The following is a 144,179-nucleotide window of genomic DNA, read 5'->3' as shown; positions in this document are numbered from 1 at the left end:
TACTTACAGAGAACTCTCGAGTCACTTCATAGCGATTACACGAGTTACGCAAATATAGGGGAAAATGAGAAATTTATCAACATTTGAGAAAAATGGAGCAGCTCTCATGAGTGTAATGAAAATCCTAGATCAAAGTAGCAGCTCATGAGTCAGATTTGGCTGCCAGGACTGTGTCATCTGGCCTATTACCTCCTCAAGCACCTCCACATGCCCAAACACTTACTCTGTAAACTGTCACCCCACCTGTGTCAGAGGAGAACACTGCTCTGATGGAGCTCCAGAGATCAGTTTACAGAGGTGCCCGAAAGCTGACATTTGGCTTCCAGCACGGAAAAGGATGGGCCAATCTAGACTGGTGTTTTATAACTGACTGGCTTACTTCTTTGCACCTCTTTGTCACCTCCGATCCAAGATTTCCTATAATCATTTAAGATTATTTATTATTAGAGCAATCAGAACTCCTGTTTAGAGACCAAGGCCACCTGGCACTAATACAGAACAAAAAGAGAGTGCCTGCCCCAAAAGTTTACAAGCCAAGCATATTCCCTGGAAAAGGTCTTCTAACTGAATGACTATCAACAAGCTGACTTGTTTTTCTTGGTGTAAATCACACACTCCCAAAAGAAGAAAAAGGAACCCATAAGTGGTTCATATTCTGCTCTCAGTTACCCTATGGCAAGTCAGTGCTGGAATTCTGCATCAGGTGAGGTCTGCCATAAGAGTGTTGTACACTCTTGGAAGAATTAGGAAGTACTAAACATGCAGAACCTGGCCAACTTTTTTTTTTTTTTTGCATGTTTACGCTCTTCAGATCTTTATTTCTCTGAGATGGCAAAGGACATATGGCGAATCAGCATAAAATTTCGCTCTTTATGTGCAAACCATTCATTTTGTATTTCCTTTTGCCAATTTAGTAGAAGCAGCATGTTTTATACAGTCACAGCTGATAGCAAGTGAGTCAGTCTGGTCTGATGCTTGTAATTCTGTCAGAATTTCAGTAGCAGTTATATATTTTACCCTGACATTATTCCTTGGATAAATAATGGTTAAGCATTTTATTTCCCCATCTCTTTGCCTCTCTCCTCTGGCCCCATCCCCACTCTACTAGCTACTGCAGTCTACGGTAAGCTGCTCTTTCCCCCTCTTTTCTCCTCTACTAAATCCTGACATCCTCTTCAGCTGAGTCTTCTTTCTCAGTATCTCAGTGACTGTTTGAGGTGCCTCTTTCACTCTCCTTAGAACTAGGAGAATTCTTCGACTGCAACCAAGTTGATACAAAGGCCTTCATAATTTGATGCCCATATGAAATATACCCTTTGTTTTTTTGGATTGTAGTAAGATAAGGGTAAATGAGGTATTTACATTATTTTATCTCAGGGCTCAGGCTTTTCTGAAGTTTGCATTTTCTAACAATTGTCCTTCAAGTATGCTATAAACAGAAAGCTATTACTTTGGGACTCTGACCTAATCTGCATATCAGTAGCCTATGTGACTCCAACACGAAACAATGGAGACTATGGTGACAGTGTTAAGTTAAAATAAGTTACAAATAAGACTGATAGCTTTGAAATATATGTCTATTTTTATCTTTTTATCCTTTTGTTCAGTGGCTGATTGCACTGAAAAAAAAAGAAATATTCCATACAATTGTATGAATTTCATTGCATCCTTAGCTTGATATACTAACACCTCCTACCGTAAACTCTTCACATTCTACTTTCTCCAGAAATAATGCATACAGACATGTAAAGGTCTTAACTTTGAGAGCAGTTAAAGTTATAAAGCAAGAAAGCTGCATCCCCAGGTCTAAAGGTGCAAAACCGTGCCTGTGGCCTATTCAGTTATTTATATTCTTCATACAGTAACTCAATGACCGTGACTACTAAAGTGGTACTGAAAAGCTCCTCAGCTGCACCTCTGGCCATACAATTGAGTACCAAACAGATGTGCTCCAGGGGAGGCCCTCAGAAAGAACGGCTGGTGACTGAGCCTACCTTCTCCATGCTCTGACTCAGGGGAGTGAGACCTTCTACCATCCTAACCAGGAATACAAATAATATAATCAGTACAGGAGAACTCCGTATTTTCTCAATATTCAATTAAATTTATTTTCTTTACCTACATTTTCTTTTTCCAACATGCCAACGCACACTGGCAAGTGAAAACTCTGTCATAGGCTAACAGGGTGGAAGCTGGATGTTCATCTTTTGAACTGGGGATCATTATCATGACACAGAGAGAACCGGCAGGCAACTACACCTAGCAAAAGCTCATTGTTTACTGTTTTGCTAAGATGCTCAGGTACTGAAATAGTTAATGCAAATGCAGCCGTCATAATTAAGTTTCGGATTTTAGCATTCTGTGAAGATGAAAGGTCACTATTTTCACACCATCTGCAAACTCAGGAAGACAATGCAGCAACTGTCTACTGTCTGCCTGTGTTTTGATGGTTTTCCTCCCAAGAGCATGGAGATAACATCCAGCCCTCTGTAGCTGCACCACAAGTGACAATAGCACTGTCACTAAGCTAGCAACACTTGGTTGAAATTTGCTCAGTCCTCATAGGTGAAAAGCAGCCAATGCATGACTGTGACAGGCATCACAGAGACAGACAGAGAAAAATACCTAAGAAGCTTGCAACTGCACCTCAGGCTCCTCTAACACACATCCAGTAGCCATCAGACCACAGCTAGCAGTGCTCCTCCGCTCCGTGGCGCTGAACCAGGAATGGATTTAGAGCAGAGAGAAAGAGAGGGGTAATTAAGGGGTCCTTACTTCTCTCATGAGCTTGGATCCCCTGTTTCTCCGCTGTGGTGCTAGAGCCCCTTGAGATGCTGTGCTGGGAAAGAGTGCTACCTGCTACCCCAGGGAGAGCGTAAAAGAGAGACTGGCTCTCCCCCATAGCCCTATATGCCAAGATGCTGCTCATGCTAGGGCTGATGTTCTGCCCCCAGGGATGCCCCATGGGGCAGGGGAGAGGTAGGACAGGGAGAGAAATCCTGCTTGTGCTGGGTACCTCACCGAGTGCGCTGACAGAAACAGTGGTCACGGTATAACAACCCAAACTGAACAGATGGCTACAAACCACAGGCTTTTTTCTTAAATGTGAGTTCAAAAGATGAAGCAAAGTTCTGTAGTAGTGGTTGGATTCTGCAGCCAGAGCCCCTGAATGCTTAGGAAATGCTTAACATAATCCCTTCCTAGCAAAACTCCCAAGTGCCGAGGAACTTGTCCACCTGTAAGGATAAATTTTCCACGATGTATATTGCTCCTCACAAACAGACGTAGAAACTGCATTCCACGGGACACGCAGGGAGGTTCCCAGCACACTGCTTTCATTTACTCAATGCAAAGTCACTCTCTTCTGTCAGGCTGTCCAGTAGTAAATATAGCTCAGCCCTTTGCCGTGCAGCTGGGACTTCATCAAACCTTTTTTATGAGATGTGAAAGCTAAGAAGAAATACAATTATCTCTCTCTCTTAGCTATGCTAGATCGCCAGCTAAGCCAAGAGCAGCAAAACCTTGCTATTGTAACAACCTTGAGTGTCTGTGACTTCAGCATAGATACACAGAGAAAAATCTATAAAATAAAAATTATGCCAATTTTATACAGTAGTTTTTCAGAGTACCTTGCCCTGTAATATCAGTGAGTGCATCCTGTGGCCACAATATTGTTGTTAAAATCTCTGATTTAAAGCTTCCTTGGCCAGGAGACTCCCACCACCCCTAACCTTTCTTTCTCCACTCCAAGTGCTTTTTTGTCTGCCAGTCCTCTTCAGGGACCCATCTCTCACTGTTTGTCATCAGGCTCCATCCTGTATTCCTCTGTGCTTTTAGGGTGTCGTCTTTTCTCTCTTGTTCCGATGGCTCCAAGGTCATTCACTGCTCTTAAGGGAACCTGGCTTTTTCTTCAGTCCCCAGGCATCAGACATCTCTGGACCCCTCTGTCTTTTCCTGTCTATCTTCCTTCATGGTTCTCTGTTCCAATTTGCAAAACCTTCACTCTATCAAGTTTTAAGCAACAATATTTCAAGGGAACGGACAGGAAATTCCCATGCCCATAATTAAATTTCACATGTAGAGCTGTGCATGCCTTAGTATCCACACTGACAAAACTTCTCATAATGAGCCACAGCTAGTACAGATCAAGTGTCACAAAAACTAAAATGATTGGAAAGAAAAGAATGTGACTCAAATACCTAAGTCCTTTCTTTTAACACAGAGAGCTTTTCATTGTTAAAAATATGCCTGAATACAGCATTCAAAACCTGAACAAACTGATTAACCGGGGACCAAGTCAGTAAAGGAGTAGCAGTGCTCTGTGTTATCATGTGAGAGGCCCCAGTTTGGGAATGACATCAGCTGATGATAAATGGCTGCATCACGGCCACGATGCCTCAAGTCTCGGTGGAACAATACTAGCTACATTGCCCTTACTTGACAGCTGCACTAAAATCTCTGCAAACAAGAATTGCTCCAGAAGGCCATTTGCTCCTCTTCTGCTGAAAAAGCTGTCTAGGGAATACACACAGTCACTAGCGATGCCTGTGTACCGAAGGGCTCTCTCATGCATGGCTTCACGGTATGCTCTCCTCCCCTTCTAGTGCACTTACGGACATCTGTAGCAGGGAATGGGTACATTACTGGGAATGGAGACATTACTCTGCCACAGGAAAACATGTCTAGCAGGTGATTTAGTAAGCAGGCAATTCAGTCATGCCAGCAAAGGCAACACATCTCCTAACACTTTCCCCGTAAGAAAAGTCATGATGATCAGCTAAAGGGTTGGAAGTGAAAGGGCAAAATACTATTCAAAACAATAAAAGCTGCACATTTTATTCTCTTCTGAGTAATATTTTGTATTGTAATTCTTTGTGAGTGGACATCAGAGGAGACAGGGTAAGTCCTTGAAGTCTACAGCCGTCTGCGTGCCATACCGTCTGCGTGTTTCATGAATTCAAACCTATGGAGCTGGCTAGACCTTATTAAAAAAAAAAATTGTCTCAAAAGTTTTTGTTTTCAAGTTTTAAGAACTTGCGTCTCTTCTTTTTTCCCCCCTTGTTTTAAACAAATTAAAAAAAGGGAATCTGAGATGAGTCCTAGACCCTCCAATGTCTCAGAAGAGGGGTATTGTGGAACCAGCCACTTGCTTTGATCCCTTTACAGATTGACACACTTGAGACCAGTTCTCTATCCAAAGGTCCCAGTCTCTGTATTATCAAATCACAGCCTCAACTATCCCTTAATAGGAACATATTTCCCACTCTTTCAAGTTCTTCAAGTTGCATCTTGAGAAGTACAGTTTGCCTTACATAGGGATTGAATTTTTTTTTAAACATAACCAGTGATTTAAGACGGGTGTTTATGACCTTCTTATTGGCAGGAGCCAATGTGTAGAAAAGCAATCTGCAACGCTAGCCATACAGACAAGGCAAGGTAAGATGTTGTAAACCAAGTCCCATTTCATTGTTACGTTATTCAAGGAGCCCCATCAAATTTTTACCACTATTTCTATTCCAGTAAAATTTAGAGGGCTCATTCAGGCTCCAGGTTCCATGGTGTTATATTCTGTCCACACACAGAATGAAACATTGCTCTAAGCATTGCTGATGTTCAACATGAAAAGAGTTGGGAGAATTCATTTTGAAATATTTTCAGGCATATGCTTGTTTTAAATGTTCTCTTGTAGCTGCTAGTATGGGAGAAAAAAAGACATGAAACCAACCAGGAATTTCATTGTCTGTAAGCAAAGAATATGTCATAAATCCAATTTTGATAATGCCACATTACAGTGACAGCAATAGCACTGGTCCTTGCTTGGACTGCTTCTCCCAATCCCACAGGTAGCCCAAGATACTTTCTTCCTCCAACTAAACAGAGCAGGATGGATGTCCAAACTATTGCAGTGGCCCTTTCTTGCCCTTAGGTTTTGCACACAAATGGCAAAAGCCAACACTTTGTTACAGGCATATGGGGAGAGGTAGACACCTAAGAAATGGCAGTGCTGACTTCAGAGCATAGCAAAGACACTGTGACTGAAATTGTTCAGCGCTGTTGCCTCTGAATGGTCTGAAAATTTCATGACAGCCTTTCAAAATCATTTATATTTGCTCCAGTCTAACATGCTATTAATATGACCAAAAAAAAAAAAAACTGTGAAAAATGGGACTTGTACTTATGGGATTGTATTTCCCTTTTAAGCATAATGGATTGTTTTTAGTACTAAATATTTTTTCTTAAAAATATTATAATACTTCCTTGCTGTTAAAACAGGTGAAAAAAATCCCCATTGTCTTCCACTGGGTGCTTGTAAACGTGATGCAATTTATTACTGCGTCAACAGTAATAAAAACAGAATCAGAACTCTCATTTTCAGAAACAATTCCTTCTTCCTTAACAGACGCAACACTTAAACATTTACATTTAAGCCTTTTTCTTCTGTTTCCAGAATTGAAATAATTCCCAAAAGTAAAGACACGAACTCTTCTTTTCATACAGAGTTGTATACGTAAACATCTAGTCTGCTCTCTGGTTTTGCTAAAGAGCGTACTTGCAATCTCCTAAGTTGATTTGCAGCTTTCTCTTGGAAGAGATGTATCTTCAGCAAAGACTTCCTTTCTCCCAAAAATCTTTAAGGCATTGGAGATACATAAGCATTGATAAGTAAACCAAAAATGGTTTCTAATCAATACGTTCCTTATGAAAAATAAACAGAAAGATAAATCTTTAACAATAAACATCACAAATGCTATTAATGACTTCTCCAGGCATCAAGAAGAAACAAAAAATGACAATCCTCACTTTGTTTTTCTTTTCCATGTTTTTTTTAAATTAATTCTTTTCATTTAAAGATAAATCTTTAAATTTATTTAAATTAATAACTGAGTTATTAATTATATACAATTAATGCTGAGTTTATTGGCAGGTTACAAAAGTATGTTCAGGGTTTTAGCCCAATTTCAGAATACTATGAAAATGTATGGAAAGCATGAGAAAAATATTTCAAAATGGGAGGGAGTGGATCAGACAAAATTCACACCAGGGTTCACACTGCACCGTCTCGTTGATCCAGTTCTCCGGCAGTATCCCAAGAGATCTTGCGTCTTTGCACAGTCTGACACATCCTCCAATCACTTCTGAGTCTACCTGACACACCATCAGTGGAGAATGAGATATAAGAAAATTTACTGAGAGTATTATTAAGAAAGAAACCCAGCAAACTAAAACACTGCACCCTTATCCACCTTTCTGTCAGGCTGGACCATGGCACAGGGCAGAGAGAGGCAACTTAGAGAGCAAAGGACCTCAGAGCCCTGGTGTCCAAGCGCTCTGCCCCTGCTTCTCTCAGGGCAGCGCTGCCACATGCCCCAGCAGCAGCAGAAGGCACTCCCACAGCAGTGGGGCTTTTTCCGGCTACTGCAGAAATGAGAAGAGCTGCATTAAATTTAAGAAACCCAAGCATATAAAGGTTGCAGCTGCAAATTTTCAAGCAGCTCAGCATACACGCTCCTCCTATGCTGACCTGCACTCTGCCTTCAGCCACGGCCCCACCAAGCGCTTGTTCACAGATCTACCAAGCGCTTGTTCACAGATCTGAGCCCAGGGCTCCACCTTGGGCCCAGAGACCAGGCTCCCTCTCAGCCTCATCAGCAAGCAGGGGAGACGAGGGTTCAGGAGAAGGGCCACACCACCACCCAGACTTATCAGAAACCAAGCACTACCTGAAGAGCACTCCGACACAGTGCCAAAGCCTAGTTTTCATTAATGTCTAGATTTAGGCTCCCTCATTGGAAGGGTAAGAGAGAAGATCATAAGACACTTTATGTTACAGCTAGCAGCTTTTGGCAGACAAGCACCCCAGAGGCACAACAGTGTCCAGGAGCCAGCGCTGGTTTCCGGAGCTGTGCAACCCTGCTTCCCTCTGCTGCATGCCATTTACACACATGAGGAATACTGCACAGGTTATCTGACAGCACCCCACCGTCTGCCTTTGGTAACCCTGAACTGCATGGAGAACATTTCAACTTTGCAATCAACTACACCACAGGTTAGCTGGCCAGAGGTTCATCTATGTTGAAGGCAAAAAAATAGTATGCAAGGAGCTGCTGAACAAAACTGGCCCTGATAAGGACCCAAATAGAGCCAGGCACTGGGTGACCCTACTGCCAGATTCACCACATGCAATGGGTGGCACAACTCCATTTTCAAAATGACTCCCCATATACCAGCAACATGATGCTCCGGGTGAGGTGGGGTGTGATTAGTGTGGACGATGTGGGAACCTGCTAGGATGGCATCACAGCCTTTAGCCACCAGCATACCAATGGTGGAGTTACTTTAAACTGGTTGTCCAGTACTGATCTTGAATAACTTTCTATTTGGAACAGTCTGATTGAAATAGTGCATGATAAAACTTGTATCTTATTAAAACATAAAAAATACAGCAAGCAAATTTAATTGCTTCTACAGCCCAGTGTACTAGGCCTGTTTATGTCAATACAGGCCTGAATGGACCTCGCATCGGCTGGGGTAAGACGGGCGTGTAGAACTGACGTTGCAGATTGCTGTACTAGCAGCACTGGCCCCTATTTTCAAATGATTATTATTTTCTCAGCACTTGGAACTGACGTTGTTCGTGTCTGATCTCAGCTCAGATGGGAAACCCTTAAAGAGTGATGACCACCTGGTATGATTGTCCTTAAAACGCTGAAATATGGAAAGAAATTACAACTTTTATAATCTAAGAATTAAGAAAGGTCTTGGATACCTCAGGTAAACCTTGGAGTTTACATTTAGGGTAAATATTACTGCCCTGTTCCACAGTCCCTCTGCAACAAAAATAGCAAAGTGGCTTATTGATATATGTCCAGGTGGGCACAGTCTACTTCTACCCAGCTGCAGACACACACACAACTATACAGGAGTTTATTGCATGGCTTCCCAAGCCTATGTCATGTCAGAAAAAGATCTGATGAGACCAAGAAAAGGATTGTTCTCATGGAGAACAGAGATAAATGTTCCCATCAAGTTCAAGGGAGAGGAAGTGTAGTGCTCTACTTCACCAGACTGTAGCCATACACAAATAACGCGGCCAGATTTTTGTAAACAAACAGGTCAGGTGGAGGCAGTAGTATTTTTAATTTCACAACACTTTTGCCTAAAAAAAATCTTACATTTATATATGTGTATTTTCTGCTATTTTGCAGATTTTACTGCCTTTTCAAGAATAAAATATAAGCAATAGGTCATAAAAACGCTTGAAAAACACTTGAGATTCTATACTCAACAGACACAATTTGCAGGTGACGGACCTGCAGAAGAGTGCAACAGCGGAACTTAAACTTTCTGGGTTTGATTCAGAATGCCATCGCAACATTTGCAGCCTTTTCTGCAGTCCCTCTGCCCAAGGAAATAACCCAAACGCTTAGACAGCTTTTCAGACTGAGTTTCCAATGCAGGAACCTTGCTGTCCTAAGTTGGTGGAGAGAATCTAGCTTCTCATGAATATGCTTGGAAACCAACTAAGTAAATAAACAAAAACACAATACATTGCTGGCTGAAAAGATTTTTGAAGCTAGCACATGAAAATTTTACATGTACCAAATATTTTAGTACTTTCTGATTCCTCCCCTTGCTGCAGCAGTTGTATCCTCCTGTTATTGCATCACCCTGCTGTTGGAATATTATTGGCAGCCGTGCTGTGTGCTGGAGTTTTATTCCCTTTCTCTCGGTCAGTCCTTTAATCTTTTTTTTTTTCACTCTGAATGTTATTTATGCAAGTGTGACATGCAGTTACAGTGAAGTTGTTTGCAATGAACGGATTGCAGGGCAGTGGTAAGTCCTATTCCAAAATCATTTCGAATTCCAAAGGCTCCCTTTAAGCGATAATGATGGGAGCAAAGGGCATTTCTTCAGGATTAATCACTGGCTGGGTGAGATGATAGCCCAAGGCAAAGCCATGGGCCATTAACCCCTGCAGGTCACCTTATCCCTACAGGAAATGCACTGGGTCAAGTTCACTGTTGCTATTACAAACTCTTATTGGAGAAAGAGGTTACACTCCTATGTTTATATATGTCTTCCATCCCCATGTTTGTAATGATGGCGGATAGGTTTTGGCAGTGCCGCTATATGGTACCATGGAGAGATGTAAAAACAAGTTCTAGCGTTACATTTGATGCCAAAGACACAAGTGGATTTTTTAATGTTTACAGGAAGCATTTAAGGCTCTCGGTAAGGAATGAAAAATGAAATGACAGAAAAATAACACATAGAAAAGACCCAATAAAATGACATTAGACAGAGGCGTCTGCTCTTTAACCGGTATAAATCAGCACATCTCCTCTAAAGCCAAAAGAACTACATGAATCCACACCAGTAGAATATCTCAACCAAGAGTTTTCGTTGAAATAAGCTGAATTACATATTTTAGGCTTGCATCAAATACCATCACATATGGGGCATTACATGAAAAAGCAGTTTGACACTATTGCTAAATGGGATTTATGTGCTTATGAGAACAGTATTTAAAAGTGGTGCACAAATTCACTATTATTTGAATATCTCCCAATCTCGAAACTTTAGTTAGCTCCAATAGTTTCTAGCCAGGACACCAGGCAAGTGCTTTCCAAGAAACCTGTTGCAAGGTTACCTGTGTAGTTATATGGAAAAGGGCAATTTTGCCCACTGGGAAGTTTTCCTAATGCTAACATGAATCTGAGCCACAGAGTTCAAACTTGGATCCAGAATAAGACCCTGCAGGAGCTTCAGGATATTCAAATCTGAAGACCTGCCTCAACACAAAGAAAAGGAGAATAGTAAAGGTCAAGCTAGAGCTGGGTTTGCATGCCTCACGGCTGCCAGAGTCTCTTTTGAAATGTAAAAGAATCTCAGCTTTCACAGGAGAAAAAACAGCCCTCAGCCCTCTGCTAGAGCAGTGCACCGAGAACCTGAGCATTTCTTAAATCCCATCCCTTGCAGTGGCTTGCTCGCTTCCCTCGGGACTTCAGTGAGGACCATTTGGGATACACAACGTGAAACTCCCCCAGCCTGAAACGCTCTAACTACAGCCTATCTTCCAAGAGGTAGGGCAGGAATCACTCTTTTTATGACGCCACTGGAGTTAGCAGCAATAAGCCTTTGTATAAAGGAGTTCCATGATTAAGGACTTCCACAGGAAGAGCAGATTTAGGCTATTTCTCTGTAGACTGAAAGAAGTTCAAACACTCTTCTCTTATCTCCCAGCTGCAGGGCAATTCTGTTTGGGGGCATTTTGCCTCTTCGTTTTGAAGGTGTGCCAAAGTTCAGCAAAAACCTGAAAATGCACTGAGCAAGAGAAAATGGACAAGGGCACATCTCCACACCTAGTGGTTGATGCCTGAGATGGGGAATCCTAGTTTCCAGTCATTGTTCCTAGAATGATTGCTACTTTTTATCCAGCTATATGTAAAATGCAGAAGCAGCCCCTGTAGCAGCCAGGATGCCATATTCTCCACAAAGTAAAGAGAAATTTCCCTGCAGCGAAGAACTGTGGCGTTTTCCCCACTGACACGCCCTTGTCTCAGAGACTGTCCTGATACCCCCCTCTTGGGGACAGGAGCTCAAAAGAGCACCGCTACTTATTACAGCTTACACATCCCACGGAAACTCCTTCCTGCCCACAGTCAGCTGCTTCACCTCTGGACAAAGCTGAAATTTCAGATGCCTTCCTCTAGTGCTTGCAATTTGCTAGCAGAGGCGGCTCCCTGACCATCTTACGCGTTTGTTTATATCCCATTTTGAGGCGCCTACCTCTCCTCACACACTGTATACCGAGTCTAGACATCTAATACACAGTTCTTATGTCCCTGAAGAGTTTTAAAGTTGCACAGGAAAACATGCTTCCATCATTTCCTAATTTCAGAATACTACACTTTGCAGCCTTAATGTTCTTTTAATGAAGTTTTTGGGTGTCATACAAACATGCAAACATTTTAAACATATGGTAATAAACTGCAAAGTAAATATAATTACAGTAGCTCTCACCAAATGGAAAAGCTTTTTGTTTTGCTGTTAATTGACTAAAAGGATTTGCAAATGCCGAACAGAAAACTTGGGTATCAATATTTAATAGAGTACAGTCATAAGATACTAATCATCTTATGGTATTAAGTAGCTAGGTTTTAGATCATATGATATGATGATCAAGCATACAACTGCTGAGGCTGACTGCTCTCTAGTTAAATCCTAGACCAACATTAAAATTACATCAAGGGCCTGCGTTAAACCAAAAAGAGAACCTGCATCTTCATTCACTATCTTTACACTTTATTGTAAGGAAAGGCCCGTTATGTGAGGGAAAGACAACTGTTCCTCACAGCTGGGACCCCCATGTATATGCCAGACTTCAGAAGGAAACGGTCAGTAATTTCATCAGGAGCGAGCTCCGGCAGGACAGCCAGGAGCAGGGTAAGGCTATGTGCCACCTGGGTGTACCGGGGGCAGCGGAGGGCACAGAGAGTTTTCCACCCCTTGTCCTCCCGCAGGGCATGTCGTAGTCTCTGCTTTGTGGCACTGAGCCCCCCCCCCCCCCCAAGCACGTAGAAATTAAGTGATTTAGGTGCTAGGCGTGATCTCTCTCTCCTCCTTCCCTCACCTGTCCAGTTGCTTTGGGAGACCAAGGGAAAATTCTTTCACCACGGGAACAGAAAACGACCACCGCAGCCGAACCTGCGCCTCCTTCGCCGACATCCCAGCGCAGCAGCACGGCGCTGGGTGGCCCGACCGGACAGCCCAAGGCTCACTCCCGGCCCTTCAGGCAGCTGTTCAACTCGCCGCTCAAAGCCTACCCAGTCCAAGCATCAAATTTCACTCTTCATGCTTGCATGCTTAACAATCAGTACCACTACACTGTCCCCCCTGCTCTGTGTTCACCACCTATCTCCTCTCCTGTATTTGTCAGCTCCCTACAAGACACTTCTTTCTTATTTAAAACAATAGTCCCTGATTTCTGATTACTAGTGCTTCAGTGCTCCTGCAGTACACACAAATCATTATTGTAACTCATCATGCTTGCAAGCTGAAGAAGATGCTGGAAAAACGATCTTTAATTTTTGCATTAAATAATACAAAAATTTATAAGAAAAATTTTGAGAGGCGTAACATATATTTTGTTGCCTATCTGGATGGCTGATACTTGGGTTATTCACTCCAGGTACTCATCTTCCACACAGTTTTCAACAAAAAAAATGTATACATATTGCTAGCAGTTTCTCATCTGACTGTTGAAAATCTGTAAGGATCACATTTTTTAATTTTAAATGCAAATTTGCACCCCCTAAAATATCTGGAGCATTATTTTCTTTCTGTGATGAGAGATGTACTGTGTATTTGAACCTTGAACGAGGGTTTTCTCTTACTGTTGTTTGTTCAGAAAAGCCAGCAGATAAGAAAAGTTCATTTCTCCATGCTGAAGTTTAAAAAAAATGAAATGGGTTGGACTATCATGAAAAGCTGAATAGTCTGAGCTTATTCTTTGGCAAGGTATTGCTACAGCAAGAGGAATTTAGATCTCCCCACAAACAGTGCTGTAATGACAGGGTGCTGAGCCCAGCCCCGGCGGCAGGAAGGCTCTGCTTTGGCCCTTCCTCACTCCAACATATTTTATCTACGGTATAATTCTTTCAGGAATAAGATCATAAAATATGCAATTCTGAACCTCTGCCCTGTTGCATTAGTTTTATGCGGATTTAACTCAGTTGGACTATACATGTTACACCAGACTACAAGGATAGTGGATCAAGATCAACTTCTTTTTTGGCTGCTTCTATTTTATATTTATTTAGCATGTAAGTCCACACTGAGAAAGCCAGTTCATAATATTCATCATCTTTTCAGTTCTATCGACCAGCTATTCTAACTTGTAAAGAACACAGTAATGTCTTATATCTTCAAATATAAAAGCAAAAACTTTGTGACGAGTACTCATCATCAGCTATAGCATATTTAGTTACAGCTTTGCATATTTGAACCAGGCAGAGGTTCCTCCCTGCTCTTCTAAGACTTTTAAAAGCTTCAGCAAAGCTTTTGGGCCACATCCTCCACTCATGTATGTTGGTACAACCTTACAAAGGTCAATGAAACTCAGGCCAATTTAAACCAGCCAAGAATCTGGAAATGAGAAATGGTTTCCTTTTATACAATGAACAATAGTTTAGACTCAGAAGCTGTAGATAAGTATGTACACCAAGTATTAGACTAAAAAAAAAAAATCCTGTTAAGTGACGTGTTTTATATTGCTTGTTGTGTTGCTTATTATGTTGTCTGACGACCTCAAACTAAAATAGCCCCAACTATATTTGTTTGATAAATATTTTCTACCTTCCTTTTAAGGTATCTTATTCTCAAACAACTATTGTGCTTTTTTTACTCAGATAAGTAGTCTGATAGATTTGACTCAAGAGAATATTATAGTGCATGGGAAAGCAATTCCGTTGCTCTTAAACTCCGCTTCCAGATAATCAGTCGTTCTGTCTGTAAAATTTTTAGGAAAAAAAGACTAAGTGATACAGAATCACATTTGCAACACTGCACCTAGGTTTATATTTTTATTCCTAAAACCTGACTTTGCAAACTTCTACCTTAAGACAGTAATGTACTCTATAATGTGAGCCAAATATATACTTCACCTAGAGTTACTACACAAAAATATTATAGATCATCCAACAATATGAGAAAATGTCTCTGCATTCATTTTAAATGAGCTATTTGTAATAACATGTTCTATCATATTTTACTTGGGGCAATATATTTCTATGCTTTATGAAAATATTAATTTTCATTAAATTATAATGTTCCTGTCTGAAAAATGCAGAACTAATTAACTGTTCCTTTTGCCTACATTAAAGTTATTGCTAACTGCTGATGAGTCCTGTAAACGTTTCTACTTTGTTAGGCCAATGGACTGAAACTTTTAGCAGAAGTACTCCACACACACACACACACACACACACACACACACACACACACACACAAGTAGATTGGTTTGACAAATGACAGGAATAAGGGCAGAAAGAAGAGATCCAGTTTTGCACTTTTTTACTTGCGCAAACCTCCCATAAGATGAGTTATTAAAGAACATAAGCCTTCATACTCAAGATGTAAGTCAAACCTCAAGCTGCTTGGGGTTACAAAGAAATTTCCCCTATACTAAGGTTACTCCACAAGAATAAAATTACCAGATTCCAACAACTTCCATTAAGCATCTGATATTTGCTCTTGTCAGACACGCTGCTGAATTAGATGGGCTACTTCTCTCATTTTTCTGCACGGCAACCAATACTTACCTTTGAGACGTAAGTCGTAAGCCTTGAAACAAGTATTTTCCTCCTTTTACACAAAATACAAAGCTCGCACTGGTGGATAGGATCACCAAAATGTGTGTCAGACATTTTATATCTAACTTGGCCCTTCACCGGTTGAGCAGCGGCCCTGCTACCCTTCCATGCCAAGGGGAGCTCACGTGCAGGCTCCCTCCAAGTCAGTAAAGAAGATCTGTGCTGTGTCCTGCTGAAACTTTGTGCGTGTGACTGTGTGATCTTTTACAGGTGGTGAGGTACCAAGGGCCCATACTCGGGTTTTGGCAGCCTATGTGGGATTTGGAAGACTAGGATTCAAGTTCCTATTTTGATACGTTGTTCTTACATGGCCTCAGGTCAAATCACTAGCTCCCAAGCAGTAAGCATATTTAAATACCTAGCTCCCAGTTGAATCACTGTGATTTAAATACCTATACAGAAGTTAGTTACTGAAGTATCTTCCAGGATTTGGACTGCAGTGGCTCTCTACCTCTGCTCTCATCTATAAGAATGAAATACCAGCACTCTTCTACCTCACAAGAAGGCTAAGGAGATAAAACCAATGATGACTGTGAGGTACTCACATGCTATGTTTATTGGGGTCTTCCATACGTACCTGTAGACGGACTGGCAGAGGTATGAGCAAGAGCAGCAGCTGCCAGAGGCCGGCCCCTGCTCTCAGCACAGAACCGGTGGGAACGGCATGGGTCACCGCTGGCCCCGCACAGCCCTGCTCCCATGTTCCCATACGGAGTGGGAATTTCACCTCCGAGACCGCACAGAAATGGGGTTAAGGGTTCAGTATCAATTCGTAGTCTTAAAAGGTCACACGATCATCTCCGTAATCAAAAAGGGAACCTGCTTGAAGATCATCAAGGCTACAAGCACCGAATTCTCCGGCAGGCGCTAGCAGTAGGTAAAATTGCTGCAGCAGCTCTCAGTACCGGGGGGCTTCCAGGGAAGCAAGACCGACTGTGACAGCAGTTTATCACCACTGAAAATGAACAAGAAAACTGTTAATGCAATCTGCTAACAAAAGGTCCCTGACTTAAATAGCAAGCAAAATACAACAGTTAGGTTCACAATGTGCAAACATTTATATATAGGAGAAAGATTTTAAACCTACGCATGCATAAATCTCCCATGATATGCCTGTACACTCATCTGATCAAGTAACTGGAACTGATTATTATCGCTACTACAGTTACTAATTATTATTGCTACTCTGACCATGAGCTACTCAAGACAAGTATCAAATGTTTTAATCAATCCACATTATAATTAGAAGAGAGATATTAATTAAATAAATTGTAAAAATGTGTAAATCTAGTGAGCTCAGATCATAGTTATTACATTACTTACATTGAGTAAATCATTTCTCAAATTATTTTTTCAGCTTCATTATTAAAACATTTTTCAAAGCCTGTTCTTTGCAGGGCTTTGCTTTTTTCTACGTAAAGGCATTTTGAGAAAAAACTAAATACCTAGCAACACAGCTCCCCAGAAACTATTTTAAACATTCAACTCTTTTTAATCCCAGAAAAACAGCTCAGTTTGCATAGGGTTCTGTCACAAACACATTTTTTATATTGTCCATGGACATGTTGGAAACAATTCATCAGAAATTAGAATTCGCAGCCTAAACTGGCAAATATACACAGTATTTCTACTAATTACAAGCAAATCTCAGTTACTTAGGTATTTAGGACTGGTTGACTGGATGTTCATCTACAATAAACTAGTATAATCCGAAATACTGACAGCTCTGGAAATACCAACAGCCTTTCTTGTGCTATGTCACCACTGTCAGTCACAGTTAATAACTGGAGATCAGTTAGGGGTTGGACTAGATGATCTCCAGAGGTGCCTTCCAACCTCAGCCCTTCTGCAATTCTGTGATTTTGTGAATTCATAAACCAGCCAAGCATTCCAACTCCCCGGAAAAAATTCTGTTCTTTTCTGCATTAAAAGATGTGCAACATTTTGCAGAACGTGTTGCAGTGGCAACATCTGATAATGTGTCCTTTCCTCAACTACTTCACCCTTCTCCACTCTCTTTCTTTCAGTCTCCATATATATTGCACATACACAGTAATACCATGTTATTGGCAGCTCTAGAAAGGTAACTAATTCATTTCTATACGATAAACCCATACGCTAATGATCAAATGCACTTTATTAAATAATGTGCAGGAGGGACAGTGCACAATGAGGTGAGTAATTCTGTTTTGGGCCCTCAGGTGACTGCGAGAAGTGTCTCTAAGTGAGGAAACACCGTATGATTTGAATTTTCTCAGCAGCAGAAGCACTGAATAGGAGTTAAGACACACTCACTTAAAGCAAGCTAGACTCTCCTGGGCAGGCAACCACCAGACAGAGTCCTGGGCTCGACAACTTCTGGGGAGAGCCATCTTTCCTGAGAGGGCACTGGCACTCATCGCGCACACAAGTGTCGCGTTTCCACCGCTCAGATCCTCCCTGGAGAGCCGTGCCACCGGGCCAGAGCTTCCAAAATAGCAGCTTCCCAAAGCATAATGTTAGAAGTTTTTGAAAGCATTTGCAACCAATTTTATAGTTAATTAAAACCAGATTGCCTCTATTCAGTCATTTGTTCTATAACTTTTTAACCTTTTTTGTTTTCAAGTTTAGATTTTTTCTGAGTAAGTCATGCATAAGCCTTAATTGTAAATAGGTTAATAGAGCTCTGATCTTCCTCCAGCATCTGCTAGTAAAGACAAACAATTTTCAGAAAGCCAGGCCTAACATGGATCACAACATTTCAAGGTGAAACCAGTCACTTGGCATTGCCTGAAGAGAACCCCACACCAAATCATTCAGCTAGTAAATAGCACGGCATCAATTCCTCAAAAATTTCCACAGCAATAGTTTTAGGAAGAGATCCAAATACCCCATCAGTAAATCTTGCAGAGTAGGTGATAGATTTACAATCGCCGTATCTTTCAGTTGCCCTTCTTTCACATGTGGTTACACTCTACAAATCTAAAAGTTACATAAACTAGACATGCCACAAAGCTTGAAGCCACCCTCTTTCCTCTCTTCAGAACAAACGTGGCAAGAAATTTTATGACACAGAATCATCACTCATTTTTTTCTTAACAAGAAAACAAATCATTATTCATGCTTTTCTTTAAAATTAATATTTACAGCAAGAAAGAAAAATAAATTGACATAAGAAAACAAAAACTCTCTAGCTTGAGTTTCAACCCAGACTTCTCCTAACTTTGGAGCACAGTCTTCTCAAAGACATCCATTTCTCTGTCTCCCAAACATCCCTTTCTCTCTCTCATGGCCCTTCCTCTGAACACGCAGACAAGGAGACATCAGTTAAAATTAACCTCTTGTTCACCAGGAACCAATTATTCTTTTTTTTTTTCCTTCCCTTACTCTATGAACAGAATGGACTGGAATTCAAAAACAGCTCAGTGGGCTGATTTGAAAAAAAAGAAAAAGAAAGAAAACAGCTTGTTAAAAAAACAACGACAATTAATTTCTACAGTGAATTTTAAGTATCAATACCAAGAAGACAGCCAGGTCTTGTCTTCACTTCTGGTGGCTACTGAAGTTTTGTTGAGAAATAGGTGGTCTACATTCATTAAATAAGTTTACAGAAACTTCACTGCGCTTTGGAAACCGACTGGGAACACAAAATAAGCCCTCGACATCTGCAGGCACCTATACACAACGCTAGCACTGGAAGAATCAATCCATCCTATGAAAGCAAAGGTATCCAACTGCATAACATGCTGGTATGTCCCAGAGACACATAACAGATGCTACAGCAGCCCTGACAAATCTCATGTTTTAGACTGTCCTTTGCAGAAAATAAAGTCTATTTTACCTAAAACAAGAGTTTAAAATCAAACTGTATCAACCTGTGAGACCTGAACCTATGACTAGCAAAATGAAAAAACATCACACAAACACAGAGTTAATTTTCTGCCTAGTCCTGAAAGCAAGCAACGATTCATTTATTACTACAACAGATACTACCAAACCCTGCTCATGCATTAGGATATATTTTAGATAGCTGACCTTAAACTGACCTTTAGAAAAGCATTCCTAGGTAACATACATTACAGTGAACTGTTGGAAATTTCAAGTCTGAAATGCAAAAAAATATGCTGGTCTCCAGTACCTTCAAACCATTATTAAAAAAATTATCATTACTAAAAAAACACACTGTAATTTTGTAAAACAGGGATAGCACTATCATTTAGCGTCATCTTTTTTCGGCTTACAGAAAGTAATGTTTAGAGAACGCAGATCCAGTCGAGTGGCTGGCTCAGAGGCAAAAGCACAATCTGTACCGTCCTGCTTATAGCAATAATCAGTACGGGATTGCCCATACCACATTCAAGCACTAAGGATCAGCGATCACTTGTCAGTCATTACACACAGAGGAGAAAACGCGTATTCGCTGAGAGTACTCTTGCATTCGAACAGTATCCTTTCTTTTGTAACACATGCTAACTGCCTTTTGGTTTTTCAAAAGTTATTGCCTGTCTTCTGCAAAAAATACCCTGTCTCTTTTAGGCAAGCCTGCATCGTGCCCTAATACACCAAATGATTAGTTGATACAATTACATCAAGCTGCGTAAGTCTAATTGATTTTTACAGCATATAGAAAATCCATAGCATTCAAAAACATCACCATAACCCTGACATAAATTAAGATCCACAACTCTGTGCCATATTTGTGCAACTCTCCAGTTTAAGTAAGATGAGTCCCATACAAGCATGAGACTTTTCCAAATTCTTTTCCTTCCTCTTACTTAAAGAAAAGTGCAGAGCTAGGCCTAACAGAGCCCTAAGGAGGAAGATTTAAAAAAAACATGACAGAAACCTGCAGATCCTATATCAAAAATAAATACACTCTACCATTCTCATAAATATCCACTTTCTCAGCCTGTTCCAAAATTCACCAGAATTCATATGAGCTTTTTCTTGAGTTTAGACGATGTGTTTAAAGGCTTGCAGAATAGCTACCCAAGGAAACTAGTAAAATTCTGCTGTTTTAAAATGTAAAGCTGGATTTGACTAAGGAGTGGAATCTGATTGCAAACAACTCTTTTAGCCTAGCCATTAAAAGTTAAAGGCAAAGCCAGTGGGCATTTAAAATACTGTATTTCTCTCCTTCCTACAAGCAGCACAGCCCACAACATGCCTACCAGCTCAGTGACTGTGCTCTCGGGAAGAAGTGCTGCTGCTCAAGGTGTCCTTCCTGTGTGGGATTCTCCCAGGGCAAGCCCTCGTTCATCCCCAGTCCACAGCTGCCTTTCAGGCTGGCTGCTTTACGCACCAGTGAGGCTCCTGACCTCACATATGGCTGCTCTCTTCTTTGACATTTTAACATCATCATTTAAAGACTGGTGTTACCATGGCAGGTTCTTGAAAGCTGTCCCAAAGACACTGTATTTCTTTACATTTTAAGATGAACATTTACGAAACACGGTGCAACCAGGCTGCTCCTAATCTGTGGAAACCAGTTGCTTATGATCTGGGAAAGGCAAAGGATTTGTGGTCAGTTACTGTACCAATCAAGAAGGAAAAAGCATCTATAGCTTGTTGCTGAAGCTAGCAGCGAGTGCAATTAGAGATGAATGAAAGCAGTGACACAAAACAAGAATGATCAAAGAATGGTATCAAGTAAAATGAAAAGCAAAATATGCCTTTACTTTTTTACAGGAAAAAAAATGTATTCATATTACATTCAGCCCTCAGGCTCCTGGCAAGATGCCCCTACAAAAAGATTATATATTACTGAAAGCAATAGACTGGGAAACACAAATCTTAAAACTAAATACCACACAGGCAACGACCGGTGAGCTCCCTTACAAGCCTACCACCTCTGTAACAGACTGAGCAATCATGATCAATCACCTCCTCACTCCAGCTGCCGCATGCAGGAGGAGAAATAGCTTGTGGTCCTGCTACAACTCACACGGGCTCCAAAGATACAGCTGTGAAGCAGTCACCAGGTCTTGAAAAGCAACCAGCATCCAGAAGCTCCAGTGGGGCGGATACCATCGCCTAAGCCCAAGACTGACTCTCCAAACCCTCTCCTAGGGGCATACGAATCTGCAAGTCTAGGGCTACAAAGAGGATGAGGGGACTGGAGCACCTCTCCTGTGAAGAAAGGCTGAGAGAGCTGGGCCTGTTCAGCCTGTAGAAGAGAAGACTGAGAGGCCATCTCATCAACGTGTATAAGTATCTGAAGGGGGAGTGTCAAGAGGATGAGGCCAGACTCTTCTCCGTGGTGACCAGCAACAGGACAAGAGGCAACGGGCACAAACTGAACCACAGGAAGTTCCATCTGAACCTGAGGAAAAACTTCTTCACTGTGAGGGTGACAGAGCACTGGACCAGGTTGCCCAGAGAGGTAGTGGAGTCTCCTTCGCTGGAGATATTCAAAACCCGTCTGGATGTGATCCTGAGAAATATGCTCTAGAGGACCCGGCTTGAGCAGGGAGGTTGGACTAGATGATCTCCAGAGGTCCCTTCCAACCTCAACGATTCTGTGATTCTGAGAAGTCGGGAGCTGACTATCTTATTGCCAGAAAATCCCTTAACTCTAGATTTTTTGTTCTGTGAATGCCTTTAACTACTGCCACTCGGTGACAGCAGCTGAGCAACCCCAGGCCCGCGGCGTGCCGAACCCCCGAGTTTCCTCTAGCAGGCACGTTGCTCCCATGCACTCGCGGCACTGAATGCAGCATAAACACAGCAGCAACGACCGTTTCCGTTCAAGGATGGAGATGAGGTACCCACCATAAAACAAACACAATTTTTGCCAGACACCAGGCACGCGCGGGGTGGCAGCTCGCCGCCCAGCCACCGCTGCCAGGGCTGCGCTCCAGCCGTCGCCTCCTCAGCGACCACTAACCTCTTCCCTAGCTCTCCCCGTCTGTTGGAGCACAGTTTTTCAGTCTAAAAATGACAGTGGGTCAAGCAGGTAAAGAAGGATACCAGAACTTAAATGCTGGATTTCAAGTTTAATGAGGAAGAGCTCCACCACTGTTCAAACATGGCCTTCATCTCCAAGTATGTCTCCCCTAATATTTTGGATTACATTTTCAGTCAATTAAATCAATGATTTCATTTAACAAATTGACTAGCAGTTTTACTGAGGGCCTACGGTATGAAATCCTCCTTCCTATTTAGTCATGCTACTGTTCCCAGTTGTAATATTTTCTAAACATTAACAATTTGTATTAAGCAGAGAAAAGGACTCAAGCTGCTAAAATAATTTTAAATACTTATTTAAAAAGGTAACTTATTAAATTGATGACATTTACCTTTCTTTTCTTTAAATCCAATTTGTAAGGGAAACAGGATAAAAGGAGATTTCCTACAACGAGTCTTCAGGAATCGTTCTGGCTTTTTCAGATGCATTTTTAATATTAAAATGTGTAAGGTATTATGGCCTGATTTAAATTTAATCTACACAAATTCTTGCTAAAATTAACATTAAGAGTTCTTATTGAGAACGTGAACACTAATTTAGAAAAACAGCACTGACATATTTAGAGTTTCAAAGTTGTGTTTAAAAGCACAAGAAATCCAAACTACAAGGTATGCAAAACCATATTCACTCACACCCATGTTGTTTCTAACAAGAATAGACAACATAATTGTAAATTTGCATTTTGAGATGAACTTTTAGCAAACATTCCTGCATTTAAGACCAAAACATGTTTGCCAAAATATTTTCATTAATTTATATACACATTAATAATTAAAACATTTTCAGATGAAAGTTGTATTAGTCAAATTATTTTCAGGCCCTCCGGTACCAAAATAAAGAATGAAATATAGGTCCAATGACTGATCGTTCTATTGCTCCTCACTGTTTTTTACTGCCTCATTTCGGAGTGCTGTCATACACCTAGACATATAGGAGCTATGAAATGCACTTACAATTTATTGCCTATAATTAATTACACTCACAATCATTTACAAGGAAATAATTGTACCTATAAATGGAGACCTTCTAAATAAAAGAACTGCATATAACTTCAAAATTATAGGCTTCACTAAACAGTTTCACTGTTTTACCTTCACTGAAAAGTTTCTTGTTCAAATAGTGAATTCTTTGACTGGGCCTGCCCCAGGTCTCGGAGAGGTCTGACTTCAAACTTGCTGAGAAAGGTGCATTCTTCAATAACGTCAAGTTAGCAACTCCCATGATTTTGTTGCGAGTCTGGAAACGTCTGCTGATTTTCTTAAAGCCTCAGAGCTTGGAACCAAGAGATTACATGAAAAACTGAGCTTCCTTTTAATAAAATAAATATCCAACCTCACAGCTCTAGAGAGAAGGCTGAAAATCATTCTTGTGAAATCTTAGGGACTCAACATGCAAAAGACAAATAAAATATTTCATGATAATTTTAGGTTGACGGCTTGAGTTTGTGGCCTATTTCATATTTTCAGTGATGAACATGAATAATATTATGTTATGAATTATATTAATAGTGGGCTTTATACAAAATGTTAAGCACTTAACAAATTTAGCATTATATATTCAGACAAAATATAAAGCAAAGTAAAAAAGCAGTCATCCATCAGAATGAGCAGAATCCTTACAGGTTAGTAGAGATGAGTTTCTTCTGCATCCGCGTTAATAACTCAACACAAATTCCATTGCTGACGCAAGTCACTGTGAAACAGAGAGGTGATTAAGTATAGTGAGGTCTTTGTTTAGACGGATTTGTTCAGAGGACAACAAAATGGCAGTTAGTATCAAACCCTCTTGTTCAAATCTGCTATCTTTTTATGATTTTGCTATTTTTTTCACATCTCCATCGGCCTGGGACAACAGAAATCCTCTAAAGCAGGAAATGTATTTCCCATGGGGGGGGGGGAGGGGGCTGCTTGTTCTTTTTTTTTTTTTTAATCTAAGGCTTCAATTTATTTTAAAATGTGATTTCTAACTTCCCTGGTGCAAAAACCTAGACAATGTCAACCCACACACTGTTGTCTTGTTGAGTCTGTAAACAGACAGAATTAAACAATAGTATTGCTAAGCGAGAACTTTCTCCATTCATCTTAATGAACTGTTAATTATGACCACTTAAATGCCCACAGTGTTAACCAGTTCACTGCTGACTGGATTTCAGCAAAACGCACAGTTTATGTACTGTGATGTATTCAAAGCTAGGTAGATATAAAACTCACAATCAATATATATTTAAATCAACCAAACAATTTAAAAAGCTGTGAATATAGATTATGCAGCCAGTTGAAAAAATCTAATAATCATCTTTTGAAGCTTCTTCTTATTCTTTCTAAGGATTTGGGCAAAGCAGTGTTTTCAGCATCAACAATAAAGTGTTGTTGTTTGTAAGGTTCTAGAGATTAAAATAGGATGGTGTTGATTTTGTAGTATTTTTTCAATCGGCAGAAAGGCTAGTAAAGTGGAGTTAACTGATTAACATTGCACATCTCAAGTGGTTTGGCAATATATAATGGATTATAGGATAGGATAATATAACATATAATGGATTATATATAGCATATATAGTGTTATGTATAGTATATACAGTATGGCTGGCTGATTTAATTTCAGAAATTTCTACAGAGCTATATGAGAAATCAAACAGAATTTAGCTTAAAAAGTCAAGTAAAACTTGCAAAAATTTCTGATAGCTTTTAATTATTCCTGCCTATACGCAGATGCTATTAATGGGATTAACAGACAGAGTTACAAATAGAATCACTTTTCTAGACATAAGGAGTATAGATGCATTTGTTTTGGGGAAAAAAATCATCGTGGCTGATAGACCAATGTTTGGAGTACAGTCTTGACAGGAAATACATTTTTAATATTTTATGTACTGCATAAATAATAATTTCCAAAACTATTTGAATCAAATTAATTTTGTAGCGCTAATTTACGCTTTTCAAAATCTCTAGGGCTAGTTTCTTCTCTCTTGAGCAAACGGATTGGGTGTAACGCACACGGCCTTAGATTTCATGCCTTCTCCATTTCCGCACACTCCCACTGGCCTCAGTGGCATTTTTAAGGGGTGCATTACAGCCCAAAGGGACGGACGGAGTCGTTTCTTCTGTCCCCACCGCAGGTTTTCAGTGCTGCCTGCAGTCAGACCCTACGGTTGCTTCCTGCTTGCGCAGACCCCAGTCCGTGGACGTAGTAGCACAACGCTTGCCCACGTTTTCGTTTTTAATACCTCTAATACAGCAGCCACCTGGAAAGGTACGCTATACTCTGACTGGCAAAGGGAAAAGCACGTGTTCATAACATTTAAAACACGCAGACCTGTGTTACGCACTCCGTCGGGATCCGAGGCTGTGCTAGTGGTTATCACCACGGCTACTACGCTGCTAACGGCTACCATTACCACGCGGACACTCATTTTTCCGATGCAACTCTTGTTTGCAGGGGATATGCAGCAGCCAGCACACCAGCATACTGTCTAACGGTTAAAAACCAGCAACACATCTGCCACAGAAAGCAGCTCTGAACAATTTTTCGAAAACCTGAGAACCCCCCAAACTGTTTGCGCTCCAGCGTGTGGTCAGTTTGCTCGGTTTAAGCTCTTTAAGGTAGTGATATGTATTTTTTTTTAATAATAAGTAGTTTTAAATGAGCAGTCAAGCCCATGTGGCCAGTGTGCGGCGTTAGCAAGAGCACAGTATGTGGGCCAGCCCGTTGGGTCGGCCACCACTCGGGAGACCCCCCTGATAGTTACCATAGAGATAGTAGGAGCCACAAAGAGCTTCGATCACATTACTGGCTGGGAGGGGGTCAATTTGTATGCGCGAGCCCTGCTGGGATTGAAAGAATGCAGAGGAGGACAGGAAAGATAATAGAGAGAAAAATAAGTGAAGAGCGAATGCGAGAAAAGGAGGGGGGGAAGAAGAAAGAAAAGGGAGAGGAGAGAGGGAGGGAAAAAACAAAGCGAGTCAGGGATCTCGGACGCAGAAGCCAGCAGAGAGACCAAGGGAAAACGAAGAGAGAAGAAGGGGAGAGAAAGCGAGTGAGAAAATGCATCTTGCGAGAGACAGCGCTCTTGTCACTCACTGACAGGAAACGCTGCCTCCACAAGAGCTAATTCACAGGCACTGAGAGCGGGCAGGAACAGCAGGGATGCCGGCATCACCTGACCTGCGCTGCAAAAACTCATCACCGAATGCACCGAACAGCGGCCAGGAAAGGCGACGGCATCGAAGGTGCTTTTGTTTCGCTGTGCTGGTGGCTGAACAGGCGGCTGTACGCCGGGCACCGACGACGCGCTCGCCACAAAAGCAAACGCGTTCCCCTCTTCTTGGGGCTCAACAAGCAACAAGATTAAAGGCTTGGGCTTTGTCAGGTTTTGCCTCTGGTATCTGAGAAGCGATTCGGGTCTGCGGGAAAGCAAAGCCAGCCTCCCATTCCTCAGCTTGCGTGTGCTCGCCTACGCCTCTTGATAACGTTATTTTATTTACCATCAAAGACATGGGCAGAGCTTTCTGAACTAATATGACATCTAGATCCCTGCTTCAAAAAGGCCAAAGAGAACAATTCAGATTGCTGTCTGTAAGAGCAGACGATCCAAAATCCCACACCCCAGAAATAATCACTCTTAGGGACGCGTAAGGACTGCTGGATCATTTGAAAAAGCTGTTGTTCTTCCATGGATTCATAACGGCATGGCCAAAACCTGCGCCTCTTTTGAAAGGAATGCAAATAAAGTCAGAGGGAGAGAGAGAACAGGATTCAACTCATAACCATTAAAGGTTAAAGAAAAAAATCTGATTTTGTGGCATGTTCAGCGGGTCCTATACCTCCCAAAAGGTAAGGATAACAAGGGCCGTCCCATGTCGGGGGGGGCTCAGCTATGCTGCAGCTTCTACTTAGGCTTCGGCAGCAAACGTCCCACACCTGCCCAGGACAGGCAGAGCTCTGTGACCTCGCTCTGGCGCTCGGATTCGGTATTCTCATTTCAACATGTTTGTGCATCTCCTTCCAGTGCTAGAAGAAATACCCACCAAGCTGGCAGAGCCGAAAGCTGATGTTGCATACGGCAGCTTAATGGCTGAGTTGCAAGTGATTTTCTCCTCAAGAGCACGATGATCTGCTTTCTCCTAAAATGCACCTCCTCTTCCTGTAGGAAGTATGAACGTATTCCTCACCTTCAGGATTAGTCCTTTCAGCCCCCTGAGACTAAGATGAAGTCCCCGACATTTTCTTACAGAGAAACAAGATTCAAGTACGTTCAATGAAAAGCAGCATGGATTTTGGAGAGCAACATTACTCACAACTGCCCTGCCGCGCTAGCATGTGTTCAGGGTAGTACACAGACAAGACCAGAACTGACTACGCAGGGCTTCTTTAAAATGAATTCTTCTTCTGTCAGTCCACTTTTCAAGCCAACTGTCAAAACAACCATAAATTAGATTTGTCCCTCATATATTACCACCAAAGTCAGCGGAGCTACCCCGAGACCAACAGAATCAACCTCGAGTTAAAAGCACACAGATGTCTGAGTAACAGTAAAATTACTGAAGTATGTTTTAAAAGCCTCTAGAAATGCTGTAAAGCAGCCTTGCCATATAAAACAGTTGTCACAATTTTAAGGAAAATGCATTGTGATTTTAGCTAAAGAAGCCCTCCACCAAGCAACACAAACAAAATTGAAAACAATTTCATTCAGGAATATAGTCTTTACATAAATCTGTAAACTACAGCAGGAAATTTGCATTTATAAAATTATAAAGTGCCTTTGCAGGAAAACCCTAAGTCTCTTATGCATAATCCAAGCTCCCCACAATGTCCTGTGCATTAGAACTACTCTTTTTTCCTTGCAATTTACAATACAGAAACATTTGTAAAAGAGACAGTATCGACCCAGCCACAGATAGATGGAAGAATTTCATTTTCTGTTTCCAAACCCCTATGTCTTCACTTTTCACCACCACACATGTTGTGGATCCTCCATTAAACAAGCCTAGTAGTTTCCCTCCAATCCCAGCCCATCCCCAATAGCCTCGTCTAAGGCTGCTGAAGTCATTAAGAATTTTATGAACAACTACTAGCCAGATGAGTCTTCATTTCCACATCCCTTACAATTTTTTCCACTACAAAAAAACTTTCCAAATGCTGGGTAATAGGCCCCAAATGGTTCTTTCTGTGCTAATGTGAACTGGAAACTAAAAAAAAAAAAAAAAAAAAACTGCCCAACAGGTAATTTGTACAAGTCTCTTAAATCTTGAAAACCAGGCTATTCATTTTCTGATAATAAATCTTTACTGCAGCCAATCTTATCTTCTTTCCACAATAAACTCCTAATTATTACCTTTCCAGACAGCATATCTGTGATTTTAAAGTGTGTGACAGTAGTAAAAGAAAGTGCTAGGTCTTATGCCTAAAAAAGGGAAATATTTTGGTTAGGCATACAGAAGAACCTTGTTTTTTAAGCTGTGAAAAAAAAACATAACGGAACAAGTTACAAACTGGGAGCGAACTATTCATAACAGAGAAGTCAAGGACAGCCCCTGCGGTTGCTGCGAGTGACAGGCTGACCTCTGTGGGGAGGCTCCACCTTCGCAGGAGACTTAGGCTGCCCAGGAGAAAATGAAAAAGTACTTGGTTTTTTTTCACTTTAACTTAAAGCTGGTCAAAACCTGAACACATTAGCAAATACTAAAGCCAAATGAGTAGAGCTTTTTTTCCCAAGTATCTGTCTAACTACAGAACTTTGTACATCATTAATTACTTGTTTTATCTCCCATTTATTTTCAAAGTACCTAGGGGCCACCAACCGTGTGAGGCCCAACAGTACCAAGCACAGTCTGTTTAACGGCACACAACTTTTTTGGTATCGCTTCCACTCTGCTGATGCTAAGCAAATCACAGAAAATATTTGTTAAAATAATTTTTGAGTTTCAGAATATTTATTTTGCCCAAGAAAAAACAATGTCAAATAAACTATGTGCCCAAGTAAAACTGAACATCTGAGTTGTGAATAGCAGCTAATTGTAACTGCCTATTCTCAGTGAGCTATAGAACAAGAAATATTTAGAGAAATAATTTGACAAGTAATCTGAACAATACACGTCTGATAAAAAATCAGAAATGTTTGCAGGTAATCTGTGACCAGAAAAGGAGACCAAAACTGATCTCTGTAGGTTTTCTACCATTTTACCACACCACTTCATGATTACCCTTTTATCAGTATCCCCAATTTAACTACACCGATTTCTAAACAGACGTAGTTACAAACAGCCCTCAGCTTGTAGACCAGTGATTCCTTACCAATATATGCACTACTCTGTTAAGCACTTAGGAGCTGTTTGCAGAGTTTGGTGTGGAAGTGACCCGACAAGAAAACAAAATAGCCAGACTGCCCTGTCCATTCAGAGTAAAATATGAAATCACTAATTCCTTGGGCCTCAGTTTCTTGCAAGCAGCCAGATTTTCCTTGCCCTTCTGCAAGCTGGGGCTGGCAGTATTCCTGCTCCTTCCGCTCTGCCTGTCTACCTGCGCGTAGCAAGGCACTATCTGGCTCTCAGGCTTTGTCACCAAAGCTTATGATGATGGTAAAGGGATATAATATTTAACAGAGGAAAAAAAGTCTGAGCCTGCCTCATATAACACTGCTTTAGGTATATTAGGTATATATTTATGCATAAAGCTTTATTTTACTGAAAAATATTAATCCGTTTGTCTTTTCCTGGGAATCCATTTATTTCAGGCAAAAGCATCTTCTGAGTCAACGTTAAATTGACATTTGCAACTTACCTGCTTTAATCACATTTCTTTGTCCTTTGCGTTTGACAAACAGAACAAAAAGGTCTATCTAAAGTCTTTAGTCCTTCTTTGCGCCCTGATTTCTCTCTGGAATCCTACATACCTTTCCCGCACAAACCGGAGTTTCGTGACATTTAAATGCAGTTCCTTAAGCTGTCAATAAATTGGATATGGCTTTCCTCTCTGGGCCCAATAGCAATCTAAAAAATTCACAGGATTATTTAATCTAGTTGAGGTCTTCCTGTTCCTTAGCTAACACTAGCAATCTGAGCTAACAAAGTGTCGTTTTCATTTTTAGCATAAGAGATGTCCTTTAAGAAGTCAATGTCAGCTCTTCAATGCTATTGTTTCTAGTCTATGCATTTTTCTTCTTACAAACACAAGTTTTTAATTTTTGTCTCTGATGGATCTTGTCATTTGAATTTTAGTAATTTTGCTCTCTCTGCTTTTCAAAAATAGTATTCTTTTGAGATTTCTACATGCTCCAATTGTATAAAGTGACTAGTAAGCTGCCTGACTTCATGGTACCTTCTGACCCAAATGACAGACGATAAATACATTTTTATGTATCAAGCCATAGGGGAAAGGATGGCACAGAGAGATTAAAGCAGAAATGTTCAGATACGCCAAGTAAATCTGTATCAAGGTACTGAAATAACCTGGAATTGTGTATGCAGCATGTGAAAATACTCTGAAAATTTAGAAACTTTACTAAGAGGAATACAGTTCCTAACAAGAACCTTATTTAAGCAGCCAGGATTAGGTCTTTTGCCTAAATCGACATTTATTAGTAAATGAATAAAATCAGGCAGTTCTGCCTTGCAATCCAATTTCTTAATTTTTAGTCAGTGCTCTCCAGCCATCTCTGCCTTATTTTTCTTAGCTGTCTTTGGCTTTTATCTGAGTTGTTTCTGCTGAGCTTATCTACAGAAGGAGTAGGCCCAAAGTAAGCAAACAACGAAAATAAAATAAATAAATAAATAACTACCCATATGGAGCAAGCCTGAGTCTGTGTATCTGAACCACCAGCTTACTGTCTCTTTTACCTCACACCCCTCTTTGCTGGTTGTTGTTGATGAGTTTTTTTTATAGTTTATTTTAAAATATGGAAAGGCCTGACCAGCACTAATGGCCTTAAAATTCTTAGTACAAAAAGAAAAGCTATTCTGCAGTTACATAAAAACAAACAGCATCTGAAACCAGCATGCTGTATTTGTTTTCACCATCAGTTTGTTTAAAAAAAAAAAAAAAAAAGACAGCTGTTAATCCATTTTAGTAAAAGTGGAAAAAATCCTGGGGACTTTCTAAGCCTAATTTCAGCCTAGAGTGATTTTTATGGCCAAACAGTGAATCCTTAGACTAATAGTTCATACCATGAATAGACAACAAACTCTCAACCCAGGGCCTGATCCAATTTCCAGGATAATCAGTAGGACTATCTCCTTTGACTTGAGCGACAATAACAACGCAGCGTAGCGTTAAAAATAAAAAATCTTTACAAATGTATTCTTGGTGAATATAGAGCAATTGTTTGTTTACGTTGAATGAGCTCTGAAAGTGTTTTTACAGTATTCCATGCGACTTGTATTGATGCAAACAAATCAATACAAATCGTGGGTAAAAAAGCACCCTCACTTAGAGAGGTACTAAATCTCCAGACCACAGTGTTCATATTCTGATGATTTATTGCCATTGCAGGTAGATGAAAGGCAGCGGGGTTCCTCCCAGCCTCCTCGCTTGGTGCCAGCTGAGCTCTGCCAGAGGGACCGTGCTAGGAGGGGAAGGCTACAGTAACGTTAACTACGCTGCTTCCCTCCAACATCCATTTTGTTCCAAAGAAACACTTGCCAGAGATTAAAATATTCAAGATGGCTGTTTTCTGCACCCTTTCTGCCAGCTCCAGTTCTCCCGTTTCAGATATCCCAGACCCGCATCTTTCCGGGCAGGACGGATGTTTTACCCCGCACCGAATCTGCCTCTCAGGCCACTGAATCCTGGCTACAGTTCCGCGGCGTTCCCTTCAAAACCCCTTTATTCCCAGGGCAGGAAAGGAGCCCACCCTCGGGCCGCTGCTGCGGTGCCCCGACCCGCGAGGCGCGGCCCGGCCCGGCCCGGGCAGGACACGCGCGACGCGCCGCCGCGCGGGGCAGCGGCCCCGCCGCCCGCACCTCCGCTTCCGCGGGCGGCCGCGGCGCAGCAGCTGCGGGCCGGGCCGGGCCGCCCCCCGCGGAGCCGCCGCCCGGCCCGCCTCGCCCGGGGGTTTCCGTCGCGGGGGGCACGGTGGCTTTTCTGTTTTTTTAATCTCCCCCCCCCCCCCGCAGTTAGCCGAGTAGGAATAAGCAGGGAGGGGGTGAGGGGCTGGGGCGCCGCGGCCCCGCCGTGCCCTCCCCGCCCCCGCGGCGCTCCCGAGGGAGCAGCGCGGCGGCGGCAGCCCGCACGCACGGCCCCAGAGGCGAGGGCAGCGGCGGCCGCGCAGCGCCGCCGGCCGCACAGCCCAGCCCTGCCCTGCCCTGCCCTGCCCTGCCGCGCAGCGCCGCGCAGCGCCGGGGGGCTCCGCGCCGGGGGCTCCGCGCCGGGCGGCTGCCGGCGGGGCGCAGCCCGCTGCCCGCGGCGCCTTCGCACGAGGCCCCGGCGAGCGGAGCGGCCGCGGGCAGCGGCGGGAGGGGATGAGCCTTCGCCGGGTGGCGGGCGCGCAGCTAACGCCGAGGCGCGGCGGGAGCCGCTGCCTCTGGCCGGGGCTGCGGGGGCGGCTGCCCAGCCCGAGCCAGCCCTCCGTCCTCGGTCAGGAATCCGCAGCGGAGCAGCAGCGCGAACAAAGAGCCCCAGCACACCGCGTATTCTTCTTATTTTTACAGGAATTAATTGTGCTGCGCGCACAAACACCAGGCTGTCCTGTTCTGACCGTTGTGTAATTCTGGTTTCTTTCGGCCATTTCAACAGCATCCCTTAAATCTCCAGCTGCTTTACAAATTGATTGGTTTAGACTGATATATACTAATGCTAGAATTCAGCTCGGTATTTGTTAAGAGGTCACTTCGAATGTGTCAACTTCTTCCTAAAAGTATAAAATGATGCAATCCCTTATTATACTTCGAACAGTATTTCTTCTAAATTAAATATAGATAAATGGATTAATTTAAGAGCCAGAGGTTTTATCTGTGTACATTACACAGCTATTAAAAGCTTTTTCCATGGCTGATAACTGAAAGCTTCACTGACCTCCAAGAACAATTTTTTTTTCTTACTTAACACAAAGCCTCGATTGCCTGTCTTCTCCCAAAAATGTATCAGGTTTCCCTTTTCTGCAACCTTAATCGTAATTAGTTAGTGAGCAGATGGGATGAGGCACTTTCCCCTTCTACAAAATGAGTTTATCGAGCACTGCCTGAACGTCTCTTTAGATTACTGGACGTGCGATGTGGCACTTGAAAGAGCGTCCTCCCGTATAAGGTGACTCTCGACACACTACGTGCACTGTATCTGTGCGAACACTCGTGTGTGTGCACATTTACACACCACCATGCAACAACTGGAAGAAGCGTTAACAATCCTCAGCAATAGTCCGTCAACAATAATCACCTCTATAAAATCCATCCTGGGACTTGCTAAAAAAAGCAGGACTTGCTTTATGGTCCCACAATCGGTTGTCTTTCCTCCTGCAGTATCAGTGCTGCAAATTTTAGCTCCTAAATGGCTACTGATTTTCTAGCCATTGCTGTTTTACACTCACATTTTTTTGGGGGGGGGACAAGGGGAGGTTGATTACTGTTAACTTTTAATGTCTACATGGTAGTGAGGCAATGAAACCACAGACAGATGCAGCTTTTTAAATCTCTATCCTCCTACGATGCTTTCACTAGCTGGCAGCGAATGTAATGCTACCGGGTTTGATCTTTTCAGTGCAAACAACATGTAAATAGCAAGAAAGAGATTTATTTAAATGACTCTGGTTAAAATAAAATTCCACTGTTTTGCAGGAAACATTTATGAACGTTAAGCACTGGTAACTGTACTAGGTGGGTCCTGCAGTGAGCTACACCTACCCTGATGCCGGGCACAAGCTGCCAATTTTTCAAAATGTTTTACTGAAATGTGAAAGATCCAGATGATATAGAAAATATGTCAGCGAACTGCTGCAGATACAACACGTTAACGATTTAGGGTTTATTACTTAAAATGAGTCTTCGGTGTTTCTAAATAAATGTCTTTTCCTCAGTATCTTAGCTAGCGAGGGCCATATCTTGTCATCAACGGTAAATCAATGGCATAGCCTGACCTTTAAGAGGGCTATATCCTTTATTTAAAACAGGCGAGTTGAAAAGAGAGATCTGTGAAATACAACTTCACTGGGGAAGGAGAGATTTTTAATATGAATTCTGTTTTCCATACACTGTGAATAGATCCTAGCAGACTTTGCAGAAGTTGGTCTGGAAGGCAGCCGCATTTTACACGACTGAAATGCTCATTTGAATCAGGTCACGGGCTCAGATACGGTGAAGGTGCCAACTTCTAATTGATACGTTTAGGCGACGCTCCCAACGTAATTGCTTTTAACATTCATTTATGCAAAGCGGCTTCGCGCGGGCAGGGAGAGCCCGGAGAGGCAGCGCAGCCGGCAGCAGGAAACGGGCCTGAAAAGCCCTGCTGCTGCCGGCGCCAGGGGGGCCGCCCGCGGCCGCGGCCGCGCAGCGCAGAACAGCGCAGCACAGCGCAGCGCCGGCGCGCTCCGCGGCCGCGGCCGCCCTGCCTGCGACCATCCGGGCAGCTGCAAGGGGGTTTGGCTCGCCCCTCCTATCGACTCTCTTATGTAAAATTGCTCCTTGGCGTCGTTTCTTCCCAACGATTTTAGCACCAGTTGTGAAGGTTGTAAAATTGTGCTGCCTCCGTCCGTCAGGAAGGGGGGGGGAGTTGTTTGTGCATTTTAACTTGCAGACTAATGAACAGTGACGATAACAACGATAATCATATAAAACAGTAACTAATAATCCTTTTTGCAAATGGCATCCCCCCCCCCGGAGTCTCGGCTCCAGCCCGGTTATCCGATGGTAACAGCGCAAGCAGCAGAGCGCTGTAAAGGCAATGCCTCCTGAAGCAAATCCCAATTACTCCGCATCATCGTAAGTATTGTTATGCAGTTCAAAAAAAGATATTTGCCGTTGCATCTTCCACTGCAGGAGAAAGGGGTAAACAAGCTCCCGCAGACAGCCCGTCAGTTCAGAGTCGGCCCCGGGGACCAAAACCAGACCGCGGGGCTCGGCGTAAAGCGGCCCCTTCCCGCCCGCCGGGCGCGGGCGACAAGACACGGTCCCCGCGGGCCCGGGCTGACCCAGGGCACTGGGGAAACGAGCATCAGCGGCCGGGCAGGAGGAGGAGGAGGGCGGCGGCGGCACCCCCCGCCGCCCGCGGAGCAGCGCGCCCGGCCGCCCCGCCGCAGGGGCGGCGAGGGAGGGAGGGCCGCGACCCCGCCGTGCCCGGGCAAGGGGGCGGGCGGCGCACGCCGGCAACCACCTCGCCCCGCCAAGCGCAGGGGCGTCGCAAGCGGCGAGATCGCTGCCTGCCAGGGCGAGGCGCGGGCGGGAGCGGCCTCCGCCGCAGCTGGGGCCGCCGCTGCCGCCGCTCCCCTCCGCGGGCCCCCCTGCTCCGAAGCACAAGGCGTCTGCACAGCCGCCAGCGCTAATCGCACATCCTCCCCCCGGCGCGCGCCCGCGCGCGCACACACACACACACAAAACGACGGCGGGTTGCGAGGGGAAGTGGGAGAGCTAAAAGAGGGACCCGTCCCTGGGTGGGCTCGAACCACCAACCTTTCGGTTAACAGCCGAACGCGCTAACCGATTGCGCCACAGAGACTCCCGCGGCCACCCCTGCTACAGCGCAAGCCATGTCCTGCAGCCTCCCCGACGCGTCTCGGCGGCGAACCGCAACCTCCTTCTTACGCGCTCTAGCTCAGCGAACTATGCAGCCAAAATACACCAACATCGAACACACACAACACCTGACCCTTAAATCTTATTTGAGTCTTGCGAAGTGTTATGGGAGGGGAGAGAAAACAGTGTAAGTGACTGATTTTCTTCTCATCACCCAATCTGAAAGATTAATTCCCAATTATTCATTGCTCATGGCAACTCATTTTCTGTGAAACAAATTCACAAATCAAAGAGTTAGAATACCTTCTTCACGAGTGTTACTAATTCATCTATTACACATACAAGCCAAAATGTAATTCCCAAATATCATTGCAAAATTGCTCTATTAATGTATTTCAAAGTAATTTTAATCGACTGCAGGGAACGATTAGATTATTAAAATAGGCAGCATCTTACTGAATGTATGCAGATAAGTTCTGTTTACCTTTCTAAGGCTCTGACAACAGCAATGAAGAAAAGCTAACGCTCCCATTACTTTATCAAAATTTACTTCAAATATTATCTTACAATAAATCTATACTTATCAAATACAAAGTTTTCACATTCAAATGTGAATACTTTCCCCTTTTCTGTCACAGACTATATTGTCTGAATCACTCTGGAAGTCTTACAAAATCAGCTACTTTATTTTTTTTTCCTTTACGACTCCATGAAGCTCTATACGATTGCACTTCTGTCCGCTGCAAGCTGTAACCTTTAGAGTCGAGCAATCCATTACGCAAGACGGGTGCTAACTCCTTTCCAAGCAGATACCAGTTATTGTGGAGTTTCTGGCAGCCCAGGACCAAGAATTCTCAACACACTCATGAAATGAAGCAGTTCACCAACATGAGTAAGCGCAAGAGCTTCTTATTCCAGCTCTCATATTTTGTACGTTCGTTACCTTGGTCAGGTTACCCACTGAGTAACTTTAGCTTGACCGTGTATTGTCCATGCCTCAGCCTTTCCAATTTTTCCCATATTCTTTGAGACTGAAAAAAGCTACATAAATGTCAGTATTATCACATTACTGCTCAAATCTTTGTCACATAGCCTGCGTACCTTACTGAACAGCATCTTTTAAAAGGCAGAAGAAAAAGAAAAGATACTCAGACCCTCAAGAGTAATTAAAATAATGTTTTTCAACAATGATTCTTAGGGCATTGTGCTCACAGTGGCATGCTTTCCTGCCTGGACTGCTGCTGTTCTCAGATTCAGGAGAATCAATCCACAGGAATCCCTTCTATTTTCTTCGTGTAGAAGGACAGACAAACAGTTCTGTGCAGCATTTAAGTCTTATTTTATGCACAAGCAACAGGGGTATTCAGCGGAAATACCAAGGAACTGTGCTGAACAAAGGCCTGACCTGCAGACCAGGATAGCATTAAACATTTTACTTTATACATGTGAGTTGTCCCATACTAGTTTTAACACCTGTAACCTGTTTCCAAAATCTGCATCTAGAGGCTACATCTAAAAAGGGTTTTAGGTCGGTTGATACTGAGGAAAATAAGGTCTAACTTTTAGGTTTCTGAGAGCAACATAGGAAATGGCATTAGACATCTAAAGCTGCATATTCAATGCGCAGGGATAGCGGGAAAGCCACAGGTGAGGGTGCAGTGTCACTTGGCACCTCTCTTGTCAGCATTCTTCCTCAGCAAATCTTGGAGCCTTTCTTCTAAAGTCTTATGAGGTGGAAAAGAAAATAAAAAGAACACGCACAACAGCGAGTATTCTCTCTTCAGCTTGAAACCCACAGAACAGAACAGGAGAAGAGCTGAACGTGAACAATTTTGGATGACTACTAAAGCCCTAAGAGCACCACTATCTATCACTACTCTGTAAATGGAAAAGATATCGCTATCCACTACCCTTAGGAGAAGGTTTCTGACTGCATTTTCAGAACAAAGGAGGAAGTCAAGTGATGGTAAAGGCATTCAGAGACCAGAAAGGTAGACTACTTCAGACTAACCTTCATACTCATCAGTTCTTTATCGTTCATTTCTAGGTGGCTTTCTCTCTTGATATGCTCTTTCTGGTGGATCACACCTGGAATTGCTTAATTATTTCAGTATCTAGTATATGGGATCTAAATACCAAACTAGGGTTGGTATTTTATTATGCATTATTCACTTTTATAAAAATATTAAAATATATTTATATTATATAGCAATACAGCGTGTTTAAATAATTATATAGTATAAATAATATTCAAATCCATTTCATATTTTATATTTGGACATTATTTTTGTATTGTATAATTTTATTTTATTATTTGGGATCCATGAATGTAAAAGTTCATTGCCATATGACAACATCCTTCTTCGGATACAGGCCTCGGTTCTTGCATGTCAGAGACAGCTAACACAGGATAAAGGGAGAACCTGGGTACTGGTTACGAGTGTTATAAACATACCACGCGCTCACCCTCTCTTCAGGAAAGTAAGTCCAGATATTCATGCACAACAGTTCCACAAATCATTTCAACAAGCTATATCAGAAAGAATTTTCCCACTCGTATTTACTAATTAACTACTATATTTCTATAATATCTCAAAGGAAGGGATAGCTCACCCCTACAAACTCATGCACCTACATTATTTATTATTCTATGCAGCACTTTTGGTAAACTGTTTGTCAGCTTTCAATTTACAACTCAGTTTAAACTACAAAGATGGCTAGTCACTAAAAATTTCAGAACAGCTACTCAGTCTCTTCCCTGAGAGAATATTTTTAATTGCTTCTTTTGGAACTGAAGTCTGCAAATGCACAGCTTAACACCAAAAGATTTCTTGTATCTTCCTCCAAAATATACGATTTTAGTCCTTACCAGATTAGGATATAAAAAAAATGGACAGCTAACAATCCAACGTTGCTATTAAAATTATTAAAAGCAAAGTAATCACTCAGATTTTCATGACAAATGTTTATTTTTTACAGAGCTGAAAGCATCAAACCATGGAAAATATTCCAGAAGAAGGACTCAAGAGATCCGAAGAACCAGGTATAGACAGTTTTTCTTGATCAGTTATAAGATTTTTATTCTTTGCATTCCCCCAATAAAACACATTTAGATTTATTACTATTATTCAGCTCTTTGTATACAGATTCACTGCTTTTTAAATACAAAGGTAGCTTACTATACTTTTTATGACCTTATTAACTTACTGTTCCTATACACTTACACAGACATACAGAAAACATAGAATATATCTTATATTCTTGGGTCTGTTAGCAAAGTCTGAAAAATGCTATGACTGAAAGAATATCTTTGCAAATAGGATCAGCTTACCTTAAAAGTAAAGAACAAGACTGAACAACGGTATTTTACTGACCTCTCCAGTTCAATTAGCTCTGGCTTGTCTTATAATGCATGTCACACCAAAAGGCTACATAACTAGATGAGAAAATCCAGAAATCTTGGGGTGTTGCTAAATGCAGACTGTTGGGTAACCTAAAAAGTCAATAATTCTCCCAACCTCCATAACCATGTTTACCAGAAAGGGAAATGGCATGGGCTGCCTGGTTCTGGACCATGAAACGCAGGGTTGCACTTACCTCAACTTCAAGAGAGACAAAAATTTATTTCAGCTTGACTTAGGTCAAGATTACAGAACAGCCATCATTATTATCACTGATTTGGAATCCAGTCTGCAGTTGTGGCGAAGGACCCAAAAAACAAACAGAGAGGACTACGCTCAGAAGTGACCTTGAGATCTCACCTGACACACTATAAAGGGAACTGTGCACTGCAATTCCCTGCAATTTAGCTGCTCTGAGCGACTACTGGGAAGAGTACAATCATTATGGCAGTCAGTTTAACAGCTTTCACCAAAAAGGTCCTTAATTTTTAAGACAGAGTTTGAAAAAAAGTGAAAAGAAAATTTTACTGGCACAAGAAGTGAGCATAAAACCAATGAGAGTAAAAGTAATGGTTCACATATTTTTCTCAAGCAATTCCTTTTATTATGGTAAGAAAGGAAGAAATTTCCTGTTCCTTGCAGGTTTTTTAGAATTGCACCTACCAGGAATGCTTAAGTGTTCTCAAAATAATGACTATCATGAAAATAAAAATGAGACTTATGCAACCAAACTCTGATGGAGTCTCTATGGAACACAGAGGAAAGCAGAGGAATTGCCGGAGCCTGTGTTCCCAGGAGCAGCCGTCTATTTTGATGTTCTCTGAAGTCCAGGCATCAGATTCAAGTTCTAAACACATGCCCCAATTCAGGAAAGCAACTGTATTCAGAGCAATACGAAAGCGTAAGTTAACTTCCAATACAACGTGATTACCAGTACGTTATAGCAGTATTTTCTTAAATGGGATAAATTTAAGAAAGAAGTGAAGGACAGACTTTACATCAGACTCAAAACCACAATCCTTTAACTATCTGAAGAGTATCTGAAGAGGGGTACACCAGGCTTTGTATCCCTACCACAATTAACACAGCTCTCTGAAGTATACTAGTATACTACAAAAAACATCTACTTCAGATCCAAAAATTATTTTGCAAGTGATCACAGTAATCAGCTTTACATCTGTCCAAAGGCCATCACTCAGCAACGTTCTGAGTGGGAAAGAAGAACCCAGGTAAGCTCTGGGTTCTTACTGGGTACTTACTTGGACACTTCCAAACAGGAATCTGGCATGTTCTGCCAGACAGCAATTTTAAGAAACATGCGCTGAAAGGTTTAATAGCAAAGACCATTTCTGGAAGCCATTTCTTAATCAGATGGTTTCAAAGAGGAGACCAGCATCAAATTCAGTCATTAGTGCTCTTTTGTGGGTGCATTTACAGCCTCAAAAGGCTCCTGCATTGCCTCCCAGAAGAGATCACTACAAAAGACGACGCACACGATGACCAAGAACCACGGAGGACCCAAGAGATTTCAGTTCTTCCAGTTATGTTTAGCAGCAACCCTAAGAAGGTTAGCAAAGTTCTCTAATTCTAGAATTCAATGGCCAAAATGGAGGACTTGGGAGGCTATGATCTCCTATCGTGAAAACAAATATTAATTACCAAGGGTTGGTTATGGCAACAGCCATATAGGGTATGGCACAACTCTAGCTCTCTCAAATACCTCTAGCGCAAGGAAGCTTCTTCCAGCACTGTTCCTGGTTGCCCCTTTTGATGCTAGCAGCATCCTCCAGAACCCCAGGATACCCACAGATTTTGGTCACCTGAACCTGCGAAAAAATGCCTCTTTCTTGCAGTTATAAGAGGAATGAACACAAGAGGTTTAGTTTGTTCCTTAGGAGGATTACATAAGGCACATTCAGAACATTCTTGGTAATACATAGCAGAGAGAAACTAAGGGATCTCTCTCTCGTAACCACTCCATTTTCTTCATATGGTCCCAGACTTGGACAGATGCTACAGTAATGAGGGCGACATCAAAAATTAAAACTGGTGCTTCTCCTAGAATTCATTTGGAGTGAACAAATTCAGGAGGTTTATCATCACCTCCGTTAAAAAAGGGAAAAGGGTATCGACTGTTTTATGAAACTTTATGATCACTTAGCATAGATGGGAATTTATGTGGGAGCTGGAATATTTAAAGATAGAATCATAAAAAAATATATTTTAAGTCTGAAAATTAAATATACCTATCCTAATGCCAAATCCTGAAAAATATGAGTTACAGAAAGATAACAGTGTGGAGAGACACACTAGGAAGTGTGAGACAGAAAGCAGAAAGGAGAGACAGACTAGGGAGAAAAAAAGAGAACAAAGAGGAATGGGAGAGAAACAAAAGGTTAAGAAACCAGACCAGAAATGAAAGAAAGTCAGAATTAGCTTGTTTTCCAGATGGGTCATATTCCTGCTGTTTTCAGAGATTTTACAGTGGAAAAGAAGCAACATATTTTGCAGTTTCAACAGCTTGTGGTGAGACTGAAGGCAAAAGGAGGTGAGAAAGCAGAGGGAACTGACCTCTCTCCAGTTGCTCCTGTCCTAATGGATGCTATAATCTCCACTACGGCAAAGGAACAGAGAAGGCACTTAGTGAGTTACTCGCAGCTCCCTGTCCCCTCCTCCTCCTCTTGGCCCCCAGCTTCTCAGATCTTTCTATTAAACTTTTAATAGTGGGGACCCCCTCACTCAGGGCAGCACTGCAGTCATTCATTAGTGTCCACCTAGGGAACAAATAACTCTTTAGCTGCACTGTAGGTGTCCAGCTTGCTTTGTGCCTGGAGGGGGATTTGTAATCGAAACAGGGAAGTGCAGGAGCAAAGAGAAAAAATGGGCAATAATAACCCATGAACTCGCCTTTCATTCAGGTAACACATAAGACACATGTTAATGATTTCAGCTTAAGTACCAGGCAGAGAACTCTCTCTCATGCAGGCAGAAACCACCTGCATGTGCCAATGTAGCCAAGAAAGGACTTCATGGAGAAGTGACAGTGAGAGGTAACTTGCTCAATCTGCAGGGAATTGTTATGCTGTGTACCTCATTGTTACTAATTTGCAGATGGTTTTTTTTCAGATTACACCTAAAGGGCTCAACAAGCTATGATTTTTCTCTTGTCTTGTGTTTCAGCCCTTTTGCACAAGAGCATTTCTGTAGCTGAATTAGGAGAACCCATGAATACAGAGACGGACTGTTATGGGCTACGTTATGTAAGACCTTTTCAGACATCAAGATTTAGATTACCAGGAATGGCAAAATATTTTTTAAACACAAATTAATTAAAATATAAACAAAAAAGAAATTAGTTCTACTTTCTACAATTTCTGCCCAAAAGTACATGGATACAAAATTAATCAAACAATCCTCATCTAAACACTCTCCTCCTTTTGTCTCTGTTAGCTTTTTGATCACTACTGGCCCCAAAAGGGAGAGAAAACCATTTGCCCTTCTTGCCAGTATCACCACATGGACACATCAGCTTGCACCATGTAATAGGTAGAAGGCAGCAAGAAATACAAGAGAAGAAAGATCTCTTTAACAGAGAAAAGAGGATTGTAAATACCTTCGAGGACAATGTTTCCTTTTTCATCCCTAAATATTTGCAATCAATACGGCTTCCGTATTTTGCAGGCTAATCAATAACGCAGTGACAGTGAAAAAGATGTGAGGGTCTTTCTAGCAGCTACAAACTGGCAATGATGCTTTGATGGCTCCTACCAAGGATTTATCATTTCTTGGATAATCTCCTGCAGAACACTGTGGGGCCTGAGCATTTAATACATAAAATGGCTATAGGAAGGAAACTGGACAGACGACTACATTTTATCTTAATCTCCTTATAGTATCATGTACCAAGGAAATCAAAGGTAAAACAAAAGCATGATACCACGTCTAAAAGTATGAATACCGTGTACGAAGACTGCTGTTTGGACATTTAATAAAGCTAAGCAGGTCTGTAAGAGGCAAGACTGGGCAAGGTACTATGAAGAGCCACAACCCTGTTCTTCCACTGACCTTCCCTTGAGGGACTTCAGAGGCATTTTATTACTTTTTAACTATTACTACCAGGCTCTATTACAAACTGTTTCAGAGAAGCACACAAGCTGAATCTCTCTCCCTTTCCATACACACGCAATCCACTTACTTCAAGAGGGCGATTTCTGTGAATAAAAAAAGAAAAATTTGCCCCTCATTAAAAAAATCATATACCGTGCTTAGTGAGCGGGAACAGAGGAGGTCAATTTTCTGAAGTTTAATAAATTTTAGTCAAAATCCAGACCTTGGCATCTGGCTCAAGTCACCAGAACATTTACTAAGATGTGCCATCCCTGGGGGAAAGGATCCTTCCATTCAGACGTCTTCACTGCTACACAAGACCCGGCAGCTCACACAAAGCAGAATCCTCCCAGGAAAAGGAAATACAGGCTGTGCACAACAGCATAGTCTTGACAATACTAAAGCCCTCCTCCTGCTCCTCAGAGGCTGTGATGTAGGGCCCTAATAATTAGTTGAACAGCAGTGAGACAACATGTAAAATCTCATCAGTTCACCTGCCCAGGAACCCCCTAGGCCTGAAAGGACTAAAATTATTCCTTACCACTTCTCCCTTCTCATTTTTCTTTCACTACGTAAAGCCTGCCTAAATTTCCTGAAGTTTGTACTGTAATTATTTACTACCTCCCAAATAATTGTTACACATATATGCATTTCCACTTTAAGAAAAAAATGGTGTATTAATAAAAGCACAAAACAGCATATATTACATGTTACAACTAAGTATTTTTCAAAATAACATATCCAGCATCTTCAGTTTTTCACACAGCCTAGCCGTAATTGCGGCATCATTCACTTTTTTGGGTTTTTTGAAAGCTACATGTTAATGCACTCTATATCTGCTCAGTTTCCACAATAAACTACCTAAGTGTAAATACAAAATACAAAAAAAAAATATGATCATATATGGCTTATTTTTTAAGTGCTACAGCCCTTTATAGTCTTGCTATTACATCATTAACTAGCTTTTACAACACTATTCTGAGAGCATTTTAGTAATTGCTTTTGTTATGCATTCACGCATTTAGTATTTCCAGAGTCTCAGATAGTTAACCTCTCCTTCTTTGAAGCGTACCCCTCCCCCCACCCCCCCCAAAAAAAGAGGCACACGTGAGTGCCTTCATGCATCTGGAAATGTCCACTTTAATTAAAATAATAAACACAATTGTAAAGTTAAAATAGTCAATTCTCAATGAAATAGTCAAGTAACCTTAAAATAGCTCATTTTCTGAATGTGTTCTATTTGTTTTTAACAAATGTTAAAAAATGTTTTTAACAAGCTTTGTAAAGCCTGTTCACAACACTGTGCCAAAAATATTTAGCCAAAACATGACAAAATTCATGATAAAATTAACAATAAAAGTTATGATCTTTTACAAATCATAAAACCCAGTTCAATGACACACATGCAGATCTGTAACAAAAATAGTCTCATAGCACCACAGAACCCTTTAAAAACAATATTTCTGCCACCTTTAACAGGCTTTTGCAGCTTGGTAGGTAGAGATCATTTGTATTTCATACAGTCAATAGGCATTAAAGCCCCCTCCCATATATTTCTCTTAAATTACATAAATTGGAAAATTGTTCATTTCCTCTTCCTCCAGTTCTGTTTTCATGTATGATGAATTTAGGGATGTTTTGATGAAAATGGGCAAGAGATTATGCTACATACAGATATGCCTGCTGAAAACAATTCAACGAATTAAAAATCACCACGGACTTCAACTGACCTTTTGTATAAACAATATATCCCCATATTTTTGGCATGATTACTAGAACGTGGATAAATGAAAATAACGGAAGAGTAAAATATTTAGCACTTGCTTTATATTATTAACAATTTCAGTGTTCTGTTTAGAGATGTTTATGATCCCAGTCCTGGAAATCTTACTCAGATGAATAATCCTCTCTTGTGGAGGTATTCCAAGTGAGAGCTGCAGCACTGACTCTTTCACTCTCATACAAACACAAGATAAACAAGCAGACAAACTATACAGATCAACTTAGGTTGATGCCTTGTTTCTGGAGTCAATGTGCCTGCCATCCGTAGAGCGTTCACTCAGATGCGTACTGCAAGGCTGAATACAGAGTCCTGACAAGATCCAAGAGCTTTGCGCTACTGTTGATGTAAGCGTATTACAATCAGCATTACATTGTTTTCGGGGAGAAATTGGTACACACACAAAATTCACTGTCTCCAGCATCACTATGTGCTTAGTTTTTGCAATACTGTGCTTCCAATGTTAATTCTAGTAAATACAAAGATCACAGAATGTAATGTATTAAATTTGGGTTTTGATCTATGATGAGAAGACCTATCGATATATCATTTCCACCTTAAGTCCAGTTTTTAACTAAAATTGCCATAGGAATGTTCAGGCTAGGAATTTTGTTCTTTATTTGTAAAATATGTTTTGCTCATTTTGATACAAAATAAACGGAGAATTACAACTGTGCATAATACTTCCACGGCTAGCAACCTGCTTGGGGTTTCTGTAATAAAATTCTGCAAACTTATATAAAAATATCTTTCATAAGGATTTTAAAATAACATCAAATAAGCATGAAGTGTCATATAAATAGCATTTGAAATTATATGCCTCTCTAGCTTATAGCAGGAACAACTATTGCCAATAGCTTTCTCACTGGTACACTTTCTTTTCAGTTCAAAATCACAATGGTTTGCATACAAGGTTTTTACACATGGCTTTTCTGACGTTTTAAGGATCAGTTCTGCAAACAACCAAGTAACTTTATTCAGAGGTACCATCAGACTCAGCTCCAAAGCTTCTCATCTCAGTAAAACTATTTACATGTTTGTACAATCAAGCGCTAGGAAAGGACACAGATATACATATATAGCCAAATGAGACTATTTCACAATGCGGCATTTTGTGTCAGACAAACAGACAAAAATTTTACTAACAGCATATATTTAAAGTCTTCAATATGAGTTTCTTTCAAATGATGAAAGCCTGCGCAAATTCTTAAAAGATAATAATCAGCTGTGCAGCCGTTCTCTGATGGTCTGTAATTACCCAACTGTCCATTAGTTGACTGACAGCAGCAAACTACCACTCACTGTTCGTTTATTTTTATTTATAACTTGTACCTTAGGTAAAATTCCATTAATTACAAGGAAAACAAATTGCTTATTCAAAACACTTCCGATATAGGTTTATTTTTTTTTAATGTATTGGTCTCACTGAGATATACACGACATTTCAAATGGAGGTTAAACTGAAATAAATAAATGTAATTATGTGAAAGCAAACAGGATTCAATCACATTTATTTCTGCAGCGGATTACATTTTCCTCTGGCATGTATCACGAATAAATACCAGCCCATGGGAACTGCAGAAGGCTACAGATTTTAAAACTTCCTACGGACTTGAAATTCACTGATATAGCACTGTACTCTGAATTTTATACGACTTGCCTGAGGTAACATCTTGTGTAATTGTTCTGAAAATAATTACCTCTAGAACTGCTTAAATTGGAGGAACGGTAGAAGGTCTGAATGTCACAGAGTTTCTGCTTTACCCATAAAACGCTACAGATGAACCCCGGGCACTCCTGAGTGCCGGAAACGCCACAAACGCCGCCGCTGCAGCGGGTGGCAGGGCAGCGCCCACGCCCTCGGCGCCATGCCGGGGGGCAGCCGCCCGCCGCCCCGAGCCCCCTTCGGCTGAGCCGGCGCCAGCGGCCCGCCTGCCCTCGACGCCCCAACGGCCGCCCCAACGGCCGCGCGGCGGCACGTGGCCTGCCCCGCCCGCCGCCGCGCGCCCCCTCACCTCGCGCCGCTCTTCAGCCCCGCCATTTGCCGTCCCTCCCTCCTTCGCAGACCTCCTCCGCCTGCGGGCAGGCCTCTTCCTCGGCGCTTCTCCAGCCGCCATGCGGCAGAGAGCCCGGCGCCCCCGAAACCTTCCGGACCGTTCAGAGAAGAGCGGCGGCTGCCCCCCGGCAGCTTCCCCCGCCCCCGGCCCCTTCCGCCGAGCAGCGGCCCCTGGCGGCCGCCGCGGCCGGGGCGAAGGCCTCGAGGCGCCGAGGAGAGGAAATGGCGGCGGCGGCCGGCAAGGAAGGCCGAAAACCACCCGCCTCTGCCGCGCACAGTGACCCGAAACCAAATACTTTTATATACACCTAGACAATACACGCACACATGCACACTACAAGTATTAAATACCGTTTCTTTGTACCTTTCTTACAAAAATTTATCAGTTTATGTGTAAGCAAAACCAGGCTGTTCCTGCGTAAGGCAAAACAAAAGTTATCCTGATCTAAGGTCAGAGCAACTTCCAAAGCAATTGCTAAAGGATAGGACACGCCAAAATTAATACCTGTAATCTCACGGCCTTTTATAAAGGATTTAAATTTCAAAAAGGAAAATTATTTTTAAACGTTCTTGTATGCTTTTCTCACATTCTGCCCCGCTTTAATGTTACTACCGCACAGCAACCCTTAAATGCAGGTCTTTGAAATAAAGAAGAGGAAACACATGGGTGTACGCCCCAAGGAGTCGCCGAATTTCCGTCCTGCAGGCAGGGGACCGTCTAACCCCAGGCCCGCTCCCACCGGTGACAGAAGCGGGGCGCCACGGCCAGCCAGCGGCCGCCAGATCAAGCCGCCTGCGGCAGCCGCTTACCTGGCGTGGTACCGGTCCTGGGACAAAACAGCTCACTGCACTCAGCAGAAACTGGAAAGTTTTGATGCACCGAACCATTTCAGCTACTATTTTGACCTCTTGCCGTCGCACAGGTCTTCTAGAGTTTATTTAAAATAACGTATACATTTGAAATACAAAATAAGGCTTCACAATGTTACACCCTGCTGATTTCAATTAAAGTTCTACGGAAGGATCAAAAACTAACATTATTAACATCTAATCAATAATATCAAAATACACAGCCAAGCAAGCAACCTCCTATGTGCTGGCCAGCAGTCTTGATCGTGGTTATTTGAAATACCGTAAGTTAGGAGCAGTTACAAAAGGAACAAACTTTCTCTAAACAAGCCAATACAAGGACATAGTCTGCTTACGTCACCTTTAGGGAAGCGCGGACCTTTCTTCCTCCTTTGGTATAAAAGTGTGGGCACAAGCAGGACCCTGCCTGATCCTCGCCCCGTGGGAGATGTCACCTGGAGGGATGCCAGCAGCGGTTTCCTGCACGACGGGCCCTTCTGTGCGTTTGCAGCAGCGTCCTGCGTACGGGCTGGTCACACTCACAGTCTGGTCCGTATAATCCATTAACACAAACAGGGCAGAAACAAATTCTAGGAGAAGTCTATCCCATTTTTTAAGAACGACTTTGTTGCCAGCGTTGTAAATCTAGCAATAAACTGTTAGGAAACTCTATCCTCTCACATTTAACAGAGCTTTGCAGAAAACAGATATTGGGGGATAGCGAGACGCCGGACATCTGTCTCCAAATATTTCAGGTTGAGCTTTTCTACCTGGAACTAAGAACGTATTTTTGTGCTTTTGAATATTGATATAAACATCATTGTTATAACGGTGTTTTAACCATTATTTCAATACATCATATTTTTGTATGGTCACTTCCAAAAAATTCTTGCAGGAATCTTTGTTACCTGTTATCATCAAACATCCATATTTATAACTCTTCATTTCCTTGAATGCTCCACATAAACAGGTGCTCACTGCTTGTCATGTTGCGTGTCTTGCAGTTAGTAAGAACAAAAGAAAAACTACAAAGCAACAATACGTCAAATAATCTAAAAATCGAAGCTGAAAACATACAAGATAAATGAACAGTCATTCATGGGTAACAGCAACAAATTTGAAGGCAAGGAGAGTGAGCTATGTTTTGCTTTCCTTACGTTTATAAAGCAGTATGATCCATGTCATGTGAATGGGGAGAAACGGATTTAAATCTAATGGTCTTTTTAAAGTATATTTTATATAGATAGACTAATTCAAAACCGGTTATCTTTACTTTTACAATAAAGTTCTAGCGTGCAGGAGCTGTAGCATTTCTTTTCTGCAGGCACACGAACCTGGTCACGGTTACAGTTACGTACCCCTGTCAGACGGCACAGGGGTCAGTATCTGCTAATTCCAGTGGCTACTGTTACAATATTCAAGCAGCAAAAGTTGCAGATCAGAAGCTGAAAGCTTTGAGACATTTATGAGTGACAACGGAGGTTTCTAATTTGAAACGTGTGTGACCTTAATAGAGCATTTGGGGGTTCAGATTGTTCCTACGTATTTGTCTAGTACTAAGAGTTTACAATACTCCCTCGTCTTCCAGTTGCAGAACGACAGACTGATTTAGCTTATATGTACATTTTAAAGAATAGATAGATCTCTGATAAAAGCAAATTTTCATGGCTATTTGAATGAGTACCATGCAGTCTAACTGCAGTCATAAGCTAGTGTTTTTTACGTGTGTGTATTTATTCAGAAAGCACTATAAATCAGAATGATTCTATACTTGTCAATGATAACTTTGTTTATGTAAAATAATGTTATAACAGGACATTAGAATAATCTATCTTAATCAAAGACAGATTTATATCCATACTGTCCGCTCATTCAGACAGTAACAAAACACATTAAAATGTAGATATGGCATTATTTTAAAACTTGTATACACCTTTACCTTCTTTGTGAATGATGTAATCATGAAAAACCATAATCTTCTCCTGCTCCCATTGAAATCAGTGACACATTCTCATTTACATCACTCATAATTGGACCAGAACCTCTTAATCACATAAGAGATATGAAAAATAGTGTCCAACTTTTGAAAAATACCTAAAAACAGGTATCATATATGTATGGGTAGCTCTGAATTCCACGGTGCATATCACTTTTTTCTTCATAATTAACCCATCAGATTAGGAAAAAAAAAACTCAGAAAGTATGAACTTTCACAGGATTATCTAAGATTATCCACAATTAATGCTTAAACTGCAAGAAGCTAAATCAGAAACCTGGAGTATCTAACATTTTTTATCAATAAATTACTTAATAAATGGCAGCATTAAATAGAAATGGAAGACTGGCCTGCTGCAATATATCCCATTTTCTCTGCTGGGAGTTAGTAGTATCTTACTGATGAGCATCATTTGGCGCAAAATCTTTCTTTACTCATTTAGCTATACTCTCTCTGAGGCCAAAACTCAGCGTACCTACAATAATAATAATTACAAAAACCAGTTTGGCCAAATATAATCAAATATATATCCATGATCCAGACAAAATATCCATGATGATATTGCCTAAGGCTCTCAGTCTTCACATTTCACCAACCCTTTTTATAGAAGCAATATTAATAAATTAACTGACAAGGAAACATTGAAGAACCAACACAATACATTTTTAATAGCATGCAAAAGTTTAATATGCATAGCATAGTCACTAGTTATGTTTTTGCATCGGTATAAATGCATTATAGAAGGTAAAGTCAAGAGCAACTTGAATTCTGCTTCAAATAAAAAGTCACATTTTATTCAAAGTATAAAAAACAACAATAAAGTTTTAGTGGACAGAATAGTGCAATAACTCAAGAAAATTAATGCCATGAGCAATTTTTCCTCTCGTTTTGACTGCAATAGTCAACAAAATAAATGAAGAACAACAAAAGAGAATCAATGCAAAGGCCTAGAGAGTAACTCCCATTTTTTAAACTATTAATTTTGTGGTCGGTGTCAAAGGCAATGACAGTAAGCACTGAATAAATACGAAACTTCTTTGGGATGGCAATTTTTTTCCAGGATGAAAAATGCACTGGCTTGGAATGTTTATTTGAACCAGCTGTATGGTATTACTATAGAGAGTCAGGAAGTTAATATATTCTTTGGAAGTCCAGTATCATAATAAGTTATTCTAGCAGCGATACAGGACGAACGGGGGACATACAAGGTGATTTGGCTGCCCAAGTGCAGACACTGCATGTCCACTCCTAAATTCAAGCTACACAGCAGCTATAGGCTATCAGCCCTGCATCCTGCTGAGCAGTAGAAGAGTGGGGGATAGAAAGAGGGCAGAATCCAAATTAAATTTACCAGTGTGTGTGATGGGACTGATCCTCTCTACAGTCAACAGGATGAAATCCTCTGGCATCCCTCATGAGACAGGATCAGGCTCACCATGTACTACACCTCTTTTAACTCATAACGGTGTTTTATTCTGGGCCGTTGTCCTACAATTTATGCAACCGTGACCAAAGTCCTTCCTGATATAATGCTGGTGATACAGCAAGATGTGATATGAAGCGGTGGAAAACCAAAGAAATCTCTATTTTGACAGAAATTTCTGTGACAAACTAATGGGGAGGGTTGTGGAGTAGGAAGGGATTCCCCTCAGATATCCTGGTTAAGAATGGCCATGAAATCTGTTTATAATCTGAATCTCTCTTGTAAAACCATTAATGGTGAAATCCTTCATACCACTACAATCAATCTCTCTGTAACTGTTTAATAGCTATACTGAGGCAAAGCAAATTGTTCTCATAATCAAGGATAAAATACAACACATTTTGCAATCTATCAAGTAGAAGACCACTTACGGGTACTATTAGTATCTAAAAATGAACTGCCATGCTTCAGTAATATTAATTTTACGATATAAAGTTTAAAGCAAATTAATTTAAAGTTACTGCTGAATTTCAAGGCTAGATGTGTATTCCTATGGAAAGATAATGCGGGAATGTAACTAATGACACTGCAACATGCAGGCTTAATAGGGTAAGTTTAAGTTACCATAACAGATGTTTTGATTTTAAGACTGCATTCCCTTACTCTGGCTAATGTTGTCACAATCTTCTGGTTGCCTAAATATGGATTATTGTTATCAGCCATATCCTATCATCCTTAGGCAACTTTCCCAAAAAGGCAAAGGGGAATTTTCTTTGAGTGACAGATGTAGAATAGTGACAGATGCAGAATCCACCATTATTTATCCTCTCTCTGCCATGTAAAGTACATTATAGAACAGCTATGCAACTTCTTTCTAAATAAGGACAAAAGCCTCTTCTCCAAAATACTACTTTTACCTAACTTTTTCATCTTCATAGAGCGGTATACACATTAACAATCAGCTGAAATCTAAGAATGAGTAAAGACTTTGTCTGAATTTATTTATGCCTTAAAATGTCTTACACTTTAATTGTGCACCTTTACTTTCTTTAAATTGTATGAACAGTTTATTTTCCAAGATGCCGACATGAGCTATAACATAGCTTTGTTAATTCAAATAGTCTATCTGTTAAATATGTAAAAAAAAAAAAAAAATTTAAGTTATCTGCTGGTATAATTGGCACAGTTACATAAATCCCAAGTGGCTTTACCAGCCTGAGCTACAAGATATTTTGGCCCATAATATTAGTCTTATACATTTTTCCCTAAATAACAGATTAGGCGAAGAAGTACACTGGTACGTGCTTACACTTTAAAACAAGTATTATCTACCTGATATGACAACTCTTGAAGTTAATCAGACTATTTTAAAACTGTACCAGATAACACTTTTGTACAAGATATTCTAAATTCTGCCCATTTTTTCCAAAGTACTGTAATGTAATGATAATATATACTGTAACAGCTATACAATTATATGAGGTTACTATCATAAAATGCAGGTTTGACTCCCTTTCCGTATGCAAAATCCTCATGACATTATTCCAGCAGCAAACGGCCCTGTGATTCTAATGATGTGACTGGATGGTGGGAAGCACAAAGAAGGACCCTACCTACCTCTGCGCCTGCCCAGCGCAGCCAGCACGACTATGCCAGCCTAAGGAGCTCGGTAACTTTGACGGCATGAGAGTTTATAACATTAGGAAGTTCCAACATTAGTAAAACCTACGGGTTACTCAGCCCCAGCGTTGTTCCTTTCTCCTCCTTCTTTACAGCTACGTTCAAGAAATCCTGGACGTTCTGCCAAACGATGGGCTCCAGTTGCACTCTGTCCCAAGAGATGGAGGGGAAACCAGACCAAGCCCGCTGTTAACAGCTTCTTTGCACTTAGGATCAAGCCAGGGGCTGGGAAATGAAGGCCACTGTGAAATAGGGCAGAGGAAAAAGGTTTCTGCCAGTTTTCCCTGACACTAGCAGAACTCCACAGATGAATGCACTCCTTTTAGCATACAGCATGAGAAACAAAATCCTACCACAGAACCTCCCAGAGTTTCCAGGCTCTCAAATTGGCTTTGCCTCAGAGAGGATGCCTTGACAGGAACAGATGTGACAACAAATGACCTTTACAATGGTACCTTGAAAGCTGTTGACTATTTCCTGAAAGCTGTTCATCCTTCTAGCTCCTGACTTCAGTTTGGAAACCTTGAGACCCTGGCATACAACTAAAATGGATGAAAACCAAGAAAAGCAGTAGAACATAAAATTTAGCACCAAAAAAAGAGGGATATATAAAGAATACAAACATGTCTTAAGAGTCTTTCTTCGCATTTAACGATAAAAATCATAAATCTAAACGCAATGCCAAAAGTCAGTATTACACTATCTTCATCCAAACTTCGGAAAAAAATTCCGAGATAAACAAAAGTCTATCAAATGATAACACAATAAAAATTAGGTTCAAAGCCAATTATTCTTTATTCCAATCCAAATTAAATCAAATATATAATTTTAGATAATGTAATACTAGCACATTCCTATCAGTGTGCTCAGATTTGTTGTGCAACATGTGAAAATAAAGAGAGTCCTTCCAAATTACAGCCTACAGGGTAATTGGGGCACGCACGAAGCAGTGCACCTAGGGGAAATGTGGGACAGAGGTTGTGGGTGCACACGTGAGGCTGTGAGCGTGAGAGAGGAAGATAAGAGATTGTTTATTTTTCGCTCTTGGACTTCATCAACTACGGTGAAAACTTTCTCAGTGCTGACTTCTTGTAAAGCTCCTTGAAATCAAGACTATGACCATATCCCATGACTAGCATGGAGCGAAAGTCACATTTCCCCCATATGCTCACTTACGTGATGTTGATGACTTCAGGCTGTCTCAACTAAGTCTTCTCAGGAAAAAAGGCTGAAAGAATAACAACAAACTCACTGGCATTCCATTTTTAGGGCAAGGTTGGAAAAAACCCTGGCCCTGTTAATACAGTGATATGCTACATCTCATTCATTGCCTGTGAGAGACAGAGAAGAGAAAAAGGGGAGGGGGAAGCAGGAGACAGAATGAGACAGAAAGCAGAAGCCGAAACAAAGATGCAGTATCTGGAGACAGAAAATGAAAGAGGGATGACATCGGGGAATGTGCAAAACATGCCTCTTCCTACATTTGTTAAAACTAAACACATAAACTATCTCAAAAGCTGAAATAAGAAGCACAGACAGGCGCGTTTGATTTTTTCCTTTCTAGCAATGAGATGATTCGCTCTATGATTTTTTCCCTGTCAATTCCTATACTTTCCCTCCATGCCTTCTCTTCTACCATTTTTTCTCTATGTCTCCTTCCATCCTCTTTTGTTCCTTTTTCTTTGTTTCTCTGTCTGCTTCTTTCTTCCTCTTCCTTTCTTCTCTTGCTCTCCCTTGTCTTTTTTTTTCCTGTTCTTGCTCTCCCATGTGTTCCCCGAACACATGAAGAACATGAGCACAAATAGTGAAAAAGCATTTTTTCTCTGATGCTCCTTTTCAACCCCCATGTGTTTTTGACTGCTGTAGCTCTGTTAGGTTTAAAATACACATGGGGAAGCCACTTGTACTCCCATGTGTTTTAGAACTATCTACAGTAGCACACTGCAGGAAAAACATGTGGGAAGGGAATGTGTCGGAAAAGTTGCTTGTACTCCCTCCAACACGTGGGCCACATTTAACAAGGTCAAGGGACAAGTGTGGCTCACAGGCATTAGTTTGACCGGTACTATAAAAAGGATCACGCATTCTTCTTTCTTTTACCTGCGTACACTTTGCAGTTAAACACTCACCAAAATACAGCTTGTGGAGTTTCAAGTGAGCTGCTCTTATATTTAGGCTAGATGACTGGCATATCATATTTTAGGAACAGCTTATCAGATTTTTTCCTCTGATTTGAAAATTTCAAGATAATGAAGGATATAAACGTAACAGGAGGAAATCCTTATTTTTTTCCTCTGCCTTTCATCCTGTGTGAGGGCATCACACACGCTGTTGTTGACCAGCCAAGGGGATGCCCATTAAACTGGTTGTGTTTTTAAGGCAGATTCTTTCAGTGGAGTGTCCGTTCCGAATTCTTCTGCTGCGACACGCAATTCACACAAAATGACCGTGAACTGTTGGTTCATGTTATACACATTTTGACATCGTTCAGCTGGCTTTCACAGATTTTCAAAGCACGTGTTCCAATACAACCTGTCTTTTGGGCAACAGCCAATATCAGCAAGGTCCTGGTCTTCTTTCTTCCTTCACTTAACTACTTGTAGCAACGTACATGTCAAAAATATAGTGAGGTGAAAGGAGACAAATGGCGCACAGTTCTCCCGGTTCTTCTGCAGAAGAAATTATATTCACATTGTTATGGAGGTCAACTAAACTGTTTTTGCCTGTCACTTATCTCTCAGGGGAAAGGTCCAGCTAACTTGCAAGTGGGCCATTTGCCATGTGAACAGATGGGTGTAGGGATCGACAGCCAAGAAATGATGGATCAAATTTTGAAATTTGTTGCTTACTCTTCACTCTAGTAGTCCCTAATTGGCCTCAGTGGAACTTTATCTCTGTAAAAATGGTATAATAGCAACAACACCTGACTGTACAAATATACATCACAGATAGGTGCTGCAAGCAGGACTCCTGCCTGATAGAGTCCGAATGACTTGTCAGTGAATATCTGTTACAAGCTTATGCAGCTCTCGGAGGTTAACATGCTGTTAGGGGAGGATACAGTGGAATTCAAGGGCTGTATCTGATATGTATTTTGAAACACGGTCTAAGATAAAGTATTTTGCCTAAAAAGATCCTTTTAATAAATAACATAACCATTTAAACAAAGAACGGATTCACTTATGCTTTATAATAAACATACAATAAGAGGAAGTAAGATATCTTTTCCATGATGTACTGTTTCTAATATATTGTTTAAAACTCTTATATCAGGTATATAACAAATATTACTTATGATTTAACACATGCACATTGGCAAATGTTAAATACTATTTAACTGGTTCTAGTAAAATAAGAAGAGAAACTTTTAGAAGAACATTGTTTCTCAGCTTTCTTAGTAGTACTGTGGCAGCACACATTCCTCTCAAATTCCTGTGAACTCATTGAAAACATAGAATGTGAAAACAATGTCGATTTGTCCTTGCATCTCATTGATGCACTCATTTAGTTCTGTTTTGGGATCCTCAGCGCTTTGAATTATTACTGAGGAAAAAGTGTTCACTTTAGCTCCAAAATTTAGGATCCTTTATAAATACGGGATAGCTTTGTAAATTTAACTGTGACTTTCTGTTAGCATTTCTACTATATCAACATTGTCTTATACTAAACAGTTCTAGCAGTTGCAAGCCAGGATCTCAATTTTTTTTTTTTTTAATACTGTAATGGGAATCTATTGCCTCGTGTCTCTTTGTAGTACACATTTTGATAGGTTACTGGCAAATTTGTAAAAAATATTTCAACAAGAGTTGAAGAGTTCTGTGAGTGTGTCAGTAACAAGTGGTGATGCTAATTAGTGTTAGAATGTTACCTCTGAAAATACATTGTACTTTTTATAAAAGGGTGCATACAATAAAAGTAGATAAAATACTTCTTAAAGTAGCTACATGACCACATTTCATTAATTATCTCAGGAAAAAAAGCAATTTCCCAGGGTCTCTTCCAATTTTTCTCCATCACCTCAGGCCCAATGCTATTTGGTACAGGCAGATTAGGGTAGCTGATGATTCCTATTGATTTAAATGTCGTGGTAGGAAGCCTAAATCCCCAAGAGCAATAGAATCTCCCCTATCACTATCCTACTGCTTATTGACCTAATTCACTAACCAACCATCATGGCTTTCTCTCACAACAAATAAATCTTGCATGAAACAGACAGTACATGGACACTTGTAGTTTTCAGTAATGTTACCAACATAATAAATTTAAGGTCACTAGAGCATTCCTCTTTGTTTTGCAATATTGACCATGTCATTTGCCATTAAAAAGCGGGCAAGAAATCACAACTGTATTTTTATATCAAAACTACTTGTACAATCTGGGATAAACTTGACGTTATATAAACAGTGCATACTACTCAGCATGCGTAAAATTCCATTTATTTCAGTGCTGTGATTTGCCTGTGAGTTACTGTTAGCGCTGTTGCCGGATTGCTCTATCGGTTGCCGCGTTAGACCCACTAGTTGAGATACTACATATACCAAATGTTTACTGCTCGCCATTCTAATAGGTAGTGACGTTCCTCTTTCATTACTTGAGGTAAACAAATAAAGAATGAAACAGGGTTTGCTTTGTTATTCTGTTCCTCGCAGGAAAATATTGAAAACTAAGACTTTTAACTTGGACAATTCGCATCTGAGCTTACCTCTGAGTGATTTGTTTGTAAAAGCCAGGCATTTAAACTTAGTGCCTCTGTAGAATGTGTTGGTCACTAGCTACGAAATATGTTCTAAAAGAGAACACAAAAAATATAACAGACATTTTAAATATAACTTCATACTGCTTTGATAGACAGAACTGTTTCAGAGAACAGGCCTAATTCGCCTCCCAGTAAAGTTAATTAGAGGAACAGAAAGGTCCTAAATTACTATTTCCTCATCAAGTTAAGCTTTTATCAATGTAATTATAAGCAGTTTTAAAAAGTGATAAATATTAATTTATAATTGTTGATATTATCAAACTAAAACAATTTGTAAGCATACATAAGCATGCCAGATTTTTATCATATTATAAAGGTTAACGTAAGTGTTGCAAGACACATCAATGAGCTACACAAACTACGTTTGCTTCTGGTTAGATAAGCATGCTTTGTAGTAGTTGATACTCCCTCTAGATAATGGATATGGGCCAGATTCTCTGCTGATACAAAGCAATATAAGAAACTTGAAGGGAGATATGCTGATTTATACGAGCTGCAAATCTAGCTCTAATACCTTTAGATGCAATAAACCATCTTATATAACTCTATTTCCCAAATATTAGTCAGCCATTCCTTACTATTGCCAAAAAGCAACTGTGATTGCCAAGGTGTGCAGGATTTTATTTATCAAAGTTCCTTTTAAGGCATCTATCATTCTGACATGCAAGCCCTGCTACTGTATCAGAATCAAACATCTTCATAAAACAGCAGGACTAATTCTGGGGAAAAAAACACTCAGTGCTCTCTCTTGCTGTAAGTTGTTACATCTTTTTTAGAAAGCTGTGCATTTTCTTATTAGATTTAAATACTTTTTCTGCCTGATACTGCTGAACCATACAAATAGAATTAAAAGTATTATACCATTCATCTCTTTAAATACTGGATTACTGATAATTCATTCTATTTATATTTTTGTATTTATCTATTTTGATAAGGAACTAACTAAATGCAGGGCTAAGAAAAGCACATTTCTGTTTCTTATATAAACACAACATTATTTTACCAGCTGGGTCCCATGCTAAACAACATTTTAGTGTCCTAACATTAAACATCTGGACACAAATAGTACCTAAAACATTCGGGCTAATTTTCCTTTGAGGTTTATCTATTTTTACTTACATTTGCTGGATGTCAGCTTACAATAATTACTCTTCTATACACATCTCCAGCACTAACGTGACAAACCGTGAATGCTTCTCGACAATAGAGCATAATATCCTCCATACAAGCTTCCGGTAGTGAGACTACAATCTTTGCACTAAGCATACAAACATGCAAAAAAGTCTTGCCTAAAACACTGTCAAGCTTCAAATGTGTTTGGCTTACGCTTTAAAAGCCCATAGAGATTAGACGTTTTGCAATAAATCTACAAAGTAAGGCTAAATGTAAAGGAACTTTGAGTACCGTGTGCAACGTTTGCATCTGAGTGCTGCCTGAATAGCATGAACTGTACGTACAACTTTGAAATATCCGTAAATTACATCAGCTGATCTGAAAGGTAGCATAAATATTAATCTAAAATCTACTGCAAATAAACGTTGCCTACAAGGAGAGAATACAAATGTAATCTCACGAAAAAAAGCATTTCCTAGCCTTGGTTTTGTGAGTATGACAAACTATATTCATCTGTGACGCAGGACTAGACACAGAAGTACCTGAGTAGTTCTGCTCAAGCAGCGGGAATCTTTTTGTATTTCGCCATTCACCATTCAAGGTGTGCATCTTTTATGTAGGCCTCATTTATAATTCTCCATAAATCTAGTCAAAGACACTAGAGCTTTATCTTAAGAAAGAGCAAATATATTATGAACTACATAGTTTTATTTCCCTAGCAGAGACCAAAATAAAATGATTGAAAATGTAGTAAATACAGCAGTTTCAGTTAATTTGTAGGATTTAAAATGTTTTAAAACTCACAGAAAGACAAAACTATCTGAGAGGATGTACTATGTAGCACATCGTAACAAAGCTTGCTTACATACCTATTTATTACTAATTTTTTTGCAACCATAGAGGTCTACAAATTCTAGGTAGGATTTTATTTGGCACATAAGATATAAATGCAAATACATTTTTAGACAGTTTTGGTTTTAAATGATCTGATTTTCTTTTTTATAAAATGAAGGAAAAATTGAACTTTTAAGGAATATAAGATTTTCTTGTATTGTTACAAGTCAGAGGAACTATAAGTTCTTCTCTGGTTACCTCTATTCCTAAAGCACTTAAATAAAGACTGAAACATTAATAGCTTATAAGTATGATTTAAATGTGAAAACTGTAAGCTTCTTTTAAAAGCTTTTCTTATAGCTAAGAATATATGCCTGTTTTTATGTATGAAGGGAAGACCGAACGATTTTAAGTTTTGACAAAGAGAAGATACAAACAAGTCAAAACGAAGCTAATCAAAATGTTAATAGATAAGACCTTCCAGCTGTTTTTTAAATTAATATAACTTAATTCCAAAAGTACTACCTAGCCAGCAAATATGTTTTCAGGTTAAACTTGGAATAAAAATGTTAAATCCCTGATCAAAAGTATATGCGGCTACCATAGTTTTTATGTTAATGAAATAAATCAACTGCTTTCTCATTTAATTAAAATGTTAATCTGCAGAACTGTTAACCAGTATTATTTGCGAGTAAAGGAAGTATGTTTATTGAAATAAAGCTTATCCAAAGCCAAACAATGTATTTATTGGAATTATACTTACAAAAAAAAATCTGGAAGTATGAATTTTCTTTTAACATGTGACAGGTACTGCACTTTCACCAGATACGAAGGGTGTCTACAAGATTCGTACCAAATTACTAACCCATGCATGGCTTGGTTCAAGGCAGTATTTTGTTTGCTATGTTTCATTTTTGTGCTAGAGATTAGAGAGAAATTTTCCTCGGCCTTTTGGGGTGCGTGTATTCCTTTTCTTTGATGTCAGTTACTGATGCATGAGTATCAAGGTTTTTCTTCAGATAGGAATCAAGAAATGAATTTTGTTGCAAATAATTTCTTACTCTTTACTATTCTTACCTATTTCAAATATTTTCTTCAGTAAAACACACTTTATAATACAGAAGGCTCACTATTTACTTAAAAGAAAGACTCCACGAGCATTCCACTAACCTGTGGATGAAACTCTTATTGAAGTCAATAATTATTTTGCATAAAATCAATGCTAGAAATCTTGTCTTAGGTTATTATCTGCTAACCTAGTGGACAGCAATACACAGAAGGCAAAATGCTATTCTGAGGCGTTTCAAAACAGTTATTTGAACTCTTAAATTTTATGAATTCGTGCTCCGCGCATGCTAAGTGATTCGTCCCTTCATTTTGAAATGTTGCATTATTTTGTTTTGACCAGCAAAGCATATGGTGTTAAAAAATACTAGTCTGAGTGGACTGCAGTAGTTAATTTCACTGATTAATTAATATTCAAATGTTAATGCATTTCTTTTGTACTTTCTTTCTTCAATATACAGTTTAGCTTCCTCTTAGAAATTATAATGAAAGGGGTATAAGTGCTATGCCCAAGCAGCAAAACAAAGCTAACACCAATTGGACAATTTGGGAACCAATCTCACCCCCTATTTGGGGAAAAAAAAGAGAGAGAAAAAAAAAAGAAAAGAAAAGCCAGGCTGATAGGCCCAGTGGGGGAACTGAATATATAAATGTTGTGATGAAAATTACCAAAGGACTTAAAAAAGCCATGTAACCTTGCAATGAATCTTCAGTAGTTGTTTTGCCTTTAAGGTAGATTTAAACTTACAGATTTCAAAATGCTATAAATGGGCAGGGAACGTTAAAGAATAAACTTCTGCAACATGTCATTATGCTGTATCTGTACATTTCTAACCTTCTTGAAATAACTAGTCTTTTCTGCAGCTGTGGTCTCTTTACATTTGTAATTCTCCAGCTCAGTTTTATCCTCTCCTCCATTTTATGTTTTTCTCCTCTTCCTCCATTTCATGCTGTCTGTTCTTATGCATAATGTCTATATTTTACAACTATATAAAATTTTTTTTTTGTTTTGTCTACCCACCTTTCTGTTGTAATACCCTTCTCATTTCTGGAAAATTAAAATTACTAGGAATTTGGTTGCCCATAGCGCTGAAGCTCAGAGTTCACCAATTCAGTGCTATTAATTTTTATGCCAAAGTATCAGACCAGGAGTATTACTTCAGAATATACAGAAAAAATCCAAGTGTTCTTTCTTCATCGTATCATGAGGCCTAATAGTGTACATATACAGTGTATCAGGAGTAAGGGCCTGATCCTGCAGTCAATGTAATTTTCTTTTTTACTTCAGTTGGCGTATGATTGAGACCTAAGCATACAAATTCCTGTTTTTACAACAGAGTAACCAGACAACCCAGAGCGCCAGGAAACTCCCAAGTCAGAATGACCTGATTACTCATGTACTGCGTCATGTACTTCAGTACTCATGCACTGAAGAATACTCATATAACTGCCATGTAGATAGTTTATCTTACCTGAAACAATTTTAATATCAGAAAAAGAGAAAAATAAAAAATGCAGCTATTGATAAAACCTGATCTTATCATTCCTACTGGGACAAAATTTTAACTAGCTTCAACAGCAGGACTGAGCTCTTAGATGACTGTTTATAATTAGTCAGAAGTATGAATATAAATACCAATGCAAAATTCCTAACAGTTTTTCAATTAAATCCGCTACCAGTCAATTACCTTGAATAGGTCAGATGAAATGAAAATTGTAAATTCAAAGCTCTTTTCTAGTAAGGAGTCCAGTCCTCTGATAGCAACTGTCATCAACCTACAAAGGGATTGCAGCATAGGTCAGGAGGTGGTCAAAGCAGGAGACTACAGTCACTATTTTTTAATTAAATGACTATGGACTATCTGACCTATTCTTATTACCTATACTATTTAAGACAAATAACATTAAAAATAAAGAGAGAAAATGCTCTTCTCTGTTTTTCTATTATTTTAAATATTTGGAAATACAATTCCAAAGTCAGTTGTTTTTTGTACTGTCTTGTGTTTTCTGAAATATATATTTAACTTTTTTCTGATACATATCTTTTTATAGAAAAAAGGGACATCTTTTTAACTATAATATATCACATATAAATGTGATATTAAAATTACAAAAACTGGCAGGGGCCTATAGCTTTTACTACTTTATAAGCTGAGCAGATTTCAATATTGAGTTGCCCTTTAAGAAGTGTTCTGCAGAAAAGTTTGTTCAGTGAAGAAGGCTAAATTACACATTAATGCCGTTGTTCATTCAGAATAGCAAGGCACAAAGGAAAGTATGATATCTGAAACATTTTGTACACTTCAAGTTGTTTTTATTCAAAGGTTTTACACATCACAGTTCACGTAGTATCATAAGGCCTTTACCTAAAGGTTATTAGATCAGTCACCGAATTTGATCCATAGTTGATCCACGTCATTTCATTCTTTACTTGTAAAATATTAAATTAAAAATGTTTGGGGGATTATGACAGTATTTAAATACATAAATAAATATTAACTGAATAATGCCTCACATCAGAAATCTGATAACTTAACACAGAGAAAATCTTCAGAAAATCTCTTATGTCTTTACTAAAACTTTAGTAAAGACTACATTATCTCTCAGTCCACACCAATATTTATATATGCCAGAATGTGCCATGCCTTTACCAAATGCTTTACCTTTACCAAAACGATACAGGAGTCTTAGTTAAAGAATTATCTTGATTCTATGCTCCCATGTCAGCTAGTCATAGCTACGGGAAAAAATTAAACAAAGTACCATTCGATACACATATCTAATGGTAGACATATCTAAAACAAAATAACTTACTGGGAAGCAGATGCAATTTTATTCATGGCTAAGTTGCTAAACTGTAGGTCTACTACTTCAGAAACTTAAAGCTTTATTTTGTAGACTCTTGCTTTAGTCAAAAAGCTTCACGTCTTGTGAACAAGAAACATAAGCACTGCTGAGATTTACTGAGAAATAAAGCAGTGATGTCTTAAAGGAATACGTTGTAATAAATCCTTCTCTTAACTTTATGAAGGATTTGGCCCTTATTGCAGTAAAGTCAGAAACAAGCATCGTCTCTGGCTTCGAAAAAAGAGGACCGATGGGAAAGGCTTCAGCAGCACAGGCACAGTTTGCTTTTGCACAGGCACGTGAAGGCTGCTCCACGACAAACCTCAACAAGCGCAGGGAAACCACGCACGGGCGCCGATGTGCGATCACCTGGAAGCAACGCTCCTCCAACCCCACGCAAACTCCCCCCGCCCGCGCGTGGTTCGCGGACGGGGAGAGGCGCCCGAGGCCAGGGCGGCGCGCGGCCGGCCGCGCCGCGCCGCGCAGCCCACGCCGCGAGTTTCCGCAGCGCCGCGGCACCTTCCGCGCCCTCGGCGGCCGAGCGGCACCGCCGCCCGCAGCCCCGCGCGTGGGGGGCGGGGGGCCGCGGGCGGCCGACACGACCCCCTCCCACTTCCCGGGGGGGGGGGGAAGCGGCACGATTTTGGCGTTATGCTCACGCGCAGGCCACAGCGGCGGCCACGCGCGCGCGGGAGCAGCGCTCCGCCGCCGCCGGGTCCGGCAGAGCCGCCGGGGCCGGGACCGGGGCCGGGACCCCGCGGGGGGGGGGGGGACGAGCGGGCGGGCAGCCAGGGCGCTGCCGGCTCCGGGGGCCTGGCCGCCCGCCTCGCCAGCGCAGAGAGGAAACGGCTCGGCTCCTACCGCGGCGACGGAGACCCGGAGCCGCTGCGGAGCCGGGGCGGCCCCGGAGCCCCGCCGCGGCCGTGCCCACCGGCGGCGGCGGCGGCGGCGCCTCCCTCCCTCCCTCCCGCCCGCGGCGGCGGCGGCGGCCCCGCCTCGCGCGGCGATCAGCTGCGCGCGCGTCACGTGGCCGTGTCGAAGGTCACGGCGCTCACAATGGAGCTGTCGCCGTACGCGCAGGGCGGCTGGCGGCTCCTGGGCGACCCGCGCCGCGTCCCCCGCCGCGCCTACGCCGCGCTGCTCCGCGCCGCCTTCCGCAGCCTCCTCGGCCCCGCCGCGGCCCCCGCCGGCCTGGGTAAGCGCGGCCGCCCCGCCCCGCCCGCGCCGCCCCGCCCGGCGGCGGCCGCCCGCGGAGCGCCCGCGGAGCCACCTGCGCGCCGGCTGCGGCGCTGCGCGGCCGGCCGCGGTGCCCTGAGCCGGGTGAATGCTGCTGCGCGGCGGGTCTGCGCCTCCTGCCTGCACGGCCGCGCAGCCCCGCGCGCACGCCGGTGTTTATGTGCGTGCCCGCGCGCACGTGCGCGCAGGTACCGCCTGCCAGCGCGGGGCAGCGGGGGTGGGACGGCGCTGCGGCCGCGGCCGGCTCCGGGGTGCCGCCGGGCGGGTGTCACCGCTAGTGCGCCTGTGCGGAATCAGCTGAAGTTTGAAGCAGTTAAAAGCGGGGTGCGCGCCGGGGCAGCGGCTCGCTGCTCCGCGCCCGGCGCCGCCGGCTGCTGCGCGCTGGTTGCGCTGCCCGGCGCTGCGCGGGCTCCGCCGCCGTGTTACCGACCCGCCGCCTGCGCCCGCGGAGCCGGTGCGCGGCGGCGGCCGGGCCGGGCCGGGCCGGGCCGGGGGGCGGCGGGGGCAGCGCGGGCGGCGGCGGGGCTGCGCGGCGCGCACGGTCCCGGAGGGGAAAGCGAGGTTTCCTCGCGGTGCCTTTTTTTGGTTGTTTTTTTAGTGGGAAGGAGACGCAGATGCACTTAGGCGTGTGCCGAGGAATCCAACCGTTCTGGCACGGTTTTCGCGATATATGTAACCCCTTCCTTTCTCCTTTCTCCCCCCCCGCCCCGACACCTTGCCTAAACGCTCCGTGCTCTCGCTCTCAAACCTCAGATGTGTGTCACTTTGAAGTTCTGGTAGAAAAGATACCGTTCAAAGGGCGAGAAGAAGCCCTTAGTGGCATGTACCGGGACTTCGCAAATAAGTGTGTCATCAGTGATTCATTTATTTTAGACGATCCAGACCTGAAAGATATTGACCCTACGGTATTAAAACATTGCCATGCAGCAGCTGCAACGTGTATACTGGAGGCAGGAAAACAGAAAGCCGACAAATCTGCTATAAGGTACTAACACTGTGAAGCTACCTCATTTCTCTAGTGGCTGTTGCTTACTATAAACTATACCACTGACTTAATGTTAACAAAAAACTCGTAACGTCTTTTTTTTCTCTAGCACATGTCTAGAAGACTGTAAATTGGACAGAGAAAGAATAGAAGAATTTTGCACTGAATATCAGGTTTTTAAACCAATTTTACCATACTTTGTTTTCCTCTGGTAACAATTTATTTGAATCTAGCAGATATGTGCTTCTTTTCTTTTTTTCTTTTTTTTTTTTTTCAGAAAAACAAGGATACACTGGAAATCATATTAGGAAGGTAGGTCAGTCAGTCAGCACAGATAATTTGAGTTACAGCTACTTTAAAAGTGTCCTGAGAAACATACATCGGTACTTTAAGTGATTAAAGTATGAAACATTGCTCACAAATTTTTTTTCTTTAAATTTTTAACAGAAAACAACTGTTGAAATGTTCTTTTCCCCTTTCAGTAGTCTGTTCTTAAGTAACCTTTTGAACTTTTCATTAAACATTATAAATATCAGAAAAAGGTTCTCAACTTTATTGATGGACAGCTTTAGAAAACTGATTTTTTTTTTAAGTGTAGGGTACATGTAACTGTTGTGTCTTTCAGCATAGGCAGATCTCCCCTCCACATAACTGATGTGTCTTGGCGCTTGGAATATCAGATCAAGGTAATCTTAACACATCGGTGTGTTTCCTTAGTCTGTTTTAGTTCTGAAACCTGACTCTTTATATATTCTTTGTTTTTAAATTAGGCGAATCAACTTCATAAAACTTACCAACCGTCCTATTTGGTGACCTTAAATGTAGAGGTACTGTCTGTCTACTTTTCCCAGTACCCTCAAAGGAAAAAAAATGCAATCTCTTGACATTTTTTAATAAAACAGGTATTTTTTTTTTCCTTCAGAGCAATGATTCAGGATCACACCCAGATGTTAGCTTTAGTTGCACGATGGAGCAATTACAGGTACTTCTTTCTATCATCGTTGTTTGGCTCCAGTTGTGACTATATATATATTTTTTTAACTGTCAATCAAAATGAAAGTTTATAAACTGTTCTCAGCAAAATATCCAGGATTGGGAGGGTAGGAGAGAATCTTGTATAAAACATTGTCTGAATGTAGTCATCTTACCTTCTCAAATAAAGTTGTGTGGCAATTGATTTTAGTTGCATGGAAATAGTTCTCTCTACCTGCATAAATATTTTATCTGTTTTCTGTAATATTTATTTGGAAGGAAATTAATCAGTTTTCTGAAACAGTCATTTCCCGTGGTGTAGGGAAATTGTTAAGCACAATAGATCAATGATTTAAATACATATGGTGAGTAAGAATAGTATATGAACTCAAGGCTCTTCGGTGGTGTTAATGACATGTAAGAAACGTACTGAAACAAACGTTGATCTTTGCTTAGCGATTTAAATGTGTAACTGAACAATAGAGGTATTGTAATGCTTGAAAGTGACCAAACTGTGGAAGACTGGGAAGAGGGATTGGGGGTAGAGACAACCAAGATATTAAAACTTCAGATTTACACTGCTACTTTTTAAACATGTGTCTCCGAATTTCTCTTTTACTTACAAATAAGTGTTTTGATTTGGTTTGTTCACTTATCGGAATCTGACATACTTTGCCTGCAGAACGGCCTTAATATAAAATTGCACTCAAAATAATTTCAGGATTTTTAGAAATATATGTAGGACTTAAATGCCTCGACCAAATGTTAGCGTGAACCATCGTAATGGTGCTGATAAAATCTTCACGTTAAAAACAGTGATCTATTTTAGTCGGTTATACATGTTAAAGGTGTTTTCCATTAATTCCTACGTTTTACTATGTTGTGAAATGTGCAGTTATTTTAATTGTCCATCAGCTGCAACGTTTCTTTGCGGTACACAGTGCTGCTATTCCTTGTCATGTTATGTTCTACTGCTAGCTGACTTTTTACAAAATATTTTTATTCTGATATAATATTTCATCTCTTAGGATTTAGTTGGAAAACTAAAAGATGCTGCAAAAAGTCTCGAAAGAGCGACTCAGATGTGATGGAAGGAAGGTGTCAGCGTGTGGAGTTGAAGCACTCCCATTCCTAAGGGCGTCTTCTAAATGACAAATGTCTTTCATCTCTATTTACACCTTGTGACGTAAACTTTTCCTTTTTGTGAGTTCTTGGATGTGAATGAAGCGAAGTCACTATTTCGTGAAGGCAGATGCCATTCTTTGTTCCTGTCATGTTTTCATGAAAATTAACTCGTGGTAGAAATTCAGTTAACTGTTGTGTCTTCAAAGCATTCCTTCTATTTTATTTTGTGTCCTTTAAGTATTTATCGCTGATTATTTTTCTCTGGGATCTAATAAAGTTGATTTCCTCTTGTTCTGCGTTTTTTAATGAGTGGATTAGCTGTACCTAGAACTGCGACGCTAAATGTAGTATCAGCTACTTCAGAGGCGACCCCCTTCCCCCCCCGCGCTGCTGCTACCGCGCGCTTGCCAAATTGCCCATCGCGCTTTGTTATTTCATTGAACTGCTCTTACATCGCCCGTGCGATTAAAGGTTAGTCCCCGCCGGGTGAGCGGGAAAAGGACTTTCAGACAGTTTTATGGAGTCGGACAGCCTCGCCGGCAGCCCCGCGGCGGCCGGGCCGGGCCGAGCCGAGCCGAGCGCCGGCTTGCCCGACGGCGGCTCCGCTCTGGCGGCCTCCCTGCGCGCCCGCGGTGCGGCTCGGCGGGGCCCCGCCGGCCCCTCTCCGCGCCCCGGCCCCGACCGCCGCGGGGCAGCTCGCCGGGGGCCGCCCCGCGGAGCCGCCCGCACCTGCCGGCGGGCAGAGCGGCCGCGCAGGGGGGGCGCGGCGGGGCTCGGCCCGGCCCTGGCCGCCCCCGGCAGGCCCGGCGCGGGCGGGGGCGCAGCAGCTCCGCGGGCTCGGCGCGGTGCCGCGCCGCGCCGCGCCGCGCTGCCAGCCGCCGCGAGCTGCGGGCGGCACTTTGTGCTGCGCGGCCGCGCGGGCTCCCCGCGGGCCGGCCGCGCGGCGGGGCGGCGGCGTGCGCTGCGCGCTGCGCGCTGTTGGCCCCGCCGGGCCGCGTCTGGCGGCCGCCGCGGGGGCTGGCGCGGGCGGGCGCGAGGAGCCGCCGGCGCTGCGCGGCGCTGGGCGGGAAAGCGGCGGCGCGCGGCCCCTGAGGGGGGCGCGTCGCCCCCGGCGCCAACGGTCCGCGGGGCCACGGGGCCGCCGCCGTCCCTGCGCGCGGCGCGGAGCGGCGCGGAGCAGCCCGCGGCCACGTGCGCCAGGCGGCGAGGGCGTGAGGCGGGCGGGGGTGGTGCCCGGCGGGAGGCGCGGCCCGCCCGCGGGAGGGGGGGGCGGCGGGCGGCGAGGCCGCGCGTGGGGAGCGCGCAACAAGTGCGTGGCGGGAGGCGAGGGCGTGGGGCGCGGCGGGGGGGAGGCGTCTCGGGAGCTCGTGGCCGGCGGGCGGCGCGTGGGGCCGGCGGGGCCGCCGTGAAGGTGGGGCGGCGGGGACGAGGGGAGGGCGGCGCTGAGGGCGGGGGGGGGCGCGGGGAGCCGGCGCGTGGGGGGGCGCGCGTGGAGCGGGGCGGTCGCCGGAGGTGAGAAGCGGGGCAGGGGGGCGCGCGTGGAGCGAGGGGGGAGAGAGGCGGAAAGTAGGAGCGGAGGGAATGAAAGAAAGAACGGGAATGGGCAAAGCGAGCGCGGCGCGGGGGGCGGGGGGGGGAAGAAAAGGCGGAATCGGGATATTGTGCGAAGCGAGGAGAAGGGAAATCGCGCAGCGCGAGCGGCGGGGCGGGAGGGCGGCGGGGAGCGCGGCGAGCCGGGGGGGTGGGACGGGCGGCGGGTGCGCGGCGGCGAAAAGGAGGCAACGGCCGCGTGCGGTGCGCGCGCGGCGGCGGCGGCGGCGGCGGCGGCGGGGGGAGGGGGCGCGCGGCGGCGTGCGCGCGGCGGGGGGAGGGGGCGGCGGCGGGCGGGGAGGGGAGGGGGCGGCGGCGGCGGGCGGGGTGCGGGGTGCGGGGCTGGGTCACGGCGGGGCTGACGGGCTCCGGCTGCACCGACACTAATTCCCAGGCCACCCTTAAGGAATGAGGAGCCCCACGTGATGCTGGCGGGGCGGGCGAACTCCGAGCCATTTTGGGGACGGTGTCAGTTTCCACTGTGTGCCTTCAGCGTTGCATTTTTCCCTCCTCCACCCGCCCTCCCCCGTTTCCCCCACCAACAACTATGAAATAATAATAATAAAAAAAGAGACCAAGAGGCAGAGCAGGGGGAAGAGGGAGAGACAATGGGCTGGTGGAGAGAGAACCCATCCGGATTAGAAAGACTTTCAGCTCCCAGCTCCTAAGCCACCCAAAACGCAAACTCAGAGGGAGAGAGAGGGAGTGAGAAGGGTCGGTGGAAGAGAGGAGAAAACCCGGGTGTTTTGTAACTAAAATGAGCAGAGTGCAGCAGCAGCAGCAGCAATAAGCTTATTGCAATTGACAGCGTCTGCAGTTCATTTCAAGATGGCCGCTTGGCTCACATTCATTTTCTGCTGAACGACTTTTAACTTTCATTGTCTTTTTTGGCCGCTCCGATCATCACCCACCGGCTCCTTTTTCCGGGTATGTATAAAGCGAGGTGTCTCCTTACCAAGGGCGGGGGGCTGAGGGGGCTTTGCGGCGGTTTTCGGCTGGTTTGGGGGCTGCAAAGGGGAGCCTAGGTGTCCCCCAAGCTCTCCGTATGGGAAAAGCGCTGACAGTCTGCTCCAACCACACACACACACATATAGACACGCAGCAGCAGCAGCAGCAGCCTGTGCACTCGCTTTCGCTACGCACCCACATTTGCAAATTTTAGTTCCTTTCTTTCTCCAGATGCCCCCTAAAATGTTTCTGTGCACATGGTCCCCGAGGAGAATATTTATATTTCCAGCCCCTGCTGCCATCCCGGCCTGAGCGCCCTTTGTTTAAAGGCAGATTTTGATTAAACAGGGACGTTCATGAAATCTGGAGCTGCCTGGGTCAAGTGATTTCAGTCCTCTCCGAAATAAATGTGTCTGGGGGAGGTTAAAATGCCAGATAACGCACCCATTTTATAGAGATAGGGCCAGTAGGGGGTAGCGATCCTCCTGGAGGGGTTGTTAGGCTGCGGGGCAGCCAACAGAAAATGTTATTAACTTAAGTTGGACAAGTACTTGTGTGAAATTTGATGGTTTGTAAGATGGCGGTTCCCAGTTGTTTCCAATGTCTCCTCTTACATTTGTGCTTAAAATGCTAAAGTTTTTAGGTTTATACCTGCTGGGAGAGGACAGGGGTGACTAAAATTGAGAAATAACTTTTTTGCCGAGATAGCAGTTTGACTGTGATCCTTGGGAATTGGGGTGTGCGATTTGTTAGAGCCTTTGGAGCAAAGGTGATGTGCCTGTAGCACGTAGTGGTTTTTTTGAATTTCTTTTCTCTGACTGGTATTTTTTCTCCTGAGACCGGGAAGGGTAAATTAACATGAGATCCTTTGTCAAGTCTCAAACGTGTCATGAGTTGGCTCGTCATGCTGTTTAGAGGTAGCACTAGAAAGCTGATTGTGTGTGTTTATGTAATTGTATGGCCTTGGCAGTATATAACCTGCGTCGTTTCTGTGTGTTTACTGTAAATATTTACAAATAAAGAGGTAAAAAGCAGCAGAAAAATCGCATTTCTGTGAAAGTGAGATAGGCACTTTTCAGCATCTAGAAACTTTGAGTCACTCCTCCACCCTTCAAAAAAGTGCAAGAAAATCTAGGCATGTGTGCCCAGTTGCCAGCTGAGCATCAGATGGATTTTTGCATAGCCTGTAGTGGTCAGAGTAACTTATTTTATGGGACTGTCCCAAAGACCAGGGAGATTCTGGAAATACAGTTCAGTGAAACTGCTTAGAGTGCCTAGTTACAGCATGTCCTGTAAACTACTGAGGCAGACTTTTTTTTTTTTTTTGCAGTTTGCCAGAGATACAAAGTGTTGACCTACCCGATCAGTCAGATAGCTACAAAATTAACGTTTTAGTATATTTTGAAGTAGAGGGATTGTGTGCTTCGGATAGTGAGTTTTAGGGAGGTGATTTAAAGGCTGGAGGTCTTTTTACACTCTGTTGCCATTATTCCGGTCTTTCCTCGCTGCAGTGTGCTAGGCAAAGATATTTGAGCTACACATGCGTTCTTTGAAAGAAACACTATCCCTCCTTTAAAACATATGTGGACATTCTTAAGTGAAAGAGTAATAATAGACTTCCTAGGAAAGTAGTTCCTATTGAGAATAGGTGAAGATGTAGAATGACAGCTTCTTTATTACTGATGAGAGAGTTTTCCGAGTGGATGTAGGTGCAAAGTACACAAACCTATCTGAATGATGTTTCTATATTTTTTATGCATTTTCTCTTAGAGACTTGTCAAACCAGGTTTGATAGCTTATTGCCTTTATAGATTTTTAATAATGTAGCTGATTCTTAGCAGGGGAATGCACTTCTGTTTTTCTTCATTTTGACATAACCCGTTTAAGGCCTCTAAACAATCAGTTGGCTGGCGCTGTTTACTTCCAGCAAGCACTGTCTTCATATATTTTATGTTTAGTTGTTCCATGTGTCAGTGTGTAAATATATATTTTCCTGGTTAAGAGGCTGTTTGCACTGCCTGTGTGAAGTGTTGGTACGCCTCGTGTTATCACCACCAGCTGAAAAATCCGAAAGGATTTCCCTTGTACCAGAATACCACGTTCAGGTTGCTGCGTTTGGGCTCCGGGCGCGCACCCAGGCGCACACCCGCCTGCGTGTGGGTCTGTGCGGGTGGCTTCGGGTGAGCAGTTAGGTGCTTGATGCAGTTGCTGCATAAAATCACTGATTTCAAAGATAACTCATAGCATGTTGAAAATGTGCTAACTTTGGGCAATAAATAACCCGCGTTTAGGGGTTGCTTCGGCAAAACAAGTTTCACGGTTGAATTTAATCCTCCTCCTGTTAGGAAAGGGCTACGCTTGCGTGAAATAAAACGTGTTAATGTCTTAAAAGGTTTGTCCCAGGATGTCAGGGCTGGGAAAGAATTCTAAATCAGCCGACTTACATGACCTCGGTCACTGCTGGGTTTTTTAGTTCAGATATTTATGAACGATAAGGTATTGATTTTAACAAATGAAACACAGAACCGTGACAGCAGTCTGTCCGTATTTGAGTACCTAAAGAGACCTCAGAGTCGCTGGCTTCGCAGTACTGTGCTCTTCAGAGACTGAGGCACAGGAGCCTTTTCTGGGAAAAGCAACCCGTCGGTATCAGTTTAGAAGTAAAAAGTGGAGGGTCAGAGACCCTGGAAGCGACATTTAAAGGGCAGTACAGTGAAGTGTGGGTCTCGTTTTCCAGCACGGTGCTAGGAGCATCTTTGGGGATCTGGTCTCACTTGGTGCTTTTGCACTTTGCTTTTCTGTTTGTTTGCTTGATATCATTTGATATTGGGGAGTTTTATCTGCTGCTCGTTCAAAGCTTCTCCTGCAGCAGCGAGAGAAGTTTCCTTGCTAAGATCGCTCGTTGGCGCTGTGTACACTTCTTGAGAAATGTTGTACCCCTGTCCTGGACAGTTTGGCCGAAATTCAAAGCTTTGGGAAACCTTAGTGTATTGTCTTATTTCGCTGCCTAACATCGAAGTTTGCGAGTAGCTGGGGAGAACCTCAGGCAACGTTGTGTCTCGAGACTGCATCAGCTCACACGTTGCAGTAAGAGGTGGCTTATAAGCTCTGTCTCGGGGAGAGTGGGACCAGGAAAATTAGCTGGTGTACTGGGAGCACTGCCATGGGGGAATTAATAGTTTGCATTTGAGTAACACTGTTGTATTAAAATTTTCAGGATCTGTTTGACAGAAAATAATTTACTGTGCAGTTCGCGAGGCTGATAGGGGTTCCCCCCTCGTGGAGTTTTCCCCTCTTATTCCCTCTCATTTTAAGTTGTATATGTGCATATAACGTTAGTGCCACTGCCTGTGATGGGGGTTTATGGGCTGCAGACTGTGAAAATGACATTTGTTTTTCACTCTAGTCGCTGCATTGTGTTGACAAGGTGTTGATTTAGCTTTAGGAATGATTTGGTCACATGGTCCTTTGCATGTTGTCCCTAATGTACCGTTTAAAGTCGGTTTGGGCTTACTTCTTTTTCTTAGTGTGTTTCATTGCTGAGAAGGAGGTTTATTAAAGGATACAGAGTTTTGTTTTCTCCCACCCCAACACCTTACTCTGGTGCTGCAAATCTGTTTCCACCTCTTGCAAAACTTTGCAGCGCTCTCTCTTCGTCGGCGGGAGGCTTTTCAAATGAGACTCGAAAGAGGAGGGGGGGAAGGAAAGAACGAAGGAGAGAAAGAAAGAAAGAAAGAGTGGGAGGGGGGAGAGAAAGGAAGGAAGGGAGGAGAGGAGAGGAGAGGAGGAAGGGGAGCGGGGGGAAAGGGGATCCCGGCAGCGCGGGCAGGAGCCGGCTCGGCGCCCCGGCGGCGGTGCGGGGGGCTCGGTGCCCGGAGCGCGGCGCGGCGCGGCGCGGCGGGAGAGGGAGGCGGCCGAGGGGGAGAGCAGCGGTCTCAGCCCAGCTCCTCGCACCGAGTCGACGTGGAGAGAGGCCCCTGAGAGGATCCGAAATGGCCGAGACTCGGGAGGAGCCTCTTGCGCTCGCCTCCGCCAGGCTGAGACCCCGAGCCCGGCGCAGCCCGGCGCAACCCGGCGCCCGGGGCCGCCCCCGCCGCGCCCCGGCACCCCCCGGGGGGCAGCACCCCACCGCCGCCCGGGCCGCCCCCTCCGTCCGCCCTCCTCCTCCTCCGCTCCGCTCCCCTCCCCTCCGCTCCCCTCCGCTCCGCTCCGCTCCCCTCCCCTCCCCGCGCAGCCGGGCTCCCAGACCCCCGCGGGCTCCTCGGCTCCTCCACCCCCTTCGCCAGCCCCCGGGCCCCGTGTCCCACCCCCTGGCCCGGCTCGGCTCGGCCCGGCCCGCCCCCCGGCCGCCCCCCCGCCCGGCTCTCGTGTGTTCCCAGCGGTGGCAGGATGCCAAGTGTAAGTGTAAGTTGCTATAGCAACCCCCTCGGAGAGCGGAGCAGATCCGGATCGGCACCGAGCAGCAGCGGCAGCCGCCCGGACCCCCTCGCGGGCCGGCCCCGCAGCCCCGGTGCCCGGCCCCGCTCCGAGGTGCGTGTCCCCCCCGCCCTCCCCCGCCGCCCCTCCCCGCGCTCCGGAAATGCCAGGGCAGCCGCACCGGGAGGCGCTGGTTCCCCTTTGTGCTGCTCGCCAGCAGCCCAGTGCCCGGCCGGCCCCCCGGCGCCCCTCCGCCCGGCCGCCCCGCCGCGGCGCGCATCCGCCGGCCCCGCCGCGCAGGGCGCCCCGGCCCGCGCCGCGGGCAGAGCCGGTGCGCGGCCGGCGGGCGGGCCGCGCCGCGCCGCGCGGGCTGCCGCGGCCAGCCGCGCCTCGGCGGGGCGGCCGGGCGGCGGGGGCTGCGCGGCGGCCTGAGGCGCCGGCCCCGCCGCTCCGCGGGGCCGGAGCTGGGGCCGGGGCCGGGGCCGGGCCGCCGCCGCCGCACCTGGGGCCCCGAGCTCGTCCCCCCTCACTGGTCTCCGCGTGTGTCTTTCAGAGCCGCCTTTTGCCACGCCAAAATGCACCGAACAACCAGAATCAAAATAACCGAGCTAAACCCCCATCTCATGTGCGTGCTCTGCGGCGGGTACTTCATCGATGCCACGACCATCATCGAGTGTCTCCACTCCTGTAAGTACTGGCGGGCGCGGCGCGGCGCGGCGCGCTGCCCCGGCGCCTCGCACCTCGCCCCCGCGCAGCGCAGCGCCGCGCGGCGCCGCGCGCAGCACCCGCGGCACGGGCGGCAAGCGCCCCTGCGGCTCCCGCAGACGTGGGAAAGGGGGGACCTGGCCGCCTGCGAGTGCTTTTTGACAACGGCCCTACGGTCTTTGTTAAAGTAATAATATATGTAGTCCAAGTGTCTCCTTTTCATGTTAATTGCAGCTTATTTGAGTATTTGTTTAGCTTAAGCAGCGCGCTTCTGACAATGGACGATTTACTAGCTTGCATAGCTTAGAAAATCGCACCTCTATCTATGCATATTTCAGTATCACCTAGAACTATTACTAAAAGCCTTACGTCTTTGACTTCCAGTCTGTAAGACGTGTATCGTGCGTTACTTGGAGACAAGCAAGTATTGTCCTATTTGTGATGTCCAAGTGCACAAAACTCGACCGCTTTTGAATATAAGGTAGGAGAAAGATGTAATGTATATCATGTATGTCTTATTTTACTTTATAAGTGGAGAGTAGCAGTAATTGTGTTGATGTTATCTCTTCGTCTCTGATTTAAATCTGAAAGGACTTGTCAATTTACAAGCTAACCTGTGCGTATGCGCTCCCTTTGGAGTCTTGTCATTGATTGAAATAGAAGATTTCACTGGATGTGAGACTGAAAGTTTTTGTTGGTCTTTTTTTCTATTTTTGCCTAAGCTAGACATTGATACAATACCTTTTCCCTCGGTTCCATTCTCATGTATGCCAATCCGACAGTTTTTATCTCCACTTTCTATTTCTCATGCTTCAGTCAAACCATAGATCGTTGCTGTGAAAACTGCTGCTAAAAGTTTTGAAGCTAAAAGTCAAACCCTTTTAAAGCATACTTCTTGTTTCAGAAGTATTTTTTCAGTGTTACTTTGTCGTGTTCTGTCTCTTCTTTTAGAGGGGGAGAAACATGTTTTTTAAGGCCTTCCTTCAATCTGGGAGAATTATTTTTCAATTGCTATGTCACAGCTGAGGGTGTTTTTTTTTTGGTTTATTTTATAGCAGTATTTAAAATCATGTTAGTTTGATTATGAAGTTTTTCAGCTAAGTTTTCAGGAGTAGCGTTCCACTTTGTAGAAGATGTCTCATTGTTGTGAAAGATTACAAATTAGGAGCTGCCACTTGGATTAAAATATTGCTTCATCTGCTTAATTTTATGTTTTGGGTTTTATTTTTTTTAGGTCAGATAAAACTCTTCAAGATATTGTATACAAGCTAGTACCAGGCCTTTTCAAAAGTAAGTAGTTAAATCGTTTATATTCTTAAGAGCAGAACAGCAGAGACAAACTGCTATCCTGTATCCCTACCTGGAGTTACAGAGTGTATGCTAAAAGAAAAATATATGCTTTTCCATTTAGATGAAATGAAAAGAAGAAGGGATTTTTACGCTGCTCATCCATCAGCTGATGGTAATAGTTTCTCGTTCACAACTTTAATAAAATAGCACAGACCTAGATGCTTTGCTGTTTCCTTTTTATCTTACAAATTATGTACTACCATTAATGAATTTTAAGAAGTAAATTCAGTATGATAAAAGTTTATTGTTTTAACAGGTAGGTTTAATTCATAATCTTAGTATGGAGACTTTTTTTCTTGTTACTGAGAATTGCCATTCTTCCTGATTTGAATTTCAAAATGTAAATTATTGTGGAAATTTCTGCGCAGCTGCCAATGGCTCTAATGAAGACAGGGGAGAAGTGGCTGACGAAGACAAAAGAATTATAACAGACGACGAGATAATAAGCTTATCCATTGAATTCTTTGACCAGAATAGGCAAGTTCCAGAATGGCAATATTTTATGTTTATCTGACTGTTAGCAGCTACGTTTATTATTTGTTGTAATTGTTTCATTCCTTTTCACAGACTGGAACGAAAAGGAAATAAGGAGAAAGAAAAATCAAAGGAAGAGGTAAATGACTTTCCTTTACTTAGAGGAAACATAGCACACACAAACATCTTTTGAGCAGGTTTGTGGTTGAACACAATATATAGATATTTGTATCCAGAACAAAAGAAACACACATCCTATTATGGTACTAGGTAGAGAAGAGGTAGAATAGCTTCTTACAGCTATATATGTAAACAACTTTGAGAAATAAAAAAACCACCTGCAGTATTACTTTTAGGGTTGAATGTGATTTTTTTGGCATTCCAAAAATATATTTTTTAATCAATATGCAACAAAGATGTATTTTGGAAAGAGATACAGTGTGAATAGTAACTCTGCTTGCATATACAATTACTTACTTTTTTATTACTTTCTCTGGAACTATATTTTACCTTTTATTCCTGACGTATCTTTAAACGGCCCTCAAAATCATAGTAGTTCATAATTAAATAATGTGCATGCATTTTAAAAACTCACATAGAATATTAGAATATAATTTCGGTGGAAGTGATTGGTTGTTCTCAGTAGACTGATTTTCTTTAATGTATCATTAGGTGAATGACAAAAGATACTTACGCTGTCCAGCAGCAATGACTGTGATGCATCTAAGGAAGTTCCTGCGGAGTAAAATGGATATACCTAATACTTTCCAGGTACCTAAGAGAAAATAGTGTTTTTTTTTTTTTTAATTAATCTTGTTGTTCTGAATCTGCTAACGCTAGTTAACGCTCTTCTTAAATTAGTTTACTTTTTTGATTGCTTGTTTGAGTCAGCTCCAGCAAGCAGTAACCACGAAGTGTTTCCAGAGTGTGCGTTATGTTGACAGGATTAAGGGCGTATTTTTAAATATCTCACAGAAGAGTTTGGTGACCCTCTGTAACTTTTCTATGCTGTAAATATTGAGGTATCAAGAAATTGTTCTGTAACATATTTTAAAAATACCTTGTATTTACAGAAATCCTCTCTGCCCTTCCATTTTTGGTATAGCAAATTTTAAAGTTTCTAATCTATTGCTTTGGGGCTCCTTTCACCTCAAAGAAAGCATGTGTTACTGGTAAATACCTGTATGCTTCTTAACGTGAGGATTACTGTCTTAAATAGATCGATGTGATGTACGAAGAGGAGCCTTTGAAGGACTACTACACACTAATGGATATTGCCTACATTTATACTTGGAGACGGGTAATTAGCAGCGTGCCTCCTCTTTGGTCGCGACTGGCCATGGCCCGCGAGGGTGCTTACCGGGGTCTTCTCTTTGCCTTGCAGAATGGGCCTCTCCCTCTCAAGTACCGAGTGCGACCTACTTGCAAGAGAATGAAGATCAGTCACCAGCGGGAAGGCTTGAATAACAGCGGGGAACTAGAAAGTGACTCTGGGAGCGACAAGGCGAGCAGCCCAGCGGGAGGCATCCCCTCCACCTCCTCGTGTTTGCCCAGCCCCAGCACCCCGGTGCAGTCTCCTCACCCGCAGTTCCCGCACATCTCCAGTACAATGAATGGCACCAGCAGCAGCCCTAGCAGTAACCACCAGTCCTCCTTCACCAACAGAGCGCGGAAAACCTCCATAAATGGCTCCTCGGCGACTTCGTCTGGTTGACTTGCCAATGAGACTACTACCCCCACCCCTCATTTATATAGATCTCTCCATGCCATTACAGCTTTATAGATGCTAATACATGTGACTATCGTCCAAATTGCTTTCTTTTGTAGTGACACTGAACTTGGCTATAAAAGGCGGACTAGGTGACATTCAATATGGACGTTAATTAAAACGCAAGATTGATATGTAAATTGTTTTCAAAGGACTGGGAAGCAAACAAAAGTTACACCTTCACGTGTTTGGAATGATGTGGAGTTGTTTCCGTCCCCATCATCTGGACCTGGGACTCTCCAGAAGTTGATATAAATCCTGGGAAGTAGTTTGTTAATCCAGACTAACTCCTCCATTGCGTTCTCTTCACTTGTTATTGTTATTATGCTGTTTTGTGAACCTGTAGAAAGCAAGTGCTTTTTCATCTTGAAATTCAACAAAACGGAAAGAATATGCATAGAATAATGCATATATGTAGCCATGTCACTGTGAATAACAATTTTTGCGTATTAGCCATTTTGATTCTTATGTTGCATCTTTAATTCTCTGTTGCTGCGCAGAACCGATCAAAAGAAAAGTAAACTTCAGTTTTACAATCTGTATGCCTAAAAGCGGGTATTACCGTTTTATTTACTGACTTGTTTAAATGATTCGCTTTTGTAAGAATCAGATGGCATTATGCTTATTGTACAATGCCATATTGGTATATGACATAACAGGAAACAGTATTGTATGATATATTTATAAATACTATAAAGAAAATATTGTGTTTCATGCACTCATGATACGGTTGTTAAATTTCTGGTTCGACCCTTGCAGATGCCGCTTGTTTGAGCTTTGCTCATACTGCAAGAAACACTCTCTGTGTGACAGCTACAGTATTGGGAAAGCACATTCAAGTCTCTGATAACCTGGAGGCAATTGGCAATCTTAAAAGGTTTTTACTGGCTTTGTCTTTTTTCAGGTGATATATTTTTACGTTACCAAATGTTGTTGAAGTGATGCAGTGAAGAAAAAAAAAAGAGGGACATGGAAGTAATTGACCTGTTTGATTACATTTTTATTATTTTGTGTGGTGGGACTGTGTTTTTAAAAGCACATGGGATCATTATAGAAGCCATAAACTATTTGGTATAAATTTTAAGGAACCAGCAATTCGCTGGATGAAGGCATTTTATCTAAATTTGTTTTAATATATATGTAAATGGTACAGTACTAACTTCATTAAAATTTAACAGGTACTTTAATATTTCCAATAAATTGTGGAGAATGCCTCCTCTTTAATGGCCTGCACATAGGAGCATTTTATTAGAGGCTTCTAAGGGTATTTTTTTTTTTTTTAAGTAGAAGGAACTTTTCCAACATAAAATATGAACAGCCCAGAACACTTTTCAGTTTGTGCTTTGCTTTGGTCGAACTTCGTGTGTGTTCATCACCCATCAGTTATACATTTGTGAGGGTGTTTATTCTATATGGATATTGTTTCATGTTTGTACGGGAAAATTGTAGTTAAACATTTCATTGTCTCCAGTCTGCAAAAGAAGCACAATTCTATTGCTTTGTCTTGCTTATAGTCATTAAATCATTACTTTTGCATATAAATTGCTGTTATTTGTCCTGCTTGTTTTTATAGACCAGGTGATTGCAAATCCTCCACAAGGTTATTGCTTATTGATGTATAATGTCTTGTTAAACAAGAGTTGATATTTTTTTCCTGTAGTAAACATGTACAGTTCAATTTCAACAGTAAAAACTTCAGTTTTATATACACGAATAACTTTCATTTATAGTTGATCAAATAAATAAATAAATAAATAAAAGGGATAATTCATTGAAAAATAGCAAATGAGCTTTGTTGATAATGTGGTATTAAAGGACAAACATCTTGTTCTCATTGAAAGTCTTTGGGGGTCTATAAAAGATTATAGTGAGCGGAACACTATAGTGTTAAAACAACACCAAAAAAAGTCTGCAAATCGCCGTGATTTGTCTTGGACACCTCCCTCGAAAACGTTTGCTCTTCTTTATTTGACCTCGAGTAATTAATGGAAATGAATAAATGGTGTATTCTCACACTCCAGTCAGCCACACGTTTTACCTCCTATCTGTCCTAACTTAGTCCATGCTAAACTGCAGTGGGTGAGAAGGCTGCACGGGATTTCTGTGCTGGCTAGTGCCACGCTGTGCCTGTCCTGCTCTGGATTACTTTTTAAAGCATCGGTGGAACTAAATACATTATAATGTAAAGAGACCTCTCCATGCGACTGAATATGTATCTTGGCATGATTCCCTCAACTATGTGAGTTACTTATAATGTACTGTGTGAATTAATTCACACAAAGACTAACACTGAACCTGAAACAGGATTGTACACACTCATCAAACTACACTTATTTATTCTGGAAGTAGCTGATAATGTCAACTCTCAGCCTTACAACGGAACTGCTGCTGGTCCTTGCAAAGTGTCCGTGAGGAATGGGAAAAGAAATCGGAGGTGGATGATTCCTTTCGAGGTTCGTTAAGTTCTTACAGCCAGTTCGGTTTCTTCCAGGTCGTCAGAAAAAGAACAAACGTCTTCAGCATCTCTCTCGCCGGGGTACAGAAGCCGCTGGGGATGTTTGTGCTGCCGTGTGAAACTTGGGGTTTGTTGGCCCTGGGCAGATGGCATTGCGGAGCGGGTATATTGCTAAGCGCTTTCGGGAAGACGGTCAAAGATAACATCTTGATGGTCTACTCGCGGGGCTGTGCTGAATCGACCTTCCCGGGTTCACAGCAGCGGTTTTTTTTTTTTTTTAGGTATATATAGCGAACGGTTTTCGCTAGAAATATATGTAAATACTTATTATTTGGAAAGAATTGAATTCAGCTAGGAATACAGCAGAAGAATCTTCTCATTATCCGGCACTGAATTTATTTAAATCGAGGAGTAAAGCCAAAGTATGCTGCGTTTTTATTAGCTTGTTCAACAATCAATCTGTCCTATATGTGGAAGAAGGTAGAGGCAGGCGTGTTTTGCATCCGCTGGAAAAGTACGTTTTTCTCTCTTGGTCCGTCGCAAAGTGAGCTGCCTGGCTGAGCTGCCTGCGGTTCAGGCGCTGCTTTTGTGCCCGGCCACGAAGGGGGGTAGGTCAGCCCCGGGAAGGAGAGGGAGAAGGGGCGCGGAGAGCTCCGCAGGCGCCGGGGAAGGCAGGCTCGAAGAGGGGAAAGAAAAGCAGGAATATAAAAAAGAGAAGAAGAAGGAGTGTGAAGAGCTTCGTAGGCTGAGCTGTTTGCCCTCGAGCATGAAGCTTTGCTCCAAACGGGCCGCGCCGTTGTCTCCCAGCAGGCCGGTACCGGAGTGCGGGCGCAGTAGATGAACTGCGGGAAATCGGTCACGTCCCGTGAAAAAGCAGCGGCGGCGAGAGGCTCCCCGCGGCCGTGCCCCGGGGCCGGCCAGCGCCGGCGCCGCTACCGGATAACTTTATTCCAAAGCGTTTTTCTCCTTTTTTTTTTCCTTTAATTTTTTCCTCTTTATTTTTTCCTTTTTTTTTTTTTTCATTTGTAATGAACGAGGGCACCGAAATGCAAAAGCAGAGACGAATAAAGCGCCAGACGAACTTCCACGTGAAATGGCGTTTCCCGTCCTGTCTCCCCGGCCATCCCGCCGCCGCCGCCGCCGCCGCCGCCGCGGAGCCTCAGCCCCGGGAGGCGGCGGGGCCGGGCAGGGGCCGCGGAGCCCGGGCGCGCCGCCTTTGCGCGCTGAGCCGCGGTGCCACCGGCTGCCCAGCAGCACGTCTGGCCGGGCCCGCGGCGCGGGGACTCCTGCAGTTCCCGTCTTTGCCACCAAACCGATCCGCGAGGGTCGGGCTGCCGCGGCGCTTTGCAGCCTCGGTGCGGGGAGGCGGCCGGCTCCGCGCCCGCGGCAGGTAGCGCGCCTCGGCGCGGCAGCCCCAGCCCGCTGAGTACCTTGCACCCTCCCGATTTTCCTCTGGTGAAATTCTGAGACAATGTTTACACAGATAAGTGTTTCCTGTTTCCGCTGTTAATTTTTAACGTTCTTGCTTCTAGTCTGGGTACTTGAAACGGATTTCCTTTATTTTACTATAAACAGTTTCTTTTTCATGTTTTCTGAACATCTCCTGCCGAGAGGACGCCGCCAGCAGAAGGTGCTCTCCCGTCGGAAGGGCTGGCGGCCGCCGCCGGCGCGGGCTGCGCGGCGCGGAGCCCCCGGGCGCCCCGCGGCCGGCCCACCGGCCCCGAGGATCGACGCCCGGATGCCCGCGGAGACGCGGCCAGGGCGCGCTCTCCCCGCCTGCTTGCGGGCGACGTTTCTACTTAACACTGACACGCGTTTAAAAAATATAATTTAAAAAAAATCCGTAACGGGTGCCGCGGGAAGGACACGTAATTCCCGGCGCAAACGGAGGTTTTTCCCGGCGGGGGGCGGGCGGGGCAGGCAGCGCGGCGGAACCTCCGCGCCGCTTTGCTGCCGCGGAGCCGGGCCGCGCCGCGCCGCGCTCGGGCAGCGGCGGGCGCGGAAAAGCCGCGAGCGGCGCTGCGGGGGCGGTACCGCCTCGGGCCGCGAGGCGCCCGCCGCCTCTCCCGCGCCGCGCCGCCGCCTCCCCCGCGCCGCGCCGCGGAAGTTCCGCGGTGGGCCCCGAAACGGCACCGCGCCGCGCCGCGCCGTCGGCGGGGCGGGACAGGAGCGCGACCCAGCGCGGTCCCCGCGGCTCCTTCCTTCGGGCCAGCGGGTGTCTAGGGAACTACGCGGCAGCGGCGGGCCCCGCGGCCGCCCCGCGCCGCTCCGCGCCCCGCCGCTGCCGCCGCCGCCGCCGCCGCCCGCAGAGGCCATCTTGCGCCTGCGCAGCTCGGCCGCGTCGCGCCTGCGGAACTTCCCCCCGCGCTGCCGCCAGATTCGAACGGGGCGCGCGGGGGGCGGCGCGCGGGACCCGCCGCGCGTGGGCTCCCCCGCCCCGTCCCGCCCCGCCCCCGCGGCCCGGCCCGGCCCGGCGCTGCCGCCGGCTCCTCGGACCGCGGCGCCCCGGCCCCCCGCCGGGCCGGGCCGGGCCGGGCCGGGTGGGCGCGCCCCGCCGGCCGCCCCCAGCCGCACCCACCCTCCGCGAGGAGCTACGGAGCGCCGCTCCCCACGCGCGCTCCGCACCGCTCGGCGCCCCGCCGCCGCCGGGCGGACCCCTCCGTCCTGCCCTCGGGGTGCGCCAGCGAGCCCGAGAATTGGGGATGGGCGCGCCGGGGAAGGGGGATAGCGACGTGCCTTTGCGGCAGCCCGGCGCACGGCCCTGTGTCCCCGTCCGCCGTGACACCGGGACCCCGCGGTCCCTCCCCACGGCCCAACCCGGCCCTGGGGTGCCGCGGGCCTCCCCGAGCGAGGGGAGGAGGTCGCCGCCGCCATTTGGCGCTTGTATTTGCATGGCCCGCAGCTGAATATCGCCCCTCGGCTGCGGAGACAAAGCGCTGGACGTCGCCGCTGGCCGGGGATGCGGGGGCTCGGCCGCTCGGTGAAATCTCCTCGATGGCAGGGAGGCACTCTTCAATTAACAGCAGCCAGCAGGGGCATTGAGCCCTTCCCCCTCCGCTCCCGCGCCGGTCTCCGCGCCGCCGATGTCTGCCTCCCGCGCCGCCTCCCCGGTGCGCCGCGGCCGAGACCGGGAGCGGGAGGCGCCTCGCTGCAGCCGGGGCCTCCGCCGGGCTCGGCTTCCCTCGCTCCTCCCGCTGGACGTGGGGGAGATGCTCGCTCGGTACCTCCTCGACGAGGCTCTTTCTAATCCGTGAGAAAACGCCGTGCAAAAGGTCCTGCGGCTATAGGAGGCCTCCAAAACGGGCCGATCCTAAAAAAAAGAAAAAAAAAAGGAAACAGAAAAAAGGAAAAGGGAAAAAAGAAAAGCAAAAACCCATGTACATCCCTCCCTCCAATAACCAAAACAGCAAACAACGACACAAACACGGCGCTGCGGGAGGATGCTGGCACTGCCGAAGGGCCCGGCCGGCCCCGGGGTGCTGCGAGAGCAGAGCCGCAGCCGAGGCAGCGGCGGCTCCGCGGCGCGCAGAGGTTGCAGCCCCCCTCGGCGGCCTTTTCCGCGCGAGGCTGGGGGCTGCGGGCTGGGCCGGAGAGGGGCGGCTCTGCCCCCCAGGGATGGCATCCCCTCGCGGGGCCCTGCCGCTGCGCCGGCGGCAACGGGCCAGCGGGCTGCGGGCAGAGGACGCGGCGCCGCTGCGCTGCGGGGAGGCGAGGCCGCCGCGGGCAGGCCAAGGGCTCGGGGAAAGCCACCCCGCACCGACGGGCTGGCAGCAGAGGGGACCGGCAGCGGCGAGGGAGGCGCTCAGCGCTCCCAGGGATGCCTACAAGCCACGAGCTGCCATTTTGTCTCTTTTAAGTGGGTTGCCTTTCCCCTTTCCTGGAGCTGGGGAGCAGCGCGGTGGCAGCAGTGGCCCCCTCGCCCTGCGCTCGGCGGCCGCTCCCCGAGGGAGAGCCCAGGGCTGCGGGGAGGCGGGCGGTCCCCCCTCGGGAGAGCGCCGCCGGCCCCAGCCTCGCCGCTCCTGGCGTTTTCCTTGCCACCTCCGCGCTAGGTGCTTGGGGTTTGCAGGCTGTTCAGCTGATTTGTTGCTAATAGCAACCACACGACAGCGATTTGCAGCCTTTGCTGCTGCTGGTGCCTCTCGTTACACCTTCTTCTGCAGAGCGGGATGTCGCCGAGCGGCTGCTGCGTTTCCGCGGCTGCCGGGGACAATGTCGGGGCAGGGGGACGCGGCGGCGCGGGGCATCGCGCGGATTTGCTCTTCCCAAATCCAGAGCGAAATAGGGGCCCGGCACCCCCGCCTCAGCAGCCCAGGCGCCGCGTATCTCGCATTGTCTGGGCGCATTGTTACGAACTGCCAGCGCCCGCAATCGTAGCAGCATGGGTGGGTGAATCGCTCGTGTTTTTACATAGATAGATACGGGCGGCGCTCAGCGCCAAGGCGGCACACACCCTTCCCCGGAGCAACAGACACAAAGGAAGACCTCATTACTTTCAACTCCCCAGAATAAATTAAGCTCCGGGTTTCAGTTTTGGAACGTCCCAAAATATTTGTCTTTTTTTTTCTGGTACTGCACAAGCGCTGACGGTTCCGCAGGAAACCAGAGGTGTAACCAGATGCACGTGGTAGAAAGGGCTCAGCCCTGCCAGCTTATATTTCCTGGTCCCATCCTGCAAGTCAACCTGAAATGTTTCACCCCTTTCCAGTGTAATTATCCCTTGTTATTTTTATTCTGCCTTTGCCGAGTGCAAATCTCTTGCCTTAGTGCACTAATCTCCGCTGGCCAAATCTGCACGATTTATACGTTTACGAGTTACAGATGCCTGTTCAGCTGCCAACGCCGTGTTCTGAGGTGAAGAAAAAGAAGAGCTCCTCTCTCTAGTAGGTTTGAAATGCCTCCGCGTTTCTGTCATCGCCTCACAGAACTAATTTACTCCATAGGAAGGTCTGACAAATTAAACTCATTACCAAAAATCCGAAGAGAGGACCCAGAATATCGTGAGTTCCTGGAGACCCGAGCCAAAGCTCGGGCAAAAGGCAGGGAACACCCCACTGCTATGATCCCTCTGATGGAGTCCTTGCTAAAATCTGGCAATGTCAAAGCCAAACTTAAATTTGAAAATTAAATTATTCACTCTAGTGATTCAAATATTATATTTTAATACAGATACACACGGAGTTGGGGATCCCTCACTCAGAAAAATATATTCTGGAGAGCGTTTCAGTTTTCTAGATCCCATTCGCTCTTACTGACCTTTCCATGCTTAAACACACCGCTTCCAAAAAATCAAGCACTTTAAACTCTGAACCATGGGAGAAACCTGATGAGTGTGCGCATTGCTCTTCCCACTAAACATGCCTAGTCGTGCGAGCCCAGAATTAAAAACTCCTTTTTGTGTTAATATATGCTCAAAGCCTGTTTTTCTTTCTTCTTTTTAGCACGCCTAAACAATTTGCCTCGCAAGTGGCAAGTGGTCAGCATGATGCGCTCCGAGAGCCAGCGAAGGGGGCTTGGAGCGCCAGGCGCCGTGGGGCAGCGCCTCGCAGTGCCAGGGGACACGGTGGGGTGGGAGCTCGGATCCGCCAGCTGCGGGATCTTCGCGGCCGCGGAGCCTCGCAGCGGGCTGGCAGGACGGCGCACCGAGCACTCTGGGATGCCGCAGGGACCTCACCGCCTCCAGGCGCGGAAGCACCTCACCTTCTCATGCCTGTCGCGCAGTTTCGGGGCGTCCTCACGCGTTTACCGTACATAGCAGCGGCGCACGGGGGAGCCGTGAGAGCACCTGAGAACGGTGCGCGGGCGCGGAGCTGAGGCGCCGCGCTTTCAGCCCGCCCGCGCCGCGGAGCCGGTGCCGGTGCCGGGGACGGGGACGGCTCCGTCGGGCGGGCGCCGGGAGCCCGCGGCACGCTGCCCCGCAGCCCGCGCCGCCCCAAACGCCGGGCAGCCCTGCCCGGCACCCGCCTGGGCAAAACGGTGTTTCCCCGCCCCGCTGCCCTCGTGTTTCCCGCTGAACCAAAGGCTGAGCTTGAGAAACACCCACTAGAAAGTGAATATATATTATTAATTTAGAGAATTGTTGATTTTTCCCCCGGCGTGTGGTTTATTTTTTAAGCTGAAGTGTGCGGTAGTGCAGTCGTTACCAACACGACCCGCTTAAGGATACAGGTTTCCTATTAATAAGCACTCAAGCAGCCGGCAATGAAGTCTCACAACTACGTCATTTCCATAAATGATTTTCCGTCTTCAGTACTTTTGCGAGAACCGGAGACATTTCCGTAGACCGTATTTGCATGGTGTTTATTCCTCATTATTATTATTAACTATGTGAGCAGACTCTCAGTATCAAGGAACGAAACGTAACAGCAGGCTTGGGAGGTGTTCAGAGTGTGTTTTGCTGCTTCACAACTACGCGAAGCAGTAGACTTAATTACACAGATAAATCAATTTATCTGTAATCGACACATCTGCTTTAAAAAAAAACCTCTGGAAGTAATTCTTCACCGTTTGTTTATTTTTTTATTTAACTTAAGAACAGAAATAAGTGTAAAGAAATGTGTTTAACAGCTGTTCCCTTCTCAAGTACACATGGTGATAATTTCCCAAAATACTTTCTGTGACAAACGACCTTCTCACCAATCTGATTTAACTTGTCTTATTTATTTGTAAAGAACAACAAATCGCCAGTTTTGTTTGCTTAAAGAGATATTTTTTTCGCATTAAATACTCCTGGAAACACGTGGCTCATTTTAGACCATAATACTGTTTATGTTAGCTCACCTCATTTTCAGATGAGCAAGTACAGGGATTATTTATTAGCATTACGTGTCTTTCTTCCACTTTTTCAAACTTTTAAAATGTGGCTGAAATAATTGCTCCCTTCAACTTCAAGGTATGAGATAAAACTTTTTATTACCTATCAAATAAGGCGTTTGTGCCGTGTGGGTCATCTGGTTTTGTACATTTAGCACATTTAGTACTCTTGCAGACCAAAACACCAGCCTATGAAATCATGAAGACACCATGCGTTAGAGGGTGGGAGGAAAAAAGGAACATTTTTTATTGAATAGTAACTCTGGCTGTGAATCATAATTTCACTCAGAGCAGCTTGATCGATAGCAGAGTTCACTAGCAACTTCGTTCACAAATATCCAGCGTCTTGGGAATCGCCCTCAAAAGATACAGGAGCAGATGCGGAGTCTATTTGTATTCCAGTCTTGAGAACCTTGATTTTATTTTTCAGTCCCACCGCTTGAACCAGTTGCTGTAAGGACCTCCAGGGCTGCATTTGCCCAGAGAGGTAAGCATCCTCTGGCTGACCCGCTCTGAAGTTCGTAAGTAGTCCTCGGACACTGAGCCACTAATGTGCGGAAAGTGGAAGTCAGTCCCTAGGCTGCCTAACACAGTGGTACACTTCGGAAAAAAAATACTGTTTGAAACGTAGGAAGAGTGCTTGAGCCTGATGAAGCCAGAAAGTTGCTGGCTGCAGGTCTTCCCTAGCGCCAGTGCCCCTTTCGGCGCTGGCCGTAGCGCTCCCCGTGCACTGAGGGGTCAGAAGCTGCCGGAGAGACAACGGCGTCCCGAGCAGGAGCAGCAGGAGCGGGGCTGGCGCGGGGCGCGCAGCGCTGCGCGGGCGGCTGCGGGCAACGGCCGGCCCCCGCGGGAGCGCGCCGCTCCCGCGCCCTGCCCCGGCCGCCCTCCGCCGCCGCTGCGCGCCCCGCCGCGCCGCTGCCGCCCTCCGCCGCCCCGCGAGCTGCGCGGGCGCTCCCCGGCCGCGCTTGCTCTCCGCGCAGCGCAAGAGTCCCGGAGCGGGAGCGTAATGCCATAGCGGAGATCCCCGAGGAGGAATCGGAGTGATGAAAAGAAAAGGGAGGGGACAAAAAAAGGGAAAAAAGTTCCCCCTCCCGAAGCATGAAGCAGCCGTGGGGGCGGCTCCGGTGCGCTGCTGCCGCCCTTATCTTCTTTTTCTTTTTTCCCCCCGTGACTCGAGTGACAGCGACAGCCGGGTAGGGGGGTCCCGCGGGCGCGGAGGGCAATGCTATGACTCAGCCCGCGTAGCACCGGGGAGTTCCCGCCCGCGGCAGGCCTGCGCTTCCCTGCCTGCCGAGCCCTTCCCCCTTCTCCCCGCCGGCCCTGCGGAAGTTGCGCGGGGCGGAGCGGGGCGCGGCAGCCGTCCGGCGACCGGTCCCAGCCGGGGCCGCCGCGGCGCGGGGTTGCGCGCAGGCGGTCGGAGAGCGGCCCACGGAGAGAAGCACGGACTCCCCTGCCCCCGCGCAGCCCCCGCGGGCGCGCAGCGGCGGCAGCAGCTTTCTGCACTCCGCCTGGGCAGCGGGGAGCCCTCGGCCAGCGCCCCGCGGAAGTGGCGCCGTCCCGCTGCCGCGGGGCACTGCTCCGCGCTGCCCTCGCCGCCTTTCCATCCCCTCCGACCTCATGACGTGCAGGAAAAACATCTCAATTTTGAAAGCGAGCAGCCCTTGCGGTACGGCCGCCGACGCCACCGCTAAATGTCAGCGGTGCGGCGCCGCGGGGCCGCCCCCGCCCGCCCCGGCCCGGCTCTCGCCCAGGCCGCCGAGGCCCCCGGTCCCCGGCCCGCCCCGCGCTGAGCTGCGCGGGCGGCCGCGGAGCCCGGCGGCCCGGCCCGCTGCCCCCGCCGAGACCCCGCAAGGCCGTCTGGCCCCGCCGGCCCTGGCCTGCCCCTGACCTTCCCTATCCCATCCCTACCCCTCTGCCCATCCCCTTCTCCTGCCCTTCCCTTCCCTGTCCCTATCCCCACCCTTCCCCTTCTCCTGCTTTTCCCTTCGCCATCCCCATCCCTATCCCCATCCCCATCCCTATCCCTATCCCCATCTCTATCCCCATCCCTTTTTGCTTCCCATCCCTTCCCCATCCCCATCCCTATCCCTATCCCCATCCCTTTTTGCTTCCCTTCCCTATCCCATCCCTTCCCCTTCCCCACCCCCTGCCCTTCCCTTTCGCATCCCACCCCTTCCCCTTCTCCTTCCCTTCCCTATCCCATCCCTATCCCTGTCCCTGTCCCCATCCCACCCCTTTCTCCTGCCCTTCCCTATGCCACCCCTACCCCCCCGCCCCCGGGCCCTCCCCGTTCTCCTTCCCCATCCCACTGCCCCTCTCGCAGAGCTCCCAAGGGCAGGCAGCTCCCCGTGCCCAGCTCCCTGCGAGCACAGCTCGGCATCCCCATCCTGCTACACATCTCTCTTGGCGCCGGTGCGTGGGCACTCGCGACAGACCCGCAGCAATACGCGCATGACGCCCTCTCTCGCTACGGACACACAGCCCGCAGACGTGTGTCCCCCTGCGCGTCTGCACGCGGGGAGCGACACCCCTGTCTCCGGGCACAGCCTCCCTGCATCCACCGCACACCCGTGCAAAGCCAGCCGCGGGCACGCAGCGCAGCGCCGCGCACTGCACCGCCGCTCCGCGCCGCGCAGCGCAGCGCAGCGCGCCCCGCGACCAGCCGCGCGCCGCCACGCGCGGGCCGGGCCCGGCCGGGCTGCGGGGCGCGCGGCCGCGTGATGTCACCAGGCGGCGGCCCGCCCCGCCCGGCCCGGCCCCGCCCCCCCGCCCGGCCCAGCTTCCGCCCGGTTGCCAGGGAGACGCGTACACAGTGCGGCCCTGCGCGGGGTGCGCAGCCTGCCGCGGCCGCGCCGCCGCCGCCATGAGCCAGAGGCAGGTTCTGCAAGGTAGGGCCGGGGCGGCGGGGCCGGGGCCGGGGCCGGGGCCGGGGGGGCCGGGGCCGGGGCCGGGTCGGCCGCCGCCGTGCCCAGCGCGGCGCGGTGGCTGACGGCGCCGGGGCGGGTGCCGCCCGCAGTGTTCGAGCAGTACCAGCGCGCCCGGACGCAGTTCGTGCAGGCGGTGGCCGAGCTCGCCTCCAGGTCGCAGAACATCGAGACCCTCCAGAACGCAGGTACGCGCCCCCTGCCCCCGCTGCGCGCCCGCGCCGCTCCCCGCGCTCCCACGCCGCGCGGCCCCGACCGGCCGGCGGGGGCGGCCCCGCGGCGGGCAGGCCGCGGGGCAGCGCGCAGCGCGGCCGCCGCCCGGCCGGGTGCTGGGTGCTGGGCGCCGCCGGCGGGGCCGGCAGGTCGCTTCGGGTTGGATCTGTCCCCCCCCCGCCCCGGCCGGCCGTTTAGTTCCCGACGAGCGTTTGCGCGCCGGGGTTTGCCGGTTCCGCCCGGCCGTGCGCTGCGGGGCGCGTTTGCCGAGCCCTCTGGGGCGAGAGCTAGCTGTACTCCTCGATCCCGCCTGCCAGTTGCCTAACTTGTCTGTAGTTTTAGCTCTGTTTCTCTTTTATGTTGTAAGCGTCTCTAGCTTTGGTCTCGTAAGGATTCTGGCTTATTTCTATAAGGAGGAAAATTTGTCAGCATAATCCGTTTTGTAATTTACTTCCCCGTGCCTCCAACGCCGTTTTATGGACTGTACGCAAAGTAGAATTCGTAGTGAAGCTAGCACTGATTTGCAAAGGAAACTACTTCAACTAGTTTTTTACTAGCTTCACAAGTTATTCATAAATTCCTCAACGCTTTTCACCATCGGATGTGCTCAAGCTTACAAGAGATTTACTTTTGCTGTGTTGCTCTTGGGAGGTGTCGTGAACCAAATTGAGAGTCTGTAGCATTAGGAGCCGATGGAGCACTCCTACCAGCTGCTGTGGGGCTGGCATCCGGCTGACCTGCTCCTCTTGTTCAAAGTTCCCGAGTTGTTTAGGAAAAAGAGGAAAAAGAAGAACCACTGAGTAACTGATATCTGAAAGACAGTTTGAAAAGTGCTGTAAAGGTGGGCTTAATTTACTATATGATATTCATGAATTGATTGTGTTTTGATTTGTCTTGATTTTGTTTTAAATACTTGTTTCTCAGATCTTCTAAAGTTGGCAGTCTTTTCCGAGATACAGGGGAAACAAACAAACAAAACCCCAAGAAGAAAACCAGTTTTATAAAATTACAACTTTGTGCTGAAGTAGTTTTGTTGAAAATTGATCACTTAAATAATTGTTAAAGACACATTTACTTTCATTATGGAAGTGATACACTAACTCCAGGCCTTTTATATTGCCTTGCTGTGTTTCTTGATTTTTATTTTTTTTGTTCATTTTCAGTGAATTATTGCTACCACTTTAATTTATATTAAATGGGACATTTTGGTGACAGGAGTAGCTTATATTTTATTTGTGAGAAAAGACCCCATATGTCTGCTTACATTTCTGGAGCTATTAGCTGCCTGCAGAGAGAGTCCCCGTTAAACCTGAGTTCTTACACTGAAGTACTTTCAAAAATACAGAAAGTTTCTGTTTTAAGAATGCAAACAAAATGCCAGGCTAACTGTAATTACATTGTATTTCTTGTTCTTAAAATATTTTTTTGAAGTAATCTGAATGGTAGCTTTTCCTCAGAACTGGACTGGTACTTGTGTAGAGGAAATAATTGGTTCAGAGGCCTGAAACTATCCTGTGAGTAGCTGAGGTTTGCTCTGAGGGTTAAGTGCATAAGGAATGCAGAATCAGGCCCTGGGACAGTAATGTGGAAAAGGGCATTTGTGTAGCATATGATCCTTCTTGGCTCATTCTGTTGCTGAGCTGCTTTTTCACAGGCTTTAAATATCTTGTGAGATGCTAGAAAAGAGGGCAATGTCTGCAAATGCAGTGTTTCCTTTCACAAATTATTTGAATTACAGGGGCCCACAAATACTTAACTCCCCTTTGCTGATTCCTATCTTTAAAATCAGTTCATAATTATAAAATGGTAACAATAGTTGTTAGTTTTGACCTTTTCTGGATGTGCCAGAGACAGGTTTTAAAACCTTGCCCTATATGAGATGTAGTTAACTCCTTTAAAAAAAGGACCAGTACAAATATTCGGAGACATAGCTGTCTAGCAGACAACTGGCATGCCTTTTATGGTGCTGATCTAGTGAGCTGCCTCTAATAAAATTTGAGAGCAATGATTTGAGAAACAAAGATATCTGTCTATATATCTATCTATCTATCTTTATATACAAGATGGGAGCTATTTGCTTATTCTGGTAAAGAAAGTTAATTATTCCTTGAGATCACTGTTTTAAGAAGATGCAGAAAGTCTTTGCCTGCTGTCATTTCCTATTAGCATTAGGAGTCAAGGGCACTTGGCAAGGTTCTTCTATTGGATCTCAAAGGTTGCTAGGGTTCAGTCTTTTTCCATCTGAAAGAGAAGGCAAGATTACATTGACCTGAATTTGAGCAAAATTGAGCCCTTAAAGTGTACTGTGCTGTATTCCTGCGTTATTTGCCTTGGCTTACGTTCCCAGAATATTCAAAATTTAAACTGGCAACAGTGAAAGATCAAAGTGCTCAAGGAGTAAAACATTTGATCCCACTTGTAGAAGTCCTTTTGATAAATTCTTAATGTCATATTAAAAGTTAAATAATAGTTTGAGACCTTCTTGTTCTTTGTGAAAGTGTCTCTGGACCTGCTAACATTATGCAAGGTGGAAGCGTGTTTAAAAAATAACTGTTGACTACACTATAAGCACTGCTTACACAGCATCAAAACAGAGAAATGCGGCTGTATTGCTGCACGTTAGGAGGTGGCAAACTGCAGCATGGAAAGGGAGCGAGAGCCTGGGGTCAGAGGTGGGAGTTTCTTATGCTAGTTTTACTGCTGAGAAACCTTAATGTCCTGCTAGCGTGAGGGCTCCTGTGTAATCTGCAGGGACGCTAATGGGGACTGGCAAGCTGAAAAGAAGGTCACAAAGAGGAAGCGGGATACCCACCTTTTCCCGATGCATCTTCCTTCTGAGGCTTCGCTATCTAATCACACTAGCTCTTGGAGCTGCCTTTCCCACCAGGCAGGAATCCTGAATTTAGTTGCCACCAGGGAACTAGAATCTGGCCCTGGACTTTTGCTGAGACCCTCACCTGGCCCCGGCTCTGTCAAGGTCAAGAACGTCCTGGGCTTCTAGTCCGTTGGAGTACAGCTGCTTTCAGTGACAGAGAGATCATTGCAAGAAGCAGTCAGATAAATTCTATTTTCAGAACTTCTTCCTTTTCCAGCTCTCTGTGCTGCTGTGGTGAGTTTTGATAAGGTAGTTCTTTATGATTAAATACTACCATGAATAATAATTGCAGGATCTGCCCTTTGAATGTTTAATAATGCTAATACACAAGTTAAAAAATCCTCCTCCAAATACCCTAAGCATTTTTCATTTGGTAAATATACACTTGGAACAATGACAGACAATTCATTTATCAAATCTCTTTTCTAGAGGGCTCTTGACTAATGGGAGAAGCTACTTTGACAGTAACAATTTTAAACATATTCTGTAAAAATAAATCTATTCCTCTGGCAGCTACAGCCCATGAAGTCTGGCACTGGAAGGCATTATTGAGCCCCACAGTCCTTCCTCCTTCCAAGTTTTCAGATCCTAGAAATGGACCTTTTTCAATTATGACGCCAGATGAACTTGAGCCCTCTTCCTTGCACTGAGAGTCAGGCAGCTTTTTATCTTTTAGAAAATTTAGCAGAAAATTAGAACTGACTCCAGTGCATTTCTAAGAGATATAGTCATTGAGGGCCTAGTTCTGCTTTCTTTTTATGCTTTGTGAAGTGCAGCACTCTGTAAATGGTCTCTTTGAAGCAGAATGTTTTCTGAGGAATTTACAATTCAGTATGAATAAATATATCAGAATAAGGCCTGCATTACTCCTGGGTACTCATTTTTATATTCTCTGGCAGTATTAATTAAATTTTTATACTTTATTTGTTTTTGCACTAGAGCTTGTGGTGATGAGATTGTTGCTTTTAAGTTATTTAAGGGTATCATTAGGATTAAGAAACGATTTTACTCCAACAACTTAGCTTTTGACTTTAAAGATATCACAGGATCAGCTCTTTAACTCATTTCTTGAGGCTAAATCACGGTCTTTAGCATAGTGGCTATGGAAGTCATACAGAAAACTGAGTCTGGAATATGGAAAAAAATTTGAAGCTGCATAGTCTAGCAGCTTGTGTGTTGCCAAGGGACTTGATACTGGGACCTTCAACACCCGGGTTCCCTTCTTATTTCTGCCGGTGATTTGTTGCATCATCTTGGGCAAACTACTTCAATTTTCTGTTCCTTTGCCTTACCTACTTGCTGGTCAGTCTTCAGGATTTCAGAAGCCAAGTTCCAAAAATGTCAGTGTGCAGGAAAAAACTCTCCTGTTGCATCTTCTACCGTGCTCCCGTTCTACCAGCTCACAACCCCTTCTCCCGGTACCCTGCCTGTGTCTCCTTTCCCTTCTGCCCAGCATCAGGGGACTTCTCAAGTCCTTGTACTTCCCCCATACAAGCTGCACCCACCTGTGCGACTGAGTCCTCTCCACCTCTTGCACCTTTACTTGTATTTTCCTGTATCTGTTCTCACAGTCCACCCTGGCAAGAGGCTGCAGCTTGGGAGCCAGGCTGGCCTGCTTGTAACTAGGCCTCCATCACAAGCGCTTGTGGCATGGCAGCTTTTTTTCTGCTTCATGTTCTCTCTCTCTGTCTCTGTCTCTCTCTCTCTCTTTTTTGTTTTTTCCTTCCAGCTAAAGGTGATGTCATGAGGAGTAGTTCTCTCCTGGCTCCAGAGCTATTCCATTGGTCACAATCTTTAAAAGCTGTATTCCCAAATCTTTGGAGGGGTTTCAGGAATCTTTATTTTTGAGAAAAGCCTGTTTAGATTTATTTCCTCCATGCAATTACACGAACTTTTTTTTTCCCCTCGTACTTTTTTTAGACTCTTCCTTTTAGCATACATATTTTAAATGTACCTATTTTAAATGTGCCGGTTGGACACTTGGCCCTGTATAAGGAGGATCAGGTTCTGGGAAAGGATTTCAGGATGCAGTTCTGCATTTTAAGGAATATAAAAGAATGTGCTCTGATCAGGCAGTGCTTTGTAAAAAGCCTGCTGGGAGCATGGGAGGTACAGGGAGGAGGGCTGTTGAGTCAGCTGCACAGAAAAAGAGCTGCTCTCTTAAAAAAACATCTGTGTTCTTGCACTGTTTGGATCTTGCAAGGGGGACAGACTCCAGTGCTCCCATGTAGCCTGTTTCAACATTTGGGTTTATGCACCTCAGCTTGTGAAGGATGCACTGACCTTTTTTTGAGGTGAAAGCTTTGCTGAGCCTTAGGGGGTAGGAAATAGAAACAGGAGAAGTAGGAGAGAATTGTGCAATAGGGGATGGAAGGCAAAAGGTCATCTTTGGAGCTGTGGTAGGACAAGTCAGGAGAGTGGCTGTTTCCCCGAGGCTTGCTGATGTGGTACATGATGAAAGAAAGGAGGCCATGTGTTAAAGAAAGTACCAGAGAGATGACAGGAGAGGAGAAAGAAAGTATTTCCAAAGCCAGAGGACTGTCTGCTTCTGAAAGTCAATGAGCTGAAAACTCAACTGCTCTGCTGCTGCTCCACGATTCCTCCTCTTCTCTGCCTCCTGGCCTGTTTGGAGATTTGCAGGTAGAAAATTCAAAGGTAAAACTTGTTGGCAACATCTGTTTCATCTCAAGAAGTGGCCTTTGGAAGGAAACCGCTCCTTGTGACCACCTTGGTGTGTCTGAAGAATTGTGTGGAAATGTTGCTGGTGGCCACTAACTAGTTCTGTGAAGGGCATTTTCAGAAACTCAGTCATACTGGAACAGGATCAGTCCTGTTCCATTAATGTAGAAACAGGGTCTGGGAAATGATAGCCCAAATCAGCTTTTAAGGAAGGAGAAACTTACTGCTCCTTGTTCCCTCAAAATTCTCTAGCCCTGCTGTCAAGGTGAATCTGTGCTATGTTCCCCATCATCTGGTAATTGTGTAACAAATTACTTGATTACCTAGAGTCTTTGTTACCAAACTGTATTTATGTCCCCTTTGATCTTTGAAAGATTTTAGTGCTAATGTGCATAGAAAAGCCACAGTGCGGAGTCCTTCCTTGGGCTGAGTCATGCCTGAGAAATACATACTTGAGACACATGTACTGTGCAGCTGCTGGAAGAGGCAGCCTCAAGACAAGCGAGGGAAAGTTCTATTTCTCACTCTTCATCTGGGAACGTGTCTGAGGTCTCCTGCTTAAATCTTGCTGCTATGCTGTTTCTAGAAAAAGTCATTGAAGACAGGGAGCTGGGGTGACACAGAAATAAGTTTGCACTTTATTTCCTCGTCAAGTCATTGAATCTGACATCAGGACTCCTGACAAATCAAGGTTATATGATGAATGCTTGAGCATTATTGTTAACTCAGTGAATGTTCTTAGTGTAACATGTAGCATACAAAAATGAGAAGACAACACTACATTTAGATTCAAGGGATAAGTTAGAAAGACAGTATCTTCGAAGAGTATACCAAAGAGACAACAAAACTAGCAGAGAATTACTTTTATTTCCGTTTTAAAATTTAAAGGCTGAAAAATCCTATTTTTAAGGAAGAAGAATAGGGGAGAGAAGTGGTCATCTTTTAAGGGCAGAAGCGAAGAGAATTTGCAACCTAGAGTGATATTTCTCGGACTTGTGTCTAGTCAAGTTTGACGAGAGTTTTTTTGGTGGGGGGAGGAAATTTTGCCAGACTTTCAGGTGTTTTTCCCTAAACAGTTGAAATAACCAAACAAAGGCTGCTATCTCCAGCATAGTTACTGTTTTTTTGGCTGAGGAAGCTTGGAATGAAAAACTTGGAACCTGCTGCTGCCCTGAGTTTTTTCCAGATACAGATAGGCAGCAGCCGGCACTTGCTTGCTAAAAGAAAGTGAATCAGGCCTGCGCACAACAACTCCACTTGAGAAGTGTGTGCTAAGGGTAATTCAGCTTCTAAAGTGTGTCATTCTTCAAAACAAGTGAGTGAGAAACTGAGGATAGAAAGGGGAATCATTCCTTGCCCAGGGTCAGTCAAGGTTATGTGATGCAAGAAAGACTATTTGGCAGTAATTCTTTGTTACCCTATTTCTGAGTTGCTTGTGGGAACTCTTCCAAAACAAATCTCGTCTAATGGTCCAAATACCTTATTTTGTGGTTCTTTACTTTCTGTGTAGCAGCCTCTGAATTAGTGAATTTCCCACTTTTATCAGAAGAGACTTACTTAGAAGAAGACCAAAGAGTTCCCCTAAAGTTTTAGGCAAGGCACTGCTGCACCCTGGCCTGTATAGCCCAATTCATTTGAGTGAGCAGTAGAGGTAAGAGGAAATTGTTGGAAGTTTCTTATCTATTTTCGTACTTTACGGCTCAGGAGCTTTAGGGAGCTTTCTGCTCCTTGAATAGAGGAACTCACCAAAGATAAAATAACTGGGTTGGGCCCCGGACAGGAAAACCCCTTTCCATGTCAAGGACATCTGTTCCTTCCAGCAGTGCCTGCAAAGCTTGTGGAAGGGAAGGTGGGCATCTTTGCTTTCCTGTGGGTGTTTAGTGGAGAACATATAACCTCTGATTGAGGCTATACAACTCTCAGAATTAATGCTTATTTATGCTAAGTGCTGTTAAGAGAGAAATGCTCAGTTTACTGAACATGTGACAACACTGAAAATGATGAAAACTTCTCAAGCAGTTGGTCTTGCAGAGGGGTCAGAGATGATGGATAGAATCTTGCTGCAGAGAAAACAGACTGATTTTTAGATGATGTAGGAAAGAGAGATAGAGGCTTTTAATTATGTTCAGTGCACAGGCATAATCTATGACTACACACTGCTCTCAATTCTCAGTTAATCTGATGTCAATATAAGGCTTGTAAAGCAACAAGAATTGATTTTTTTTTTTCTTTTTCTTGTGCCACCAAAGTGCTTGTCATGATAATTATTTGTTCACTAACTTTTCTCATATTCAGGCATCACTTTGGGAAAATAAATTCCCCTTGAGGGTTAGCACAGTTTCTATTTGTTTCTAAACCTTTTTTATCTATTCCTTTTTTTTTTTTTTTAAATCTGTTTTAGCATCTTGTATCTTTTTCCAAACATTTACTCTCATTTCACTTTTCATCTCTTTCCTCACTTTCACTTACATCAGCTAAAATAATTTGCAGTGGAACATTTTGTGCTGACACTTAAATGTCATCACCCTACTTTACATGCTTTATACTGCAGTGAAATAAATGATTTTGGTCATAGGGAGACATGCTGCCTGCCAATATTGTTTCAGGCTCAAGGTTTTTGGCATGTTCTGGAAGTGAAATCTGTATCAGCTGATCTTGAAAATACAAATCATATAAGTTTCATGTTTTGGTCAACTCAAAATGTATGTGAATGTAAACTTTTCAAAAAGTGATTTTACATTTTACAGTGGCTGGGTATATCATGCAGGCCAGAAACATGGTGCATGGTCTGAATCTAGCTTATGGATTCCTTCCATCTACAGTGATTCTAATCTATTAAAATATTTGCTGAATTTTGAGGCCATCACCATTTGTGATTAAAGGATGAGGGATACATTGTACAATTAATATCTTTTTCTCTTTTGGATGACTTTATACACAAATCTTGCAGCATGACTTTGAATGGAGATGCATGCTTCCTGCTGAGACCAGGTGAGTTGGATGTCAAACTGGCTAGAAATACTTGTGTGACACATTTCTCTGCCACAAAACAGCAATTTCTTCAAACATAAACTTGTTCTGGAAATATAGTAATACAGAGAAAACTCTTGAGAGAGGAAGATTCTTCAGCTTAGGATGGAATTATCAGTCAAACTAGCACAGTCTGACTGCCTTGCCACCTTGGTAGGGCCAGTTAGGCAACAGCTTGGTACTTACTTGAGAAAAATTGAATTTGAGTTTGATTCAGTGTGGGGTTTGAACTGTCTCTCACATCCTTACTGAATCATCTCAACTTAAAAGTCTCAAATGTAATATTTGTAAACTAAACACAAGCATCCTACTTTTAACTATTGCTGCTTAAATATCTCCAGTCTAAAGAGTCAGAACAGCAAGAGGTCCCTGTAGGGATTTCAGCAGGTGCTTGACCATGCAACTTGTGTTAGAGGGTAAGAACAAGAAAATGCCCTCCTGTAGAGGGTGCAGGTGACTTACTGGAAGATAAACTGACAATAGAAGGTATATGGTGTTGGCATCAAGTCATGTTTTGTTTGTTAGTTTTTCTTTTCTAATTTATCCTATAAAGTACTTAGCACACTTTGATATGAAGCATGGTGTACTAATGAGACCACGCACACCATTTGAGGGAGTTTGTGAGAAGATGTCAATCTATTGGCCACATCCTGAAGCAGTAAGTGATTCCTCCAGTGCTGAGTGAACTCCCATTGTTCTTGTGATGCTGGAGTAGCTAGACCCTGACTGTTAGTATGCAGGATGCCTGTTTTAGCTCCCATTGACTTTGACAGGAGCAAGAGTAGGCCCCAGCTGTACTGCAGACCTATTTCCGAAGGCTCTACGTGTACATGTTAAAATGATGCTTGCTGCAGAGCCATTTTTAGTGCTCTGGAGTGCTATTTAGACATCATAGTTTTATCTCACTCTTCTCCTTCTATTGTGTGTCCCCATGAGACCTGTATTCTTTTGGCTTGTGAACCTCCTGGGAAGTCATACCCATCACGGCTGTGTAGCCTCTGTTTGTAGGAGTGACTTTCCCAGAAGAACGTTGTTAAGGGTCTGCATGGCCTCTGGTTTTTTTTTTTTTTTTTTGTTTTCCCTTGTTCAGAGCCATCTATAGATTATTATTTTATTTTCTGCTTGCTGGGAGCAATTTTTTTAAAAGTTAAAATAGTAAGTGTTTTCTGTGAGAATTTCACTGCTGCTCAACCTGATTTTTGTCTTCCTAGGGTGCCCTTCTGTACAGGCCATGGGAGTACCTTAATATAGTCTCCATCCCTTTGGACTATTTCTAGGCCCTTAGTTTTTCTTTTCCTCTTATCATGGTGTGGCTGGTCAACATCTTCTGGTTGTCATCTGCGAGTAGGCAGTGAACCCACCATTGTAGGTCTGTTGTACCAAAAGACCTTTGTTTGGTGCAGACATGGCTTATGAGCATACACAGCCCTTGAGAAAGAAAGTTTTATTTTTTTCTTGTGGCTCTGGTCAATCAGCTAAATCCTTATCTGATGCAAACGAACCTAGTGGAAAACTCAGATGGCTGACGGAAAAATTTCTAATCATGTCTTTGAATGTTCAGTGTTCTGATGTAGCACTTTTGCAGCTCCAGAGGGCATTGCTTTCCAGTTGAGGTACTAAAGCATGGAAGTATTAATTCATGCATCTGGCTGGTATAGGGACAGCACTTTCAAAGAACTACTTGCAGTGCAATTAATTTCCTCTCTCCAGTCCTTTATAAATTGTATTCTTAATGCAATCATGTTTTTATTTTCAATTTTTTGTTTGCAGTTCCATTATATTAGAGTGTTCTCCATTATCAAAGATAAAACTAATTCAGAACTGCTCCCTATTAAGCTATAAACCTCCCTGCATAGTCTAAGGATCATGAAGAATTGCCATGTGTGTCAGACCAGAGATCAGAGCAGCTGATCTAGCCCGCTGTTCTGCCCCCAACAGGGGACATACCAGATGCTTAGGAAAGACTATAAGAACAGGAGAAGAGTACTCGTTCAGCCTCCAACTGTTACCAGCTCAGGGACTTCCTGAAGTATGCAAAGTTTCTATATATCTAGTAGCGTGCAATGGACTGCTGTTCTGAAAATCTGGGAAGACTGCACATGTGAATTGCTTTGGCAAGAGCTTCCACAGCTCTACTGCCTTTTTTGTGAAAAATCATCTCTTTCTGAATTGGGCCTCTACTAGCTTCATATCTTATTCCCTGGTGTTGGAAGAGTTAGTATTCAATCCCTAGCTGCCTGCTACATGCTAAACTAGATTCTGTGAACCTTGCTAATACCCTTACTGAACAGTCTTAGTTTAACGGTGGGAATAGCTTCCATATACAGAATGGTCATCATTGATTATCCTTGTTGCCTTTCGCTGTACCTTTTCCATTTCTATTGCGGAGGAATGGATTAGATGCAAAACAGAGACCATCACTATACCATTGCATAAATCTGTTATGTTTTCTACCCATTTCCCTAGCACTCTGTATGCTTCTGTGTGCAAACTTTCTTTTCTGCTACTGAGTAGTGAACCGATGTTTCCATGAAACTATCTGTCATAACCCCGAGATGTTTCTCCTGAGTGGTAGTGATCAGTTTGGGTTCCATCACTGTATATGTGAAGTTTAAAATTGGTTTTCTCATCCGTATTGCTTTGCACTTATCTACTTGAAATATCACTTGCCATTTTATCATCCAGTCATTCAGTCTCTGTAGTTTCTCATAGTGCCCTTGTTGGTACCACCTTGAATAACTTTGAATCACCAGCAAATATTCTCACTGCACTCTTCATGTCCTTTTCCAGATCATTTATGAATATGAGTATATTCAACAGCATATGCCCCAGCACAGGCTCTTGAGGAACTGCAGTGTGACCGCCTCTTGCAAGAATGGAATGTCTTCTCCTACTATTTCCTATTTTTAGCCAAATGTTTATCCGTGTGAGGACTTTCCTGTACCATGACTGCTTATGGTTCATGTCATGGCTGCTTACCTTACCTGTAATTTCAACAGCTTATGGGTATGCGTAAGAACCCCTTAGAGAAGGGACTTCATCTTCTTTCATATATAACATACACTGTGGACTGCAGTATAAACACATCATAAATAATGATGTTGTAATAAAGTCTTTAATTCTTCTGACTGGAATGTAATATGGTATGGCTATTGATCCTCAAATCGGTCACTGTTTGTAATAGGTGGAATTATTAGTAATTTGGTAGAATTCCATGCAGAGGTTCTGCTGGCAGACTGAGTAATGAGTGACATATCAGTGTTAGCTCACCAGAACCTCCAGATGGAGTTTCCTGTGCATGTTTACGTTGTTAACAGATGTGTTTTATGTGTGCTTAAATATAGCTTATTTCTACATGGCTTAAATATAACTTATTTCTACATGTGAAATTTTTATATTTCAGAAGTGTTTTATACCTATGAAAAATGGGCAGGAAGATTGTTATGCATCAGCAGTGCTCTCCAAGCGCCAACTTCATTTCAGGGGAAGTCCTCTGAATTTCCCATACGTTCCTATTATTTTTAAGAGTAATTTAGTAGATTTTTATGAATAAAGGCAAATGTTTAGAAAAATTTCCACTTATTAGGTGGGCTTTTCTCTTCCCGATGTAACTCAGGTGTGATGGCTTTGCTGAGACCTCTTTTGCTGGATGTGGTCCCAACTATTCAACAGACTGCTGCTTTGGCTCTTGGGAGACTTGCCAATTATAATGATGACCTGGCAGAGGCAGTAGTGAAGGGAGACATTCTTCCTCAACTTGTGTGCTCGTTGTCTGAGCAGAATGTAAGGCATCATATTTCTTAAGTAATATTTTTTTTAACATGGGGAAGGGGAAATCTTTCCATATCAGCTATCTGCTATTATTCCTAATGCTGCAATAAATGTACGGAAGTCAGAGACAACATGTATGTTTGAACTTTTGAAAGATCAGTTTGTATTGTGTGCATGAATTTGACTTTAAAATATTGTTTTACCTCTTAGCTCTTTGTATGAAAAATATCCATGGCACTATTGTTTTCAAAATGTTGAGTGATACTTTATAAAAGGCCCCTCTTTAAAAATGAGATAAATTGAAAGTAGTGGTGGCAATTGAATAGGATTTGTCATTAATACCAAACGCTTGTAAAATACATATAAACTGTACTTCTGTAGTGGAATATTTAATATCTCCAAACATAGCCATTTGCGAATCTGTAGCATAAAAATATCAAACTACTAACACAGGAAAATACACTGAAATGTTCTGATCTTCATGTTTGTCCAAAAAAAAAAAAAAAAGAGAGAAATGTAATCCAGTGCAGATAAATCTGATGGTCTCTGTTTCTCCCTTCTTGCCATTTTTCTTCAGTTTTTGCGTATATTCTAGTGTTTGGTTCCTAACCTAGATTAACAGAAATGCTTTTAAATACTGTTCCTAATGACTGGAAAAAGAAAGAAAGCTGAGAGTTAAATGTATTGAAATCACAGTCATACCTGGCTTGTATTTTTGATTTATTAGATTTAGGAAAAGTAGAATTTCAATAGAAATATAGCTTGTAAACTATATGTTTTCATTTCAGTCTTTTGAGAAAACCATAAATGTAAGTACTCATTGCATGTTTTTGTTGTTGCATATCTGACCAATGCCTATACGGTTAATTTTAAAAATGTATCAAAGAAAAGCATTAATGTCAAGATACTGGTATAGTAGGGAAAGAAAATTAAGGTTTCAGCTAGACAAATTTATAACCCTTTTGGTTAATTTATTTGTATTTTAAAGGGAGGAGGGGAACAAAAGTCTTTATCCTCTATTTTTTATTTGAGGAAAAAATCCTCCAACAACTGAGCCCTTGCTAAGTTTGTCTGAGTACCCTGATTTATCTCTTCCATGTTACTGCCTGTGCTGTCATTACATCTGTGAGATGGTTGTGATTCAGAATCACTTGGGGCAGCAGCAAGATTAGTGTGAGGTCATGGAAGGCCTCCTATGCCTTGGTGACTGAGGGCAGGCGAAGGAAACTCATTATCCAGTTCATGCAGAGTTTAGCAATGCATGCAGTTTGTTACTTCCCATAGGCCAAAAAAAAAAAAAAAGACACATTTCCATTCCACTCGCTTCTCGTGTATCAACATCTATACTTAAGGGGCAGATTCTCTGAGCACACAATAAATACTGATTCCACTGATCTGTGGAGAATAGTTACAGGGTCACATCCTGGCTCAATTGTTTGTCAATTAAACTGAGCAAAATACATAGCTTTATAATGCATTCTAACTATGCCTATGAATATGACTTGTTTGTAAATAAATGTGTTTGAATAATAACAAAAACCCTGCAGTATTTTTCTTTGCTCAGAGCGTAATTACTAAATGGGAATAACATACTCATATTTGCAGAGACATAGACTGGTGTAAACTGTCATAGCTTCACTAAATTCAGCAAAACTTGTGGTAATTTACACTAGGTAGTAGTAGGTACCCCTTTGTCTGTTCTGTTTCCCCAGCTAATGTTCCCCCTAAATAACGTTTAATATTTTGCTTGTAAATTATATATTAGCTTGTAGAACTTCGATTTTTGGTGTTAAGAAATTACGTCTATACTGGTAAACTAAGCAGGACCATGGCATAGACTCGAGTGCTGGAACATGACTGCGCCCTTAAATTGTTAACGTGCTTCCTGACGTGGTTTTGGCCCATGCTCACCAGCAAGCTAGCAAACTCCCAGGCAATGCCTAGTTATTGTTTAGGGGACAGCGTGGGTCAGGGACAGTTGCCAGTAGCATAGATGTATAGATGAAACCACCGTGCTTTGGGAGTAGTTTGGCTGTATAGACATGGTGTGCTGGGCCACTGCCCTTCAGGGCTGGAGAATGAGCCTGGGTCCATTTAACTTTGCAGATACCTCTCTATTGCCACATCTCCTTGCTTTCAGGCCAGCTTTTCAAGGGTGTTTGTGCATCTTCAGGATGCACCAAAGCACTCGTGGTTCTTTGTTTCTCTGGACTTGATCCAAAAGGAATGTGGTCTTTACAATATTTAAGTGTATATATTATGGGTAATATTACAGTGTAATATTTAGGTACCTTGGCAGTAGGTATATAGCACCATAAAGTTCCCAAGCTCCCTGTAGAGAGCAGAGGACAATCAAGTGTCTTGGAATGGGATTAAAACTGGCCACCACAAAGAGGGGCAGCCTTCTGGAGCGAGGCCACAGGGCTGGTCTGTCAACTGCCAGGCCACAGAGTATATTCCGGGCACATGGTCATGGCAGTAAATTATTTGTGGCCCAGTGAATTTTGCACACGTTGCTGCATGATGGCTTAAAGAGGGAGTTGAGCTGTCTTTCCTCAACACAGTTGTCTGTGGCCAGAGTGCTTTGCTTGGAGTCTGAGTTTTGAAACTTTAGGGCAGGGGAGGAAATCTAACCTTCATCTTCTGCATCCCAATGATGGCTAGAAAACTGCTGAAAGAGAATGTGAAATGTGAATTTTTGGGGAAAGCTTTTTTAATTATGCTTTTCAAATAAGCCACAGCCACCCAGGCAGTTTACATGGAACCCCATGAAGTGTGCAGCACAATACACTGCGTATATGCTGAAAGCACGTGTTTGGTCCAGCACTGGGGCAAATTGGTAGGAGCAACTAGACGTGTGCTTGGATCTTGCTTGAACGTGTGCATGCAGAGGTGCCAGGCTGCTCAGTGCTGTCAGAAAGGAGCTGGCTTTGGATACGTGCGGGAGCAGAACTGCAGGTTGCCTGATCAGAAGCGAGGAGTGTCCAGTGTTGGGTGTCCAGTAGGCTAGGTTTTCAGGATCTCAGCTGTGGACTTAGGCACCATTTAAGCATATCAGGATTCAAATTTTAAACCCTTTTTGTTGGATCTGATTCTCTGTGTTTATTTCCTGTTTGCAAATGTAAACAATGTTTTCTCATAGGGGTGATATGATATGAGTCTATATACATTAGAAATTGTGAAGCCTTGTGAATGTCACAGATGGGTAGAATTATTCTAGGCGTTTGCCCTGCATAACCTGTGTAATCTAGTTAGATATGCTAAGAGGTATTGTTTTTGCAGCTCTTATCACTCACTACTCACTTAAGCAAACAGATTTATCTAGATTATTATCTTTTCCCCATATCCTCTTAGCCCTCTCATTTTTTCTGTTTGTTTATGCACTTACTACAAATTTTAGATCATGAGCTGTTTCAGTCAAGGGCTGTAGGTTCATTTTTTTGTGTGATGTCTAGTGATTCTGATTTGGATCTGTATGAGATATTGCTACTACTAACAGTCTAATTTATGCAAGTCTGTACTGTATTATGTTTTGAATTACTTAACATTAGTAAAAACATTTTTTTTTTCTGATTTGTGTAGCGTTTCTACAAGAAAGCGGCAGCATTTGTGCTAAGAGCAGTTGGTAAACATTCTCCACAGCTAGCCCAGGCAATAGTTCAGTGTGGAGCACTGGAGACGCTTGTGATTTGTTTGGAAGATTTTGACCCTGGAGTGAAAGAAGCTGCAGCTTGGGCACTTGGTTATATTGCCCGACACAATTCAGGTAATACGTTTCATATGTATTTTCTTTCATCTTAATGCTATATTAAAGTTGTAATAAATCATGTTTTTGTAATTTTCCTTGTTCAGAACAAGATGCTTTTTCTTCTGCACTGTTATGAAATTTTAAATTTGGAATAAGAAGCTGCTGTAAATTTACAAATTTGCCAGTGCCGCACCATTAGCGGGAAGATAGTATATCTGACACCAACAATGTCAGACTCTGTGGGAGATCCTCTAAGAGGAGATGCACTGGACTTGTGTCCCAGAAGTTACATTCTGGTTTATTCTGCTTCATGAAGAAATTTCAGAATCTTTATGCATTATATAACTGGTACTGTGGAACAAAGTTCTGTTTGCTCCAACGTTCATTCCGCTCATTTTAGATATATAGTAAAAGAGGGAGCTCTAGGCGAAACCAAGTGTCATCCAGTTGACAGCACTGCCTGCAACTGCTAATGTGCCAAATTCATTGCACTGCTATAGCCAGTAGACCACGTTCTTCTCTGAGAGTCAGGAATAGATCCTAGGAATCTGATACTGAGCAGCTTACTGCTGTCTCGGATAGTTATGTAACTCACTGGTCGTGTCAAGTTCCTGTTCAAAAGCTGATCCACACAGCAGATAAGTCCTTTACTAGCTACTTATATAGTTCAAGTAAAAGAGTTTTGAGCTATGAATCAAAGAATTGAGGGAAGAAGCTGCTGGATGGGAAGGGTAGTTTAAAGTTAAAATTACCCCAGGATCACACCATTAGCTGATACATTCATTTATGTTTGGTTTTGGTTTTAAAATATACTTAGACTGGATTTGGAAGTGATTTTTTTTTTTTTTCTTAAAGCTATGTGAAGTGCTGGACCGTAGAAGGTATGGGGGTTTCCCCTTCCCACTTAGAGAGAGGGGTAATTTGCCGAAACGGGCTCCAAATTTATCAACGTTTGTCCTAATGGGCTTCTTTTTTCCAGGAAACAAAACTCATTTTTGGGGCACCTCTATGTGCTAAAGAACTTTTTACCTTTGGGTTGTTAGGTCTGAATCCCAGCTTTAATAGAAAATAAGCGTTGCTTCCACCTGAAGGATATTTGTTTAAGCGTCATTTGAAAGTGTTCACTTGTATAAATGTATATAGTGCAAGTAAGTGTCTATGTTACTCTTAACATAAACAGTTCTGTAGTTTTGTTATATCAGTAAATCAATATTGACTTGCCTTAATTGCCCTTTATGCTATTCATTGCCTGAATGCTGCCTGGCTGGCTGGGATCTGGTGATCCAGTTCACTCTGTAATAGCATTGTCTGCAAAGATGGAGATGACGAAAGGGTACCGAAGACAACAAACTCCTTATACAAATTGTTTTTCCATGAATGTGAACTATTTATTCACTGACAGTAAGTGGGTGTATCTCTCAGGTTAATTTACGGCAGCAACAGGAACAGCATTTTCTGAAATCAGGTTGAAATTGCAAGTGCTACCACACTGCAAGCTTCAGGGCGTAGACATCACTAGATGTAATCAGTAAAAAAAAAAATTTTTCCCCTGCTGCCCAACTACAAGTCACTTTGGGGGATTTACCTTCCTCTAAAACACAGCTACAGGAAGTCTCCAAACTGATGATTACTGGAGGTAAAGAAGGCTTATTGGGGAAAGATCACTCTGTGCATGGTATGTTTCTTGTACTCCTACATGCATGCCTCTGCAACAGGATATTGTTGGAGATGGGATACAAAGATAGATGGACCTGTTCTTATCAACATCTGGTGTTTACTGTTGAAGAAACTCTGGATTAGACTTGCATGCTTGTGTTGATATAGTGTGGCGGTTATGATTTTCTCTCATTGACTGTCTGTGGATACATATTGCAGCTTAAACCCTAAAAATAAGAGTTGGGTGTGAAATAGTTTCCCACACCTACAAAAGTTTTTTCATTTTCAAAAATTGTTTCTGTTCCAAACTGGGACAAGATTAAGATAAGATTTTTTTTTTTTTTTTGCTCCCTCCTAAAAAACAGTGTGTGTGTGGGATGTTGCTGCTTTGTCCCCAGCAGGAATAGTTCAATGATTAGGACACTTGCCTGGGATACTGGAGACAGATTAAAGTCCCAATCTGTTTTAGGCAGGATGTGAACCTCTGTCTCCTTGAAGGCAAGCAAAGGCTGAGAGCACTAGGCAGTAACTGTTCTGCAATGGGAGGATCTCTCTTTGCTTTTTTCAGAAATTCCATCCACGACCTACTAAAGCTGCTCTCTGAGATCTGTGATGTACGTTCCTATTAAAATACTTCCATTGTGAGAAACTGTGATTTTTTTTTTTTTCCCCTAATGAATATTTTCTGGTTAGAAAATGCCATACTATTTTCATACTGGAAGCACTCAAAATGCAGTTCTTCTTTGAATAGATGTCTGTAGAAATCGTTGGATTCCTGTGAGATTTTAGGTCAAGATAGAGGTCTCATGAGATTACAAGACATTAGAAATCCTGCCAGGTCAGATTCCAGAATTTAGCAATAGCTCGTGCAGTTATGTTGCTCATTTGCAGGTCCCCTTGAGTTGAAGCTCAGACACTGATTAACTCCAGCATATACAGATCAGTGTGCTGTAATTTTGCGATTCATCATTTCTGCTATATATAAATGTTTGAAAAGAAGTGCAAAGTGTTTGAAATACCATTAAGTCTGTGAAAATTATTTTATAAACTTTTGCTGATACTGTATTCAGTGAGGGGTTTAAAGTGCAGAGCTCTCAGGTTTGAGAGGCATGCAAATAACATATCTTTCCATTTGCTTTGCCTATGTAAAGTGTATAATTTATTCATGCTGTCTTACCTGCTACAGCATATTGCAAAAAGGTAGGAAAACAAAAATAAACAATGCTGTATTTGCTTACACTCAAACAAGTTGCTGAGAGAGGAGTTATACTGATTTTCTGTCATACTGTTGCCCTTGGGATCATGGGATAATTCAGGAAGGGACTTCAGGAGGTCTCTAGTCCAGCCTCCTGCTCAAAGCAGGGTCAGCCACAAGGTCAGACCAGGTTGCTCAGATCGTCAATGATCTGAGTCTAGTTATTTTGTCCTATTCAAGGATCTAAACTTGCCTCCATAATTAATGACCTTCATCCCTCTACTGAGGAAAGGATTTTTTTCCACTGGTTTCAATGTAATCTTTAGTACTGTGCTGGTACTGGCCTGCATAAAACTCTGATTTTGAAGTGATGGTGGTGATTGGAGTCTTCATACGATTACACAGTCCTCAGAAAAATATAGTGTTGGCGGCTTTGGTCAAAAGCTGTTATCTCCAGTGGATACACCTGCCACCCCAGCAAGGTCCCGAGGACCCTGGTTTAGATGGAAAAACGCATTTGCTTCCAAGTGGAGAAAATTTGTCTGCTAGCTGATGAGTAGCTGAATTCCCTTCCCTGGGAAGTATTTGCACGTTTACTTCCTCACCCTTGTCTTTGCTTCCCAAACTTTTTTTTTAATTCATCCTATTATGCTAGCATGAAGGGATTTTTTTTCTTTAACGTTTTAGGTCACTTCAGATAAATCCTGAAAAACTTACCATTAACTTCAGAGGGAATTTAGTCAGATTGACTCCTTTTTGTTTACTTTCTGCTCTTACCGGTCAAGGAAGCATATGACTAGGCCTCAATATCCTTTGAATTAATTTCTCGGTCCCTGATGAGCACATCTGGATTGAGAAGAGCCTTCTAGTAGAACTCCTAATCAAACTGGTGACTCCTTAAGCTCCAAGGTCTATTTTTATCAGTCTTTCTCATACCTCCGTGTCAGTCTCTCTATCATATCTGCAATACCTCCCTCTGCTAGAATTCTGCTTATTTTCTTCTGGGCAAAAGCAACTAATTTGAGACAGCTTGGACTCAGAAGCCACCACATCTCTAAGCGTACGTAGAATAATACTTGTTGCTTTCTCTCATGTAGGGAGAAGTCCTACTTTATCACCGTATGGATAGAAGGTCCCTTGATTTGTACCTCAAACTGCAATCCAAAGCCCTAGGTTTTCATAACTTTCTGTGGACTTATGCAAGCTTCATAAACTAGTTTTTCTTTGCTCTCTTTCTCCTGCTTTTCAACTACTGGTCTTTGTCCAGATTCACAGACCTGGCATAGTGGAGCAAGTCACAAAAAAGACTTTTTTGAACACCTCATTTGATTTCTTTGACTAACTTTTTTTTTTTTTTAAATTTCTACTGGAAAAATATAATTTCTCCTTTAACTCATTCTCAGCCTGCATTTTTTTCCACGCGTCTGTATTCTGTAAGTGAGTAGCAAAGTTTGGTAAGTACTTTTGGTGTATAGTTAGAATTAGATTAGAATTAGAACATTAGACATTAGAAATAGACATTCTACCAACTGGGAAGGTCAATTGAGTGTCTTCTTGAGGGGGAAAAAAATTCAATTATCATAGAATCATTAATTCTTAGAATCATAATTTTGGGCTGAGTTTGTGGCAGGGAGGGATGGGAAGATATATATTTTCTTTTGTCCCTGCCTCAGCTTTCCTGTTTTTCTGTCAGCCCATTTACTACTTGTCTGTCTTTTGACACATGATCCAAGCCTATGTGTGGTAAGTTATTAGCCGTGCATCTTAAACATCACTGGAAGAACAAACATTTAATTAAACATGACCAACAGTCACCACCAGCATTTATATGATATTAGACTTTTAAGAGGTGATTTAAATTGAATCAGATTTAGTTTGCCCTTTAAAAATATTTTGTATTGATATTTTTACATGCCTAGGTTTAGCTGTGACCTTAAGGTGTTGCTCTTTCTCTTGCTACTTGCCCTTCATGATCTCAGTTGATAAGGAATTTGAGAGACCCATTCTTCTAGTACAATCTTGTACCTCTTGACATCAGTTTCCTGATATTAGCGTTTCCTTGGCAGACTATAGGCAATTGCAGTGGTTGCTTTGAAGTTACCCATGAGACGCGTTCCATAACTGGATACTCAGATGGACTATCCATTGTTATAATTTTTCATATCCTCCAGCTGACCTTTGGTCAGTAGTTAATTATGTATTTCTCTCGGTCACTGTACAGCATCAAAATACACTTTTGAAGAGACCAAGAATGTTCTTTTCCGTTTAAAATTGAATTTAGCTTATACCACTGATACTGTTTAACTTCTTGTCAGGTATATTTGCAGATATATTTTCAGGTACATTTTCTTTCAAATTTATAAAATTGCAGATACAAGGTTTTGTTGAAATCCTATGATTTGTGCGTGTTTGGAGGGTGCATGCTCTACATTTTCAGCCAGGTAGTTCTTTGAAAAGTGAACCTTGAAGGGCTATTTTTCTATTAATTTATTAAAAATTACTTCATTATTTATTAAAGATTTGTAAAGTAATATTTATATTTTGCTTAAAATATATCACATAAAATAACATACAATGTAAATATTTGACTTATTACATGTGTTAGAGTGTGTGGCTATAATTCACTAATTGAAAACAAATCTGGTCAGGAACTTCATTTGGATATTAACAGCCTAATGATGATATGGCTTTCAGATTTCATAAAAAACGTTATTAGTCTATATATATTTAATGAAGTATGCTCTATTTTTCTTAGTATTAAAATCTCTTTATTGATGAAGTATAAATCAAAAGCTAAGTTAGAGCCTTGAAATACAGTAGCCATATGTTGCCATGGTACTGTAAGTCAAGATAAATGTTAAAGATAATAATGGATATGCATAATAAGGTATAGCAAAACTGTACAAAGAACCTAATAGATTATTGAATCTTACCTCATTTTTACCACTTTTTAACATTATTTTAAAATAGCACAGATTGGCTGTAGTACAAATTTTGCTTGTAATATCCAATAATTTCTTTTTTACAGATTGTGATTAATGCTGCACATAATGAAGAGAGCTAATGAATTTCTAATAGTGTAATATTTGTCCATGTCAGCTAATCATATGTTCAGATTTTTTTTTTTTTTGCTCCTTTTAGTTAAGGTGCAGATAGTTAAGGATATTGTACTAATCTCAGACATACAATATCCCACTGATGATGTTTCTCATTTGTCTAAGCATGCATGATAACATCTTCATGTCATTAAGGTATAGATTCTGTCTTTTTCCATGCATGGTAGCAAAGCCTAGTTTTGGTCAACAAGCTCAATTTTTCCAATCTTTTATGTAAGAGATATCTTTTATGTATGTTTTTTGTATTTCTGTTTTTGGCATTTGATCTATGCTAATATCTGCTTATCATTTGAAGAGGGTAAAATGCTCTCTAATTAGGTGGTTGGTAAAATTTTGGTACTTTGGCTTTCTCTGTTGTTGTTAGCCATGCATAAAATGCTTTCCTATTGATCAGTGTAGAATAGCCAGGGTTTAAACAGCTGACATCTGCTTACTTTTAAAAAAAGAAAAAGAAAACAGAATAACAAACCATTTCAGCCTAATCTACCTCAAATGTGTGCATGTAAATGGGGGTCCATCTATTGACCTGCATTCTTTTCAGTTGTGGATTGGTCCACACGGTTTATGAAACCAGGAGGGCTGATTTGAAATGCAGATGTCGAGACAGTGAACTACACCCTCCCCTTTTTCCTTTGCTGTATCTGTCAGGGTGAAAAATGGCTTGCACAAGGGTCAGTCACCCATACTCACTTAATTACTTTCCTTGGACCTACAGAACTGTCACAAGCTGTGGTGGATGCAGGAGCTGTTCCTCTTTTAGTGCTCTGTATCCAGGAGCCAGAAATTGCTTTGAAAAGGATTGCTGCTTCGACTCTCAGTGATATTTCAAAGCATTCTCCAGAGTTAGCACAGACAGTAGTGGATGCAGGAGCTATCGCTCACTTAGCTCAGATGATCCTGAACCCTGATGCTAAACTGAAGGTACATTTCAAAATTATTTTTTGTCTCAATTATACCAGTCGTTACTTGATACTGAATCAAAGACACTTATATGCATATTTATTTAGAAAGCTCTTGTTTCAGACATTACTGAAATGTAACTACACAATTAGTGACAAAGAGTTCTGGACATATTCACGGTTAGCTATGGGATAAAAACTGCCGCTCCGTAAGGAGCAACTAACCTAATCTTTAAAGTGAATAGTATAAATTTTTTTAGAATTATGTAGTACCATGTGAAGATTGCAGTCTGATGCATAAAAACCTGTCCTTTAATATTATCTAACAGATATTTCAAATAGATGTAATTTGCACAATCCATGAAAATGGGTTTTACAAACTTGAGATTATACTATAAAACAGTTAACATTAAATGTGTTGCTATGATTTAGAATGCACTGTCTGATGTGAATAGCTCTTGAAGATTTTAGCACTAGTTTAACTGACAAAATATTTGTTTCTTAATATATATTTTTTCCTGTCTTACTCTAACAGAAACAGATGACAACATAAGAATACCACTTCTAAAAAGTAGATAAAAATTCTTTAATATGAGGTCTGATGGGTCAGATTTATGCTATGCAACTAAGTGTAATTTTAGTAGGTTTCTCTAAATTCTTTTAAATCATAATTTTAAATGGTGTATAATTTTTTTTTATTACATAGCAAGCTTGAATGGGATAAAACAAAGGAGAAACTTTTATTCAGGAACCAGTGAATGTTCTATGCCATTATATTCATGCATGAATTGACTCAGTGAGTTGTAAAATAGCTGTAATTGTTTTCCCTATCCTGCTTTGTTTTCCTTGATGCCATAGATTCTTGTATGCAGGAGGAGTGTGTGTTGCAGGCTGTTCGTATGATGCTCATTTTATAACAATTTTTATTTACTAGCGTCAGGTGCTGTCAGCTCTAAGTCAAATAGCAAAACATTCAGTGGATCTTGCAGAGTTGGTGGTTGAAGCAGAAATTTTCCCAGTTGTGCTCACATGCCTGAAGGACTCAGATGAATATGTCAAGAAAAATGGTGCAACTTTAATTAGAGAGATAGCAAAGCATACGCCTGAGGTAAAACCTTGAAAATGCAAATACAAGGTCATATCGTTAGATGCTATACTTTAAATAAAATACAGGAATATTTTGTCATTTAGCTATTTGCCCTTCCTTTCAAAAAGCAATTTGGCTTATTTACTGGAAAAAGGTGGAAATGCTTGCTGATGTATGAGATATATGAATGGGGTTAGGGAATTGGGAATCATGTAACACATACCTGGATATTTCATTCTATCAGATATTAGTGCAGAGAAGAAGTTTTAGACTGACAGTACTGTCAGCTGTAGACATTTTAAAAAATCGTAAGTTAATCCTCACAGAAATCCTGATACTGGCTTACAGATCGCAAGAACATGCTGTAACAATAATACGTGGTGTGTGTCCCTCTTTTAATATTTTGGGCTGCAGGGTCATATCTTCATTATTTTTTCAGTGACAAGAAAGGTCAAAAATTCACTTTATTATTAAACTGGTGGTATTTCTTGTATTAGCTTGATTCTGTGATCTGGGTCCCAGCATTTGCATCTTTTTGCCAATAAGAGATGTGGGAAGGGGGCATATTTGCTAAAGTGAATACAAACTAAACAGGAAAAACTTAAATAATTACAACTGTGTGAATCTGTCAGACTGTAGAATCAATTAAAAGGCTCTAAATGAGACTCTGAAATGAAATAAAACAATGTAATATAGTAGAACACACTAATGCTGAACATAGCCCTTCCAAAATCATACTTCTAGCTTAACAGTTGAGAAGTGTTTAAGCATGAAGATTGTGCTGCTGTTTCTTCAGCCTGTTGGTTATTAAGCTATTGGTTATTAAAGGTTGCTCTCTTGTTACTTTCTCTCTGCATCTCACAATGGGGGAAACTTGACTTTCTCAAACAAGTGATGAGATGATGATTATCAAAGGCAAGCAACAGCATTAGAAGCTAGACGCTGAACTCACGAGGCTCTAGATAGAGTCACAAGAGGTACTCGCACGGGATCCTCTGTGCAAGTGGAACGGCTGCTTTCGCAGCTCCCTAAGGAGCTGCAGAAAGCATCTGGGTGACTCTCTGTGGAAGGTCCCAGTCCACGTTGTCGACTTCAGAATGCGAGTGAGCCCTGCGCCTCTCGAGACAGCTCTGCTGGAGTAACACATGTTACAGCAGAGACAATATTTGCACAGTAGTTGGCTGTGTCTGGCCTGTAACATTCTGGCTTTTGGGTCTCTGCTGTCTGGCTGCACAGGCAGTAAAATGCGTGTGAAGGTCAGGATCTGGGAGACTTGTAGAGAGGTGTGAGGCTCACAGCAGCAGGGACTGCATCCGTGCTGGAGCTCTGTGTACTGAAGTGCACATGGCTGTGCGCAGACATGGGACTTGGCCCTCAACAGCTGCAGTTGGCAGTCATGTGAACTGTGCTTCCTAAGTAATAGCTTTACATTTCATCTAGCTGTTTCATGAATAAAACAATCCTGTTTTAATGGCTTCAAGGCTACAGTGGATTTCATGTTTATAGAAGTCAACTGGATTGGAACTCCAAATGGCTAAGTTTTGTGCATTTAGTTCTAACTTTTAAGAATATGTTTCTTTTGCTTTGGAAACTTTGTAAAAACATGATTTTACCTGCAATATACCAGGAAATGATCACAATATGAAATCATGTTAATTTCTATATATTATTGATATCATATATACTCTACTGCTGACCCTCAAGTGATGTGAGAAGTGATGCCATTTAGAAAAAAAAAAAAGCTTTAGAAAAAAACGGAGCTTTATCTATACAGTAGGCATCAGACTGTAGATCTGATGATCATTTATGTCAAATTATAGCCTTGCTATTCTAGGACAAGCTCCATTGCCTATCAAGCATGTTCCCTGGACACCTTTTTTAGGGCGCTATAACATGGCAGAAGGGTGTAGTCCCAGCTGATTTTGAGCAGCCGTGACAGTTGTTTTTGGCTTCATGCCTCAGTGGGGGAACCCACAAGAGCTGTTAGGCAGCAGCAGAGGTTATCCAGCGTGCAGGTGACAGAAGAAATGGGCCTTTACCTCTGTCCCTGCACTGTTCATCTGCTGTTTGCTCAGAAAATAGTGGGCGCTAGTATAAAAGAATATGTGGCTCAGTAGGCACGTCTTTAAAGTCGTTCATGTATTACGCTTTCATTGCATGATTCTTTGGTGTATGCTAATGGAGTTGAGAATATGTCATTCCATGCTATTTGACATCAGGAATTCAGAATCCTGATTTCCTTGCTATAAAGTCAGTCGCAAACAGTGTAGCGAAACAGTTTCATTGCTGTGAATTTCATGGTGCAGTCAGTGCCCAACAATTGGTGTGGTGCATCAGTCTTATTCCAGTTCTATTTTGTAAATCAGGAGTGATACAGTTAAAGACTCCTCTAATGTAGTGCTTTATGCCTGTAGATACTTCACAGTATCTAATCTCTTTGATTTATCTTTTCAGCTTTCACAGCTTATAGTAAATGCAGGTGGAGTTGCTGCTGTGATTGATTGTATTGGCAGCTGCAGAGGGACTGTGAGACTGCCTGGCATCATGATGCTTGGCTATGTAGCAGCTCATTCAGAGAACCTGTCAATGGCAGTGATCATCTCCAAGGTTAGCTATCACTTTGTCTTCTTCCTATAATTCTTCAGTGGCATTCTGAGAAAGAGACACAAATGCACATAGGCAGAGCATGTATTCAGAGACGGAATTACACACTTGCTGTTAATGAATGCACTTTTAAAAAATATAGTCACTTGCCATATCTGAAAGTATGTGGTTACCTGGTCTACCAGGTAGACTTCACTACCTTATGAAGTTGAAACTTTTGTAAAATGTTGTGATGGATTAGTTTGTGGACGTCCATTTGTACTCCAGTAAATGATTTCTCTTTGTTGCAATTGACCAGGTACAGAAAATAAATGAATTGGTGAATTCCTGTGGTCTGTTTCCTCTTAAAATGAATTTTTGTGGCTACGTCAAAACCCATTTTGAAAGAAGAATGTTTAATGGCACATTTTTAATTGCACTAACATTACTATGCTAGTACTGCTAGAGTATCCTTGCAGCAGAAGTCTTCAGACTTGTAAAAATCTTGGTTTCTGAAATGTAGCATAGTTTGATTCAGTTGTGCAAGTGATATTTCAAGTGAGATAAGCTTGATGCTATACGCTTTCAGGTTTAAATGAATTCTGCTGGGCAATAATATAGAAGGGTGAGAATCTGTAGCATCTGCAATAGGTGGAATTAGTGCCTGACATAATATTCTGGTGTGAATAATGTTAACTACAAAATGGCAGGAGGAAGGAAGTAGTTTCACTGGGCATTGTCGGCCCATTCCTACGCTGTCAGTCATTTTAAATTTACTGTCTGAATGGAAACAATGAAACAATAAAAACTGAGGAACAGAAATGTCTTCTAATAGAAATACAAGGTAAAAAAAGGAAATTGGTACAACATAACATTCATAATTATGCACAAAGGGTAGAATTGTTCAAAAATAGTTCTCTTCTGCATTTGAAAAGCTGAAGAGAGACGCTTCTGGCTCACCCTTCTCTGGAGGCCCCTCTTCTCTGGAGGTGTTTGTGTCTCTCCACTAGCAATAGATAGGGATGCCTAGAGCAAATATGCTTCTGCTGTTAAGTGCTTCGAGTTACATGGAATGAATCTAGGCTTAAGCTGATAAGGAAGCACCTAACTGACAAAATTTGAAGAGTATTAATGGTTGCAGCCAGAACTGAATGGAAGTGCGGTGAGCGATTTGTAGGCCTGCATGCAAACCCTCATTACACTAAAGATTTTCATGAATGATCCCCTAAATCCCCCAAACCAACCCAAATCCCAGTTTTAAAGATTTTTTTTCCAGATTAAGCCAAACTTTGTGGGGTGGTATGTAATGCCGAAGGCATGGCTTGGTGAATCGGAACCATCTGAAAGGGAGCCACTTTGGTGTAACCGGATGCAGATACACATCTAAGATGATATGGTTTAAAGACATACCTGATATGGTGTAAAGACATACTGAAGGACTGTATCTTAGAAAGGATGAATTCAGAAGAATGGTTTTTGGGGTCAAAATGGACAAACGCTTCAGTGTAGTCTTCTGCTGCAGTGCTGTGGCAAAAAAGACAGTTCAGTCCTTTGATGTATTAAAGAGTGGAAGATGGACCGTTACTGGAAGAGAGAGGTTAATCTATCTGCACTACTAGTGATACCACACAGGAGTACTGCATATAGTTCTCTTGTCTGCATTTGAAAAGAATCTTGAAGAGGGTGCAGAGAAGACTCAAAAATGATTCAGGGGGTGAAAAAGGTCTTCTACAGTTACTATACCTAAAGTATTGTGAAAGGACTGCTGTTTAAGTACTTCCTGGTCATAAAATACCAGTGACTGAATGGCTCCATAATCTTGTGGAGAAAGGATAAAGACTGTGACATGGAACCAGAAGAACTTCAGTTACAGCTGGATGAAAGTGAAGTATTCTACATCCCTTGATGTCTTCAAATCAAGCCTTTCTGGAAGTTATTGAATGTGCTAACATGAGCTACTGGATTCAAGAAAGGGTTTATGAAGTGAAATTTAGTGCTGTGGATAGTGGCACACAAAAAGTTAGATAATTTAATGATGGAGCCCTTCTGATCTTAAACTTCTTTCATGGATTCATAAGCACCAGAATTTTTGTATTTTTGGTGTGACAAAACCAAAGCCTTTACTCTTAGTACAGCCTGAATTGTGTCATCTATTCCTTGGATCCTTTAAAGTTGATGTGTTAGCTCAAACTGCCTTCTGATTTAGAGTATTGAATTTGTCTTTCAACTGTCTTTCAATCTATCTTTCAACTAGATTTGTAAAGATTATTACAAATTCTTGCTGATTGTGATGTTTAAAAAAACAATGACAGCATCAGCATCTGATGGAAATGGAGAAACATTTTCTAATGATCTATATCAGTTTAAAGTTGTTCTTCCCTGGTCTAGATTTGTAAAGGTTGTGCTTTTGATGAATACTACAGGGAATACCACCACTGTGTACCTGCTTGATAGAAGAAAATGAAGATCATATTAAGGCAGCAGCTGCTTGGGCCTTGGGACAGGTTGGAAGACATACTCCTGAGCATGCACGTGCTGTGGCAGTAGCAAATGTGTTACCTATACTGCTTTCTCTGTATATGGAAACACACAGTTCAGAAGATCTTCAAGTGAAAGCAAGTATATTCACCAATATCTGCAATATGAGATATTTATTGTAACCAACAGGTATAGGTGCTTGAAAACTGCTGAATGGTATACACTTTTATTGATGTTTGCTGAGACAAATTGCCTGGGTGGAGGGTGCTCAAGAGGTTTTCAATCATTTATTAGGCCTGGTTGGTCCTAATGCATGTGCATGTTGCCAAATCGTATGACAGAGCCACAGCTGCATAGTCCCTCATTTCCTTCTTCACAGTTTAGGTCAGAGCTGCTTTCTCCCAGAAATGCTATAATTTCTCTTGATTGTCCAATTTTTAAATATGTGCCTTTTGGAGAAGTATAGTCTTTTGTACCGAGTGTTGTACTATGTTCAGATTTGTTCACATTTTTACTATCATAATAAAACAGTAACAAAAACTTAAGGTCCTGCTTTTGGAAACATAGAACTGCTCACATTTAGGGCCTTCCTAGCATAGGAATTAGTAAAGTTGGAATTTGTTGAAGTATATTTGTGTATGACAGTAAATGAACTGACTTAAGAGCATAATATGACAGGATATGGTCTCCCATATTGCTCTGTGCCCCTTTACGTTCCACTGGAGTATAATAAATTTCAGAGCTGCAAAATAAGAAGACAACTTTTGCGTAGTCATTTTCAGTGGTCACCGAAATATCAAGACTGAACCTATAAACCTACACAATTAGGTCATTACTGTTTGTAGTAGCCAGCATCATGTCTCATGTTCAGAATCTAGGCACGGCTATACAACTGCTTCTCTCTCTCTCTTTCTGTCTCTTCCTGGATGGCAGTGCACTGTGCTGCTATCCCAGACCAACAGGCTCTCCTAATAAGCCACTTCTAAAATACGATCTTTTAAAATGTGGTTTGATTTAGCTTTCTTATTATATTACAGTAGTTCAATTTACTTAAAGGGCCTGCTCCTGCTTCCATTGTAGTAAAAGGAAAATTGCCATTACTTTGACCGTAGATAACATAATAAGTATACAATGCACTGTAGGTTTTGAGGCTTAATAAATCTAAGTAGAAAATTGATTCTTCATTAAGTAACCTGATGGTTATCATAGTTTTTATTCAGAAAATGCTCTTTGAGAATTCTGATCAATTTGCTTTTTTGATCAGACTTCAGTGATGTGTATCGTGATTTCTTGTTGTTGTTTCACTGATGTCTTACTAGCGAAATTTTATTTTGCATTTGAATAGACTAAAAAAGCCTTAAAGAACATCCTGCAGAAGTGCACATATCTTCCAGCACTTGAACCTTTGCTGCATGATGCCCCTCCCAATATTCTGAAGCATATTGTTGGGCAGTTCAGCAAGGTAAGAAAAAGCTCTACTTGATGGGTAATAGGTTAATTGTTTTCCATTTAGCAAGGAAGTTACCATTCCAACCACGAAGTGTCTCTGAAGGCAGTCTCAGCTGTTTTCTCAGGATCCTCAAGCATCCCCTTCAGAAACAGTTTGGAGCATCATGCTCTTTTGTCTGAAAAAGCTAGATACTTTTTTTATCTGGAACCTGTCATAATTCATTCTAGACAGAGGGAAAACGGTTGTTTATAAGTCAGGTGGGTTTTTTCCTGCTTGCCTCTGTGATTAAGTGGAATATTAACTCTCGTGCAAATAATTTTGCTGAGTCAATGTATCACATAGACCCGAGTCACATTTGTTTTAGAAAAAATGCAAGTGGTCTGTACAGGAGTGACTTAAATCAGGTATTTTATAATAATGTAGAGTAAAGGCTTTCCTATTTCTGTCCTTACTAATTTTCAATCCCAATAACTAAGGAAGTCCAAGAATATGAAATCTTTTCTCATCCCTATCAAATTTGAAACCATTTATTATTAAGTAAATTGCTGATTTGAGTGCAGCATGTAGAAAGTGATACAATTTAATCAAAGTATTTCAAATTATAAAAGTAATTACTGACTAATCAGGAGATTTCCAATGTCTGTTATGTTTACCAGCTGTTGGGAATCCTGCTCAACTATAGACCTTTCTTTAGTGAAATACTGCATGGTATAATCCATTAGCAGGGTGTACAAGACCCTCTTGGTGAGGTGTTCTTTCTGGAAATGGCCGGATGAAACGCTCTAGATATTATTCAGTTCTGATTGCCACGGATCTGGAAGCAATACTGTTTATATTCCTAACTAGATTGCTACAGTTAGGTTTGTCTGGTCTTCTTGCTAAGTCTGTACAAAGAAATTTGTCCAGAATCCATTGCATTTTGCTTCTGTGTCCTGACTGGAGCTATTAATGAGTTGAGTGCATAGTAATTGGTTACCCAGGGTATAGATTTGAGTGTCATTCACTGTTGAAGTGGTTTTGCACCCTTCATATTAGCTGATGTTTGTTTATTTTCATTTTTCTTCTCTTCCTACATTGAATTAAACAAGCTATGCTTGCCTGGTATTTGCGGTTCTAAGGTATACATTTAAAATTAAGTTCTTTGCAGCAAAAGCCTTTGTATCTCCTGCACCATAACTTAGAAATTTCCTGTTCTTACACCTGAGGAGTGTTGCTTTTGCCAGCTTATTTATAGCACAGTAAAAGCATTATTTTCTGAGCTGTCTTTCAGAGTGGGAAGCTCTCTGTTCTCGGTGCTGCACTGTATCATTTACGCGTTACCCTTCTCAGGGTCTTTGCAGAGCTCTGCTGTCTTAGTTCAGACTAGCAGAAGGGATTGTGTCTCAGAGGTGCTGTCTATCTTTAGGACCTCTTCCAAGAGAATTTTCTACTCTCTTACCCAGAGAGCGGCCTAGGAGTCCCAGTGTGGAGGAGGAAGGCAGGGGAAGTGCTGTGTCCTGTCTCACTGCTAGTCCCTCCTTGGCAGCTCTTGCTGTGGGAGCCAGTTTTCCAGTTCCCAGCATGAAAGGATCTCAGTTGTTCTGACCCTTGTGTGGAGCATGCCACAGGGAGAGGGCTCGGTGCTCCCCTGTTTTTCTTTGCCTGCTTGTTGATTTTCTACAGCGTAGAGGGACCAGAGAAATTAAGGCTGTTGGCCGATATACATGACAGAAATCTCATCCTTCTCTTCCTCTATCCTTTTAGGCAGTCCTGTCAACCTTGAAGGCTCTGTTTTATGCAGAGATACACTCAAATTTATGGTTTCATTTGTCCAGCTTGTTTGAATGCTTACAAAATGTTTTTGCCTACATAGTATGTAGCTCACAGAGTTGGTTTTAAACCCATTTGTGGTTTTGTTGACATTTTGCATTTTTTTTTAATATTATTACAGCCCTGTGGGCCTATGGACTACATGTTGTCATTCTTCCTTGCCTGGCCCAGCCCCTGCCTCCCTCTCCTCTGTCCTCTGGACAAAACTGCGTGTTGGCATCACTCCGGGAGTGCAGAATGTATTGTTTGATCGTTTCTGCTTCTCATCCCCTTTGGCTGCAGAAACTCAACATTTTTGCTTTGTGTGTGTGTATGTGTGTGTTTGTAAAAGGCTTCCATGACTACACAGTGTGCTGTGTGATTTTAATATCTAGGAATTTAATAGTAACATGTAATGCCTCAAGGCTGCATTGTTCACTTGCAAGAATTCTCAGTATTGTTTCCATGCAATAATCTATACTAGATCATTATAATGATATAAAATTCCGCTCTACAATTAAATTGTGGGAATTGACATAAAACACATGAATAACTTGGTTTAAGTGGAACAGATGCTGTTGTTATTCCATGTTAGTATTCTGTTTCCATTATATATTTAATCTCCACAACCATATTGTCTCTGTAGGAATAATTTAAGAAATACTATTTACATAAAGATAAATATTCAATATTTTTATATATGTTATGTTTTAAAGTACATGTTAAATTATGCTACAATCATAAAGGGCTGGTTTATGATTTCATTTTTCCTGTCCAACTGCATGTTAAAATATAGTAGTCGTTACAGAAGTTGCACCTCTGATGTGTTCCATTTTATCCATCCTCTGAATTAAAAACAAATAAACAATATTTGAGTCTAGTAGAACAAAGATTCCTTTTAAAAAAAATCATGTTTTTATTATGTACTTTTTTGTGTATAGGTGCTGCCACATGACAGCAAAGCGCGTCGTCTCTTTGTAACAACTGGTGGTCTGAAAAAGGTTCAAGAGATAAAAGCAGAGCCTGGGTCACTTCTTCAGGAGTACATCAACACTATTAACAATTGCTATCCAGAGGAAATAGTAAGGTATGGAAAATCTAAGCAATTCATATTTACCATTGTTAGATGTTCTTCACAGGAACAACAGAAAGCAAGGATTTAAAATACTAGTTTAACTCCCATGTGGATTTTGTTCTTATTAAACGGCATAACCTTTGGTTAGCTGCCTCACTAGTAATTGCAGCGGTAACAGCAAAAGTTAGATATGTACTTTTGAACACTTTCTCTTTTTTAATTGTTTTGGGGATCAAATTTCTTTGTCTCTAAACAAAACCCAAATAATCAGGCTCTTGCAGGGAGCTGGGAAGTCAGTCCCACTCTGTCCAGACAAACTGTGAGGCTTCAGCCCAATCTCGCTGATAGCTGTGAATATCTGGGGGAAGTTTACTTTGTCGCAGTACCTTATCTGTGGGTGTCTCAGGCCACAAAATACAGGTACTAGTGGATCTTTGGTTACATCCTTGACCTCCCTAAGAGCCTGTATGAACTAGTGTTTCGGAGGCTCCTTTGAAACTTCTGCTGCTGTACAGAGGGTCCAGGGGCTCTGCTGTGCGGTTGCTCTGCCCCCAGCTGCCCTTCCTCCCCCCACCCTCAGCCTCATCATGAGGCTTAAGTGTTATACAAAAGGACCATACACCAGCTGTCTGCACCAAGGTGAACTTTGCCCTTAATGAATACAGAAACACTATTAAATAGCTTACAGTCAAAATGTCACCATCCTAAATTGTAATAATGAGAGAAATGTCCTCCTGGATTCTAGATATCTATTTACCAGTCCTTCCTTCCATCAACACATCAAAAGGATGTTGTACTCTTGCACTCCCTCTACAGGCTCTGAAAAATCTACATTATCATTTCTAATTATAGCAACAGAGTTCTTTCAGCTAATAGTAGCTACAAACTAAATGACGCAAAATGAAGCCCTGTTTGTCTCCACAAGAAAAAGTCAGTCAAGGCTGTCAAATGGACAAAAGCAAAATCATAAGGGAACTTTATTCTGTAATTGTAAATATGGATACTTCTGAGGGAAAAAGGACATTTGCTTATGCTTTTCTGGATATAATTAATGTTTATCTATGTTACAAATGGGGTTTTTTTCTATAAACAAAACAAGGTTACTCAAGTAGCCTGTGATGTAATAAAAAAGGCCCCTTCAAGCCTCTCCTGCTTGCCTCTTTGTGCAGTAGAATGATGCTGGTTCTGCTGCCTGAGGCACAGCTGCTGTAATAAACACCAGCTCTGGATTTGTCCTGGAGAGATGTTATTTCAGGCTGTTTGCAGACTCAAGATGATAACAATGCATTGAAAAGTTAGCTTTACAGTTGGAGAACTAATAGTAGTTTTAAAAAGAATTACATTATGCAGGAATCATAATCATCCAGAAAATGAAAATTATGCAAGGAGAATGGATCTTCCTTAATGTGAAAACATTGGGGATTTCTGCTTAAATACGTTTGGTGTGCATTGCATGGAAGTGTGTTCCTCTGTCCTTATAGTTAAAGCTCCCAGGGTTCAAAGATGACGACTTACATGCCTGCAAAACCAGAAATATGCTGTGATGTATATTTTTAGAATAAAACAGTAATAAATTTCAGATACTCTGTTTCACCTGGAAAACAAAAACTAAATACCACTTTGCTGACGCTTATGTGTTGGAAGCCTGCACCTGGTCTGTTTTGAAACCCAACTGGATGGCAGCCAGTCATTAATGGCACCATAGGGTTCTCCCCTAGAGAAAATCTATTGGATAATCTCCACAATGAGTTGGCAGTAGAGAAAGAAGATGATTTTGATAAAATTTTGTTCCAGAATCAATGTTACTTACACTGATGTGGGCTTCACATTTGTTTTTGGAATGTGTGCCTATGTTTCAAGGGCAGCGGGAAAATACTCTCCTATGGCAGCCTATGGTTCTGTGTAAACTCATGCTTTTATGTTAAAGCTCATAATTTCACAAGCAGTTAACAACTACATTTCCCAGTAACGACAATGCTGTTGTCTGCTGAGCCTATCTAAAAACTAGCCACTTATCTACGTGCCCTAAAAGAAGCTAAGCATTTTTTTGAAAACCCAACTTCTAGCTGTAAATTATAATGTAAGTTAAAAAGCAGATTCTTAAGTACTGTCAGGGAGTAAGTATAGAATTCCTTGACCAGTGTTTAATGGTAGGATTTTTCCTAATCAATAGACTTATGGACAGAGTTTCATTGCTTAGCACAGAACATGCTTTGTAGTCTAATGCACAAAAAAAATGTTTCTCTTTCAGGTATTATTCCCCTGGATATTCTGAGATTCTTCTGGAAAGGGTGGAAAATTACCACCCAGTTCTATAAAATTCAATTTTTTTATTAGAGCTGTATTTCACATTTATGCTTTTATGACTGCAATTCAAATATAACTATTGAAACTCTTCCTAGATTGTGAAATCTTATTCTGCTGTTTGAACCATTGAAAGAGCTCAGCACTTCCAGAAAGATATATTTTGTTCTTTGTAAAATTACTGCTGATTTTTTTGTTCCTTTTGTTTTCCTCTAACTGCACTACCTTAGTGCTTAGTTCCAGTATATCTGGAATTTCATACAGGGGTGATTATTTATCACAGGAACTTTGTAGAATCAGTAGTTTGCTTTTCGTTCCATAAGAAATGTTTGTCTAATTCAAATTTTAGCCTTCTCAGTACTTAATCCATTTTCCCCTTTTACCTTTGTGGATTGTTTAGAGCTTCCCTAGTTGATGAAAGAAAAAGCACTTTTTCCCAATTGTGGAATTCATTCTGCACTGAGGTATCTCCTATCACTACCTTTCAGAAAGTGATGGGATTTTTGCATCTCTGAGCATGTTTATAACTACAAAATAAAGAAGCAATGAGTTCTGATTGCGATAAAAAGGCCACATTGTGCACGTTACAGTGATGCTATGGTCCATGCACCTGATAGTACATCTGCAGAAGTCCCCATCATTAAGGCAGGATTCACTGTAGTGGGATGGACATGGCTGGATGTATACATCTTTATTCCTCTCGAAAGGGACAGGGTGAACTTGGGACTTCCACTGGCCCAACGGGAAGGACCCTGTGAGGTGCTGCCCCACTTGGCTCAGCAGGTCTTGCGGGGCTCAGGAAGGGCCGAGAATTGCTTAGCTGAAGGAATACTGTTAACAAAGTTCTGAGCACTTTGAGAGGAAAGCTGAGAATATGTGACTCCCTCTAAGTTGAGTGATGGGACTAAGGTTGCTCTGTACTTACTCTTCCAGAGAAGAAATTGCTGCAGAATTAAGTTCAAACACATTTGGAACTTGGACAGTTTTGAACTTGCAGACCTCATCCACCTAGAGGTTATTGGAGATATTAGCTTTTGCCTCTCTGTAGGACACTCTGGGAATATTTTTGTCCTGTTTTACAGTGTGAAAAGACTTCTACATTCTGCTTACTCCTCTGGTGTATCATAGTAGCAGGGAGCAGCATATGGCCTGTTACTATTGATTAACTAATACGGTATTGTCATTTACCTTTTTTTTTTGTTCTTTTAACCATTTTTCTTCTCTTAGTATGTGGCATTTTTTTTTCCAAAGAGTGATTCTGGAATGGGATGTTGAAATACTGGCAACCACAGGGGAAAGATAGTATTTGAAAACCCTGCAAAGGAGAAACTTGTCTGTCTTTCTTAAACGTATTAAATGAGTAAGGTTATAAAACAGAGATAGTCTCTGCTATTACTTGTAAAACAGGAGCAAAGACTTATTGCAGTTGGAAATGATTTAAAGTGTTTTTTCTCTGCCAGATTCGAAATTACTATTTTCTTTTGTTCTCGTCTTCAACAGTTTATGAAAGCCTTGATGGGCTATCTTGCGTTACGGTTTAATTCTATAAAGGGCTGAGTTCCTGGTGTGAGGTCCTTGGTGCTCTCTAATTCTGTACAGGAGGAACAGGGGATGATGCCCAGTGCCTTACTGTGTGGAGTCCTAACTGAGATAGAGACTGTTGGTGTCATGAAAGCTGATAGATAAACCATACCTGCTCGATTATTCCCTTAGCCCACAACAGAATAAACTTTTGGAACTGACTAATTTCTACCAAGTGCCTTTTCTTTTCCTTTTTGGTATTTTTATTCTGACACTGTTAATGCTAGGGCATTAGTAGAAAAACATAACAATCTTTCCACTAGGCTTAATGCCCAATAAATTTTCACATAGGCATTATGGATATTTAAAAATCAAATCCTGTACAATTTCTAATAGAGAATGTAATGCAAGGGCTTCCAGAGACTCTCAAAGGATCTGAAGTCATTATTTTCCCTGAGAGAGTGGAAGTACTGTACAGGGCTGGGGGCAGTTGTGGTGCAGATGGGAGGCAGGGTAGGGCGTATAGCTGTGTACTCACAACTGCATCATGTGCTCAGGAGCACATACTGTACCACACAGTGCTAACGTATACATTCTGTATAGAGAGAGCAAAGAGGCTACAGTCCCTTGACATATGTGCTCCTGCTGTGTCAAACTGCGATACACTGTGAGGATTCCACAGGGTTAAATTTCAGTGCCTAAACAATTTGTTCACAGTCTTTTCACCCTTTTTCTGACTCCTAACAAAGGAAATGATTGCAGAACGCAAACCTTCAAAGTGATCTGATTGTGCAGCACACCATCTAAATCAGACCTAGCATAAATATGTCTTTACAGCAGTTAAGCAGTTTTATCCTAGGCCAGTGGAAGCGTTTGGCCTCCTCTCGCAGGACTCTCTCTGGGAGGGTTCTACGTCCCATCAGGCGGCAGCAGTAAAGTGCAAAGTCCTCTCACCCACGCTCAGAGAGTCCCTCGGCTCTCCTTCGCGGGCAGGCTGCTGCGCTGTATTGTACGTGCACCTTGTGGCTGGAGCCTTCCCTAGAGTCTACACAAGGTTGTACAGGTCTGCACAAGGCCTTATCAGTAGATTTATCACTAATTTGTATTTTAGGCTTACATTACTAGGGCAAGTGTTGCTTTTTTTATCTGTAGTGTTTCCCTAGCTTGATGTACAGTGTTCCTATCTCGTCCTCTCATTTGGCTTAAGCCATCATCTAAAACTAGACTAATGTGTGTAATTGCTACTCTTGGCAAGCTTCAAGTATGTGTCCTTTGTCTCAATTTCATAGAATAAAATATAGATTTGCATTTTAATTCATTGTGTAAATGCTGTTTTCATGCTAGTTTGTGACTGTGGGTGCTAGGGATAATGAAGAACAGACTCATTTTGGAGCTGAGCCTGACATACCTTTGGATGTCTGTCTCACCTTGCCACTCAACAGCGCCTGAATTTCTCCCTCTTAGCTCTACGGCATAGAAGAGTTTCAAGTTAAAGTCCCTCTCACAGAATTGGCTTATTAGGACACACAAACAAAAGGTAAGCCAGGGCTTTGGCCTTGAAGTAGATTTAAGCAGAGAGAGTCCTTTAATCATTTTACCAGTTCCTTTGACTCTAGTATGGGGACTTTTGCACGCAGATCTTCTCTGAGGGCCCAAGCCATGATTTTTGTCTGTGTTACTTCGTATGTTGTTATATCTACAGGTGTAAACTAGGGCCTTGAAAAAGCATGTGGATATATAAAACTTTCCCATTCAGTGGATGGATTAACTGGCATACAAAAGCTCCTTTCTTTATCTGAGCCACCAGAAACCAAGAGGATCTGAAAAGAGGAATTCAAAGAGTTCAACTGTGACGTGTGTGATCTGTTCTGTGCTCCCAGAGGGATTTACCAAGGGGTTGCTTTGTCTCATCTGAAGCAATCAGTCTGCTGGAGACCTGCATTTTAACAAACAAACAAAATGTAGAAGCAGGTGAATTGAACTAGTGAAGGAGGAAATGCATCTCATTTTATGAAGTAAAGCATGAAGTTACTGTAATTAGGAAGTGGATGGGGTGCTTGTATATCCTCAGGGCTCCTGATTTGGTCTAGGGGGTTGTGAATTAGCTTGGCCAAAAGGAAGTCTGAGCGCTGCAGACGTGGAGGATGCCACAGGACAGCCCACAGCTTCTCGTATTAATTAGAGTCCTCTCGTTCCTGAGCATACAGAGGTGGCTGACGGCAGTCCCTTTACGTGAGGGATCTGTGAAAGTGTGCTTGCCTCTGTCTTCCTAATGGCTGCTTGGTGTCCAATATCTCGCTTGCTTCAGTTTTAGATCTCACTATGTGAACAGGGTAGCAAGGAAATATGGACTAACGCTGGATTGTAAAGCCAGTGATTTGCACTGACCTTAGGTACCCTTTATGGGCTTGGATAATCATTTCACCACCGCATATATTCTCTTCCTAGCTGTGAGTTGTCTGTTATATTCTTCTATTGTAGAAGTGTTGGGAAGCTTAATTCATATAAGAGAGGCAGATACAGCAGGCTTTCACTTCTTTATTACTAATATCATGTTTAAAAATGAAAATTATTCGAGAACCTTCAAAAATTTCCATGAGACATCTCTGAGATGCTGATTTTTATAATTTGAGTTGAACTAAAAGCCAGTGGACTCGTGAGTTTCCTCATCTTGTACAACTGGAAGGAATCTTAGAGGAAATTACAATATCTCTCATGACTGCACTAAAACTATTGATGTCATTTTTGTCTAATGCTCAACTCTTAATATTGATGTTACTATGCTGTATTCTGCAGTCAGCTCTATAATTTAGCTAGTGAAAATACTAATTACGTTATTACTGCTGTACTATAGTTTGAGATACTGCATAAAAGATTGAATTAGAAAATACATACAAGCAGTACTAAAGCATATTTTTGTGATAAGAATGCCTTTTACACCAAGAAAATTAATACTGTATTGTGCTGTCTTTCACAGGAAGCTACTCTCACTTGGGTTAAACATGTTCCTTAGCTGTCTGTGTTCTCTCTCACACAGAGGTCTGACCACTAAGTAGCTGAGTGCTGCGTAAAGAGCTGAGGACCATCAAATTTGTTGTCTGAAGTAGAAACCAGTTGTATTCATTGTCACACATTAACGGGCTGTGGACAGGAACCATGTGAATGTACTAAACTCATCTTCTTAACGGATTTCCACAAAGATTTTGGCAGCTTTCTCTTTCTTGATAAGAATACGTTTGTTCTGACTAATTCCTATCTCCAATTTTAATTGAAGCATAGGTACTCAGTTTAACTTTGGCTCTTCTATATTTGATCCCTTTTATCACAAAAATCAAATGTTGAGAGGGAAAAGCCTGTTAGATTTCTTCCTTTAAATCAAAGTTCTTGACTATTTTTTTGTCAAAATCGGTGACAAAACTCTTCATAATCTTGTGGCAAGATTTGTGCCCTTTGCTCCCGAAGAAAAGTTTTGTCTTCACTAGTCTGATACAGACTAGTGTCTGTATAGTCTGATACAGACTAGTGATGTGTTTTATCACTATTATCTTATTTATAATGAGGTCTGACATTCTCTGTGTATGTTCACCTTTATATATTAGGTCAGTGTTAAAGCCATTATCAACCTGGAAGCTTGGATTACTACCAAGATTCAACTTTTGTTGCCCAATAGTGCTATAATATTATAGTCTATTTAAAAAAAAAAGGCAACATAGAGGTCTCATTGAATTATGTTTATGAGAAGACTGAAGCTTCATTTACTTGCAATGTCATTAGAGCTCTGAGACAGCTTTATAGCCTTGTGAACAGTATACTTGTGTTGGTTTAGAAACAGTATTTATTTGGTCACACCCAGCCAAATATTTCCTTACTAAATTAAAATAAATGCTGGTTAGTTCAATGAACTACAAAGATATATAGCATAATTTCAGGTTCTCAAGTCACAGAAAACGAGCCCCAACAACAGAAATCAGTAGAGGATCAAAAATGATGGATATACTAGAGTGAATATGAACAAAGAGGGGAAGGTAGTTTGCTGAGTGAAGTTAAATTTTTATGACTCAAGCAACGTATGAAATTTGGAAAGAACAGCTCCTATTTGTAGTCTGTTCTGACATTCATGTAGCCCCTCCCCATATATACACACAGATGCCCTTGCAAGCATGGTCAGTTGAGATAAAAATGTAACGTTTTCTATCCTTACTTTCACAAGACTCTCCCCTGTAAAGCATCTTTAATGCCTCGTGGCTGTGAGAGAGCAGGCCATTGGCAGGTCCTCTGCCCATTAATACCAGTTTTATGGTACTAATTTCTGTGAGGGTCAGCTGAATCCCACCTGATTCCCATTGCGATGAGAATCAGGCCCTGGATCGATGTCACCTCCACTCCTTTGTGCTAGGAACAGCCGTGCTTCTTGCTGGAAACAGAACAGAAGTGATGGAATGATTTTTTTTTTTCTTCCTTCCCCAGCAGTGCTTTAAATGGGGGGATAGCAGGAAATATTTCTAGAATTTTTAGAGAATGGCTCCAGCACTGTATGTGCAGGAGACTGCATCTCCTGCTGAGCAGGGGATGAAACAGAAAGGAGAATTAGAAGACCTGGTGACACACTGCTGGTGCAGCAGTTACCTGCTTTGGGAAGTGAATACGTAGGGAAGTTGCAGCTTTTCTGTCTCAACGTTGAGTAATGCCTCCTGGTTGCAGCAGCCTTCCAGAGCCGGTTGGGGCTTGTTGTTGTGTCTGCTTGTGCCTCGAGGCCAGGCACTCGCATCTGGTCTGTGCCACAGCGGTGGTGCTGCTCATGCCAGCGTGACGCTGCCTCGTGATTCCTACAGACGTTTTTGCACTATGGGAACTGAAAGGAGGATAACTTCAACAATGCTGTCAGCTGTTTAGCAATGTGAACCTCTCTTCTATTCAGTCACTCCAGAGCAAATCCTACCCCAGCTCATCTGTGAGGACTGCGAGGGCTTGGGGCACACCGGGAGCAGGGAAAAGGGGCAGCGCGAGGCTGGGCAGGCTTCCAGGAGACCAGGTGTCGGATCTGTGCTCCTCACCCACGCTCACGGCGCAGCGATGGAGCGGAGATCAGTGTGGCCTTAAGTGCAGGGGTTGGGGGCCAGTCCTGCCCAGCCTACGCACGCCGGGCTGTGGGAGCTGCGGGTCCTGTCCAGCTGCGGCGCACCAGCCCTGTCTGCTTGGGCCTAGCGTGGAGAGGACCTCCTCCTCCTGCATACGTCTCAAGGGGACTGTGGGAGGCTTCATTAGTGCTTTGAAGCTGAAGACTGTCATAAGAGTGCTAAGTGTTATTACTGTTTACTGAGCTGGTCGATGCATGGCTGACCTTAATTCATTTTCTTGTGGTAATTTGCTTGGTTAAAGTGGAGAAAATGAAGCATTTGGATCACAGCGTTTTAAGAAACTGCCATTTCAGAAGTTATAGCTGCGCCTGTGATGCATCACCCCGTCTGACAGCAAAGGTGCAAAACGTGGCTTTCGCACTGAGGTGTGGAGTTGCCGTTTGGACCATCTCCCTTGAGTCATCTATCTTTTTGCTCAGGCATGACCTAACAGTAACAAAATCTATTAAAATTTTGCCATAGACTCCAGTGAATATGAGGTCATGCATCACTCACTATCTTAGGCCTCAGGAAAAAAAAGCTCACAACATGTTTTTTTTTTTTAGAAACCTGATGTTGTGTTCATGCTGGTGTAGCTGTGCACTGGGAATGTTTAATAAATTTGCTGTTTCATTTATAACAGAAGATTGCTTTAGCAGCTATCTTATAACAGTTTAACTACTCTGACCTGACAGTTCTTAAGAGATTAAAAACTAATTTAAAGATGAAAAAAGTCCAGTATCATCCTTTTTTTTTTTTTTTTTTGCATTTCGTATGTTCATTTCTTGAACTGACTTTGACAGTGCTTTGTAAACAATTAGAGTTCATCAGCATAATGTAGATGAGAGAGGAATGGTTGCTGGTTTACTGCGACTTGTTCTGTGACTACCTGAGAAAAGCGCATCTTTTACCCTCTTGAGCATCATCTGGAGTTATAATAAAACATGTTCTCAGCTGGATTCCTTCTACGTGAGATGAAACAGATCTGCCTCTGTATACACCTAAAAAGAGCACATAGAACTATAAAAGAAATCAAAAAATCTGTATCTTGTCTGCTCCCTGGAGAATTTTCTGTAATCTTTAGCGGAATTATTTGAATCTTGAAGGATGGATATACTTTTCCCTTCCCCCAACCTGAGTAGATCTTTTTATATATTGCTAAGTCACCTGGCAAGACTATAGCGTGAAAAACCCTAGCAATAGCAGTGAAGGAACTAAAAAAAAAGAAGCCGTAAAAAGTAATTTGAGAAAATGCAATACTAGGCTCATATTTAAAAAAAACAAGCTAATTAAACTTCAGCTGAATTTTCAATCCAATCTGCTGCAGATGAATGAAGTGTGGTGCTAATGTGTTTGAATCCTGGGGTGACAGACACGTTGAAGAATGCATAAAAGATGGGTGTGAGTTGAACAGTGCTGCAGACGAGCCATACTGCTTGCATGAGGACCTACAAACCCTCGTTCAGGCCAAAGCTTTTGTTAATTTGTGGGTGATGTGCACTGAAGGAGAGGTGCCAACAGCACAGCTCCCGAGCTGTGCTCCGAACCAGTGTGATAGTGAGATGACAAAACTGTGCAACTGAACAGAAGTGCGAGGCAACTTGAAGCCATACTGCAAGGAAACTGGAGAAACTGTAGGCAACAAGTAACATTTTTAAGCTTGATATAAATTCTATCCTATTTAACTGCTATGAGATGCAGATTAGCAAACCAAGTGAAAGAACAAAACAGTGGAGAGATTTGACCTTGTTTTATAATGCAATGGAAACGCTTCTCACTAGAAGAGCATTTTCTTTAGTTCCAAAAGTACTTAGGTCTTCACTGACTTATGTTGCCATATTGTTGTGCCCTGAGGGGGCAAAATAGGAAAGGATTACAAAATACAGCATTCCCAAACTGAGGAGCAGACATGCTTGAGATGAGCCACACAGTGTAGCTTCAACAGCTTCATCAGCTGTTGTGTAAAATTGCAAAGAAAAATCTCTTGCAGTGAAAGGCTTCAAGAGGAGAGGAAAATGTTCTGGACCCCATGGTGTCCTGTGCATAGGAAAGGAGCACGTGGGGGCCTGCACAATTGCTTCTGGTTTGTATCCCAGTAGAGGATGCAGGGAGCAGGAGAGGATGCAGCTCCACTTATCCAGCAAGAAAGGATGTTCTTATTTTGCAGAATTTGTTCGTCACTTCAAATAAACCAGTTTATTAGACAACTTCATCATGATCCATCTGTGCATATATTTTAATTATTACTTTGTTTCAAAGTGGAGTACAGTGACCTGCTGCGTCTATCTTTCTCCCTCTTCTGTCTGTACCTCTCCACCACCTTTCTGTTAACTGTCCCGTTACTGCTGGATGCATGCTAGGAGGTATATCTGGGGATGGGTATTACTTTCACCAGCTTTTCTTTGTAGTGGTGTGGCTATAAAGGGCAGAGAACATCATTCCCAATTCCATGTTGCCCCCAGATGCTGCAAGGGCGATGCTGATGGATGGCTGTGTGGGTGGTGTTGAAGGGCCTGGGGGAGGGGGAGAGGAGAAGGCAGCTCCTCTAAGTAGTAGCAGAGGTTGCTCCTTGGGCTGGGCTTATAATGCCTCCGCTAGCACAGAGAGCCCAGGAATCTCAGAGATCTTGCATCTGGGCATTGACAAGGGGGCGGTAGGGCAGGAAGGGCTTAAGGATACAAACCAAACAAAAAAGGGAAGTGGGAGCAGCTGGGAGAGACAGAATTTACCTATTACGTATCAGAAACTAAGCAGCATGGAGGGGTGGAAGGCTGCCACAAAGTACGCTAGCTGCTAAATCTCTTTGCTTTCTGGATTTCCTCCCCCTGCCCCAGCATCTAGTTCCTACCTACCCGGCTGCCCTGGGCACGGCTGTGAGGCAGAGCCTTCCCGCCGCTGGCTGCAGCAGGCGCTGGGGCCGCTCGAGGGAGGCTGTCTGTCCACTGCAGGGGCTCTCTTTCCTCTCATTAATGATATTTCTGACAGTGACCTTCTGCATGGATTAAGCTATCCATGTTATGGTAGGAAGCAGATTGTGCTTTGGAACTCAAACAGGCCATTTTTGGCTACCAACGGTGTGGCCGTGGAGCCGGTAGGCTGAGCCTTGTACCAGACATTGCTCCAGCAGCAGGATGGTGGAAAATGTGGGCAGAAGAGAGGCAGGAACTTGCCTATACCAGAAGAGTGAAGAGGAAGAGAGGAAAGCTGAGTGATCTTGGACTGCGAAAGGATGCTCTCCCAACCCCACAGAAATCCAAGGAAAGGTGAGGAGGTGAAAGCAGAAATTTAATCAAGCGTTTGTCATTTTTACGTAGACCTTTATTCTTCAAGGGCTGCTAACGGAGAAGGAGGAAGAGAGAGTGTGTGTATGTGTAAAAGCTCACTTGCACGTTCTGTTTCCTCCTCGCTTTACCTGTCCTGTGCTCCTTGAAGCAATGTCTGCCAGGTCAGCCTTGTAGCAGGTAAGCTACTGGGAAGACATGGAGGAGGGTGAGCACTACTGGCTTTGGGGACCGAAGCAACTCGACTGCATGTTTTTTCACATTGCAAGCTTAGTGCCAGTCTGGGAATTTGCCCCCTCAGAGCACAGTGGAAATAGGCCAGTGCATGAAAGTACATATAAGAACCTAAGACGCTAACGACTGCATCAGACCAATGGTCCATCCAGCCTCATAGTCTGTCTCTAACAGTAGAAGTAGGTGGTGCTACTTAATGGAGGGCATGTGAGCTTGGCCATGTCCTAAGGTCCAGCCTCTTTGTGTCCTGCAACATCTCCTACTGTTGGATAAGGGTGCTGGAGTATCTGCTAATTAGGATGTTTTAGTGTCTGCTGATGGATCCATTGGCCATCCACTCAATTTTGTGAGGTCCTACTGGAGTAGTTCTTCATCTGAAAAAACTTAGGATCATGTTGGAGATTTGACTACATGCTACTCTCTTTAGAGAGTAGACCCCCACTGCCTTTTCCAAGGACGGACATCAGACTTACCAGTCTGTAGTTCCCCAGATGCCTTTTTAAGTCCTTTCAGTGGGTGGGAGTTGCACCGGCAGCTTACTGGCTGTTTGTCGGGCTGGGTGCCTACCTTGGCTGGCAGCTCTGCTGGCTGTGGGGCCAGGGTGAGCTGCAGCTAGGGCCACCCCGGAGCTTTACTCAGGAATGGAAACCCCCATCAGAAGAGATGTTGGTAACTCTTTTTTTTACTGCAGGACATGTTTGCTCAGCTTCTGAAGTGAGCACTTGGATACCAGTTATTCTTTCGAACCTTTCCTTCCGTACTGCTAAGGCATTTTTACATGGCTCATCATACAGTAGTCTGCAAAATACGAAGAAGCTGTATAGACATAAAGTTATCACATCATTTCAGTGATAGATGTCATACCTCCTGTTTATATGTAATTGGAAATTGGTAGGATGTTTCCTATAGCATGACTGGAATAGCTGCATTGATAGCTTATTGGAGTAAAAGGAGAGAGTACGCGAGAGAGAAGGACAAGCTGGCACGAAAAAAGGGGCAGTCTGTGTGAGCAGCACTTGCAAAATACTGAAAACCAAAAGAGAACAGAGACTCTAACCCTACCATGAAATCATGTGGATTAGGATTTAACAGAAGAAATGCACATAAAACTGAATATATCTAAATATAGAATTGTTGGGCTGGAGAAATGTAACAATAAAAAGTTTGTGGACCAACTAGAAAAGGCTGTTCTTATGTGACACCTGAGGAGCGGCAATGCTGCTACGGAGACTGAGAGGATCTGGCTCGGGAAAGGCTGGAAGGCAACCGAGCCTTTTCTTGTGCCTGCTCACACACAGCCCAGCTTTCCAGGCCACACTCTTTGCTCATCATCACCACAATGGCGAGAAATGGAAATACAAAAGCAAAATGTAATAGTGAACAGTTAATAAAAATAGAGGTGGCCTCAGTAAAAGATGCCAGGTTTTCTTTGGGCTCGAAGCGACGGCAGGGACAGCCTTGTGCTGGGAAACGAAAGCACCGCAGCGCGGCGCGAATCCTTGGCTTGGGCAGTCCGTCATGTCTGTCATCATTACACGCACGGACAGATGATGGTGATCTCTCCATTCTGGTTCCGTTTTTTTCTCTGTCTCCAGACACGCTCATCCAGCTGTTTTCGCCACAAAATTTATTCAGCTAATATTTTCCATTTTCCCTTCCCTTCCCTTTTTTGTACCATGTTTCCTACCTTAGGGTCTTTACTTTATCATCAGGCTGGTGGTATCTTTTGAAAACTCACTGCTACTGTCTGCCTTTGCTGTTCAGGGGACTGTTGACTGCCTTCCAGTGCTCTTTGGTGTACTACTGCCTTTTCTCCTGCATTGATTTTTCCACTCACCTTTCCCACCAAATGCAGCGTCCTGCACTGCACGAGGTGGGGCACGGAGGCAGTGCCGCGGCACTGACCAGGGGCTCCTTACGCTGGTCACCTTCTGTTAACGCCGGCTGTTTCCTGAAATAACTTCATTCCTCATATAGCTCCTTCTCCGCACCCATGCCTCAGGTGCTGGACCCGCTTACTTTCTAGACTGCAGCAGCAGCCGGTCTCAAGCCAGGCAGCTGGCAGCGCAGCTCGTTCAACTGCTGCTACAGGATTTTGGAGACAAGCCGTTTTCATAAAGCTGCAGCTCAAGGGAAAGGATTTCTAGAAGCTGGTTCCTCTCTAGAGGTTTCTGGGAAGGTATGCATCTTGTTCGCAAATACTTCCCAGTCTCAGTTATTGGTAAGCAGTTCAACAAAGATACTTTAAGTACTTCTTTTCAAATGACATGACCAGGATATAGAGCGATCATACCCAGTTATGCAGGCCTGTACCCTGAGCTTGTCACAGCCTGGTTCAGGATTGCAATTTATACGCAGCATTTGGTATAATTTGAAACAGACTGAAGCTTAGTGTCCAGGCATTTCATGACATGCACAGGCTTAAAGTTATGATAGAAGTCATGTGGGGCGCTGCATGGGCAGCGTGCTGCCCGTCTCCCTCGAATCGCTCTTACCTGCTCACTGCAGCCTGCAAAGCAAACAGCCAACAACGCGATCGCAGCGTGAAGAAAATGCCTCTATGATGGACGATTTCCAGGTGCGACCTTTCACCAATTACGGTAGCCAAAAATCTTTGTAAGAAGAGGGCACGAGGGAAGATTGGGGGATAATAAAAAAAAAATCAATCAGGTGAAGGATTCTGTTGTTAAGAAAATATCAACTATTTTTAAAATACACAGCCATGTGACAGGCCAGACCACACCTCCAAGGGCTAGTGATAAAGCCACAGCTGGCTGCAATGGTTCAGTCCAAAGGGCAGGTTGGTTTGCTCATGTATGCAGAGCCTATCTTCGGTAAGCTGTTCTGCTGTGTACAAGAAGCTGAGCACACAAATCTCGTATCAAACGCACAGGGGAAACATGACATTTCAGCAATGTAGTACACTTGTTACTTCAGCGGCATGGGGCTAATATACCCCTTTGCTGTACTTGACACAGTGTCACTCACGTCTGACCAGAGTAAAAGGGGAAGAACGTCATTTTGATATCTATTATTTTTGGCATCACTAATTTTAGCACCACTAAGGAGAGATTCCTTTTTTTTTAAAAGAAAATGTAAAAAAGCATGTGTGTCTGAGAATAAAAACAATTGTAAAAGGCGACATTACTACTGTTTCTTTGATGCTGGCACTTTGATAGCTGCTATACATCCCTTATATTGTCTGGAACTAAAACCAACCATCGAACTCTAACACACTGGCATTAGGAAATCTTTCCAGCTACCCCGACCCCCCAAAGCAAACCGGGTTTTATGTAGGTGAAATAAATAAGTAATGAATGTGAATGAAAGCTTCTTAATTCATCCCCATCAGTACAAAAGATTACTTTTCTAGTCTAATTTCTATGCTGCATGCAAGAGGTTTTGAATCACTATTTTGGAATTAGTCGCCTGTTTCCATTTTGTAACGCTACCTTCTATATATGGGGTAGTTCATAAAATACAGATCCACTTATTGAAGGAAAATGGTGGAGAAGGCGTCGTGCTTGTGATTTTTTTGCTTCAAGTGTTACCTTCTCTGAAATGCACACAGACTTATTTCTTGCTCCTGTGCTATAGCTACTATTATGTGCTTTGCACCTTTAAATGTGAGAAGCATCGTGTCTGCCTGCCAGGACTGTGAGGATTCAAGATGGAAGAGAGACAGGCTTTGTTTTCTCTCTCGTGGAGATTTTGTATTTCTTCTTCCTTTACCGTTACGTTGGCTTGCAGAGAGGGTTAGCAAACAATCTCCTCCTGCTTGCCGTTTTCTTTATGTTTGCTGTATACAAAGAGAAGAGCAAAACGTGCGGGTTTTTTTCCCCCCCTCTGCACAGGAAAATTACAAGGAAAGAAAAATGTACAAAATCTCAGCGAGGGAAAGCAGAACCTCTGCTGCACAGTCTGATTCAGTCTTCCCGCGGCAGACAAGCAGGCTCAAGACTCATACTTAAAACTGTAGTACAAAGAAGACAGGCTAACAGACACATGTTCCTCAATGCCTTAATTACTCTTTCTGGTCTTAACCGACCTGTTCTGAGCCAGTACAATTACAGATGTGCACCGCTGAGTAGAGGCCCCATACACTTGACTGCATTTTGCAAATTAGGCCTTTTGTATCAGTTTGTTTCATTTTCTTACACAGTTTGTTCATATCCTACAGTAAACAAAAGTAAAAATCTTAATGAAGGTTGTTGTTTACCGGTAGTAGGTTACTAGTTAAATTAGTTAAAGAACGATCTGATTATGTAACACATTTCACACGAGCAAAGAGAAGCAACTTGAGTGAAGGCGGGCTGCAGGACGGAGCTTGGCTCAGCCCTATTAACCTGTGATGGGTTTCTCTGTGGAGTGAATAGTTTGGGAGACTGAACTCTGAGTTTCTAAAAGGAGAGTTTCATTTCCTCACTCTGACACAGCTTTGTGACTCGTTTGTGACTCGTTTTGGGGAGGAGGTGAGTATTATACCTACAGTCCAAGGCTAAGGCAAGCCAAAGCCAATGAAGCCATGTTAATATTAGAAATTGTTGGTGTGCTCAGAGGCTTGCATACGTTGTCACTCCCAATGAATGCATGAAGATGTTGTGGAAACTTGTGGAGAGGCCTCCGGTCTTCAGATGAGGTGTGGATTGAGCGTGGTCAAAGCTATGTTCTTCTTTTCCCCAACACAATAGTGACCTCCCTGAGGGGAAAACAATCAAAAACAAAACCTAGAAAACCCGCCTTATGTCAGAATAGGATTCTACATCCGTTAGTTAAAGCTGCTGCTGTTGTGTGGCTGTGCGTGTGCCCGGGTGAGCAGACCAGCAATGTTTGTACCAACATCCTCCCTCAAGAATTCGTTTGTGGGAGGACAGTTATAAGTAACGCTTTGGCCACCAGAATTGCTCAGCCAGTAGAAGCTGCCGGAGAAGTACGTTGACTCAGCGCAAGCCTGAGCAAGAGCCTTTCCTGGGCAGCACCTGCCACTACGGAGCCTTCCCTGCCAAGCGGCGGGTGCCCGGTGGGGCAGCCAGCCCTGGCCGGGTGCTGCCGCTGCTGCTGCGAGCTGCTCTGAGCCAGGGCCGGACCAAAATCAGTGTTTGTAAACACGCTGCAGACAAAAGGCAGTGCTTATGCACTGCGTATTATTTTTTCAGTACTCCTAACTATATTAGTCTTGGTTCAAGAGGTGCACGTGTGTTTGCGATGCTCTGGGGGTTTCCCGTGGAGAGCTGCCCGTTCGCCTGCCTGCCAGGCCAAGCGGGGACGCTCACTGACAAGCGGAAAAACGTCGTCCTGTTCTTAAATAAGTCTGCTGCTATGATAGTTTTTATATGCCTTCGGATTGCTATAGTCTTATCAAGAAAACTCCCTGGCCCAGTCCCTCAGAGGAGGCTACAGTCCAATTTTTTGCTGCTGTTCCTCCAGCAAATGTTATTTTTTTGACAATTATGTAGGAGGGTTTTTTTCTTATTTTAAAATTACCTTAAAAACAATAATTAGGAAGCTGTCATTATTCTTTTCTCCAAAGCAGGTTCCAGAGGGAATAAATAACCTACGATGTGATTTGCTTTTTATCACTTACAGCATTAAAAGGGCTATAAATGAATTCAAATGTAATTTTCTGGAGAAAATAATTCCTCTGTTATTCAGACTTTATTTGCTATACTTCTCAGAGCCTGTTTTACCTGTGTAATTTGAAATTGTTTAGAAAAAGATATCCACCTTCTTTCACTGTGCAAATCTCATTTCTACCTTTTTCTAATTCTCAGCCTCTGAGACTCCTTTTTCTAGTATTATTAATTCCTACAAATAATTGGAAAAGGCCTCTATCTTCAGACTATCAATCTATAACTTTCCAAAAACCTATTTGCACATATACAGTGTATTCCTTTAACTACATGGCTTCACTTAAAGCGATACAATGGTACTTGGTAGATACACACGTATATGATTATTCTGTTCTTACACTGCTGCATCTCTTTCCTGAAATGGAGATACAATAATGTGTAGAGCGTATGTATAGTGTGTCAGTGTATACTAACACCTTTATGAGAGTAAAACTACATCTGCAGTAAATGTTTTACCAGTGTAACTACCTTGATAAAATAAAACTACACCTCTACCTAATTATAATGAATGTAAAACAGGGTGTAGATCAACTGGTTATTTCTTTATTACAGTATGTTTCCAGCTGCAACAGAATTTAACTATCACATTTTCCCATATGTGTTCTTTTATTTTTTTTTTCCATAATGTCAAGGATTTATTATTTCTAAATGCAATCATGACATCAGTTGCAATGGCAACATTTTAACTTTGCCCTGTGTTCTGTATAGACAAACCTCTATAAGTCAAATAGTGGGCTTTCAAAAATGAGCTTATCTCTAAGGTTAAACAAGGTGTGGTAACACTGCATCAAGAAAATATGTTGTTTTTCCAG

General features: G+C 43.1%; 2 protein-coding genes, 3 long non-coding RNA genes and 1 other non-coding gene across 14 annotated transcripts; 2 read left to right on the top strand and 4 right to left on the bottom strand.

The window, feature by feature from the left end:
• Window positions 1-6,896: 6,896 nt before the first annotated feature.
• Window positions 6,897-47,468, bottom strand: LOC138066297 (uncharacterized). Of its 2 annotated transcripts, XR_011139594.1 has the most exons (5): window positions 47,276-47,462; window positions 23,940-24,012; window positions 23,412-23,592; window positions 15,952-16,329; window positions 6,897-7,142 (listed from the first exon to the last, which is right to left on the bottom strand). It is a non-coding gene; the product is annotated as an uncharacterized lncRNA (long non-coding RNA). The 2 variants fall into 2 exon arrangements; XR_011139593.1 differs by lacking the exon at window positions 6,897-7,142 and having other exon boundaries at window positions 15,061-16,329; window positions 47,276-47,468.
• TRNAN-GUU (transfer RNA asparagine (anticodon GUU)) lies at window positions 35,882-35,955 on the bottom strand. Its single transcript has one exon. It is a non-coding gene; the product is annotated as a tRNA-Asn (tRNA).
• A 6,671-nt stretch (window positions 47,469-54,139) lies between the features above and the next one.
• On the bottom strand, window positions 54,140-64,293 carry LOC138066166 (uncharacterized). Its single transcript, XR_011139408.1, has 4 exons — window positions 63,399-64,293; window positions 62,721-62,808; window positions 57,967-58,050; window positions 54,140-55,933 (listed from the first exon to the last, which is right to left on the bottom strand). It is a non-coding gene; the product is annotated as an uncharacterized lncRNA (long non-coding RNA).
• Window positions 64,294-64,893: 600 nt separating this feature from the next.
• On the top strand, window positions 64,894-81,222 carry BMI1 (BMI1 proto-oncogene, polycomb ring finger). Its single transcript, XM_068934581.1, has 14 exons — window positions 64,894-65,074; window positions 65,989-66,100; window positions 66,210-66,273; window positions 66,378-66,412; window positions 67,023-67,082; window positions 75,705-75,838; window positions 76,241-76,337; window positions 77,091-77,146; window positions 77,268-77,318; window positions 77,575-77,683; window positions 77,774-77,819; window positions 78,353-78,451; window positions 78,900-78,980; window positions 79,065-81,222. The coding sequence occupies exons 1-14, from the start codon at window positions 64,936-64,938 to the stop codon at window positions 79,392-79,394; spliced, it is 1,413 nt and encodes a 470-aa protein (XP_068790682.1). The 5' UTR covers window positions 64,894-64,935; the 3' UTR covers window positions 79,395-81,222.
• An 8,446-nt stretch (window positions 81,223-89,668) lies between these two features.
• On the top strand, window positions 89,669-136,371 carry SPAG6 (sperm associated antigen 6). Of its 8 annotated transcripts, none has more exons than XR_011139592.1 (12): window positions 91,484-91,601; window positions 91,730-91,825; window positions 104,051-104,217; window positions 107,788-107,971; window positions 114,636-114,841; window positions 115,754-115,927; window positions 118,361-118,513; window positions 120,913-121,104; window positions 122,313-122,429; window positions 125,147-125,292; window positions 130,570-130,642; window positions 132,143-132,183. XR_011139592.1 is itself a non-coding variant. In XM_068934580.1 (12 exons), the coding sequence occupies exons 4-12, from the start codon at window positions 104,056-104,058 to the stop codon at window positions 127,596-127,598; spliced, it is 1,401 nt and encodes a 466-aa protein (XP_068790681.1). In that variant the 5' UTR covers window positions 91,502-91,601; window positions 91,730-91,825; window positions 92,502-92,691; window positions 104,051-104,055; the 3' UTR covers window positions 127,599-130,413. The 8 variants fall into 8 exon arrangements, 7 of the variants coding, with proteins under 7 accessions (XP_068790679.1, XP_068790677.1, XP_068790674.1 ...); XM_068934580.1 differs by lacking the exons at window positions 130,570-130,642; window positions 132,143-132,183 and adding exons at window positions 92,502-92,691; window positions 127,532-130,413 and having other exon boundaries at window positions 91,502-91,601; XM_068934578.1 differs by lacking the exons at window positions 91,484-91,601; window positions 130,570-130,642; window positions 132,143-132,183 and adding exons at window positions 89,669-89,906; window positions 134,789-136,370.
• LOC104143269 (uncharacterized) lies at window positions 128,768-140,533 on the bottom strand. The gene is made up of 3 exons (XR_693883.2): window positions 140,233-140,533; window positions 133,732-133,957; window positions 128,768-133,519 (listed from the first exon to the last, which is right to left on the bottom strand). It is a non-coding gene; the product is annotated as an uncharacterized lncRNA (long non-coding RNA).
• Between the last annotated feature and the right edge of the window lie 3,646 nt (window positions 140,534-144,179).

This window comes from Struthio camelus, chromosome 2 (assembly GCF_040807025.1).
Source record: "Struthio camelus isolate bStrCam1 chromosome 2, bStrCam1.hap1, whole genome shotgun sequence".
NCBI classification, from domain to species: Eukaryota; Metazoa; Chordata; class Aves; order Struthioniformes; family Struthionidae; genus Struthio; species Struthio camelus.
Note: the sequence above shows the minus strand (reverse complement) of the source record. Positions and strands in the feature narration are given on the sequence as shown.

Coding starts and splice junctions, on each gene's coding strand:
- BMI1 (XM_068934581.1), top strand. CDS start 64,936: ATGGAGCTGTCGCCGTACGCGCAGGGCGGCTGGCGGCTCCTGGGCGAC. Junction 66,274..66,377: donor AATTTTGCACTGAATATCAG/GTTTTTAAACCA, acceptor TTTTTTTTTCAG/AAAAACAAGGATACACTGGA. Junction 77,319..77,574: donor TGCTCATCCATCAGCTGATG/GTAATAGTTTCT, acceptor ATTTCTGCGCAG/CTGCCAATGGCTCTAATGAA.
- SPAG6 (XM_068934573.1), top strand. CDS start 91,577: ATGAGCCAGAGGCAGGTTCTGCAAG. Junction 114,842..115,753: donor ACCCTGATGCTAAACTGAAG/GTACATTTCAAA, acceptor TTTATTTACTAG/CGTCAGGTGCTGTCAGCTCT. Junction 121,105..122,312: donor CAGAAGATCTTCAAGTGAAA/GCAAGTATATTC, acceptor GCATTTGAATAG/ACTAAAAAAGCCTTAAAGAA.